Source organism: Narcine bancroftii, chromosome 6 (assembly GCF_036971445.1).
Source record: "Narcine bancroftii isolate sNarBan1 chromosome 6, sNarBan1.hap1, whole genome shotgun sequence".
Classification (NCBI taxonomy): domain Eukaryota; kingdom Metazoa; phylum Chordata; class Chondrichthyes; order Torpediniformes; family Narcinidae; genus Narcine; species Narcine bancroftii.
Genome location: NC_091474.1, coordinates 150,985,662 through 151,129,840, shown reverse-complemented (window position 1 = coordinate 151,129,840; position 144,179 = coordinate 150,985,662).

The following is a 144,179-nucleotide window of genomic DNA, read 5'->3' as shown; positions in this document are numbered from 1 at the left end:
AACTATCCTTCAGCGTCCTGTGACCACATTCTAGCTGTCCTGATCTCTGGAGCCTCTTTTTTTAGGCTCTGTCTGTATGAAGGCAGAAGGAACCCAGCCAGGTGATCCAACTTGCCAAACTGCGGTCTCAAGAAAGAATGGTGGGCCTTCCTTATCTTGGTGTAGCAGTGATTGAGTGTACTGGGACCTCTGGTACAGTAGGTTACATGCTGGTGGTAGTGAGCAGGGTTTTCTTGACGTAGGCCTGGTTAAAGTCACTGACTATGATTTGTAGTGCGTCGGGCTGGGAGGGATATAATCTCCAATGAGAATGACTGATGAGAACACTTGGTGTAGCTAGAAGGATCTGCATTTAATCGAGATTTGCTCTAAGGCAGTCGAGCAGGAGGTCAACGTAACTCCAATGTCCATGCACCACCCAGTATTAACGAAAAAGCACACACCGCTCCCTCTCCCTTTTCCAGAGTCCGAGTTCCGATCCAGTCTATGAATGTAGAAACTGTCTAGTTGGATAGCAGTGTCTGTCCAGTGTGTCCTCCATTAGCCATGTCTCGCGAGCAGACAAAGAATTACTGGAGGAGCTCAGCAGGTCAGAGAGCATCCATGGAGTCAGTCAATGTTTTGAGCACACAAAATGTTGGAGGAACCCAGCGTGTCAGGTTCTATCCATGCAAAGCAATAGACAGTTAATATTTTGTGATGAAAGCCCTTCATTGGGACTTGCAAGAAAGAAAGCAGGCACCCAATTCAATGGGTGGGAGCCAGGGGTAGTGCACAGGCTAGCAGCTGATGGGTAAATACAGGTGGGAGGTTGAAGAAAATAAAGGAGTCATTGTTTTGTGTCTGAGTCCTTTATTGTGACTAGAAAGAAAGGGTTGATATTTGCATATAAAGGGGTATAAAAAACTGGGGGAAGGTCCAAAGGTATGAGGTATGAAGGTGTGAGAGAAGAGAGATAGGTAGAGGGAGAGACAGCTAGGAAGGGGGGAGGAAAAAATAAATACTGGAATAGGTTAAGAAGAGATGGAAATAGTGGAATCAGATGGGGGTGGGGTTACCTAAAAATTTTTTTAATAGTTCATTGCATTAGGTTTAAAGCTGTTCAGAAGGAATATGATGTGCCGTGTCTCAAGTTTATGTTTCGGCTCGCCCTGACAATGGATGATGCCAAGGGCAAACATGTCATTGTAGCAATGGTTAGGGGGTGTTAAAATGGTTGGCTACAGGAAGCTCGAGTTTAGATCCACAGATTTAGTCACTTTAAAATCTTGGAAGTAATGTTCTGCTGTTGACAATGCCAGAGGTGAACTTGTACCTTTCCCTTACCCACCGACACAAAAGGAAATGATGGACAGTTTCCTGACATCTATGTCCAGCAGGCAAGTTTCACATCAGAGGCATAAACTTGAAACCTACTCTCTGTCTTCCAGTATTTGTGTTCTCCAAGGGAAAATGAATTCTCTCCTTTAACCTGTTTAATGGGAAAGAAAAAAAACTATGTTTTCAACACCTCACGTGAGTTTGTAAAGTGCCAGACCAATAGCAAAGCAAATATTAATGTATTTTTTTAGACATATATCACGATAACAGGCCGACAAGCCCATGCCACCAAATTACACTCAATTGACCTACAGCCCCCATGTGTTCTTTAAGAGTGGAATGAAACAGGAGCAGAACCTGGGAGAATGTACAAACTCCTTGCAGACAGTGTTGGACTCAAACCCGGGTTGCTATTGCTCTAATTCTTCTTTCTTCTTCCTTTGGCTTGGCTTCGCGGACGAAGATTTATGGAGCTGCAGGCTCGTTTGTGGCTGACAAGTCCGATGCGGGACAGGCAGACACGGTTGCAGCAGTTGCAAGGGAAAATTTGTTGGTTGGGATTGGGTGTTGGGTTTTTCCTCCTTTGTCTTTTGTCAGTGAGGTGGGCTCTGCGGTCTTCTTCAAAGGAGGTTGCTGCCCGCCGAACTGTGAGGCGCCAAGATGCACGGTTTGAGGCGATATCAGCCCACTGGCGGTGGTCAATGTGGCAGGCACCAAGAGCTTTCTTCAGGCAGTCCTTGTACCTCTTCTTTGGTGCACCTCTGTCTCGGTGGCAAGTGGAGAGCTCGCCATATAATACGATCTTGGGAAGGCAATGGTCCTCCATTCTGGAGATGTGACCTACCCAGCGCAGTTGGATCTTCAGCAGCGTGGATTCGATGCTGTTGGCCTCTGCCATCTCGAGTACTTCGATGTTGGAAATGAAGTCGCTCCAATGAATGTTGAGGATGGAGCCGAGACAACACTGGTAGAAGCGTTCTAGGAGCTGTAGGTGATGCCGGTAGAGGACCCATGATTCGGAGCCGAACAGGAGTGTGGGCATGACAATGGCTCTGTATACGCTAATCTTTGTGAGGTTTCTCAGTTGGTTGTTTTGTTATTCCAGACTCTTTTGTGTAGTCTTCCAAAGGCGCGATTTGCCTTGGCGAGTCTGTTGTCTATCTCGTTGTCGATACTTGCATCCGATGAAATGGTGCAGCCGAGATAGGTAAACTGGTTGACCGTTTTGAGTTTTGTGTGCCGGATGGAGATGTGGGGGGGCTGGTAGTCATGGTGGGGAACTGGCTGATGGAGGACCTCAGTTTTCTTCAGGCTGACTTCCAGGCCAAACATTTTGGCAGTTTCTGCAAAACAGGACGTCAAGCGCTGAAGAGCTGGCTCTGAACGGGCAACTAAAGCGACATCGTCTGCAAAGAGTAGTTCACGGACAAGTTGCTCTTGTGTCTTGATGTGAGCTTGCAGGCGCCTCAGATTGAAGAGACTGCCATCCGTGATAATAGTGTTGCACTAACCACTGTTACAGTGGCAGTGGCCCAGGATTGATTCTGGTGCTCTGTGTAAGGAGTTTGTACGTTCTCCCCATGTTTCACATTTCATCCTAGAAATTCTTGTTAGCAATTTGAGCACTTAACAAAATGTGGGGAAGACAGACTTTAGTTGTGATTCTGGAAGATATGCATTTGTAAAAATTATTCCATTCATTTAGATTAAGGCCATCAGTTCTTGATTAAATGTGAGATATATAATATTTTACAGAGCAGAGAAATAGAAAATAAATTTCATTTCTCTGGTACCTTCTCATTATTTTTGTGGGTTCTATTATGGAGTGTGATGAACTTTTGAAGTATACAAGTGATGTGTAATGAAAGATTTGCTCCCATTATTAAAACAAAATCAAGCTCTGTCACACAGCCTAGTGATATAATGACCAATTAATCTGAGTTTGGGATGTTAATTAAGAGAAAAACATTAATTAAGACTCCAGGGAGGGACTTTTTCCCTTCCTCTTTGGATTGGTTTGAGTAACAGGGAAGATTATGGATTTCTCAGAGAAATCTCTTGTCCAAAAGACAACTCCTCTACAACCTTACCATTCTCTAAGAAAGCTATTTTTGTGCATGAAGTGATATGCTGGCTGGCCTTCTACCTTGGCTCCTCCCTTAGTCCTACCCATGTGACCCCAGGCCATAAAGGTCGAGTCCCCTCTCTTTCCCACTCATTCCTAGCCTTGGACCCGGGCCAGCAGTCTCTAGTACAATAAAGCCTATCGTTCCCCTCAGTCTTTGTCCGAGTCATTATTGGGGCTACTGATAGCGCCCAACAATTTATTGTACTAGATTTTGGAGTTCTCCGGTAATGGACAATAGACAATAGACAATAGGAGCTGGAGTAGGCCCTTCGGCCTGTCGAGCCAGCACCGCCATTTTACAGATCATGGCTGATCACTACCATCAGTACCCCTTTCCAGCCTTATCCCCATAACCCTTAACTCCTTTGCCCTCTAGAGTCTTATCTAACTCTCTTTTGAACATAATCAGCGAATCTGCCTCTACCACCCTCTGTGGCAGAGCATTCCACAGATTCACACTTCTCTGGGTAAGAAAATGTTTTCTCATCTCCGTCCTAAAGGGCCGATCCTGTATTCTTAAACTATGCCCTCTAGTCCACGTCTCCCCCATCATTGGGAACAAGTAATCCGACTTCACCCTGTCTATCCCCCTGATAATTTTGTATCCCTCAATCATGTCCCCCCTCATCCTTCTAAACTCCATCGGATACAAGTCCAGTTTTTCTAGCCTTTCAGCATATGTCAACCCTGCCATCCCTGGAACTAACCTTGTAAATCTGCGCTGCACACCCTCTATAGCTAGTATGTCCTTCCTCAAAATTGGAGATCAGAACTGGACGCAATACTCCAGGTGGGGTCTCACCAGGGCCCTGTACAACTGCAGAAGGGCGTCTCTGTTCCTATACTCCAATCCCCTCTTTATGAAAGCCAACATGCTATTAGCCTTCTTCACAGCTTTCTGAACCTGCATGCTAGTCTTCAGTGACCGGTGAACAAGTACTCCCAGATCCATTTGCTCCTCCCCACTCCCTAGCTTGTCTCCATTTAAATAATACTCAGCTTTCCTATTATTGCCCCCAAAATAGATAACCTCACTGAGCCCAGAATGGCTAGAAGTTGACCCCCAAGTCCTAGGTGCTTCGGTGCTCTTCGAGCAGTGGATGAACTGCTTCAATAACTTCCTCAACGCTGCTGCTGAAGTGGTTGACTCTGACGAGAAGTTAAAAAACCTTCAGGCACGAGTTGGCCAGAGTGCCTTCCTGACCATCCAAGGCAGTGCGACCTACAACGAGGTGATGGGTGAGCTCTGGGCACTGTACAAGCCTAAAGTGAATGTGGTACACTCCCGTTCCCTGATGGTGTCCAGAAAACCACAGCCTGGTTAGTCCACTGAAGAGTTTGTCCGGTCTCTGGTCACACTAGGAAAAGACTGTTTGGGTGAACCCACGACCACTATATCCCAAACCCAGTGCATGGAAGAACTGATTTGAGATGCCTGCATGTCAGGTCTGTTGTCGGATTACATCCAGCAACGACTCCTCGAGGAGGACCCACTCCCACTCAAAAAGGCTATCGACTTAATCAGAACCTTAGACTCGGCCCATTGCCAAGCGGTGTCGATCACGGGCAGAAGCGAGCCTCTCCATATGTTCCACCATGAGGACCTCTCGCCTGGGACTCTGCATCGGGTGCTACCAACCTGACTATGGCTGCAATCCCGCTGACGGCATCGTCGAGATACAACTTCTGTGGGCAGTCCAAGCATTTACGACGCCTCTGCCCCACGAGGGAGGCTACGTGTTCGGTCTGTGGGAAGAGGGGCCATTACCAGAAAGTCTACTGATCCTGACCACAGTCCGGGAGCAGCGTGGCATGCGTTCCTGAGGAGCTTCCAGCGCTGACCGTGTGCATGGTAAGGGGAGCGCCATCTTGTCAGCCATCGCTCCCAACCTCAGCACCTTGGCCTACCACCCCGATGACGTCACTTCTGACCGCCACGACTCCACTTCCGCTTTCTTCTTCATCGAACACTGTATGGTCAACATGGAGATTGCCATCTTGGGAAGGCCTCCCTGCCGACGACGATGATGAAGGGATGCCTATCCTGGCATCGGTGACTCTGAATCAAGCCAGCCCTCACCCGATCTCGAACTCCATGATGCAGATTGAGGTGAATGGGCATAAAATGAACTGTATTTTCAATAGTGGCAGCGTGGAAAGCTTTGTGCATCCACACGTGGTCCAGAGACTCTCCCTCCCCGTCTGACCCATGACTGGGATGGTTTCAATGTCTGCAAGAGACCAACAGACCAGTATCCGGGGATATTGTGTAGCATCGCTGATGGTGGGAGGGGGAGTGTTATAATGATTTTGTATTGTTAATTATGCCTCGCCTCTGTGCACCGATCCTCCTGGGCCTCGACTTTCAGAGTCAGTTCAGGAGCATGACGATGGCGTTCGGGGGCCCCCAACCACTGCTGACCGTCCACAGCCATCAGTCTCCGGCACCGCCTTGTGGACCCAGCACACAGCCACCAGCACTGTCCTGCGGGCTCAGTACCCAGTCTCTGGCACCGTCCTACAACCTCACCACGCTACGGCATTGTGACCCCCGCGTCACTGTTCGTGAACCTCACCCCGGATTGTAAACCAATCACCACCAAGAGTAGGTGCTATAGTTTGGAGGACATGCATTTAATCCAGGTTGAGGTTCAATGACTCCTGGTGGAGGGGATCATAGCCCCTAGCACCAGTCCCTGGAGAGCGCAGGTCCTTGTGGTCAGAGGTGCGGGCAAGCCTCGGATGGTAATTGATTATAGTCAGACCATCAACCGCTTCACCCAGTTGGACGCTTACCCATTTCCCCGTATAGCCGACTTGGTCAATAAGGTTGCTAAGTGCAGAATTTTTTCAACCATTGACCTCAAGTCGGCCTACCATCAACTCCCCCTCCATCCAGCCAATCGAATATATACAGGCTTTGAGGCAGATGGGAAGCTCTTTTACTTCCTGCGGATGCCTTTCGGGGTTACTAATGGTGTTTCTGCCTTTCAGAGAGTGATGGACCAGATTGCAGAGGAACACGTGCTGATGGCAACATTCCCCTACCTCAACAATGTCATCATCTGTGGCCCTGAACAGCAGGACCACGACGCAAACCTCGCAAAGTTCTTGCATACGGCCAAATCCCTCAACTTGACGTACAACAAGGACAAATGCGTGTTCAACACGGAGCACCTGGCCCTTCTTGAATGCGTCGTGGAACATGCTGTCATTGGCCCCACCCAGATCGTATGCGACCCTTCATGGAGCTCCCTGTCCCAAACTCCCTGAAGGCGCTTAAGAGGTGCCTGGGACTGTTTTCATATTATGCTCAATGGGTGCCCAGCTACGCCGATAATGCCCACCCCCTAATTCATACGACCACCTTCCCATTATTGGTGGAGGCCCAGTCTGCTTTTGAACAAATTAGAGGAGACATCGCTAAGGCCATAATGCATGCCATGGATGAATCTGTCCTCTGTCAGGTAGAGAGTGATGTCTCCAATGTCACACTGACCACCAAGTTAAACCAGACAGGCAGGCTGATAGCATTTTTTCCCTGCACCCTGCACAGTCCCGAACTCTGGCACTCCTCTGTCGAGAAGAAGCTTCAAGCTATTGTTGAGGCAGTGCATCACTGGCGACACTATCAGGCCGATAAAAGATTTACCCCATCGAGTGACCAGAGGGCAGTGGCCTTCATGTTCAGTGCCAAACAATGGGGTAAAATCAAGAACGACATGATTCTGAGGTGGAGGATAGAATTGTCCACCTACAACTATGACACCTTGTACTGGCCGGGTAAGCTCAATGACCCCCCGCATGCCCTATCCTGAGGGACATGCGCCTACGTGCATCTCGACTGTCTCCAGATCCAACATGACCACCTATGTCACCCCAGAGTCACGAGGTTGTATCATTTCGTCAAAATGCGAAACCTCCCGTACTCCATAGAGAATGTCCGGTTCACGATCAGACGCTGCCAAATCTGCGCCGAGTGTAAGCCCCAGTTCTATTGGCCAGAAAAGGCACAACTCATCAAGGCCACCCACCCTTTCGAATGACTCAGTGTCAATTTCAAAGGCCCCCTCTCAATCACAAATAGGAACACCTCCTTCCTGACGGTGGTGGACGAATTCTCCAGGTTCCCCTTTGCAATCCCCTGCCCGGATATAACCTCGGCTACGGTGATCAAGGCCCTGAACAGTATCTTCCCTCTGTTCGGGCTCCCCACCTACATCCATAGTGACCGGGGGACCTCGTTCATGAGTGAGGAGCTGCGATAGTACTTTATGGCCAGAGGCATAGCCACCAGCAGGACCACTAGCTTTAACACCAGAGGTAATGGCCAGGTGGAAAGGGAGAACGGCACTATCTGGAAGGCGACGCTCCTGGCCCTCAGATCTAAAAATTTGCCATTATCCCACTGGCAGGATGTCTTGCCCGGCCTTCCATGCCATCTTTACTATGGACTGCTACTAACACCACCCTGCATGAACACCTCTTTTTTTTTCCTAGGTGATCGGTGAATGGTTCCTCCATCCCTCCCTGGCTGACCACCTCAAGGCCTGTTCTGCTTCGGAAGCATATCAGGGGCCATAAGACTGACCCACTGGTTGAAGCGGTGCACTTCATACATGCAAACCCTCAATACGCATTTGTCAGGTACCCAGATGGCCACGAGGACACTGCCAATACGAGACCTGGCAAGGGCTGGAGACTCTGAGACCGCCTTGCCGGCTACTGACCACGCCACGGACCCTATTATGCTGCATCTGAGCATGACCCTGGAGTCTGAGCTGCCTGCCTTGCAGCCGGATGTCCAGGCATCTACCCCTCATGCAGTAGTGGTGGACCTCCCAGCACTTTTCCGACAGTTCCTGCAGTGGACGCTCCTGTTGGTCCCCTCTCTGGAGGAACACCGTACGGACAGAAGACAGAAGAGGCTATCTGAGCAGCTTAACCTCTAGCTGATGGGGGTGGGGTGGGGTGTCTGCTTTTCCTGCCCCTGCTTTGTTGTGTTTGTACTGCTGCTGTTGTGTTACTGTATTGTGGCTGTTACTATGGTTGTTGTAGCACCTCCAGTTGTGGATTGTTTTCCGGTGGGTTCCATTTTTTTTAAAGGTGGGATGAGGATGTCGTTCTACCTTGGCTCCTCCCTTAGTCCTACCCATGTGACCCTGGACCATAAAGGTCAAGTCCCCTCTCCTTCCCACTCATTCCTAGCCTTGGACTCGGGCCAACAGTCTCTAGTACAATAAAGTTCCCCTCAGTCTTTGTCTGAGTCATTATTGGGGCTACTGATAGCGCCCAACAGTGCACAAAACTTTGAATGGAGACAGAGACAGAGATAGACTTTTGCTTTAAATAATTTACCAGTAAATAGTATATTTGTCCCAAAATAGTCCATACAGTAAGAAGGGGTTCCTATGTAAGTAGATCAAACAGCTTACCTCTAACATTCATACAACTGTGTAAAGATCACAATTTACAGAGGAAAGGATAACAGAGAGTCCCCTGGTTATCTGTTTTTAAGTCGAATTTGTAGATAAGTCGGAGCAGGTATGTACGGTTCTTATTTAGCATCAGTTAGTCAAATGTTTGTCTTAGAACTACAAAAAAAAATAAAGAAACAGTTCTCATAACAGTTTAGATAGAAAAAAGATCATGATTAAAAGTTAACATTTAATCTCATTCCTTCGCAGTCTTGCATACCGGAAGGGGCATTTGTGAGATAACATTATGTGCATATGCGAATTGGGAGCATAATTTGTTCATAAGTATGAGTTGTCTGTAAATTAGACGCTTGGAACCCGGAGACTGGAACCCGGAGACTCCCTATGCAAATAGAATGAAGATCAATTAGCACTAAGAAAGGGTTGTAAGATAACACTGTCATTGGTTTCATTCTGGTGCTTGATGGCTACAGGGAAGAAACTGCCTGCCACATTGACCACCGCCAGTGGGCTGATATCGCCTCAAACCGTGCATCTTGGCGCCTCACAGTTTGGCGGGCAGCAACCTCCTTTGAAGAAGACCGCAGAGCCCACCTCATTGACAAAAGACAAAGGAGGAAAAACCCAACACCCAACTCCAACCCACCAATTTTCCCTTGCAACCGCTGCAACCATGTCTGCCTGTCCAGCATCGGATTTGTCAGCCACAAACGAGCCTGCAGCTGACATGGACGTTTACCCCTCCATAAATCTTCGTCCGCGAAGCCAAGCCAAAGAAAGAAGAAGAATGTACTTTCACACTCTTAATTATTTTCTTAACCATACATGAAGGGAGAAGAGTGTTTCGAGGATGAAATGGGTCCTTCAACATGGTGGCTAGATGAAGTCCATGGAGGGGAGGGAAGTTAGCATTATGTTCTGAGCTCACCACCTTCGGTAGCTTCTTCTGATATTGAGTAGAGCAGATCCCATACCATAATGTAATGTATCCAGCAGGTATGTTTTTGGTAGTGCACCTGTAGAAGTTGCTGAGGGATATGGAAGACATGTCAAACTTCCTTGGTTTTCCAAGAAAGTAGCTGTTATGGTTGCACTTTCTTGACTGTCACATTGATATGCTTTTTCCAAGCCAAGTTCTTGAAGATATTTATTCCCAAGAACTTGAAGCTTCCTACACTTTCCACTTCATCCCCATTAATATAGAATTTTGCCCCCTCTCCTGAAGTCAGTCATCATCTCCTTTATCTTATTGACATTGAGAGGTTGATATCTTGGCACCATGTCACTAGACCAGTGGTTCTCAACCTTTTTTCTTTCCACTCACATCCCACTTTAAGTAATCCCTATGCCATCAGCGCTCTGTGATTAGTAAGGGATTGCTTAAGGTGGTATGCGAGTGGGAAGGGAAGGTTGAGAATCACTGCTCTAGACCCAATTGTTACTGAAATATTTTGCTTGAGAAAAATTGTCTTTGGCCCATTTCCTTTGGAGTTCTGAAACCATGCACATAGCAAGTCAATTAGGTATGAATGAAACAGTGCTTTTCAAACTTTTTCACATACCACCTTAAGCAATCCCTTACTAAACATAGAGCACCTATGGCATAGGGAATACTTAAAATGGTATGTGAGTGGAAAGAAAAAGGTTGAGAACAACTGCACTAGACTTTTAATCGACTTCCCTGTGTTCCTTTTCATCATTATTTGATACCAGACTCACTAATTGGCAAACATGAAGATGGGGCAGGATTGGTATTTTGCTGTACAGTTGTACGTATGGAGGGAGTACCACAGGGGATTGAAAACGCATGGAAATTTGATGTCTCTGAAGGGACTCACTTTTTGTTCTCTTCCTTTTCTTGCTAAAGGGTGTTGGACAATGGCACACATTTGTGTTCCTTTACTGGAAAGATGAAGCAAACAAATGTTATGTATTTTGTGTATAAAGGAATCTTGAACCTTGAAGCGGTGGTGAAGATGGTTTGGTGAGCACGCTTAAGATCAAGTTTCCATTAGGTGGCAGTTGTTGGCTTCACTGCATCAGTGCAGACCACTTTGACAGGATAGGTATCAAAACAGGGTCATGTGAAGATTAGCGCCACCAGCTACGTTCCCTGTTTGTGGATATGAAGTGTTATTCCCAGAGTCCACATTTTCACCTGATGATGTACTTTATCATTTGTAAGTGAAAGTGCATGAAAATATGCTTCTGTATCACAGGAAACCCTCTGGTTCATAACCCAGTTTCTGTCCATTAAGTAGAATTTTCTGACCTAGGGGTCGAAATGGAGATATTAAAGAAGTGATTGAGCTGTCTGATTGAGAGCATTGTACTAAGGTTCATAATTGTTCATGCCATAAAGATTTTAAAAGGTTTCTTTATTTCCTGCAGGAGACAATAACAGGCAAATACATAAAGGCTGAACATTTGGTGCTCTGAATAATATGCTCAATACCAGCATGTGTGCAAACTGTATGCAAATCTCAACTGAAATGGAAATTTTTGAGCCAGCCCTTGGATTTGCTGTGCTAATGTAATTTGACTGCAAAGTGTCATCTAATTAGATTAGGGAAGTTGTTGATGACTCAGAGTTATTTAGTTCTCACAGAATAGACAGTTGCTGTCAGAAGTGGTAAATTATTTTAAAGTATTTTAGCTGTCTAAGCAAACTGTCAACAAATGCCTTCCATGACTGTCCAGTGAAATGAAACCGCTGATCAGATCTGTAAAATAATTAATCTTTTAAAGGGCTCATCGAGACATCCACTGTACAGTGCATGATTTTTTTTTAATGGGAAAGTATTGTTTTATAAACTTTATGTCCTTATTTTCATCAATAATAAATAAATATTTATTAACCGGGCAGCACAGTTAGCGCAGCCCTGTGGCAGTGCCAGAAACCCAGGTTCGAATCCAGCCATTGCCTATCCAAGGAGCTTGTATGCTCTGCTCCTATCTGGATTTCCTCCAGATGCTCCAGTTTTCTCCCATTATTCAAAGTGTATCAGGGGTATAGGTTAATTAGGAAATTTGGATAGCATGGACTTGTGGGCTGGAAGGGCCCATTACCATGCTGTATGCCTAAATTTAAAACAAAATGAATTAAATTCGCGAGGAGGGCACAAGATTGGAATCTGGAATAAAATAAAACACAAACTGCTGAAGAAACTCTACGGGTCCAGCAGTACCTGTGAAGACAAAGGGATAAATGACATGGGGGGGGGGGGCGGGGGGGGGGAAGACTCTGTATTGGGATCGAGAGTATAAAGGGGTGAGGGTCAGGAGCTTGTAAATAATAGGTGGAACAAGGTGGGGAGGGATTCATGGACATATGGAAATAATGACACAGGCTGGGAGGTGATAAGTGGAGGGGGTCCAGCCTCTGGAATTTCCTCAGATTGTAAGGGGTATCAGACAAGGTGGGGCAAAGGATAGGGTCCATCATGTGTATGACAATCAGAATAAACCTAGTGTGGGAGGGGAAAGAAACTGGGTAACAAGGCTCTGGAAGATAGTGGAATGAAGGGTGTGTCTGAGCTGATCTTTATGGATCTACAGAAGAGAGAAAAGAACAGAGGGGGGGCAGATTACTCAAAGTTAGGGAATTTATTGATAATTGATTCATTGATGCCTTTGGGTTCAAGACTGCCCAGGTAGAATATGAGGTGTTGTTCCTTTAGATTTCACTTGGGCTCACTCTTGGCAGAGGAAGAGATAAAGGGCAGTCATGTCATTGTGGGGAATGTGGAGAAGAGTTAAGATGGCTTGAAATGGGAGCTGAGAATGGGCATTGCAGACAAAATGTAAGAACTCAGTGAAGAGATTGCCTCGCCTATGCTTGGTTTCACCAATACAGAGGTGACCACATCCAGTGCATTGAATGCAATAGATGAAATTGAAGGAGGTGTGTATAATGATTTCACCGTCTTCTTTCAGCGATTTGGTCAATTCCAGTGAGCTAAGTAAGACCACTAAAGGCTCAACAAATGTGTGCGATGTTTGGTGTGAAAGAAAGGATGATAAGTACACGTCTTGCAGATGAACAAAGTAAAACAGACAAAAATGCTATGCAGGAACACGCTGAAGAAACTCAGCAGGCTGCACAACATCCGTAGCAAGTAAAGGGTTATCAACGTTTCAGGTTTCACCCCTTTCTCCAGCACATTAGTGTGTTGCACTTGACCCCAACATATGCAGACTTTCTTGTCACAACAAAAATACCATGCAGCCGTCTTGGCTAACTACAATTGGATATGAGCTGCATGAACAGATATTTGAACATAGGATAGTTCAGCACAGGGAAAGGCCCTCTGGCCCACAGGATTGCATCAAACCTTATTCCAAATTTATACAAAAGCTCTATTTCCTGCATAATCATATGTCTATCTGAAAGCCTCTTATGTGCTGCTATTGTATCAGCATCCACTGCCACACCTGGCAGCATGTAGCAGCCACCTACCACATCCTGTGTAAAAACTTTCTCCATATATTTCCTTTAGATTTCCCTGCGCCCGACCCCAAAATCTTAAAAACATGTCCATGTCATTCTAGCATGTAATTTTTACCCTGGGGTAAAGATTCTGACCGTCCTCCCTATCATGCCTGTGAGCCTCTTATAAAGTCTCAGTACCTTTAGCTGGATCACATTTGGTAAATTGTTTACTCTGGTTCCTAGTTTCACATGCTAAGCTTGAGGCTCTTGAAAATCTCAAATGGCACAAACTCTTTCAAGTTTTTGTCTGCCCTCTGTGTGACCTCATCTGTGGTTTGGTGAACTAGCCGACTGACCAATGTCTCATTTCATGTGTAAAAATAGAAGCAGGACTTTTGAATAGCTGAACAGGACTTTGTACCTGTTCTGCCATTCAATAAGATCAGGGCTGATCATTCACTATTGTACACTGACCCCATATTCTTTGATTCCCTTTTGCCTGCAACCCTCTTCACCCCTTTGGTTGTTTCTCAGTTTCCTTCTGAGGAACTCTAAATTATTAGTTACACTCAGGAATAATTCCACATTCGGTGTGAGTCTATTTATTCCTCTCAAACCTGCCAACCTATCTCCTCCAGCCTGTCATTCTCACCACTCAATCCTCAGCACCCCAATATCTGTTCTTTATCACTGATTGCTTGAAAATAGAATGCACAGCCTCTGTTCTTTCACCAAGCTCCTGTGTGAGGAAGGCACCATTGATATATTCTGGCTCTATATTTTTTATATAAAGCGCAGCCTCAACAAAATAATAAGTTTGGTCAATATTAAACCATTTCTCATAGGACAAACTTTACTGCCTTTATAGCCTAGGGATTAAGCATCACTTAGAAGGACCACAGAAAGGAAATTTTGAGATGTGAAAAGCTGCTTAATGCTTGGACAAAGAATTAAAGTCTCCTCCGATATTCCTGACTGTTCTTATCAGTGTTGCAGGTGGTCTAACTTTTGGTTGGTACTAAAATGACAGATAAAAAAATTAATGCATTGATGCTGGTAATATAAAACATTGACATTGCTTATTTTGTGTAAAAAGTAAATAGGAAGAAGCTGTTGATTGTATCCATGCAGTATATTTGATCATTTGAACTAAAATGCACCAGTTCAGTGATTTCACTTTAGAAATGCCAGATAAAATATCTATCCTGAATGTGGAAGTGGCTGTGTGGCTGCACTCAGTAGAGGGTGATTCAAAAGCTTGCACCAATGCTGCCACATGGTCGGCCAGTAGAGAATGCTAGAGCACTATTACAAGGTGAAACCCCTTGTTCTATCACCCAAGCACATCGCCTCCTGCAACCCTGGCTGGCACTTGGCCAACTGGATAAAACCCAAGGGTGGATGGCAACCATGCTACTGGGAATCAAAACTGGATCTTCCAGGTCCATGGTGTCACACCGCAGGACCATTCAATCATGCCTTCTTTCAAAGAAATGGTTTCTGCCTCACTGAATTTATCGACATTTGTGGATAAAAATATGGAATAATCCTAGCACATACAAAGGAAGTGGAGTTAAATGACATGCAGGAGTATGAAATCTTGTGGGCATGGTTTCTGGCCTTGCCAAATACGTTTATAGCCTTTGTGTAATGTAAGTTGGGTTTGCTCTGATCTAGGAAGGGCCTTGTTCTGTCTACCTTTTGATCTTTTTGTTTACTTTCCAAAGTTATTCCATTCCTGCATTTAAAAAAACATGTTATAACTTTCTTTATTTCTTCTGTGATTCATCTTTATCCACTTCTTTTATCCTTGAACGATGCTGTCATTCATATCATGGCCCTATCTCCCAAATCTGATCCACCGTTGCAAAAATATCCAGCTATTGCAAGCACCTAGTGCCATGACATTAGAGAATGATGAAATAATGCAGCACAGAAATGGGGGATGAGAGGCATCGATAGTGCAAAGCTGGGATGTTTCTCCTTTCTTTCATTCCTGTGTATCCTGATCGTTGGACAGCAGGAGTGAGCTACAAACTAGCTCTTGGCTGAGATCTGGGACCCTCTGAGAGTTTATCAAACCAATTGCTGCTGAAGTGGCAGCTTTTGTGTGCATAGAGGTTTGGGAAAAGGTTTCTCACATCAGACTGTTTGAATCCGAACATCATAAAACTAATAAGCTCATCGCATATTTAATTGTGACCTTCTAATGTTCAGGGAACAATCTGCTGGAGAAACTCAGCAAGTTGAGTAGCATCGGTGAAAGAAAAAAAAACTGTTGGATTTTTGTGTTGGAACCTTTCAAAGAAACTTTCAACAGTGACAGGTCGCCCACTGATGCTGCTCAATTGAATTGCTGCAGCAGGTTGTTTATTATTCCAGATCTGTAGTCCCTTGGGTGACTTCTAATATTCAAATTGGCTACATATAAGCTACATTATTAAAATGACAATGATTCTACATAACATTGTTTGCAAAGTATTATGAGCAAAACTACATGCATGCTCTCTCTCTCTCTCTCTCTCTCTCTCTCTCTTCCCCCCCCTTTCTCTATTTTAAATATTCCTTTTCTTTCTTTTCCTTTTTATGATAACAACTCTTCCTATAATCATGAAAAGATTATTAGAAAATTCATGAAAGTTGCAACAAAGTATTTCTTGGAATCCAAACCTATCCCTGAATGTGCAAATAAAGATGTTTGCCTCATCCTTGATGGAACAGCTTGCCTTAGAAACTTTAGTTGAATTTTATTGATTGCAAAGTTGCCTGAAGGATGGAGTTTCAAGTTCTGCTGGATAGGAACAAGTCAAAGTGCAGCTTGCATTGGTTAAAAATTCATACGTTGTCAAGGGGCCAGTGCTTGTACTTTTCACTGCTACATGTTGCAGAATAATATCAAGTACACAATGTTCAAGTACACAAATAATAATCTGAAGTCACAGAACAGAAAGATTAAGTCTTTCACTAAATACAGTGTTTTTTCCATAAGGTCTATGATAAAATATTTGCTGTAAAATAAGTGCACATAATGTCATACCCATGTAGTTTCTTCATTGCAACCTTTAACCCTTCTGTTGAATAGAATCCTGCATTCCATCTGCTAATTATTTGGTAAATAGCTAATCCAAAAATAAATTCTGAAACTGTAATCCTATCTCTTTAACACATTGATCACCAGGTTTCTTGGGTATCACTGAATGAATTGTTTGTTCCAAAATATCATGGCTTTCAAAAAATTCAAAGAAATACAATCCTGGAAAGAATATTATATTACAAATAATTTTTATTGTGTGTGAATGTGAAGATTCAATGAAACATTTTTGGAAAGTGCTACTTGAAGTTTCCACAACAGTTTGAAATATTCTTAGCAGTCTGAACGCTTGTCAGAAAGAACTCTGGGCATTAAGCAATTCCACGCACACTCCTCTTGCCCGTTTGCCTCGAAGAAATAGTGGTTGAAAAAGGAGCACACTATACGAGGTTTGCCAGGCTGTCAGTCAAACTGTAGCTGTTCTTTTATTTTTAAGCCTTATTAACCTACATGCTGAATTTGACTGATGACAGGCCACTGCCAACAAAGGAAATCCACACTTGGGTTTCAAATCCTGTCATCGGTATTCTTGGGGTATTGGAAGCCCCCTTGAAGAGATGAAAAGATCAGTCGAATGCATGATCCAGTGGCACAAAAACCCAATGAGCACCAGCGGGGAAAGTCTCCACCATCCCCTGCTGATTGAGATGTCTTTCACACACCTCAGATTCAAAACAGGCACAAAGCTCGTGACACCTCCTCCTTTGGGTCTCATTGGGTGGTGTCTAAGGCACACTGGGCACACAGTGTGCAAGCACTATATATGACATGGTCTTGGCACTGGTGCTTGGATTCAAGCTATTATCTGCCAAGGTTACCCAGTTACCAGTTGAAAGGGAACATGTTGCTGTTACTGAAATTTCCAAAGGACCAGCACCAGTGGCAGCTGTACAGGTTCCACAGCAGCTTCTGAGCTTACAAGTTTGGCTCTGATCCATTACAAGAAATGTTGCTCGAAAATATTCAAATATAATAAATATAAAATCATTTTAAAACTGCCCGATGTTGATAGCCATTATTATCTCAGTACATCTGAATGTATAGTTTGTTAATTTTCCTTCTCTCTTTAATCAATATTAATTTCCTTCCCTCTGCCTATCATTCCCAGACAGGAACAAATGCACAACATCCATCTCCAAATTTTTATCAATACTGTTCTTGAGTCAGCTGCCATAGGGTTGAAAGAGAATGCTATGTATGCCATTCAGATTGTGACTTAGCTTCCTTTACAATCCAGATGTATTCATGACTAAATGCTCCAGTATTTCGTCGTGGACCCACTTAATTACTATGCCATATAACTTGAACGATTGAATGGTATGTGTTATGTTCCCTCTTCGAAGAACAACCATGCGGAGGTTTTAACGCATGAACAGTTTTATTTTTCGAGCTGCTTGAACGCATAATAACACATCTTTCCCCTTTTTTTTAAAAAAAAACACAAACACAATACTATGTCTACATAACAGAAGCATCTACATTCTGCGGCCAGTCGCTTTCCACTCAGCAGCATTCAATCAATTTCTGAGGTGGCTTACCAGTCCTTTTTGGCCTGGTATGGGTTCCCACTGGTGTATCCCTTGCATTTGCTGCGTTAGTATCTTTAGGTGTTTTTATTATAGAGGGGTGCCGCTTTGAGACCGGCTCCATCAGCGGAGAAAAATCTGCACTTACCTTTTCAAAGAGAAGGCCTGAAAACCTTTCACTTTCATGAAATCCGATGCCTCGTTGTGTCCCCCAGAGCAGATGGAGGCAGGGCGATTGGTACCGCAGCACTTTCCGACAACATGATGCCATTAATATGCGCGGAGTGGAAAAGAGCCCTATACCAGAAAAGGGCATCCATAGAGCAGGTAAAAATGATGTTTGTGATGTGTGCAGACAGTCTTAGTGCCCAAGCAGAAATCCTGCACACTGCAATTAGGGTCATTAACATTCTGATGTCCCGAAGATCCGAGGATCATATTCGTGCTCATGTGTCTCAGGCTGATGATGCCATCGCAACATCATCAGCCTGCCCCTAGCCAGTCACTTGCAGCTGAAATTTATGGAGCAAGGTGATGTGGGCTTGAACTTAAATGTTGAAACTCCCCCAAGTATTGGCAAAGGGCTCAAATTCACTGCTCGAAGATTGTGAACCATTGTCTGATACAACTTCACAAGGAACTCCATGACTCGCAAACACATTTTTCATGAAAGTAATAACTGCTTTGCTGGATGTTGACTGCAGTGTTACTACCTCTGGGTAATTGGAAAAAATAGTCTGTTACGACTATATGACTCTTCCCATCACAGTCAAACAAATCTACTCCAACTTTGAAGTATGCCCTGTTTGGTACAGTGTGTAGTGTAAGCAGTTCTGCTTGCTGCTTTGGTCTATAGGTAAGGCATATTTTGCATGATGCAGTGGTCTGGCTTATGTCTTGGTTGATTCTTGGCCAGTACATCACCCCTCAAGCTCTATGTTTGCATTTTCCTCAACAAGATATCTGTTGTGTATCTTCTGGAGCATTTCCTTGTGTAGCAACAATGGAATCACAAACTTGTTCCCTTTGAAGACCGTGTCATTCACAACTGACAGTTCATCTCTGCATACCCAATAATCCCGAATACCCATTGGACAGTCATTCTTAGCTGCTGGTCAACCTTTCTGTATTGCATCTTTGAGCTCTTTCATTGTTCATCTGTTTCTTTTGCTTTCCTGACCTGGTCTGTTCTATCCTGGGATACTGGAAATGAGGTGATAAACATGTCAACATAGGCCTGTATTTCCACATTAACCTTTTGGTTGTTCTTTCATTTCTTGTCAACTGCTCCAGACAATGCATCAGCTGCAAACATGTATTTTCCTAGTGTGTAGATCATTTTCACAATCATATTTCTGCAGCTTTATCAATATGTTCTGTACTCTCATGGGACAGTCATTCAGTGGAGTGGACGCAATTGGGACCAATGGTTTATGGTCTGTCTCCACTTCAAGAGCTTCTCCTTAATGTATTGATGGAACCTTTCACATGCACAAGAGCTGGCAAGAAGCTCTTTCTCTATCTGTGAATAGTTGGCCTTTGCACTTGTTAAAGCCCTTGATGCACAGGCCACAGGTTACCATGTGCCTTCATGCTGCTGCAGTAGTACTGCTCCAAGACATGTCAGGATGCATCAGCTGAGATCCGGTGCACTTATCTAGATCATGCAGTTTTAGTACTTGCTCTTCTGTTAGGACTTTTTTGAGTGCCTGGAAGTACTCCTCTTACTCGTGCAACTTGCTCAAGGAATGATCTAAGTGGGCTGACACAGTCGACAGACGAGGATGAACTTAGCCAGGTAAGTCACCAACTCCAAAAAATATCTCACCTGCTCTTTGTTTTGGAGCTTCACAAAATTCTCAATGGCTGATGTCTTTTTTAGAATCAGGCTTCACTCCCTTTTCAGGTATGACATCTCCTATGAAGGTCAATGCCTTTACGCCAACCTCACATTTCTCTTTATTTAATTTCTAATTGACGTTCCATGTCATGTCAAGCACTTGCCTTGGTCACATAATCATGTTCATTCTTGGTGGACCCCCAAACAATGATGTCATCTATCATTGTCTCAACTCTAGGTATATTTTCAAAGATCATGTGGATGGTTTTATGGTAGACTTCTGGTACGGACAAGATCCCATATGGTAGCTGAAGAAAGTGGTATCTTCCTTGTGGAGTATTGAAAGTGCATAGTCTTGAACTTGCCTCATCGAGCTTCTTAATTCAAGACCCCAATGACATGCCAAGTTTGCTAAACATTTGACACCTGCAAACCGGGACATGATTTCCTCCTGTGTCGGCAATTTAAAATGCTCTCTCTTGATGAGTTTATTGAGATCTTTGGGTCCAGTCATATACACTATGGTCTATTTTTCTTTTGCATGATGACTAGTGAGCCGAGCCAATCTGTAGATTCTTCAATTTCTTTGGATGACTTTCATCAGTTCCATACATGCTAGTTCTTTTCTACGTTTGTCTCTAAGCAGAAATGGAACTTTCCTGCATGCATGGGTAAACATCTAAGCCCCTCAAAGACATCTGCATACTCTTCCAAGAGTGCTGTGCATTCATCTTCAGTCTGTGAAACCACTATGAAAACTCTTTTCACCAGTCTGAGCTCTTCACGTGCACTCAGACTTAATATTGGCTGTACTCTCTTTTCTACAATCAATAGCTGTGACCTTAGATACTGTCCTTTGTGTTGGAAGACCACCATCCAGCTCCCTTTTACTGGAACATGCTCTCCAGTGTAGCCCATCACTTTTAATTTCACTCTTTATGGTGAGGGTCTTGTAATCGTCCATAGATAACAGATTCACCTGGGCTCCGGTATTGAGCTTAAATGGAATTACTGTTTCATTCACAGTCACTGGAATGATCCATTCTGTTTTACCAGCAGCAGTCTGTAGTGAACCCACAAAGAAGTTCTCCATTTCTTCTTCCACTGCGTGCACCTTTCTCTTGGTAGCCCCTGCTTTCCAGCACTTTGTAAAATGATTCTTCGTCCCACATTTGTTGCAGGACTTTCCATAGGCAGGACACATCTTTTGAATATGTCTACCTCTGTACCTGCTGCATTTGCTGTTTGAGCCTACCTCTGTGGTTTGTTGTTGCTTTGGGAAACTCCTGGTGCACTGCTTCTCTGTTTTCACTGCATGCACTGTTGTGTCTGTCTTGTGCAGTTCCTTTGCTTGAGCTTGTGCGATCTCTGCTGCCCCAAAGAAATTCACAGCCTTTTCCAGTGTCAAATCTTTTTCACGCAACAGTCTTTTCCTAAGTCCATTATCTGGGATTCTGAAAACTATTCTGTCTCTAATGAGTGAGTTTTTCAACTCTCCAAATTCACAGGACTTACTCAGTGAGTGAAGCTCAGCTAAATATTGAAGCTCATACCTTGTTTCTGGTCACAGGAGAAAAAACTTAAATCTCTCTAATGTGACATTTTTACTTGGAACAAAGTACTTCTCAGATTTTGTCATCAGAGTGTCCAACGTGAAATCTGTCTCATCAATTTGAAAACTGTTATAGATGTTCAAGGCATCCTCACCCATCACGTGTAGAAATATAGACGCTTTCTGTTTTTCATTGGTAAAACACAGGATTCTGTTGATGCCATGGATAAGTGAAAAAAACACACAAATGCTGGAGAAACTCAGCAGGTCAAACAGTGCCTTTATGTAGCAAAGGCTTTTCATTGGTCTCTACGGCTGGGTGGCAGGAGGGAGCCCTAACCCCAGCACCAATCATTGTGGGAGCCTCTAAATAAATGTTGAATCGCTGTATGAAGCATTTCCAATTATCGGTTAGATTGCCCGTAAACTGCATCAGTGTGGGAGGACTTAACTTATCCATGGCTGGAACTGTTGTCCTTTCATTACTTACACACTCTGACACCATGTTATGTTTATTCCTTGCAGGAGAACAACCTTGCATGGGTTTAATGCTTAAACAATTTTATTTTCCAAGCTGCTTGTACCAACAATGCACTCAACCTCTGTCATAGTCTACTTTTTTTCCCGCACCCACCATGCACATTGCCCACTGGAAATGTAGTTCTTTATTTTCCATGAATAATACCACAGTATCCATTTCTGCTGCCTTTGGATATCATCTTTCATTGATGAGACTGGTCTCTAAAACACAAACCAGGTGACTGCAGGGACACACCATTCCCGCCATTTGTCATTTTCAACGTATCCATTGTAAAAAGCAATGGATAGCTCTCAATAATCATTGCCCTCAAATCCTCAGTGTATGAAGGGCTTAGAGGCATTTGTCTCAGTGCACTTTATATGCACATATTATCTATAGCCATTTTTGCAGTGGAGAAATAAGTGAGTATAAAGGCAGATATTCTCCACCTTGACATCCCTTAATTTACCTTCACAAAACCTCAATGTGTGGATCCAGCACACGAACTCTGATCCATCCTGAGGTTAGAGGATAGATCAGAGTTCGCAACTTGCTCCACCTCGCTCCATAAAGGCAATGCTGCTGAATTGTGATGACGTCATCAGCCCGTGACCCAGGAGCCACCACCAGGAGTCCCACAATGATTGACACTACCCAGAAATATCCTCTTCCTGTTCACCGTCCGCCCCTCGTTCCTTCACTGAGCAAGGCTGGAAGGAGGCAGACAAGGCTGCGGTGGAGTCCAGCAGGATAAGCCTCTTTTTATCTTAATGTGGGGTCAATGGCTGTCTTCGTTACCCATAATCCCCTATGCAGCTGGAATTGTTCTGCGTTTCTCAGAGTGGTTCCAGCTGCATGGGTGATTATGGGTAATGAAGATGGCCATTGCTTGATGCGAATGTTTGGGCGTCTCTATTGCACCACTTGCCCCGCCTCCCTCAGCTCCAGAGGATGGCTCCCGATGCCGCTCTCCAATAAAGGAATGCTGGATCAGCCTTACAGGTCTTTGCCATAAAAGGTAAGTCTACCTTTTCTTTTCCTCATTGAGCCAGCTTCAATGCGGCACCACTCCATAAAAATAGTTTTAGTACATGTCGATAAGAAGGTGCAAGAGATATACCTTTACAATAGTTTAGAACTAGTCTAATCATCATGTTACCAAAAAGCCTTCCATAAATAGAAACCTAAAAATTTCCACCAATCTTCTTTGAAATATTTGCTTGTTTCCACCTTTTTTTCAGTAAGTAGATGAGAGAGGCTAGAACTCTGATGGTCCTTGGGGATGGTTCATGGGACAATATGCCATATGGTAACACTGTTGACAATAACACAGCAGCACACACACGAAACCTCCCTAATCTTTCCATATCAGTAGCAAACAGTCACTACTCCCTGGACTGCTTATTACTGCACATCTGTTGGGAAAACAAATGAGCATGATTTTGTGGGGAAGTTTAACATATTGCCTTCAGACAGCAGCCACACAGCTCAGAGTGAAGATTTGACAATGCAGGGGTCCAACATGGCTCCTTAGTGCATTTGAGTGTCTGATACAGGAAATGGACTGGATAAGTTATCTCTTGACATCCACACTAGGAAATGAAGTGAAAACCTCTTATGATCATAGCACCACATTTCACTTCACCAATTGTACTGAATACTCAGTGTTACTTGATTGGAGATGCTGGAATCTGGAGGGAAAAGCAGATCACTGGAGGAACTTAGCAGGTTAAATAGCAACTGTGGAGGCAAAGGGATAGATAGCCATCCTATTGGGTTGAGACCGTAAAATGTTTTTACAACACCTCACACGACTGATACAGATGCAAAGTTGGCAGAGGGTCTCCAGTTAAACAAGAAAGTCTGCAGATGCTGGGGCCAAGTGCAATACACAAATGTGCTGGAGAAACTCAGCAGGTCACGTAGCATTCTATCGGAAGTAAAGGGTAAACAATGTTTCGAGTCTGGAACCTTCATCAGGTACTTCCCATGGAAGATGCATGACCTGCTGAGTTTTTCCAGCACATTTGCAGATGCCCAGTGATTTGGCAGTTGTACAATCTATTTTTTGTCATAGGAATGTCAAGCAAAGCACGTAGAGAGTACTCTCTAATCCAAGGGAGAGTCTCCTTCTTTCCTATGGTGTCTCTCACCTTTGTAAGGATGTCTGATCCCCTGTGCCAGTCATTCTGCCTCGGTTGCTCCCATTTGGGCTGTACTCAGTAATGCCTCATTAAGGGCATATATGCAGCAATAAATGTACAGCAATAGAATGGTTGCTGTAGGTCATTCAAAGACATAAATTAATTCTCGTGCACAATGCTTAGATACTGACCAAGGTCCCAGGTCTCCAAAATATGGAGGTTCAGATCAAGGGGAACCTCAAGGCCCAGAGCTACGAAGTAACTCATCATGGTCATCTGAAGTATCCTCCAAGGAAGCAAATGAACCTTTCACTTCCCAATTCAGAGGTGCCTTTCAGAATATCTATGTTAGGGATAATAAAATGCAATTGGTGCCAAGGACCAGAATATAGATGCATCTTAGTTTATACAAACTGCATGACTAAAATGTAATTAAACTTCAGGTTTAATTAAGATTGGACCCTCTGTGGGTTGGGGTCAGATTTGAAGGGAAGTGAAGGCAAAATTCCCACCACTTGAGCCCATGTAAGATAATCAGATGGAGGTTGAATGAAATGTGTGTGAATGGGTGGGCTGATTTTGAAATGCTCCTCGGTAACCCAGTCATTGAGTGCTTGGGCTGCGACAGACAGTGTTGATTGCTGCCTCTCATCCTCCTCCACCCACTGTTATCCAAGATATTTAAGGCTTATAACAACTGATCCTTGGAAGAGCAATGTGCCGTTTCTGGACATGTGCTTGGGATATACTGGAGGCTCATTTCAGATCAAATCAAGCAGCAGAAATATTTTGGTGACAGGGCATCAACATTAAGACTGTTCAGGAACTGTGCCCCAATTTCCTTCAAGAGCAGTGGGAGGTGTTTGGCCTGCCAGTTAGTGCCATGTGGTTTTGGACATGCTGAGTGAAGAATGAGGGTAATAAAAAGTGAAGGGCAGAACTGCCAAGTCAAATTGATCTCTAAACTGATTAACATCCTCTGTAAAACATTCCCAATCAGTATTCTGGATGCCAGTACAGCAAGTTCCACTAATACTGGGATCTTTGGCTTGGTAGTGCTTGCAGAATATTGCTGGATGACCCAAAATTATGGCCAAGAATTTGCTGACTGATTTTGAATAGAGTTTAATTGCAGATATTTCATGCATGATCCTTTTGGTCTAGATGAAGGAACAGCAAAGACATCACTTCTAACAATGCAGGGCTTTTGGTAATATAACGGAGTGTTAACCAAATTTACATAAAGTACTCGAATCTTGGCAGTACTGTAAATGTGACTCATGCAACAAGATATACCAGACATACTATATGAATAAAGATGGAAAATACCTTACAAAAACATTGAAAATACAGTCTAAACATTATTCTTCCATGAGCTCATAACAAAAAGCTCACTGTACATTGGTCCTAGAAATATAAACACAGTTAAATTTGAGATCTACAATAGCTTATGCAAACTCGTGATGAATTTATTCACATTCCTTCTCTCCAAATCAACCACGGAAAGAAAAGCAACTTTCAGTTTACAGCCAATAGTATTCATTTAGTTGGTTGTCTCTAAGGGTCTTGCTTTTTGAATTGATAGCAATGATTTCTGGCCTTAGTAATCCATCTTGCCAATGACTTCCATCAATTGAACCAGAAATGGTTTAGATCACTGACTATTGTTGAAAGAACACTATATTTCATTAAAGTGGATTTGGACTATTATTTTTTTCTGTCCATAATGTAACTGATGAATCATACTTGCATTAAATTCATATCTATTGTCAAGGCTTGTTATTTTTACTTTGCATTTTTGTTTCAGTTTGACTATTTTGATTATTAGACAAGAACATTCTATTCAAATTAATATTACTTTAACTGAAAAATCTAACATTGCTTCCTCAACAATGCAATGGAAAGACTTGCAAGGTATCTGCAATTTTCTAAACTGCCATTTTGCCTTATTGTTGTAAGTGCAACTGCTTTTTTAAAAAAATATATTTTTCACATATTAACCAAAATACACACAAACATTTCCCTCTTGAATATACACAGTGTCATTTTCTCCCCTTTCCCTCTCCTTCCCTCCTTCCTTCCCACCCCCCTCCCCAACATATACAATACATTAAACTCATTAAACAATGTCATCACACAATGAAAATAAACAAGAAAATTCTGTCATCTACTTTCACACTCTGGGTCAGTTCACTTCACCCTCCTCTCATTCTGTCATTTTAGGGGGTGGAGGTCTGCGGTAGGCCCACTCTGTTGCGTTCCATGTACAGTTCCCAAATTTGTTCAAATACTGTGACGTTATTTCTTAAATTATACGTTATTTTTTTCCAATGGAATACATTTATTCATTTCTATGTACCATTGCTGTACTCTCAGGCTCTCTTCTGATTTCTAGGTTGACATTATACATTTTTTTGCTACAGCTAAGGCTATCATAATAAATCTTTTTTGTGCTTCATCCAAATTGAAGCCTAGTTACTTAGAAGAAAGATCTCTGGATATTTTGGTATGTTGCATTTTGTAATTTTATTTAATACCTGATTTAGATCTTCCCAAAACTTTTCCACTTTCTCACATGCCCAAATTGCATGTACTGTTGTTCCCGTTTCCTTCTTACAGCAAAATCATCTATCTGATACTGTTGGGTCCCATTTATTTAACTTTTAGGGCGTGGTGTATAGCCTGTGTAACCAATTATATTGTATCATGCGTAACCTCGTGTTTATTGTATTTCTCATAGTTCCGGAGCATAGCTTTTCCCATGTTTCATTTTTTATCTTTATGTTTAGATCTTGGTCCCACTTTTGTTTGGGTTTACAGCTTGTTTCCTCGTTCTCTTTCTGTAAGTGTAACTGCTTTGATTCAAAGATAGAATCAACAACAAACAAATGAAGATACAAGAAACTGCAGATGCTGGAATTGGGGACAAAAAAATAAACTGCAGGAAGAACTCAGCTGAGCAAGTGGCATCTGCGGTGGGAAGGGGGTGGTCGGCGTTTCAGGTCGAGACCCTGCATCAGGTCAATAAGTAGAGTAAATTTTAATTCTTGGCAATAGTATTAAATGGACAAAATTATTGCGGAAGCTGTTTACATACCTCACACAATTTTCTCCTTCATTCACTTCAAACAAAACTGTGGAGCAACATATCCTGAGCTGGGCAATTCGATATCACCCTTTCAAATTTGTAACCCAGTTGGAAATAAATGGCATTTTGGTTTTTAAAAAAAACATAGGATTTGATTCCATCTGCTTGTGAATTCTAAGTGTGGCAGGTGATCAGGAGAAACACAACCAGTCCTGTGTATTCTACATTCCTCAGTACAGAGCAAGATTCACTGGTCAGATAACAAAGCACTAAGAAAATTACAGAGGCCATGCAATTCTGAATGGGCTTGGGTGGTGACAAATCCCTTGCCCTAGTTATGATGGCAGGGATATAAATGAGATGAAAGCCCTATTTTGGTCTTTTGTGTGATGTGTGATGCTGAAGGAGGTCAGGGAAAGTATCTTTGCAGAGACAATGCACCAGCATATTATGTACTGCCGAGTTGCAGGCAAGTGGGAGAAGCACCATGTTGCTTTCCTTTGCTGGATGCATGGAAACATCTATGAAAAATGATAGTCCAAATTCATTTTAAAGAAATATGGTTTTCTTTCAACAAAAGTCAGTCAGCTAAACCACTTCTGGTTCAACTGCTATAAGTTGTTGGCACTATTCAAGGTGCCCTTTCACAACCCCAGGAACATGACACCATGATCCTTTACAAGGCTCCATAAATCATACTACAAGGGCAGTGGGAATGAAACTGCTGTTGAAAGAAGTCCCATGTAATCAACCAAAGAAAAGAAGCTAAAGTGAGAGTAGGAGCAACACACATAGGAAACTTGAAGTACTTGTTCTCAAGCACAATGCATTTCCCACATTCTTACACAATAAAAGGAGCAACCAGGGGAACTGATTAGCTTAAAACTTAATTACAGGGAGGAAAGCTGGGGAAAAATAAAGCACTTCCAGATCAATTTCACCTTTGGCCACAAGGCATTTGTGTAAACAGTTGATTCCCTGCATGCCTGCCCTGGGAGGACTAGTTTCTAGTTACTTTCAATTAAGGTGGTAATGAGCTTTTCATAAAGCAGTCAGAAGAAGTGTGATTTGTGATCAAAAATGGGAAGTTGAATATTGTCCATTTACATTAGTTTGATACGCTTGCTAGGTGAACATCAATGATTAGTAAAGACACTGGCTGTGAGCCAGGGTGCTTGTGCCAGCTGTTAGAATTATTGCAAAGATTGGTCCTCAATAGGCTCACCACATTTGCAGGATTGTGGTTCTTCCATCAATTTCCCCTTTGATAAGTCATTGCAGGCCTAATTTTTACACTGAAGGAAATCTGAAGAGAATAAGGGAGGGCTGAGAAGGTTCCAGTCACTACACAGATGGGGCAGAGTTGCCAACAGCTCTGGGATCAACACCACTTCACTGTAGGTGCACGATCGCTTCGCTTTAATATTTCTGCAGGAGTTAGATCATTGCATTTGTTAGACCATCCAAGAGAAAACAATATGCAGACGCAATGAAATTAATGGTTGCTCCAGCTGTACATGTGTTTAAAACACATCAACAAATAGATTTCGGATTTATTGTCAGGGGACATACATGGCATCACATCAAACCCTGAGATTCTTTTTCCTGTGAGCCAGACAGAATTACCAGTTATTAGTAGTGCAAAAAATCCTGTACTCAACATATATATATAAACAAATAGAGAATTGTAAATAAATTTAATACAGAAAAAAATGTTAAAAGTACAAAAGTAAAAAAGCAAAAAAAAAAGAGTCTCTGATTGAGTTTGTCGTTGAGGAATCTAATGGTGGTGGGGTAGGAGCTGTTCCTGAACCTGGTGGTGTGAGTCTTGTGGCACCTAGACCTCTTTCCTGATGGTAACTGTGAGATCAGAGCGTGTATTATGTGGTGTGGATCCTTGAAGATGACTGCTGCTGTCTGACAGAAGCGTTCCCTGTACTGGTTCTCGATGGTGGGAAGGGTTTTGCCTGTGATAGAGCTTTCCAATCAGAGTTGGTGCATCATCAATAATCACGAAAGACTAAACGGGAACAACAGTACATGCAATTTGGGCATGTGAGAAAGTGGAAAAGTTTTGGGAAGATCTAAACCAGGTATTAAATAAAATCACAAAGAGCAACATACCAAAAAATCCAGAGATCTTTCTTCTAAGTAATATAAGAAGAACTTGGACTCGATTTGGATGGAGCACAAAAAAGATTTATTATGATTGTCTTAGCTGTAGCAAAAAAATGTATAATGTCAATCTGGAAATTAGAAGATAGCCTGAGAATACAGCAATGGTACACAGAAATGAATAAATGTATTCCATTGGAAAAAAAATAACAGATAATTTAAGAAATAACATCACAGTATTCGAACAAATTTGGGAACCGTACATGGAACACAACAGAGAAGTCCTACCACGGACCTCCACCTCCTAAAATGACAGAAGGAGAAGAAGATGAAATGTAAAAGTAGATGACACAAATTTCTTATTTATTTTCATTGTGTGATGACATTGTTTAATGGGTTTAATGTATCATATAGGTTGAACATTGAGTGGGTGGGGAGGGGGGGTGAATGAGGGAAGGAAGGGAGGGGGGAAAATGACACTGTGTATATTCAAGAGGGAAATGTTTGGTGTATTTTGGTTAATATGGTTCATAGTGTGAAAAATTTAAAAAAATAAAAATAAAATAATCACAAAAGACTGAAGTTGTGAAACTGTCAGGCTTTCATTAATTATAGACTGGATCAGCTGTTAACCTCATTGACTGATCAAGGCAGTGTGAAATGGGGAGCATGCAAAGGGATATGGGTGGGATTAATCTCGGGAGGCATGTCCAGCCAGTAACAGCCAATTATAGCATAAGAGTGGTTTACAACAAGGGTTTTTGGAGTCCCATACCAGACCATGATGCAACCAGTCAGTACACTTTCCACCACACATCTGTTGAAATTTTCCATGGTTTCCTATGTAATACCAAACCTCTGCAAACTTCTGAGGAAGTAGAAGCATTGATGTACTGATCTGTGTTGGGTCCAGGAAAGATCATCCAAGATAGTGACTCCCAAAAAATTTCATTTATTCACCTGGTCCACCTCTGATCCCTACTGATTACTGGTTTCCCCTAATAATCAGCTCCTTGATTTTTGTGACATTGAGTATGAGGTTGTTGGTCGTTCTATGGTATCATCAACGAATTTGTAGAAGGTGTTGTTGTACTGAGCCACACAGTCATAGGTGTATAGTGTCTAGAGCAGAGGGCTAAGAATGCAGCCCTATGGCACTCCAATACTAATGGAGATTGTGAAGGAGATATTCTTCCCAATCCTCACTGATTGTGGTCTGGAGGAGAGGAAATCCATGATCCAATTACCAAGTAGCGTGTTGAATCCCAGGTCTAGGAGTTTGTTTTGAGGAGATGATGGTGTTGAATACTGAACTGTGGTTATAAAGAGCATCCAGAGGTTTGCATCTTTGCTGTCCAGGTGTTCTATGGCTTGTGTAGAGCCAGTGAGATGGCAGCTGTAGACCTGTTGCTACGGTAGGCAAATTGGAACGGATCCATGTTGTCGCTCAGACAGAAGCTGATATGCTTTAGCACCAGCCTTTCAAAATATTTCACATCTGTTTATGAGTGCCACTGGTTGATTATCATTTAGACAGGTTACCACACTTTTCTTGGGTGATTGATGCCTGTAAAGAGTAAATAGTAATTAACACAATGTACCATGAGGGAGGGAAAAAGAAATAATTAATGTCAACGGATGCAAGGATTCACAGTTATAGTAGTGTAAAAATGTGTTGTTTCAACAGGGGTCTGATTCAGGGAGGTTCTTATGTGGAAAGTTAATGCTCTTGAACCCAGAAATACCGAATGTTGGGCTGCTGTGCAGGGGAGAACAGAATGTGGCAGGGAGAAGAGAGAATGACCAAGTTGACGGGGATCCTTTATGATGTTGACTGCCTATTTAGCAGTTAAAATAATGCAGATGAAATGATTCGCTGAAAGGCAAGGCAATGAGGGATAATCATGCTGAAGGGGCAATAGAACAACATGGATCATGTTCTGAGGAATGGCCCCCTATGCATATCATGTATTTGCAGCAAAGAGTCCAACTCTGCTTGCTCTGAAAAGGTAAAAAGAAGTCATCTACTCTTCCTTAGAATGCATAATATCAAATCATTTGTCTACATTTCAGTGAACTCCACAAAAACAGTATTGCAAGAGCTGGTTGTGTTACTTATTAACAGTTCTCAGAAGGATAACTGATTCCCTTTGCAATTCGAATCGTCCTCTCCACCTCCACCCTGCTAACCTCACCATCAACTCTCCTGAAGGGCTTATTTCACTATCAGCCTTGCAGACTTTTATTAATGCCAAACAAACGCCATTTACTTTTTATTAGGGAAGAAGGGGAGAAAGTGGTAAGTCTTTCAGAGTTTTGTACTTCGACCATGATGCCAAATTAAACCAATTCCGTTTGCCTGCATGTGATCTCTAATAGTATTCCATCCCTGTTCATGCACTGTCCAGATGCTTCTTAAATTTACCATTTTGTCTTCTTTTAACACCTCCCGTGGCAATACATTCTAGACACCTACCACTTTGTGTAAAAACCATGCCGCATAAATCTTTATATTTTCTCTTCTTATCTTAAAGAAATGTCAAATTAAGACATTTCCACCCTAGGAGAAAAGAGTGACTATCTACCCCATCTATGCTCTGGTCTCCAAAAATAGGTGGCACTCCTGTAACAGCAGTGCTGCTTCTAGTGCAACCTGGGAGAATGGAGAGCTGAACACAGCACTTGCTCCATAGGGTTCAAGCGCCCAGTCGTAATGCCATTGGATCCTTACAAAGCAGCCTGCTAAAGGAGCCAATGGTACTTTTATTTAAATTCCTGAAACCACGGAGGCAGTGGCAGACTCCATTACAGGACTGGTGCAAGCAAGAGCACCACCAGCTGTGAAGGAGAAGAAGAGGAGACAAATCTACAGCGAAGGTGACCATGGCAGCAGAACAGCGAGGATCCACACAGGCTGTTGGTAACTTGTGGCCGGGATGCCTGCATGGGCTGCGAGCTGCTGGAGGCTTGCTCATAGGAACCACATATCGGAACTGGGATTTGAGAGGATGTTGAGGGCAAGATGGGCTCCTGAGAGGCCTCGGGCACTGAAGGCATCCTGATCACGTTGGATCTGGAGCTCGTATTCCCCATGAATCAGACAGGGTTCTGTGCAGCTACAGAGGCTGCAGAAGCAAATGGCTCTAGAAGAGACTTTCTTTTGCTTCTCCTTCTATCCTACTGTAAGGGGTGCAGCAGGCAGAAGGCAATTTCGTGTGATACGTACTATATTATTGCATGACAATAAAGGAATCTTGAATCATTACTTTTATGTACTTCTATCTACTCATCCCTCAGCTTCTGAAGCTCCAGAGATCTCTTTCTAGCTAATACTCTCCAATCCAGGCAACATCATTGTTAATCCCTCCAGCATGCTCTCCAAAGTGTCCACCTCCTTAATGTAATGCGATGATTAAAATTGCACACAATATTGCAAACATGGCCTAACTAAAGCTTTATACAGCTGCAATGTGACATGCCAACATTTATACTCAATGCCCTGACTGATTAGGGCAGCATGCCAGAGCTACCCTGTTAACTTATATTGCCATTTACAGGTATCTATGTCCTTTGCCACAATACCAGAGGACCAGAGTCCTGACATTGAGTGCTGTGGAGTCTGTAGCATGATTTCCACTGGGTATTCTGTTTCCTTCCATATCAAGGTTCATGTTTCCTTTTATTGACATGTAATAATCCAAACCATGTAATATACACAACATACTTTCAATTTTTGGCCTGCTGTAAAGGTAAACAGAGTCTCCATTAGCTGCCTACAGCACCCAATAATAATAAAAAAGAGAAGCAAAAGAGAATCTCTTCAGAGATACTGAATGCCAGTAAATTTACCTCCAGTGCACCCACACCTCTGCATTGGCAGCCTGAGTTCCAGATCCATATCCCAGTTGGTTGGATAATCATCTACCTTTACTGTAAATTATCCATTGATGTGAGTAAATAGAATACACATCAAAAGATAATGAGCATTGAAAGACAACAAGTTGCAGGACTACAGGAAAATAAGGAGAAGGTGAATGGTCTGTTGAGATTGGTCTGCTGGGAGCCAGGATGGATCAGATGGTCAAGAGGTAATATGAACATGACAACCAAACTTACCTTCCGACAGGCTTTTCCCTGAACCCATAACTATCTGCAGATTATCTCCAATAATTTCCCATGCACTTCATACCCTTATCTAGCCCAGTAGGATTTTAGGAACACAAAATGAACCAATGGGCAGGCAGGAGGAAAATTTGTTCTCATTTCCAATCCCCTGGGGACACAATACTCCAGTTGAAATGCAGTGGCCTCAAGAGTAAAATTGCCTCTCCATCCCTGCCACCAGGTAACAGACTTGTGCAGTGTTAAAATGCCCTTCCTATCCATTATTGTCCAAAATGAGTTTCTGCCTCATTGCTTGTCGAAACAATGGAGTATTTAACAGCAAGGGCATGAATTATAGGTGTCAAATCAAACTGTGCTAAGCATGAAACTCTCATATTGGATGCTCAAAAGTATTATCTAAAATTAAATATGTCTCAGTTCTTATTCATGTGGATACGAGAAAGGAGTTTTCTCATTTGAATGATTTATCTAGAGGTGTGGGAGAAAATTATCTGGGAAGTGTTCACTCTCCCCCCATTCTGCTCAAGATCATTGACTGACAACCTGAATAAGACTGATGCAATATATGGTAGGATGACTGCCAAGAGAGAGTCTCCTCATACTTTGATTCACATGATAGCAGGAATGCAAGAATTAGCCACTCAGGAAAAGGAAGCCTGAGTTTTCTTCGATGAGCCAGGAATCTGGTGCTTTCAGTGAACTCGAACGGTTGCAACTCACAACTTATTGACTGTTGTAATTGGTGGTATGCAGCGTAACAAATTAACTGCAATCTTTTTATTTCACAATAAATAAATAAATATTGTTTCATGAATATTAGAGTCTCGGATGTTCAATGTGAGCAGTTCCTTTGGTCATCCAGCAATTCTCATTGCCCCCTTGGGAAAAAGTTGTTCCTCAGCCTGGTGGGCTGGCTTTGATACTCCTGTATTTCTTTCCCGATGGAAGCAGATGAAAGATGCTGTGAGCAGGGTGGAAGGGGTCCTCAATGATTTTGTGCACCCTCTTCAGACAATGATCCCAGTAGATCATGGGTGGGGGGGGGGGGGTGGTGGGGACTGTTAAAACTGTAGCCCATTTAGGTGTTTCTTCTGAAAATTCCTAATGACGTTATTTCCATCTAATGAACTGCATTACCTTTGGGAAGTTTAAAATACCATTTATAGATTTAAGTCTTTTGCAATTCAAAAAATCCTGTCTGCCTAGTACAATGGTAGGAAAACAAATTATACCTAGTGGTTGGAAGAATTTGAGGGGGATCATCATTTCAGGAGTGGGCCTCAGAACTGTCAAAGTGGCAGCATTTGAAAGCAAGTCTTACCTTTTGATAAAATGGACACGTACACAAAAAATGGGGCAAATATCTAGGTTTCCTGCAGGGGAGGGGAGAGGGGAAATAGTGGGAAATGTTATGGTGAAGCATATTAATGAACTGCTGTTTTATTTGGTATTAGAGGTCTAAATAGACACATAGGGTTATTATATTGATTTTTTTTGCAACATATTGGTTTTTATTTTATCGATAAGTTTATGTTTTGGAACTTATGATTTTCATAATGTTAACACTGACTCAAGGGTTTGGGGTATTTTTTTTTAAAGAACTCAATAAAATTTAAATCGAAAAGAACATCCTGTTTGTGTTGAAAAACAAGTTGGCGAAGTGGAATGAATTCAGGAGAATATCATATCACCTCCAAGCCTGAGGAAATAAAACAAGATCATTGAGACCTTTAATGGATGAACCCATACAATAACAAACTGTGTTGGAGCCCTGAGTTCAAGGGTCAGATTTTAGTGTTGGTAGACAGCTGTGGGCAGACAGCTATGTGGATCATTTTGGAGTGGACGCTATTAACAAAAGGCCAGGTTCTGATTCTGGAATGTCTCTGAGCTGGCTGGCGTGGGTGTTCATTACTTTAACAAGACTGAAAGGCTTTAAAACCATGACTCTGTCAGCTATATCACAATACACACCGCAGGTGCATAGGTTCAATATTTGTTAAGGTATTGGATGCAGTGATGAGGGAAAGGTCATCTCAAATCTAAGGGACCTGGAGAACATGTGATTTTGTGCTCAAAGGTGAGCTTGACAAATTGGCGTCATGACACCGAGCACCATGACAAGACATGATGAGTAACTGAAACCCTGATCTTTACAATGCGAGGAAGGGATACAAGGAATAGGGCAATGCATTGAATACCTTCAGCCACTATTTCAACTCAACATCGCAGCCCAGGGTGCTGAGTGCAAATTCATCGTGTCTGCATCACTGCATAACAACACATACTTTCAATTCATTATGCCAACGAGCTATATTAATCTCAGTATAATCTTTCCAGGTACTAAGAAAATGGAACTTAAAAGAGAATTGCAAAGGTGGCAATTAGATGCAAGTGGAAACAAAGTGACTCTTCACGCAAGACTGAAGGAGGAAATATAAAAAGCAGAAGGCTTCAGCTGCTGGGGATACAGATCCCAGAGAATTACACAAAAAAAACAATAATGGAAACTAAGATCAAACACAAGGAAATGGTTGAAGTTGTGCCACAAGATGGTGCTGAGGAGGATGGGCAATCCAAAATGGAGACAAAGTCAGATATTAAGGCCACATCTGACTTGCAGGGTGAAATTAGACCTAAGGATAATGTGTCAAATGCTAGAAGCTGGAAAAATAAGGAGTTCCAGATAAGGATCTAGAGCTTCAGGTACTGAATCTATATGTTTAAAGATTCTGGAAGATACGGCAGCTCTTGATGCAGAAAACAACAATGCTACAAATTAAATTTGACTTAGAAGAACAGAAGAGGCAGTTAAAGAATGCCTTTGAAGAGCAGGAGGAGCAGTTAAGAAGGCAACAGGAACAACTGGAACTGGACCAAAGAATTGTTGTTAATCAGGCCAGGATGAAGGCACTAGACGGCTCAGTGGTATCTGGTGCTCCAAGTAAAATATCTGAAGCATCACATTTTGAGGAAGGACAACAGAAAAAGAAAATATTTAATACCAAGATTGAGCCAGTGCTACAGTCACAAGACATGCTTGGTCCTGAACTAGACAGGTGCTGAGCCAGTGCTACGGTTACAAGACATGATTGGTCCTGAACTAGACAGGTGCTGAGCCAGTGCTACGGTTACAAGACATGATTGGTCCTGAACTAGACAGGTGCTGAGCCAGTGCTACGGTTACAAGACGTGATTGGTCCTGAACTAGACAGGTGCTGAGCCAGTGCTACGGTTACAAGACGTGATTGGTCCTGAACTAGACAGGTGCTGAGCCAGTGCTACGGTTACAAGAAGTGATTGGTCCTGAACTAGACAGGTGCTGAGCCAGTGCTACGGTTACAAGACGTGATTGGTCCTGAACTAGACAGGTGCTGAGCCAGTGCTACGGTTACAAGACATGATTGGTCCTGAACTAGACAGGTTAAAGCATGATGATGCCAGACCATGAATCACAATGATGACCCCTTTGGACAGAGATGTGAGCTTAATGCCAAATACACCTACTCCCACAGATAATAGAAATCTGGGTAAACAAATGAATGTACACCCAGGCATACCAAGACAAGATGAAATGGCTGCATTGTTAATTCAGTTACAGACTCTCCCTTCACTGTCCAAGAGAAAAATTCTAGTTCTTGTTGGATTCCAAGCGTTTTTGAAAAGCTTTAAATGCAGTATTGAAATTAAGTGTGAAAACTGGGAGAATAGTTTATATTATTTGCAGCGGTTCATGAGCGGACAACCACGAGATCTTGTAAAGAGTTGCCAACATATGTCTCCGTAGTGCGTTGTTAGACAGAATCAGACACACACAAGGTAAAGACTGTACAACAGGCTTTAATCCACAAAGACTTCCACAGAGCCAGGGGGGCAGTAGCCGCAGTAACTCTGAGTGAGCTTCGGAAGGCCGGCGCAGGCTTATATCCCGGAGGGTGATTGACACCTGACCGGGTGGGGCTTGATCCCTTCAGGCCGACTGATGGACAGTCCTATCCCCTTACCTTCCTGCAGGTAGAGAGGTTGCCCCCTGCAGTAGGCCAGTGGTGTACCACCACAGTCTCTGAATAAAGGATTCAAACTGGCTAAGTCATTACTTAAGAAGCATTTTGGCAACAAATATAAAATTTCTCCAGTTTATGTACAGAAGGCTCTTTCAATGTGATCAATAAGACTGAATGATGCGGAAAGTTTGCAAACTTATGGCCTCATTCTAAGAAGGATGTTGCAAGGTCATGACAGATATTAGCCATCTTTGAGAGCTTGACATACCTAATAACATGGTAATCATTGTAAATAAATTACCCTTCTGGATGAGAGAACTATGGAGAAGTCAAGTTGTGAATACCAGAAATGAAACTATGTGATGGTTACTTTTAAGAATTTAAAGGGCAAGTGGGCATTGTCACAGATCCAGAGTATGGAATTATCTGAAGTATTCAAACAGTAAGTAACAAATCAGAATCAGAACTTATTGTCATGAACAAGTCATGAAATTTGGTGTTTTGCAGCAGCGTCGTAGTACAAACATTCATATTACGAACCATCTTTCAACAATAAATAGTGCTCGAAAAGTAAGGCAGTGTCTTTGGTTCATTGATTATTCAGGAATCTGATGGCAATGAGGAAGAAACTGTCCTTGTGCTGTTGAGTGCTTGTCTTTAGGCTCCAGTACCTTTTTTCCCAATGGTAGCAGAGTGAAGGTGGCATGGCTAGGTGGTAGGGGTCTTTGAGGACAGTGACCACTTTTTTAAGACACCGCCTCATATAGATATCCTCAATGGAGTGAAGTCTGGTACCTGTGATGTTGCAGGTTGAGTTAACAACTCTCTGGAGTTTATTATTGTCCTGAGAGGTGTCTCCATACTAGGCAGTGATGCAACCAGTCACTATACTCATCACGGTACATCTGTAGAAGCTTTTGAGAGTCTTCAGTGGCATACAAAATCTCCCCAAATACCTCACAAAGTATAGGCGCTACCATGCCTTCTTTGTGATTGCATCAAATGGAGGCTCCTTGGAGATGTTGACACCCAGGAATTTGAAGTTCTTGACCCTCTCCACTACTGAGCCCTTGATGAGGACTTGGTCATGTTCCCCTGACTTTCTCCTGAAGTCCACAATTATCTCCTTGCTTTTGCTAAAGTGGAGCACAAAGTTGTTGGCATGACACCACTCAAAAAGCTGATCTATCTCCCTCCTGTACCCTTCCTCATTACTGTTTGTTATTCTTCTGACAACTGTGGTGTCATCAGCAAATTTGTAGATAGCAATGGAAATGTGCCTGGCCACACAGTCGTGGGTATATAATGAGTAGAGCAGTGGGCTAAGCACACATCCTTGGGGTATACCTGTGTTAATAGTCAGTGAGGAGGAGGCGTTGTTTCCAATTCTTACTGACTGTGGTCTTCCGATGAGAAAGCCAAACATCCAGTTGTTGATGGGAGTACAGAGGCTTAGAGTTTGTAGCTTCTTGACAAGCACTGAGGGAAAAATGATATTGAAGTTGAGGAGTCAAAATTGTATACTCAACCAAAATTTTAAAAAAGTAGATTTGCCACCTCACTGAATTAAGGAAAATGAGTTTCCCTTTTGTGAAAAAATGTTTGTTCAGTAATGATAAGCAATGATTCGGAAAAGTGTGAGCAGACAGAAAAGATGTATTATGAGAAAATTGCTTTCTTGAAGGAAAATGTTTTGGCTGTCAGTGTAAAGGACACAAAGACAGGGGTGCAGTGCTAATTTTTTAGGTGCTGGAGCTGACAAAATGCCTTCTATTTCCTATATCTTCTCCATATATGTCAACCCAATTTGTGTACCTCCTCATTACATGAATGGGGCAAGGAAGTGGCCCAGTACATGAAATGATCAGGTACACAAATCAGGTATAAACCAAGATGAAAGCAATATATGAATTCCAGAGCTCCACAGAAATTATAGTGATAGTTAAGACATTAACAAGATTGTAGCCTTTCACTACATCTCAGTGTATAAATGGTACAATAAAACATATAATATCTAATTTAAAATATGAAAAAATATTGCATGGTTGCATTCACTAATTATCTGCAGAGGTCTGGTACATTAATTTCAGTGAGGAAAGAATTGACTAATCCCTAAAAATCTGTCATGTCCCTGGCCCTTGCTTTCTCAGGTCCCTCCCTTGTTTCTCCCTTTAAAATGCCATCTCTCTTTCTGTACATACCTTGAGGTTGTCCTATCTCTCCAAATGAGTTTCTTTCTCTCTCTATCTCTATCTCTATCTCTCTCTTTCTGTTTGTACTTGTGGTGATACACCACCGGCCTACTGCAAGGGGCAACCTCTGTACCTGCTGGAGTGTAAGGGGACAGGACAACACCTGGCCAGCTGTCAATCAGTCAGCCTGAATGGATCAAGCCCCACCCGGTTGTGTGTCACCCAGAGTTGCTGCAGCCACAGCCAGCCTGGCTCTGTGGAAGTCTTTGTCAATTAAAGCCTGTTGTACAGTCTTTATCTTTGTGTGTGTCTGATTCTGGCTAACAGTGCACCACAATGCTGGTCATTCTTTAACTCTGTAGGGATTGACTCTTGGAATTCTGCTTCGTTTTGTTCCTTCCTCTTGGTTTCCTGGTCATTCTTTCTTCCTCCACCCAAACCCTCAGGTCACAACTTTCATTGTTTCTACTCCATGTCTCTCACTTCTTTCCTGTGTCTTTTGTATCTATCTATGCTGTGTCTCCCTCCAGCCTGGATTTATCCCTCTCTCTCACTATGATATCCCTTTGTTCATTCTTCTCTCCTCAACCCCCCTCCCCCCCACCTGTTTGGATCTCTCTAGAAATCTCCCTCTCCAAATCTATCCTAGGTCCCCCCCCCTCTCTCTCTCTCTCTCTCTCTCTCTCTCTCTCTCTCTCTCTCTCTTCTCTCTCTCTCTCTCTCTCTCTCTCTCTCTCTCTCTTTCTCTCTCTCTCTCTTCCTTGTCCCAAAGCTCATTCTATCCATATCCTAGGTCCCACTCCATCCCATGTATCTCCCTCTCTGATCTTCTCCTCAAGTTTTACACTTTTCAAGGTCTGCTCATCTATCTCCCCAATTTTCCTCTATCCCAGGGTTCTCTCTTACTATCTCATATTTCTCTCTTCTGGGGTTCCTCACTCTGTCCTGCACCATTCTAACCCAAGTCTCCTCTCTCACTGCCTCTAATCTCCTTATTGATTTATCTTTATCACTGTCCCAGGTCTATCTTTCTATCCTGGGTCTCCTTATCACTCAGTATTTTCTCTCTCAGGTCTTTTTCTATTTCTTCCTCTCGATCCTTGGTCTTTCTCCCAGGTTTGGTTTCTGCCCCACTCCACACACACACACACACACACACACACACACACACACACACACACACACACACACACACACACACACACACACACACACACACTCACACACACACACAAATCTAAAGTCCCTCTCAATTACGACTCTGTATTCTGTCTCAATCTTTCTATCCCACGTTTCTGTCTAACGCATGGTTCCCTCTCTCCCCCTCTCTATCCAGTGCCTTTCTTTCTTCCCTCCCCCCATCCTGTGTCCCTCTCCTTTTCCCAGGTCTTTCTTTCTCTAACCTCACCAGTACAACTTTGACCCCAGCCCAAGGCCCCTCCTGCAACAACCTCCGAGAAATAAAAAATATATTTTCTATTTGAGGGCACATTTTGAATGGAATACTGTAATCGGTTTGATCCATTCTGTAAGTGGAGAGTACAGATGAATTATTAGATGCGGATGAAACACGGGCGAGATGGAATATCAGAGCCTCCTTTGCCAGGACCTTATCATGCGCCCCTCTCTGTGTAAGTATCGCAAGATTTAGTGGGACCATGGTATTCTCACTCATGCACGTTGGAGTACAGGGGCAGTAGAGCGTATTTCCCAATCATTCCCTAAGCTTGCAGTCACTCCTCGGCACCATTCCTGATTCACTAATGCCTGTATGCCGAACGGAAAGTTGGGGAGTAGACAATATTCTGACTTAAATTCTAAAACTTGCTTGGAGAGGAATGTTCTCTCAAATCTACAGTCACATGTTCCTCATTCATGGAGATGAAGATCCTTATTTTACAGAGGTGCTGGAGCGGCACTCTGATCAGCTCTGGCTGCAATGCATCACTGCACATTAGCAAAAACTGCAAAAAGCCCCTCAGTTGCGACGAAGTCAAAAACATCCCAAAATGCTACATATCTTCCAGGAAGAGAAGAATGCGGAAGAGGAACAAGCAACAAGAAAAGAAGCAGACGAAAACAATGCAGAAGCTTCAGTATTGACAAATGGTCTTTCTGGGGCCGGAGAGAATAACTACAAACTTGTATTAGTACCTACACAGGTCAAGGCCAAGAAAGGAAGTTTAATAATGCATACTTATGCATTTCTTGACCCAGGTAGCACTGCATTATTTTACACGTGGGGCTAATGAATAAGCTTAATCTTGAAGGAAGAAGGTCAAAAAGTATTTTGAGAACAATAGGTCAAGTCGAAACCAACATTGTTTTGTGTCTAGAGATCGCTGGACTGGATAGTAATCATTTTTGTGAACTCCCAGGCTTATACACTCTGAAGACTATGCCTGTGGATAAAGGAAACATCCCACATCAAAACGACATTTGAATTTGAAAAAAATGTTCATTTACATGAAATCAACTTTGAGATTGAGTTGCTGATTGATTCAGATGTTCCAAAGACTCTGGAACCACTAGATATGATAAAGAGGGTGGGAAATGGACTTTATGCCGTCAAAACTATGCTTGGTTGGATGATTAATGGACCATTAGGAAAATGAAAAGAGGTTCAAAACCATTCGGCTAAAGGTGCCAACATGATATCGATTATTCAGCATGATGAGCTGTGGGGGCTGCAATACAAGAGTGACTTTCCTAAGTGCATCAGGGATGACCAAGAACCTTCAAATGAAGATCAGAAGTTCCTGGAATTGGTGTCAAAATCTGCCAAGCTGGTTAATCATCATTATTGCATTGGATTTTTCTTTGGCTTGGCTTCGCGGACGAAGATTTATGGAGGGGGTAAAAAGTCCACGTCAGCTGCAGGCTCGTTTGTGGCTGACAAGTCCGATGCGGGACAAGCAGACATGATTGCAGCGGTTGCAGGGGAAAATTGGTTGGTTGGGGTTGGGTGTTGGGTTTTTCCTCCTTTGCCTTTTGTCAGTGAGGTGGGCTCTGCGGTCTTCTTCAAAGGAGGTTGCTGCCCGCCAAACTGTGAGGCGCCAAGATGCACGGTTTGAGGCGTTATCAGCCCACTGGCGGTGGTCAATGTGGCAGGCACCAAGTGATTTCTTTAGGCAGTCCTTGTACCTTTTCTTTGGTGCACCTCTGTCACGGTGGCCAGTGGAGAGCTCGCCATATAACACGATCTTGGGAAGGCGATGGTCCTCCATTCTGGAGACGTGACCCATCCAGCGCAGCTGGATCTTCAGCAGCGTGTACTCGATGCTGTCGACCTCTGCCATCTCGAGTACTTCGACGTTAGGGATGTAAGCGCTCCAATGGATGTTGAGGATGGAGCGGAGACAACGCTGGTGGAAGCGTTCTAGGAGCCGTAGGTGGTGCCGGTAGAGGACCCATGATTCGGAGCCAAACAGGAGTGTGGGTATGACAACGGCTCTGTATACGCTTATCTTTGTGAGGTTTTTCAGTTGGTTGTTTTTCCAGACTCTTTTGTGTAGTCTTCCAAAGGCGCTATTTGCCTTGGCGAGTCTGTTGTCTATCTCATTGTCGATCCTTGCATCTGATGAAATGGTGCAGCCGAGATAGGTAAACTGGTTGACCGTTTTGAGTTTTGTGTGCCCGATGGAGATGTGGGGGGGCTGGTAGTCATGGTGGGGAGCTGGCTGATGGAGGACCTCAGTTTTCTTCAGGCTGACTTCCAGGCCAAACATTTTGGCAGTTTCCGCAAAGCAGGACGTCAAGCGCTGAAGAGCTGGCTCTGAATGGGCAACTAAAGCGGCATCGTCTGCAAAGAGTAGTTCATGGACAAGTTTCTCTTGTGTCTTGGTGTGAGCTTGCAGGCGCCTCAGATTGAAGAGACTGCCATCCGTGCGGTACCGGATGTAAACAGCGTCTTCATTGTTGGGGTCTTTCATGGCTTGGTTCAGCATCATGCTGAAGAAGATTGAAAAGAGGGTTGGTGCGAGAACACAGCCTTGCTTCACGCCATTGTTAATGGAGATGGGTTCAGAGAGCTCATTGCTGTATCTGACCCGACCTTGTTGGTTTTCGTGCAGTTGGATAATCATGTTGAGGAACTTTGGGGGACATCCGATGCGCTCTAGTATTTGCCAAAGCCCTTTCCTGCTCATGGTGTCGAAGGCTTTGGTGAGGTCAACAAAGGTGATGTAGAGTCCTTTGTTTTGTTCTCTGCACTTTTCTTGGAGCTGTCTGAGGGCAAAGACCATGTCAGTAGTTCCTCTGTTTGCGCGAAAGCCGCACTGTGATTCTGGGAGAATATTCTCGGCGACACTAGGTATTATTCTATTTAGTAGAATCCTAGCGAAGATTTTGCCTGCAATGGAGAGCAACGTGATTCCCCTGTAGTTTGAGCAGTCTGATTTCTCGCCTTTGTTTTTGTACAAGGTGATGATGGTGGCATCACGAAGATCCTGAGGCAGTTTACCTTGGTCCCAACAAAGCTTGAAAAACTCATGCAGTTTGGCATGCAGAGTTTGCAGTTTGGCATGCAGAATTGCATTGGATTACCTTTAAAGAAAAGGGAATTTTGCATGCCTGATAATAGAAGCTTTGTCAAAGAACGTAGACTGATATTGAGGAGAAGATTTAAGAAAGATTCTTCCTTTCTTTCAGACTACACCAAATGTGTAACTGATATGATCGCCAAAGGATATACAGAGAAAATACCAGATAATATTTTTTAATGTGCTGGTGGCAAAGATAGTACTGGAGTTTTACATCCACAGAAGAAAAAAACTGTTTTGTGGTGTTTGATTGTGGAGCGACCTTTTGGGGAGTTTTACTAAATTGTCATCTCTTACAGGGTCCTGATTTGAACAATATATTGATAGGAGTCTTAGCTAGATTCCATAAAGAACCTATTGTCATCACTGCAGACATTGAAGCAATGTTCCACCAGCTGAAAGTACCGAATGAAGACCATGACTTGTTATGATTCCTTTGGTGGCATGAAGGAGACTACAGTCAGAACATGGTGCAATACAGAATGACAGGGCATCTATTTGGAGCAAATTCATCGCCAAATTGTGTGAATTCTGCCCTTAGCAAGTGTACTGAAGGCAATATGGAACAATTTAGCTCTAAAGCCATGAGCACCATCAGGAATAAGTTCTATGTGGATGACTGTCTCATTCCTGCAGCTATAGCTCAAGAAGCAATGCTCTTTATCATGAGTAAAGGGCAATCTGCAACAAAGGAGGTTGTTTTTTCCTTATCAAATACACAAGTAACCTGAAAGAGAGATGAGAAAGAAATGAAGAATTTGGACTGAGACCATGACAACCTTCCTGTGGAGAGGGAGTTAGGGGTACAATGGTGTGTTCAGTGTGACATTTTCAAGTTCAAAATCATTTTGAAGGACTGACCTCTCACAAGAAGGGGAATTCTATTAACAGTCAGTTTGATATATGATCCTCTAGGAATATTGGCACCAGTTGTCCTGACTGCCAATAAGATCATGCAAGGTTTGTGTAGGAAAAAGATTGGCTGAGATGATGAGATACCAGAATCCATTCTACAAAAATGAACGTGTCAGATACACGATTTGCGTAAATTGGAGGACTTCAAGATTGACAGATGTTTCAAACTCACAAATTTTGAAACTGTAACACCTGCTCAATTGCATCATTTTGTAAATGCAAAGGCAGTTAATGTAACATCTGCTCAATTGCATAATTTTGCAAATGCAAAGACAGTTACAGAACTGTTAGTTACTTATTACTACATGATAACAAGGATCAGGTACATTGTGGATTGGCAATGGGAAAGTCAGAGTGGCTCCACCATTGAAACCAGTCACTATCCCACGATTGGAGTTGACGGCTGCTTCCATGGTGAGCAGAAGCGACACAATGTTCAAATAAGAGTTGCAGATGAAACTAACAGACTCCATATTTTGGACTGATATTACCCTTGTGCTCAAATGCATCAATAAAAAAACACAAAGTTTTGTACTTTCGTAGCTAACAGAATTACACAAATTGACAATGTCTCACGCCCATTACAGTGGAAATATGTTAATGCTGTTAACAATCCTGCCAATCTGGCTTCCTGAGGGCTTATCTGAAGAATGAAATGTGGGTGTCAGGCCTTGATTTTTACTACTGTCTCAAAAGGAGTGGCCTCAAAATCCTGATAAATTAAAAGAATTTTACCAAAAGACCCTGAAATCCAAAATAAACTGCAAATGGTGTTCTGATACTATCTGAACAAATGGAATCCATTACTTCTCATTCTGCAAAAAGGTAAGTTTCAGAAGGAAAACATGCATGCTTGCCGCAGGTACAATTTATATCGGATTTGTTCTGGAAAAGATGGTTGAAAGAGTATCTTCCACTGGTGCAGGTGTGACAACAATGCTTTAAGATCAGGTGCAATTTCATGGCTGGGGATCATTATAGACCATTTAATGCCTCAAAATCCATGGTTGATGGGGAAGATTGTTGATACCATCCAAAACAAAAAAGGACTTGCACATCAAGTTAAGATTAAGTCTAAAATTTCCTTTCTAAATAGACCAATTACCAAAATCTGTTTTTTACAAGAAGCGGAAAGATTTGATAATTGACTTTTATTTACTTTTGAATATTTAGCCCATATAAACTATTATGTTTGATTTATTTTTTCTTTGTAAAATTATCATTTTTTTAGATATAATAATTAAGTGTTGGTTAAAATTCAGATTCTGCAAGATGTCTGTGTAGACATTGTTGACATTTTTTGAATGTCTCCTAGAAACAGATTTGTTTTTAAGATTAATGGTCACTTCACATTTTTCTTTGTTCTGCAAGGATGGAGGGATTTGAAATGATCCAAAAATGTTTAATGAATATTTTAAGTATCATTTTAAGTATTGTTTAAAGCATTATTTAGTCATATAACAAAGTTGTAATAATGTAATAACCCATATAAGGTTGTTTAATAAACCTTGGAAAACTCAACTCAACTTTGGTGTGGATCTTTTTTGAATGAGTCATAAACAACAACATTCTGGTCTTTCCAGGAAAGTATAGAAGAAGGTAGTCATGACAGTAATCTTAAGAATGCCTTCATGCAACTATAACTGTAGATTTTCCAGAAGCATCTCCTTAGAATCACTTTCAGGGGTATAATACCTCCAAGTGGTAAGAAGCACAGAAAAAAATACATTGACACAAGAAATGCAAAAAAAAAATCATGTAGCTACCAATGGGCCATTGCACTCATCTGCCAGAAACTGATTAACTCCTGCAACAGTTCCATCATCTTGTGTTTTAGGAATTTTCTCAAATCAAACCAGAGGTTTTCCCTTCACAATCTATCAAATACATTAAATAAATACATTAACAATTCAATAGGTCTTTTGTCATCTCATCTCCATATTGCATTTATGTATTTGTATTATTGTTTCAAACAAAAGATTGTAATGGACATAATCCTGTAACATCAATGATAAAAGAAGCTTATTAACTATACAATGATATACCCTAATTAACCTTGTGTTTCTCTTTATGATAGGCTTACAACAGCATTTGCTGGGTCAACTCTTTGACACAGTGTCTCCCATTGTGACTGTCAGCATGTCATTCCTTTTCAATGGTGAGCTGTCGATATCGAGGGTGAATGATCACAAGCAGCTTGGGATCTGGAAGACCCAACTAATGACTGAAGTGTTTCCAAAGCTGCAATCAGGGGAAGCTGGCTGTGAGACACATGCATGAGAACCTTAGTGAGGTGGACTGGGGAGAGATACTGACATAATGTGGAAGGATGTGATCGTTATAATGTCAGTCTGCCAGGACTTTACAATGGGTTTATTGTATAACATGGTCAGATGGAGTGATCAGAGGGTTTGCAGATGCTGTGATTTTAGCAAAAGCACGCAGAAATGCTGAAGAAACTTAGCCAGTTTCGCAATGTCCATTGGATGTAAAAATATTTTAACGACATTTCAGGCCTGAGCCTTTCTTCAAAGTATGAGCAAAAAAACAGCGAGCAGCACATATGGAGCAACATAGAAGAAACAGAACATTAATTGTTCCAAGGGGAAGAGACATGATAAAAGTCCTGTCTATATTTTCATACCTTCAGCACCCTCATATCCTCTCTTCCAGCGGGTGTCACAGTCCCCGCGACTCCAGTGGACAAAGAACTCAGCAGGTAAGGCAACATCCATGGGTAAAAATGGTCAGTCAATATTTCAAGTTGAAATCCTTTATCAAGATTTTATCCAGTCTGATCTGCTGAGTTTCTCCAGTACAGTTAGTGTAGTGGTTATGCAACACTGATACAGCACCAGTAATTGGGACCGGGGTTTGAATCCTGCACTGTCTATAAAGAGTTTGTACATTTTCCCCACATCTGTGTGGGTTTCCTCTGGGTGCTCTGGTTTCTTCCCACCCTTCAAATCGTATGGGGGCTGTAGGTCAATTGGGTGTAATTGGATAGCACAGCCTCTTGGGCCAAAATGGCCTGTTACTGTGCTGTATGTCTTTGTTTATTTATGTTTATGTCAATTATTTGCTCAAAGTTCCAGTATTTGCAGCTTTTGTGATTCCCTGAGACCCCAGTGTCCATCAGGCCTAGGATCCTCACCTCCACTCTGAAAAAACCTGGGACTGAAGGGGTCTTCCTCCAGTTTGTGTGCTCAGGCACTAGCTACAGGTTCCGCTATCCATGAAAAAGAGGTGAAAATTAATTTCAAAGTGTGATAATGACATAGTCCTCGTGGTTCAATTACTATGATTGTCTCTGGGTAATCTGCGCTTTAAATGGAGTGAGCCGTGATAAAGACTCTGGCAGCAAGGAACATAAAAGAGCACCTGGAGGACTGGCTGTCATGAGGAATGGGTGAACTCAAGAACAGTTGATGCAGTTTCATGTGGTTGAAGACAGAGGTTTTAAAAAAAAAGAGGTACCGTTTTAAGTCTGAAAGCATTAATCTTGACATATCATCTTGGAGAATTTCTTGCCAAACTCCTCCCAGGTGAGGGGAAACATCCAGAAGATTTCTTACTGGCCACCTCGTGGCACTTACAGTTATTGGCACTCTGGATCTCTCCTGGAATTTCATCTGCAGAGAACTTATCTCCTAAACCACACCTGAGATCCTAGTCTGCAAAGCACTCTCTCACCTGCAGAGTCACCCTTGCATTCATTCTTCTTTTCTTTTTTGGCTTGGCTTCGCGGACGAAGATTTATGGAGCAGGTAAAAGTCCACGTCAGCTGCAGGCTCGTTTGTGGCTGACAAGTCCGATGCGGGACAGGCAGACACGGTTGCAGCGGTTGCAGGGGAAAATTGGTTGGTTGGGGTTGGGTGTTGGGTTTTTCCTCCTTTGTCTTTTGTCAGTGAGGTGGGCTCTTCGGTCTTCTTCAAAGGAGGTTGCTTCCCGCCGAACTGTGAGGTGCCAAGATGCACGGTTTGAGGCGATATCAGCCCATTGGCAGTGGTCAATGTGGCAGGCACCAAGAGATTTCTTTAGGCAGTCCTTGTACCTCTTCTTTGGTGCACCTCTGTCATGGTGGCCAGTGGAGAGCTCGCCATATAACACGATCTTGGGAAGGCGATGGTCCTCCATTCTGGAGACGTGACCTACCCAGCGCAGTTGGATCTTCAGCAGCGTGGATTCGATGCTGTCGGCCTCTGCCATCTCGAGTACTTCGATGTTAGGGATGAAGTCGCTCCAATGAATGTTGAGGATGGAGCGGAGACAACGCTGGTGGAAGCGTTCTAGGAGCCGTAGGTGATGCCGGTAGAGGACCCATGATTCGGAGCCGAACAGGAGTGTGGGTATGACAACGGCTCCGTATACGCTTATCTTTGTGAGGTTTTTCAGTTGATTGTTTTTCCAGACTCTTTTGTGTAGCATTCATTAGCACATAGGCAAAAGCACACATTCAGTGCATTTCCTTCCAGCAGTGCCTTGGCTTAGTGGAGAGTATATTTAAGGGCAGGAACCCTGACATAATTTAGTGAAGAAATATGTTGCCATTTCAAGCGAAGACTTGTAGTGTGTACTGCACTTTGTTTCCATGTGTTGCATGCAGCTTTTGGAGCTCTTTTAGGAACGATTCCATTTCTAGCCAAACGAGTATTCTGAGATCAAAAAGTGTAGTTGGTATCATTTTAATACAATGCTAAATCCTTCACTCTTGGAATCCAAGAGTGAAGCCCACTGCATGGCCTAAATGTGATGCAGAAATGTTGCGATCTCCTAAAGACTGTCTTGAAAAAAATATCTAATATACCTGAAAATTATATACCAGACTTGAAAATATATTATTCCTTCAATGTCACTGGGTCAAACCTTGAAATGTCTGAACTAACAGCACCATGGGAGCACTTTCACCAGAAAAGCTGCAGTGGTTCATGCAGGTAGCTCATCCTGAGGCCAATTTGGGATAAGCAATAATTGCTCGCCATATCAGCAATATGATCAATTCACGAACAAAACAGATACATGAGAAATTAAAGCAAGAATTGTGGACCAATTTGATCATTTTATAATTAAAAATTACAATCTATATTTCAATTAAATGTTTTTGAATATCATCAGGGTTAGATTCACTATAAGGGAGGGACACGCCAAGCAAATTCTGGTTGTTGTATATTTTGATTCAGTAGTGAAATTTGATCATTTAAGACAAGCAAACATTCCAACATGATTTTAATGCAATTTAAGGTTTAGGCCACAAAATGGGGATTAAAAAATAAATGATAATTTAAAAGGAATGTAACCTGAAACTGAAGGAACAATGGTCCTTATAAATTAAATACTGATGAAAGCATCTCTCTACCAACAACATCGATGCGTCAGACTCTGATATTTAAAGTGTTTTTATGGAGGACCTCCACTTTGAGGCTGGCTTTATCCACGGAGAAAAATCTTCACTTACCTTTTAATAGAGCAGCTCTGAAAGGCTGCTCCAGCATCGCTTTTATGTGGAGTGGTGCCTCGGTGTGTCCTCCGGAGCCGATGTTGGTGGACTGATTGTTGCCAAGGCACCACCCATCAACATGATGGCATACTGAGCAATAGCCATCTTCGTTACCCATAATCCCCCATGCAAGTGCAACTGCTCTGGGAAACACAGAGCAGTTCTAGCTGCATGGGGGATTATGGGTAACAAAGATGGCCATTGATCCTTTTTCTGCCTGATGCTGCCCCTCCGGCTTGGAGAAGTGGAGAAATGGCTGGAGGTGTCTGCGTGGCTCCACCCCATTTAGCCGCCTTCACCCTGAGTGGGTGAGGGGGTCATGGAGTGAGAGAGGGATGAGTGAGGGGGAAGAGATGGGGAGAGAGAAGTGAGATCTTTCTCTCTGTGCAGGCTGTTCGGCTGTCACACAGCTCGGAGACGCCGCCTCTCACAGCACAATGAAAGCACCAAGGTCAATTTAACATTACAACTATACTCTACAACGTATCACCCGTGTCTTGTCATGCTCAAATTATTTTAAAAGCAGAATCCCAAGTAAGCGTGGTAAAGCACGGCCAGTTATTGTAATTCCTCACATCTTCACAAATCTAGCTTTAAACTGAATGGCAAAGGAGAATGTCAAAGGCAGTGGAGAAGGAATGCAGCAGAATCAAAGCGGAGAGGGATTGGTTCAGGCAACAGTTCATATGTGTCCAAACATGATGGGAACGGGCAAAGGGTGATGACATCCCAGTTCCAAGATCCGCTTTAATTACTAAGTATGATTGATTGTCCATGGATATTCATTCTCACGCATCTGATATACCGCCGTGCTTGCGTGTGAATGTGAAATCTTGGGTCGTGGGCTGATGGTGAAGACGCTACCAGCCCGCCTCGAGTCGGCCGCTTATTTATGAAGCGAGGTGGAGCGCTCCACAAGCCTGAAGAAAGATTAGAATCAGCATCTTGGAGCTGCTCATGGAGCACATGAGGGTAGGGTCAGCGACATGAGGGCAGAGTATCTCCACCTTTACTGTCACATTTTTTTACTCTATAAAAGGGCCTATTGAAATGCATTGCACCAGATACATTGTTAAAAAAATAAACAGCTTCTTAAATCGAGCTTCTTTGAACTCTTATACTTGAAAATAAAACATTTAAGATAAATGCCTACCGTCAATATTGTGTTGACTTAAATAGTTTGAGGAAGTACAAAATAAAGCCCTAAAAGATTAATCTGTTGAGATCCCATTGTCTATTGGTGTATTTAAAATATCCCTTCTAGTGTAAACAGCTAGAGTAATTAAAGACCCCCAAAAGCACTATTTACTCGACTATTCTGCTCTTCCCCAAAATAATATTTGCTGTATGGACAGATGGTGGTTGTAGATCCTTAGAACAATCTTTGCAGTGTTTCCATCCTATGGTCTTACAGTCAAGGGTTTTTCAAGAGGCTATGCTTCTCCCAAACTCTAATCTGCCGTAGATAACCATGCATGTCCAAACAAAAAGAGACTTAACCTTAATAGTAAACCTAAAATTATCAATGTAAGAGCTTGCCACTTATATTTTTCTAAGGGCACTTTGTCTACAGAAATTACCTTTGATGTGTGTATACAAAAGAAGGAAGTACAGAACAACTTTGAACATTGTAATGGAGACATCATCATTTCAAACAATTTAGCCACCAACATTTTTTGAGTGGTAATACAATGCCTCTTTGAGCTCTGCGAGTGACATTAATGAGCAGAGGAAAGGAAGGAAATTTTTCTTTACAACAAAAGATTTCATTATCCGTGATGATGCCTAATGCAGCACATGATTTCTTGGTGCCCATTAAGTATACTTCTGTCATTCCTCCATAAAAAAAGAACATTAAATAGGACCAAAACTGTTCAAATTATACATTCAAAGTCCATCTTCTACTTTATTGATTGTTTTGAATGTGAGCAGGCAATCTGTTTCATGAGAGTGTCGCTATTGCAGAGTCCTAATAAGATGACTGACGTTCTCTTGGTCTGTTGAGTGGAATATCATTATCAACTTGCTCTTAAAAGATCATTCCCTCCATGCACTGCATATTCATGTGTAAGGAGTGATTCCTCTATTCCCTACACATGAATATGCAGAGAATGGAGGGATATATATCATCAGCAATCAGCAGAGATTTAGTTTAATTTGGCATCATGTTTGGTGCAGACATCATGGGTCAAAGGGCCTGATCCTGTGCTGTACTGTTCTATGTTGATGTTTTGATGATGAATATTCTGGCTTATCCTCAGCACCAGTTAATATCGTGGGATACATCTATATCATGAACAGTTTCATGAATTCTTCTGAGATTTAGATTAAATAGGCAATTCTCCATCGTTAAAATGTTTCTATTACTGGCAAAAAAAATGTTTAGGGATTAAAAAGCCAACCAGGGTGCTACATGGATGGTTCCGTGATTGATCTTTGTTAGTTCACTGCATTTTGCCTTGTAATACTAATGCTGCTGGAGGAGGTTAGGCTTTGCCAAGCTGCTAAAAAATTAGCAATTTAGTGATTAAGGTATAGGTTGTATACTGTAAACATGAGGACATATAATTTGGAGATAAGAGTTCACAACCCACTGCTAAAGTAATTGGTTACTTAAATAATACTCAATTTAAATATTGCTTTGTGGTGATGACAATGAAAAAATAAACTTCTACAAAATTGTCCGTTCCATTCGACAATATAATTCAACGCTTCACAAGATATACATCAATTATTGATGCATTTTTAACAATGTATCTGAGAAGACTGATGAGGGCAAATTACCGGCCACCATTATGTAAAATTTCTACAGGACCATCCTCGCTGGCTACATCGCAGTGTGGCATGGTTGCTGTAGAGAAATGGATCAGACATCAATCCACAGGACCATAGGAGTGGCAGAGAGGATCAATGGAGACTCATTTCTACCCCCCCCCCCCCCAATCAACGAGATCTAGCAGGATCGTTGCCTGAAGAAGGCGCACAAAATCATTGAGGACCCCTTGCACCCTGCACACAGCACCTTTCAGCTGCTCCCGTCAGGGAAGAGATACAGGAGCCAGCACCACCAGTCTGAGGAACAGCTTCCTCCCATGGGCGTGTGATGCGGAATGACCAAAGGAACTGTTCACATTAACCAGATTCTCATATTAATGAAACAATATTTATTTATTTATTTGTATAGCTGTAATACTTGTCCTGCATATGTATTGTTTGTCTGTATATGAGTTATGTCTGGTTGTGTGTGTGCAGGTTTTGCGTTGAGGACCCTAGAACATGGTTTCCTCAGGTTGTACATATTCAGTCAGATGGCAATAAATTGACTTGACTTGATATAAGAGCAGAAGTAATCAGACCATTGAGTCTGCTCTGCTATTCAATCACAAGCTAATCTATCCTTCCTCTCAGCCCCACTACCTGGCCTTACACTTGGGAAGAAATTCTGCAGTTTTACTTAGTTTTAAGTCTGCAAGACCTCAGAAACAGCAGTGTAGTTGTTTTAGAAATGATCTAGAAAAATACTCACCTGAACCATGATAATAAAACATTATATGGTCTACAAAGCCATTCTCAATAGGGACAGTACAGCCCCTGGGGGCCACAGCACATTTAAGAGGGGTGGGGGATGAACTGAAATCATAAAAATGTTTTTACAATTTTTAAGTAGTTGGGAGGAGAGAAGTGCAGAAGGAACATCACTTCTTCACAGAGAGGGGGCCCATAAATTTTGGGCAGAGCCCTCAGGGGGTCATAGCCAAATAAAAAGATTGAGAATGGCTGGTCTGCCGCATCATGGCAGTACTTTATGCCACAGTAGTTAATGAATTACCTTTCACAAGGGTAATTTTGGAAGGGAAAATGCTGGCCTTTTAGTGATGTGCAGGTCACATGATAAAAACTTATCATCTGGAGTTAAAGCTGGCTCAACTGCTACTCTTCTGCATTTGTTCAACCTCTATGTTTCTACAACTCCTACAGGTGCTGCTGGGTGAATACTCTCATTGGGCCAAAGCACAGACAGTAACAAATAGATTTTGGAAAAAGAAAACAGTGATCCATTAGAAAAATGAATAGATACAATTTTGGAAAAATAAACATTTTTTGTCTTCAACTCAGACAACAGAAGTGCAAAAATAACAAATAATAAATATAATGTGACTATAATACAATATGCCTGTCCCGCATCGGACTTGTCAGCCACAAACGAGCCTGCAGCTGACGAGGACATTACCCCTCCATAAATCTTCATCCGCGAAGCCAAGCCAAAGAAAAGAAGAATACAATAAATACAATGAGTTTAACAACTTGAATCCTAGCTTGAGACTAGCAGTCTATTTGATTCAAACTACGCAGATGAGTTGAGTTTCTGCTGGCATAATGACTGGAGGATTTATTGAAAAAGTTCTTCACTGGCCCCAGATATTGTTGGAGTGGTGAATTTCAGAATGGAAGCCATTCAGTATCCTTTATCAGAAAACCTTCAGCTCAAAGGTTTTCTGCACTCTGGCTTACAGGATTTTTGAGCATTTCTGGGTGCTAAGTGAATAATATGACCAAAGAAAAGGGATGGGAGAAGAACATAGGCTAATAGATAAGAAGTAATAGATGGATTCCTTAGGAAGTAAAAAGCAATCAATGTTTCAGGCCTCAGATCTTCGTCTGGAATCTGTAACAATGGGTAGATGTCTGTATATCCAGCTATTACCTCTTGCCATATTGCCTGTGTGCCTCCCCTTCTCCTTCCTCTTCCCCTTTCTCCTTCTTCTCCTCCCTCCTCATCCCTTTTTATTCAGTTGTCTACCTGTTTTCCTGGATTCCTACTGAAGGGCTCAGGCCCAAAATGTTAATTCCCTTTTACTTCCTATTGGTACTGAATGAGCTGCTGAGTTTCTCCAGCACTTTTGTGTATTGGACAGGGAGAAGAACATGTTGGCACATTGGTCAGTGCATTAAGTACAGGTGCAGTATTATCATGTAATAACTGTAGAAGATGTTAGTAAGATCACACTTGGAATATTGAGTGCAGTTTCAGTCACCCAATGAAAGGAAATATATATTTAAGATGGAAAGGGTGCAGAAAAAATTTGCTAGAATGTTATCTGAATCAGAATTTATTGTCATGAACAAGTTACGAAATTCCATGTTTTGTGGCAGCGTCACAGTGCAAACATCCATTTAAATCACCTTACACCAACAGATAAAAGACATAGTGCAACAATAAATTTAAAACTAGTGCACAAAAAGTAAGGCAGTGTCTATGGTTCATTGATTATTCAGAAATCTGATGGCAGTGGGAAAGAAGCTGTCCTTGTGCCACTGAGTGCTCATCTTTAGGCTCCTGTACCTTTTTCCCGTTGGTAGCAGAGTGAAGAGGGTGTGGCCTGGGTGGTGGGGGTCTTTGAGGAGAAAGGCTGCTTTCTTAAGACACAATCTCTTATAGATGTTCTCGATGGTGTGAAGTCTGGCGCCTATGATGTCGCAGACCAAGTTAACAACCCTCTGGATTTTATTCTTGTCCTGAAAGTTGGCTCCTCCACACCAGAGAGTGATGCAACCAGCCAGAATGCCTTCCACCTTACACCTGTTTTCGAGATTCTTTGGTGATATACCAAATCTCCTCAAATACCCCACAAAGTCTAGTCATTTGTGAGCCTTCTTTGTGATTGCAACAACATGGAGGCTCCAGCACAGATCTTCGGAGATGTTGACACCCAGAAAGTTCTTGAACCTCTCCACTACTGAGCCCTCGATGAGGACTGGGCCATATTCCCCATACTTCCTCCTGAAGTCCACAATCATCTCCTTGGTTTTGCTAATGTTGAGAGCAAGATTATTGGCGTGACACCTCTGAACGAGCTAATCTATCTCCCTCTTGTTGAGTTCCTCATTGCCGTTTGTGATTCTCCCAACAACTGTGGTGTCGTCGGCAAATTTGTTGATAGCATTGGAATTGTGCCTTGCCACACAGTCATGGGTGTATAATGAGTAGAGCAGTGGGTTAACTAAGCATCCTTGAATGATAATCAGCGAGGAGGTGATATTGTTTCCAATTCGTACTTTGTTCCAATTTGTAATTTGTGGCTGTGGCTTGAATTATAAGGAGAGGCTGGATAGGTTGGGACCTTTTTCCCTGTAGTATAGGAGGTTGCGGAGTGACCTTACAGAGGTATATAAAATCATGAAGGGCATAGATAAGGAGAATGCTGACAAGTTTGTCCCAAGTGAAAGAAAATACAATGCTGGAGAAACACAGCAGGTTAAACAGTATATTTGAAATAGCAAGTATTTCAGGTTGAACCCTTCATGAAGGTATCAAGGCTTTGTCCCATGGTAAGGGAGCCTAAAAATAGAGGGCATAGATTTAAGGAGCTAGGGAAAAGATTTTAAAGGCAGTTTCTTCACATAGAGGGTGGTGAGTAAATGGAATAAGCTGCCAGAAGAAATAGTAGAAGCAGGACAATTGTAGTGTTTAAAAGAGAGTTAGACAGGTACCTGGTTGGAAATGTTTTCAAGGGATATTAGTAAGGTAATTAGACTAGCTTGGTTAGCATGGACTGAATGTCCTATTTTTATACTGTAAGTCTATAATTCTATGATTCTATCTTCCGCCTGACAGAAGAGGGTAAAAGTGAGTGTGAATGGTGTGGGATGGGTCCCTTATTACATTGCCAACTTTCCTGAGACAGCGTGAGGTATGCAGGGGTGCAGTGCTAATATTTTAAGTGCCGAAGTTCATCAAAAACGGCAACAAGGAGGTGCCTGGAGTGACTCCCTGAGGAGCCGGACCAGCGCGCCAGTGAGCTCCGGCAGCACTGCATCCCTGGAGGTATGGATCTCCTGATCATCCACATGTCCCAGGCAAAGATCAGGGCCTAGGAGATGGCATCTGCCGTGGCCTGATGATAGTGGTGTTGTAGTGGATCGAGTGAATTGGGCCATGATCAACCTTTCAAAGCATTTCATAATGATGGGTGTCAGAGCCAGTGGAAGTTCGTCTTGGTGGTACTCTTTCTGTGTCTTTTATAACAAAAATGTTCCTGTCAATTTTGGCATCATCGATAAGTCTGAACACACTCCACATAGTTCCTTCACTTAAGTCATTAATGTAGATTGTAAGACCTCCGTATTGCCTCCTGACGCATCCCACAAGTTTGCAATGCTGAAAATAGCTCATCTTCCTTTGTTTACAGTCTGATAATCCTCAACCAGCATTTGCTTATTTTGTGTAGTATTCTTTTATGCAACACATTGTCAAATTTATTTTGGAAATATAAATAGGGTATATCTTGTTATCTTCATTATCGAGCTATTGATAAAAGAAATTAACAATGTAAGCTTGGAATTGCTTAATGTGAAAATAATCACATACTTACTGTGCCAAAGCAATAAATACATTGTTTTACTCTCTGGTAGAAGCTTTGGACTGTATTGTGCTGTTTTCTACTACTGTGGTTGGAACGAAGAATGTGCCTCAGTTGAAATCTATTTGTCGCTTTGTGAGGTATTTATAAAGAGTGAGGACAATATGAGGAGGGAAAGCATAAAATGAGTGACTCGGGGGATTTTTTTGGTTTATGCATTCTGATGGCTAAAATGGGATGGGCACCCCCCCCAAAAAAAAAAATCACATTTTGGTTATGAAGCTACCATTAACAAAAGAAGGAAAATTCAGGTTGACTCATCTACTTCCATTTGGATTTGATTTCATTCCGCCCTTTCTAAGACTGCTTCTTTTTGGCACGTCACCTGCAACAAGTTGGTGGCAAATCGACACAACCAAATTATTCCACTCTGATGTATTCCGAGTGCCATAGGGAAATGCCAGCCTCTGTGTCTCTCTGCTTGTTTGGCTCCTTTCAGTTTCAAGGAGGCAGATATCTCTTCTTCAAAATGAGATATCATGGAAACGCTGTACAAAGGTTGGGGCCAAACCTATGACTGATTCAAATAAAAATTGGGCAGAGAATAAAGACATTCAGTTCCTCAACTGTGCTCACTCTTCAAGTATATTTCTTCCAATTGTACCTTTAACTCCAATTTCTTGCCTTTCTTCCCTATCACTTAATGGCATTACCAAACTTATACCTCGATGAAGGGCTCAAGCCTGAGACATTGATTATATATCTTTGCCTCCAATGGACGTTATTGGACCAGCTGCATTTCTCGAGCACTTCATGTGTATTAACTAAAATTACAGCGTCTGTAGATTTTCTTGTTTCACACCTATCTGGAATGCACCCAAATAATGAAATACCTACTGGTAGAGAAAGTCTCAATTACTATCCAATCATGTTTTATTTTTGATTTTACTCTCAGATGTTTTCAGTTTAAAATATTTCCTGACTCATTCTTGATTTCCCTGCATTACTGGGTCTTAGAATTAGACAAACTCAGCAGGTCAAACAGAATCCTTTATATAGCAAAGATAAAAATACATAACCTATGTTTTGAGCTTGAGCCTGAAAGAAAGGTATGGAAAAATATTGGCGGGCATCTGGTAAGGGTGGGTGGGGGGCCAGGGGTGTGTGTGTGTGAGGAAGAGGAAGAACATGGTAGCAAAAGTAGGAGGTAATAGGTGAGAGGGGAGGGAGGGCATAGCAGTAACTAAGGGGAGGAGGGATGGCTAGGTGAAGAGAGAGGGAAGGAGGTGGAGAACTGAGGGAAAGAAGATGGGAGGAAAGGAAAGGGGGGAAGGGACAGCAGGTTAGCAGAAAACAGAAAAATTAATGTTAATGCCATCTGGCTGGATAGTGCCCAGATAGAAAATCAGGTGTTGTTCTTCCAAGTTACAGGTGGTCTTGGTGGGTTTCACTTAATTGCCGACTCCCACTCAGATCTCAAACTCACCTGGTCAATCACCAACAAGACTCTCCCCTTTCTGGATCTTTCTGTCTCCATCTTGGGAGACAAGCTTTCCACCAACATATATTACAAGCCCACCAACTCCCACAACTTCCTTGACTACACTTCCTCACATCCTGTCCCCTGTAAGGATTCTTTTCCTTTCTCACAATTTCTCCATCTTCGCCACATCTGTTCCCAAGATGAGGTCTTCGAGCTCAGATCTTCTGAAAGATCTCCCTTCTTCCACATATGTTTCTTCCCCTCCACCACCATCAACTCAGCCCTCACCCACATTTCCTCCATTTCCTGCTCATCTGCCCTGGCCCCCTCTGCCCCCAGACACAACAAACACAGGAATCGCCTTGCCCCTACCTACCACTACACCAGCCTCCGTATCCAACACGTTATCCTCCAGAACTTCATGTATTTATAACGGGATCCCACTACTAGACACATTGTAATGGCACTGATTTACCACAGCTTACAAACAAATAAAGAATACACTCACTCATTTCTTTCTACACACCATGAAGTCAATTTCATTTTATTCTTCACTAGACACATTATTATGTTCTTCAACTCCCCAAACACCATCCAGCTAAACTCCTCTGACCTTCTCATTGGCTCACCGCCACATTTGTGATCCTAACACTCTCTCTCTCTCTCTTTCTCCTGCATCTGAGTTTCATCACCTGTATACTAATGCTTAACACACCAGTGCACATGCATTATTACCCCTTGCGTCGCATCATTTACGTCATCAGTGATGCCAGCACTGATCCTGACAAAGGTAAGAATACAATCACAACAACATCTTCCCCTCTACTCCCCTCTCTGCTTTTCTTAGGGACCGCTCCATCTTTGATTCCTTCATGCATTCATCCCTCCCTTTCAGTTGCCCCCTGGCACTTTACCCCATGGGCTCAGGAGGTGCCAGACGCACCAACACCCCTATCCTCACCACAGTCTAGGACCCCAAACAGACCTTTCAAGTGAAGCAACAAATCGCTTGTGTATCCGCAGGAGTGATCTATTGCATCCGGTGCTCACTTTGTGGCCTTCTCTATATCGGAGAGACTGGGCACAGACTGGGAGATCACTTTGCTGAGCATCTTCACTCTGTCCGCACCAGTGACAGGGACCACCCAGTAGCCAATCATTTCAGTTGTGCATCCCACGCCCATACTCATATGTCTATCCATGGCCTCATGTACTATTCCACCAAAACCAGCCATAAATTGGAGAAACAACACCTGATTTTCTGTCTGGGTATTCTCCAGCCAGGTGGCATTATCATTGACTTTTCTGGTTTCTCCTAACCTGCTCACTGTTCTCCCTTCCCTTCCCCTTTCTTCTTTCACTCAGGTCTCCACACCCCTTCCCTCTCTTTTCTTTTTAAAATATTTTTATTAATTTGGTAGAGAGAAATATTAAATATTGTCTACATATTTGTTACATAACTTTTATACAATACAATACAGAATATGAATCATAAGTGATTTATACATTGTCTTGTACACAAGGCTCAAATAAAATGGAAATTCCCTTATGAAAAATTCACCTCATATTCTAATATTATGACATATTCATTGTTGGTTATGTAATTGGACTAATCTCTTCTACTTACAATGGAAAATTTAAAAAAAGAGAAAAAAAACGTTCTAATCCTACCCCTCCCACTAATCACTGTCACCAGCAAAAAATGTACAATGAATCAAGTCTTGGCTCCCGGACATTGGACAGGAAACCCTCAGACCCCCCTTCCCCACCATTTTCAAATTGTGCGAGTCATCCATTAATGGGCCTCATATCTTGTCAAAGTCAATCTTGACCTCTTTAATGCTATATCTAATTTTCTCCAAACTCAAGCAAGAAATAACGTCCTGTACCCATTGCATATGAATTGGTGCTGAGCTATCTTTCCACTTTATCAAAATTGCTCGTCTGGCTATCAATGAAGTAAAAGCTATTATTTTTTTAAAATTAAGTTCGAGGAAATATTTTTGTCCTGAGAATAATCAAACAAATCAATGAAAGGGCACAGTTCCAATTTAATTCTAAGAATCTCTGATAAAGTTTGGAAGAATTGTTCGCAAAATCCTTTCAGTTTCAGACATTCCCAAAACATATGAATCAGAGAGGCCTCAAAGATTTTGCATTTATCACATAGTGGATTCCTCCCTCTTCACCTAGCCATCCCCCTTCTCCTTGCTTGCTGCTGTGCCTCTCCTCCTTACCTTTTTATTTGGATACCTGCCTAAATTTTTTGATATCTTGACGAAGGGCTTAAGCCTGAAACATCAGTTGTGTACTTTTACCTTTGCTATATAAAGAACACTGTTTGACCTGCTAAGTTTCTCCACCACTGTGTTTTTACTTCAACCACGACGTCTCCAGACTTTCGTGTTTTATTTCATTTCACAGGCCCTTTGCTGACCAAGTTCTCTGCCTGAGCTCATCCCATATCTGAGTGCATCCATATCTAAGCTAGTCCCAATGGCTATCTAGCTATATACTTCTAAATATTTATTATTTATGCATCCGTCTAAATGTCTTTTAAATTGTATCTGATTGCAGGGAACTGGGATTCACTGGTAGTGTGTTGTGCTGATGGCTGCCTCTGCCTCCCGGCTCCACCCCAATCTGCTCACATATAACCCTGGTTTCCCGCCTAAACCCAGAACCCTTCTGAAGACTACTGTGAAACCGTACCCATAGTTATAAGCTAATAAAAGCATTCTCCCTCCAGTTGTGAGAGCTTTTATTCATGCTATACTGATCATGCCAACTGAAAAACCTCACAAAGATAAGCGTATACAGAGCCGTTGTCATACCCACACTCCTGTTCGGCTCCGAATCATGGGTCCTCTACCAGCACCACCTACGGCTCCTAGAACGCTTCCACCAGCGTTGTCTCCGCTCCATCCTCAACATCCATTGGAGCGCTCACACCCCTAACGTCGAGGTACTCAAGATGGCAGAGGTCGACAGCATCGAGTCCACGCTGCTGAAGATCCAGCTGCGCTGGATGGGTCACGTCTCCAGAATGGAGGACCATCGCCTTCCCAAGATCGTATTATATGGCGAGCTCTCCACTGGCCACCGTGACAGAGGTGCACCAAAGAAAAGGTACAAGGACTGCCTAAAGAAATCTCTTGGTGCCTGCCACATTGACCACCGCCAGTGGGCTGATAACGCCTCAAACCGTGCATCTTGGCGCCTCACAGTTTGGCGGGCAGCAGCCTCCTTTGAAGAAGACCGCAGAGCCCACCTCACTGACAAAAGGCAAAGGAGGAAAAACCCAACACCCAACCCCAACCAACCAATTTTCCCTTGCAACCGCTGCAATCGTGTCTGCCTGTCCCGCATCGGACTGGTCAGCCACAAACGAGCCTGCAGCTGACGTGGACTTTTTACCCCCTCCATAAATCTTCGTCCGCGAAGCCAAGCCAAAGAAAGAAAAAAAGACTGATCTATAGCTTCCTCTGGCCACTTGTTCCATATAGCACCACTCTTGCAGAGCAGAAGTCCATTTTGAATCTTTCCTCTCTCATGTTTTAGGCTTACCTACCTTGGTGAAAAAGACTGTCAGCATTCACCTTATCTATGCCCCTCATGTTTTTGTATATCTCTGCACGGTCACTCCTCAGCCTCCTATGCCACAGAAAAAACGTCTCACCCTATCTAACCTCTTTTTTAAATTCAAACATCCTGTCCTAGTTATATCCTCATCAATTTTTTTCTTCTCTCCTTCCAGATGTGGAAATAATTTCTGCATTTCTATCCCATTATCTTTTACAAGGTATAAATAATTTCATCAAATCACCTGAGTTTCAAAAACTCAAGCTCTTTTTTTCTTCCCTCTTAATAATATAGAAGGGGTGCTCCCGATTCAAGATGGATGATTGAGATTATAATCTCCTGAATGACACCTGGTCTGAGCTGTTGAAACATAGAAACATAGAAACATAGAAGATAGGAGCAGGAGTAGGTCATCGACCCTTCGAGCCTGCTCCACCATTCAACGAGATCATGGCTGATCTTAAAGTTCAGTACCCCGTCCCCGCCTTCTCTCCGTAACCTTTAATACCCTTATACTGAAGAAATATATCTAATTCCCTCTTAAATATATTTAATGAACCTGCCTCTACTGCCCTCTGTGGCAATACATTCCACAGATTCACCACCCTCTGGGTAAAGAAATTCCTTCTCATCTCGGTTTGCCTATTATCCTCAAACCATGGCCCCGGGTTCTGGATTTTCCCATCATTGGAAGCATCCCATCTGCATCCATTCTGTCCAGTCCTGCCAGAATTTTATATGTCTCTATGAGATCCCCTCTCAATCTTCTAAACTCCAGCGAGTACAATCCCAATTAGCGCAATCTTTCCTCATAAGTCATTCCTGCCATTCCAGGTATCAGCCTGGTGAATCGCCTCTGCACTCCTTCCATTGCAAGAACATCCTTCCTTAGATAAGGTGACCAAAACTGCACACAATACTCCAGGTGTGGTCTCACCAAGCCCTGTACAGCTGCAGTAAGGTATCCTTATTCCTATACTCAAGCCCTCTTGATATGAAGGCCAACATACCATTTGCCTTTTTAACCGCCTGCTGTACCTGCATGCTCGCCTTCAGAGACTGGTGCACAAGAACCTCTAGGTCTCTCTGCACTTCCCCATCTCCCAATCTATTGCCATTCAAATAGTAATCTGCCCTCCGGTTTGTATTACCAAAGTGGATAACCTCACATTTATCCACATTGTAGTGCATTTGCCATGTATCTGCCCAGTCCCTCAATTTATGGGTACTGATCCTGAGTCTATCGAGTTCTGGAAAATAATTCTTAAAGCATCTGCTATCTGAATGGCCACTTCCTTAAGTACCCTAGGATGTAGATTATCAGGCCCTTCAATCCCATCAATTTCCCCAAGACCATGTCTTTAGAGATACTGATTTCTTTCAGTTGCTCCCTTGCATTAGTCTCTATGTTTCCCAACATCCTTGGGAGGTTATTTGTATCCTCTCTTGTAAAAACAGAACTAAAGTAAGAATTTAATTGCTCTGCCATTTCCTTATTCCCCATTATATATTCCCCTGATTCCGACTGCAAAGGACCTACTCTGGATTTCACCAATCTTTTCCTCTTGACAGTCTTTGGTTGCGGTACTTTTTTTGGCCAATTGATATGCTCTCTCTTTGGACCTAATGCTGTCTATAATTTCCCTTGTTATCCACGGTTGAGTCACCATTTTTGGTTTATTTTTATGCCAAATCGGCATAAACAATTTTTGCAATTTCTCCATTAGATCTGTGAATGCTTTCCATTGTCTATCCACAGTCAACTCCCCCATAAACATCACCCAATCAATCTTACTCAACTCCCGTCTCATACCATCATAATTCCCTTTATTTAAATTCAGGACCTTAGTCTCGGTTTTAATTTCATCACTCTCCATGTCGAGTGAGAATTCGATCATATTGTGATCGCTCCTACCCAAAGGGCCTCGTACAACAAGATTGTTGATTAGCCCCTTATCATTGCATAATACCCAATCTAAAATGGCCTGCTCCTGAGTTGGTTCCTCAACATATTGGTCTAGATCACCGTCCCGTAAACATTCAAGGAATTCCTCCTCCTCAGTATTTTTACTAATTTGGCTAATCCAATCTATATGCAAATTAAAGTCTCCCATGATGACAGCTGTTCTCTTATTGCATGCTTTTCTAATTTCTCTTTTAATGCCTTCCCTCACATTGGAGGCCTATATACCACCCCCACTAACGTTTATAGCCAAAGTCCAAAGGCAGTTACCTCACCACATTTTGTTGAAGAAATTGGTCCATTAGTGTCTGTTGTTCATGGGTAAATGGTGAAACCTACTTACATTAATTAATATGCACAATTTGGGAAAGGTGCTGCTGATGGTTTCGTACCTTCAGTCATGCACAAAATGATAGCCCAAGTCACAGACTCCATGATACCTCTATGCTAATATAATTGGATTTTTTTAGATGGCACTTTACTTTTCCTCTTGAACGGTGATATAACCCACTGGAAATGCATTGCTTTAAGATTGTCAATGAGACACTGATATTTTTCACACAGTTACAGTTATTCTTCTTCTTTGGCTTGGCTTCGTGGATGAAGATTTATGGAGGGGGTAAATGTCCACGTCAGCTGCAGGCTCGTTTGTGGCTGACAAGTCCAATGCGGGACAGGCAGACACGGTTGCAGCGGTTGCAGGGGAAAATTTGTTGGTTGGGGTTTGGTGTTGGGTTTTTCCTCCTTTGTCTTTTGTCAGTGAGGTGGGCTCTGCGGTCTTCTTCAAAGGAGGTTGCTGCCCGCCGAACTGTGAGGCACCAAGATGTACAGTTTGAGGCGAGATCAGCCCACTGGCGGTGGTCAATGTGGCAGGCACCAAGAGATTTCTTTAGGCAGTCCTTGTACCTCTTCTTTGGTGCACCTCTGTCACGGTGGCCAGTGGAGAGCTCGCCATATAACACGATCTTGGGAAGGCGATGGTCCTCCATTCTGGAGACGTGACCCACCCAGCGCAGCTGGATCTTCAGCAGCGTGGACTCGATGCTGTCGGCCTCTGCCATCTCGAGTACTTCGATGTTAGGGATGAAGGCGCTCCAATTAATGTTCTAAGGATGATAGAAACTGCTTTGCCGGTCACACCTGTTTACACTTTCTTTATATGAAATACATCAGAGCTGCACATTGACATCTCTTCTCCCGAGATCAGCCTGTACCCTAACCCTAAGTTAAATAAAATAACCCTAACCCTAACCCTAACCCTAACCCTAACCCTAACCCTAACCCTAACCCATTCACATGTTTTCCCTCATTTCCAGCACCACCTTTTGCATACAACTGCCTTGCGGCTGCATACGATTCGAATGATCCGAGTGACAATGACATGGCCGCTCAGACAACTTCTGCCGGATCTATGCAGGTCTGCTTCAACACATAATTCTGGATGCAGAGAGAACGATTTCTTATTAAGTTTTGCCCATGTTCACTTTTATTTTTGAGGGTTAATTTTAATGTACAAATCTAATTTCTAGACTCTTAGGGTTTTAAACAGGGATGAAGATCTTAGCTTTGCTAAAGTAATTCCTGATTGATATCATTTTAAATGATAAAATCATAAATTTAAATGCAGGCTTGAGCAAGCCCGTGGGTAATTCAATCTTAACTGGCACAGGAAGCTATTAAAGTTCTACCAAGACAGCAGGATCTAAGTAGAGAGAACAGAAGTCTCCAAGCAATTTTATTTAACTGCTTAATCCCCCCACGCACTGACACAAAGTCGACAAAAGGAACTAAATTACCCAGCTCTACTTTGATAGATTTACCCATTGTCAATAGGCCAGCAAATAATTCCCTAATATTCTTGTTTATCGCTGGCTGGAACACAGGTCTGTGCTAAGCCAGGTTTTTGGAGTAAATCTGCCAAACTTAAATGAAGCATGTCATGATAAAAGGAATAAAATTAAGATGATGGGGGTGGGGTGATGGTGGTGGATGCATGGGGTGTGAAGAACAAGGAACCAAATGCATTGCATTCATTCCCAGACGAAACTGAATGGTGGGATGAGATGCCCTCACAGGAGAAGATATTCTACCAAGACAAAAAGCAGAGGGGAAAATACTAAGAAACTTCAAATAGATTAACAAACTAACATTTTACACGCATTAAAATCTCTTTCAAATTACCAAGACTTTCAGCAACAATTCTGAACTGAACTTTAAGTGGAATCTTTTACTTTATTGAGTGCACTGCATCATAGTGAAAAGATATCAATTTAAATTTAAATTTAGACATACAGCACGGTAACAGGCCATTTCGGCCCATGAACCTATGCCGCTAATTTACATCCAATTGACCTCAAACCCCTAGTACATTTTGAACTGTTGGAGGAAACCAGAGCCCCCGGAAGAAACCCACACAGACACAACGAGTATGTACAAACTCTTTACAGACAGAGCGGGATTCAAACCCTGATCTCGATTGCTGGTAATGTAACAGTGTTGCACTAACCGCTACACTAAATGTGCTGTCCCAATTTAATTCAGGAAGCTAAAGCACACATGTGAAATAGTTTTCAGTCTTTGAAGAAAAGGTTACATCAAAATCTTCGTTTTAGGCTTTGGCTTTGAAATTTTATTTTTAGTTCAGACTCCTTAGACAGAGATAAACGTACCAAAATGCTGGAGGGGAACTCAGCTGGTCTTTTCAGCATCTATAGGAGATTTGATGTTTAGCCCTGGCTGAGTAATGGGTCAGTAGCCTTCCTGACCTTCTGCTATCATTGCTACCATGCGAATGCCAATGTTTATGGAAACCTCCTCTGGTGACTAGGGAGCTGTGCCAGTAGCAATTTACCCATGCAGTTTACCAAATAAAAAATAATGATAATGAGATTATTGTTATACCCATTGTGCAATGCACATATGCACTGGAATTTTTACTTGCTGTAGCCAAATAGGTACTTGTAAAGAAAAAAAGGTTATATTAAATAACAATTGAATTAAATTAAAAGAGACAATAAATACATAAGATAGGCAACAAATACTCACAGTAATCCCCATGCGAAAAAGATGACTTGCAATAGGGCAGATAGTCTTTTTATGCTTTCAGAGCAGTCCATGATTAATATCCCAAGCAGAGACTGATAGCTTTTGGAAATAATCTATTTTTGAATCTATTAGTGATTATTTTCAAGCTTCTGTACCTTCTGCCCAAATTTAGCTGTGAGAAGAGTTTATGACCAGGGTGATGGGAGTCCTTTGTGATGTTGGCTGCCTTCTTGAGACAGAGTCTCACATAGATGTCTGCAATGGATATGAGGTCAGAGCCTGCGATGGACTGGTTACCTTCTGCTGCCTTCTGCATTCCTGGGCACTTGAATTGCCAAACTAGGCTGTATTGCAACCAGACAGCATACTTTCTGCAGTGTGCTGATAGAAGTTTGATAGAGTATCAAATATCAAATATCAAAGAAATAAAATAAAATGGGAGCGTGGAATGAGCTGCCATTTGATGTGGTGAATGCGGGCTTGATCTTGTGTTTTAAGAATAAATTGGATATATACATTGGATAGAAGTCTGGAGGGTTATGGAATGGGATCAGCGAGATGATGATCAGCACAGACAAGAGGGGCTGAATGGCCTGTTCTCTGTGCTGTAGCATTCTATGGTTCTATCCAATGACGTGACCAATCTCCTCAGAGTCTTTGGAAAGTAAGGAATCGGTGCGCCTTCTACACTATTGCCTCAATGTAATGGTTCCAAGAAAGAGCTACTGAGATATGGACACGCAAGAATTTTGAAGGTTCTGACTCTCTACACCTCCATCCCATCAATGCAGACAGATTTGTAGTCCCTCAGCCTATCCTTCCTTCCTAAAATCAACAATAAACTCCTTAGTCTTGGTGATGTTGAGAGCAAGATTGTTGTTCTTGAACCACCCAATTAGATTCACAATCTCCATTCTGTGTTCTGTCTCAGAATTTCCAGCTATTCGGCAATCAATGGTGGTGTCATCAGCCAATTTGTAGATTGAGTTGGGGCTGATGTTGGCTACGCAGTCATGGGTGTACAAGGAAAAGAATAGGGGACTATGCACATAGCCTTGGTGTGTCACTGTGTTGATAGTCAGTGAGGAGGAGGTGTTGTGCCTAATCTGCCAATGAGGAAGTCAAGGATCCAGGTGCAGAGGGATAAAAAGAGTACCAGGTTTTTTAGCTTGGTCATTTCTTTTGCTGGCATTATAGTGTTGAAAGCCGAGTTATAGTCAATGAACAACATACTGACATAGACATCTTTGTAGTCTATAGGTTTGAATGTAGAATGGAGGGCACCTGTTCTGATAATAGGCAAACTGTAGTAGATCCAGGTCATTCCTGAGATGGGATTTTATTTGCTCCATAACCCACCTTTCAAAGTACTTCATCGTATTAGATGTCAATGCTGATAATCATGTCACCTTGCTCATATTGGGATGATGGATGCCTTCTTGAAGCAGATGGGTACCTCTGACTGCTGTAACAAGAGGTTGAAAATGTCTGCAGAGCTTTAAAAGCACGGCCAGATACATGATTTGGGCCAGACGCTTTACGAGAATTATAATCCAAGAAATGACCATCATAATTTGCATAAAAACACCTTATAAATTTTTTAAAAATCTTACTCTTGACCAAAATGTACATTTTATATGGAGACATAACACCCGTATCTACTTTGCTTGATTGGTCAGTAGGTTGACCTATTTCAATCTGTCCGAACACATCAACATTTGGTTTAGCATTCGACAGACAACTGGCAACTCTGATTGTGTACCATATCCTCTGTTTTGTACTGAAGAGGCTAAGTTGAATTTTTGCACTCAAATCTGTGGAGAAGAACATAACACATATGTAAGAGTTCTCCCAACTCAGCCACAATTGACACTGAGGACTTCTCTGAAAAAAAAAGCATGCATAAATATGTTTCTTGTTCACGTGGTTTAGAGGTTCAAGAAGCCCCTCTGTTTTATTTTTAGATCTTTGTAAAAATATCCTGTTTCAACAAAATAAAACAACAGCAGAAATATTTCAACAGGTTTGAATTAGGAAACAGAAGCAATTGAGTTTATCTTTAATTAACCCACTGGCCACAAGAACATTCTGTATAAAGCTCGCTATAGTATTTCATCTCTTGAATTTATTTCATTAACAAGTGTGAAAAATCATGAAGGAAAACAGAAGATAAAATATTCTCTCTCAACAGGATGTTGTAAGGATGAAAGTAAGAAAATGGAGTAAATAGTAGTTCATTCGATCCTGTATCTGATGAATTCATCTGAATCTGGCAATATAATGGCCAGAGATTGGTGCAGGTACTAGTACCAATTAGTACAGTACCAATATGGGTGAGCGAGCAAATAGTAGTTCATTACATCCTTTATCTGACGAGTTAATTCAAATCTGGCAATATAATGGCCAGAGATTGGTGCAGGTACTAGTACCAATTGGTATAGTACCAATATAGGTTAGTGAGCAAATAGTATGGAGCAAATAGTAGTTCATTAGTTCTTTTATCTGACAAGTTAATTCAAATCTGGCAATATAATGGCCAGAGATTGGTGCAGATACTTGTACCAATTGGTATAGTACCAATATAGGTTAGTGAGCAAATAGTATGGAGCAAATAGTAGTTCATTAGATCCTTTATCTGATAAGTTAATTCAAATCTGGCAATATAATGGCCAGAGATTGGTGCAGGTACTAGTACCAATTAGTACAGGACCAATATGGGTGAGTGAGCAAATAGTATGGAGCAAATAGTAGTTAATTAGATCCTTTATCTGACGAGTTAATTCAAATCTGGCAATATAATGGCCAGAGATTGGTGCAGGTACTAGTACCAATTGGTATAGTACCAATATAGGTTAGTGAGCAAATAGTATGGAGCAAATAGTAGTTCATTAGTTCTTTTATCTGACAAGTTAATTCAAATCTGGCAATATAATGGCCAGAGATTGGTGCAGGTACTAGTACCAATTAGTACAGGACCAATATGGGTGAGTGAGCAAATAGTATGGAGCAAATAGTAGTTAATTAGATCCCTTATCTGACTAGTTAATTCAAATCTGGCAATATAATGGCCAGAGATTGGTGCAGGTACTAGTACCAATTGGTATAGTACCAATATAGGTTAGTGAGCAAATAGTATGGAGCAAATAGTAGTTCATTAGTTCTTTTATCTGACAAGTTAATTCAAATCTGGCAATATAATGGCCAGAGATTGGTGCAGATACTTGTACCAATTCGTATAGTACCAATATAGGTTAGTGAGCAAATAGTATGGAGCAAATAGTAGTTCATTAGATCCTTTATCTGATAAGTTAATTCAAATCTGGCAATATAATGGCCACAGATTGGTGCAGGTACTAGTACCAATTAGTACAGGACCAATATAGCAAATAGTAGTTCATTAGATCCTTTATCTGACAAGTTAATTCAAATCTGGCAATATAATGGCCAGAGTTTGGTGAAGGTACTAGTACCAATTAGTACAGTACCAATATGGGTGAGCGAGCAAATAGTAGTTCATTAAATCCTTTATCTGACAAGTTAATTCAAATCTGGCAATATAATGGCCAGAGATTGGTGCAGATACTTGTACCAATTGGTATAGTACCAATATAGGTTAGTGAGCAAATAGTATGGAGCAAATAGTAGTTCATTAGATCCTTTATCTGACGTTAATTCAAATCTGGCAATATAATGGCCAGAGATTGCTGCAGGTACTAGTACCAATTGGTATAGTACCAATATAGGTTAGTGAGCAAATAAAATGGAGCAAATAGTAGTTCATTAGATCCTTTATCTGACAAGTTAATTCAAATCTGGCAATATAATGGCCAGAGATTGGTGCAGGTACTAGTACCAATTGGTATAGTACCAATATAGGTTAGTGAGCAAATAAAATGGAGCAAATAGTAGTTCATTAGATCCTTTATCTGACAAGTTAATTCAAATCTGGCAATATAATGGCCAGAGATTGGTGCAGGTACTAGTACCAATTTAGGTTAGTGAGCAAATAGTATGGAGCAAATATTAGTTCATTAGATCCTGTATCTGACAAGTTAATTCAAATCTGGCAATATAATGGGCAGAGATTGGTGCAGGTACTAGTACCAATTAGTACAGTACCAATATGGGTGAGCGAGCAAATAGTAGTTCATTAGATTCTTTATCTGACGAGTTAATTCAAATCTGGCAATATAATGGCCAGAGATTGGTGCAGGTACTAGTACCAATTGGTATAGTACCAATATAGGTTAGTGAGCAAATAGTAGTTCATTAGATCCTTTATCTGACAAGTTAATTCAAATCTGGCAATATAATGGCCAGAGATTGGTGCAGGTACTTGTGCCATCGCCACCTCATGTTTTGTTACTGAGAGTCTCTTGCCTCATGATAATACTATTTATGTCACTGGAATATCCCCATTCTGAGCTTTGCCACTCGTTTATTGAAACACTTATTTGAGAAACTGCTCCCTCCAGGTGAGCATGGTGTGACCGAGAGAGTCGTCCACCCTGATATTGAGACACAGGTTTGCAAAGGGATTGCAATGGGATGTTATGTCCACTCCAGACAACCTCAGGACACATCTGTGGGCTCTTCCCAAGCGCAAATAATGAGACCAATGTTTACTGTTGCTGGAAGATTACAAACTCAGCGAAAGACAGCCTCTGGCCTTCCCATAACTCATAGACCTTCGTAGCAAGGATGCTGACTATACTTGAATGCTGGAAGCAGGCATCCTCTAACATCCAGGACTAAACACTGAGAGATAAGTCATAGAAAAGCCAGGTTGAGGGACTGGAATCTACACAAAAAAACCCCTCAAGACCCTGTTTTCCTCCAGAGATGTATTTAATTAAGTATTCATGTTAAGGTAATGTTAATTATATGGCGAGCTCTCCACTGGCCACCGTGACAGAGGTGCACCAAAGAAAAGGTACAAGGACTGCCTAAAGAAATCTCTTGGTGCCTGCCACATTGACCACCGCCAGTGGGCTGATAACGCCTCAAACCGTGCATCTTGGCGCCTCACAGTTTGGCGGGCAGCAACCTCCTTTGAAGAAGACCGCAGAGCCCACCTCACTGACAAAAGGCAAAGGAGGAAAAACCCAACACCCAACCCCAACCAACCAATTTTCCCCTGCAACCGCTGCAATCGTGTCTGCCTGTCCCGCATCGGACTTGTCAGCCACAAACGAGCCTGCAGCTGATGTGGACTTTTTACCCCCTCCATAAATCTTCGTCCGCGAAGCCAAGCCAAAGAAAAGAAGAATTATTTGGAATAAGATGACTTTTGATGAAAATGTCAACATGCATTTTTATTAATGTGGTGTCAAATGAAGTAAAACTCTTTCTTCATAGCCTGGTTATGGAACCTTTGTGGGCTGCTTCTCTTGCTCTATGTTTCTAGTAATGACAGATGGCAATGAGGAAGTTTACAGGAATGAAATGGATCAGCGAGTGAGAAGTGTCACAGCAACAATCTTGAACTCAAAGTTAGAAAAACTAAGGAACTGACTGCACTTCAGAAAGAGGAAAGCAGGAGAAAACAAACCAGTCCTCATCAGGGGGTTAGAAGTGAAAAGGGCTAAGAACTTCAAATTCCTGGGTGTCAACATCTCTGAAGATCTATCCTGGGGCCTCCCTGTCGATGCAATTATGAAGAAGGCTCACTAGCAGCTATACTTCTTGAGGAGTTTGAGGATATTTGGTATGTCAGCACAGACTATTGCTGACAAATCTCCACAGGTGTACCGTAGACAGCATTCTGACTGGTTGCATCCCTCTCTGGTATGGAGCTGACAATGCACAGGAGAGGAAAAGACTATAGACAATTGTGAACTTGACCACTGCCATCATGGGCATCAATCTTCACTACATTAAAGACATTTACAAGAGCTGTGTTTCAAGAAAGCAGCCTCATCCCCTCAAAACTGATCAGCAAACTCCAAGACCTGGGAGTTAACACCCCACTGTATAATTGAATCATGGATTTCCTCACCTTCACATCACAATCAGTGAAGATTGGTAAGAGCTTCTCCTCCACAATCTCCATCAGTACAGGAACACCACAGGGCTGTGCTCTTAGGCCCCTGCTCTACTCACTTTACACCTACGAGTGTGTAGCTTGGTATGACAATAACATAATCTACAAATTTGCTGCCGATATCACGGTAGTGGGTTGTATAAAGGAAGGTGATGAGTCAGTATACAGGAAGGAGATTGAAAACATGGCTGAATGGGGCACCAACAATAACCTTGCCCTCAATGTCATCAAAATTAAGGAGCTGGTTGTTGACCGAGAAAGAAAAGCCAGATGTATACAATCCAGTGATCATTGAGGATCAGAGGTGGAGAGGGTGAGCAAATTTAGGTTCTTGGGAGTCACTATCTTGGAAGATCTTTCCTGGTCCCAGCACACCAATGGCATCATGAAGAAATCACGTCAGGGAGGAGTCACGTGATGGAGTAGTGGCCGGACGGTGAACTCCAGCCCTCTCCAGAAAAGTCGGGAAAAACAAGAGAAAATACAAAGGCACAGAAATACAAGTTAAAGAAAAGTGAGTATAAAGGTGGAAAGAAGATGGAGACAAAAGGAGAAAAATCAAAATCAACGGAAAGAAGAGAGGAAGAGAAGACAACGGAGGAAAAAGGTGAAGGCCTTACCTGTCCGAAGAGGCCCGCTGTGGAGAGAAGACCCCACTACCTCAGGTCGGTAGAAAGAGAACTACAACAATGGCTCACAGAGCCGAGTAAAAGTGCGCAACCGCGCATGAAAAAAAACACACCGACGGGAGGGGGGACCAGCTGGGGAGTCGATCTCCACAGCCGGCAACGACAGCTGCAGAACACCTGCAGCAAGAAGAGACCACAGAAGACAATGGAAACAAGAAAGAAGAGGAGGAAAGGGCAGCAAAGAAACAACAGATGGTCAACCTAGAGGAAGAAGAAGAGGAAGAATACAGTGAAATAGATAAAGGGAAAGGCAAGGTAAAGGATATACTTGCTCTTGTTAGAGGATACATGGAGTCATTTAAAGAATGGCAAACACAGGAATTCAATGATTTAAGAAGAAGAATAAACAACACAGAAAAGAAAATAAATAAAATGGATATGACGTTAACAGAAATGGGGAAAAAAATGGACAAGATGGAAGAACGGGCAATAGCAGCAGAAATGGAGGTAGAAGACTTAAAAAAGAAATTGGAGGAATCTAATAAAAAAACTAAAGAGACACAAGAATTACTAGCCCAAAAAATAGATATAATGGAAAATTATAACAGAAGAAATAACATAAAGATAGTGGGCCTTAAGGAAGATGTAGAAGGCAAGAATATGAGGGAGTTTATAAAAGAATGGATCCCTAAGGCCCTAGGATGTCCAGAACTACAGCAAGAAATGGAAATAGAAAGGGCACATAGAGCATTGGCCCCTAAACCACAACCACAACAAAAACCAAGATCTATTGTAGTAAAATTCCTAAGATATACTACAAGAGAAAAGGTACTGGAGAAGACAATGGAAAAAGTAAGAGAGGGCAACAAACCACTGGAGTATAAAGGGCAAAAAATCTTCATTTATCCAGATATAAGCTTTGAACTCCTAAAGAAGAGAAAAGAGTTCAATGCAGCAAAAGCGATTTTATGGAAGAAAGGATATAAATTTACACTGAAGCATCCTGCGGTATTGAAAATATTTATTCCAGGACAACAAAACAGACTATTCTCGGATCCAGAAGAAGCACGAAAATTTGCAGAACAATTACAAAAATAGACTGAGGGATGAAGACGGGTAATGAGAGCAAAAATTATCACGATTGATATGTATGTGGGTAAAGACAAAAATAGACTGAGGGATGAAGACGGGTAAGGAGGGTAAAAATGACCACGATTGATATGTATGCGGGTAAAGAGGTATAAAAGTGAATAGAGACAATGGGCATATGTGAAAGTATCTGTAATTAGAGGAAAACATAGAGAGTATAGACAAGAATTAATAAGGGAAGGTAATGGAATAGAGAGAATAAGGAGGGAATTAAAAGAGTGACCTTTGTGACATATAAAAAGCGAAATCTTTTCTGGGGGGGGCTGGGTGGGGGAAAAGAGCGGTCACTGCAAAATCAGTTGACGCTTGCGAGTGGATTCGCAAATCCAAATGGAGAGGGGAGATGTGGTTGTCCGACAAGGGATAAAGGGCAACTCAGGAGGGGAAGGGGAGATTGGGGATAAAGAAGATAGAAATAGGAGAATAAGGAAAATGTTGGATGTTGTAGGAATGTTGTCTGGTAAAGAGTTGAAAATAAGAAAACAGAAATGGAAAAGGAGGAAAGGTAATGATGGAAAAACGGAAAGAGAAGATAAACAAAATATAAAATGGCTACGCTGAACTATATGACTCTAAATATTAATGGAATACATAACCAAATTAAAAGGAAGAAACTACTAAATTTACTGAAAAAGGAAAAAATAGATATAGCATTTGTCCAAGAAACACACTTAACTGAATTGGAGCACAAGAAATTAAAGAGAGATTGGGTAGGACATGTAACAGCAGCATCGTATAATTCAAAAGCAAGAGGAGTGGCTATATTAATTAGCAAAAATGTGCCATTTGAAATAGAAGAGGAAATAATAGATCCAGCAGGGAGATATGTTATGATAAAATGTCAGATATATTCAGAGCTTTGGAATCTACTTAATATATATTCACCTAACGAAGAAGATCAAAAGTTTATGCAAGATATCTTTTTGAAGGTAGCTAATACGCAAGGGAACATACTAATAGGAGGGGATTTCAATCTGAATTTGGATCCAAATATGGATAAAACGGGGAAAAAAATTAACAGGAAGAACAAAGTAACCAAATTTATAATTAAATCAATGCAAGAAATGAAACTTGTGGACATATGGAGGAAACAAAACCCAAAAGAAAAGGAATACTCATACTACTCGACTAGACATAAAACATACTCAAGGATAGACCTATTCCTGTTATCAGCCCACGTTCAAGGGAGAGTTAGGAAAACGGAATATAAAGCTAGACTATTATCGGACCACTCACCCCTGTTATTGGCAATAGAGCTAGAGGACATCCCTCCAAGAATGTATAGATGGAGATTAAACCCCATGCTACTTAAAAGACAGGATTTTAGAGAATTTATTGAAAAACAATTAAAAATGTACTTTGAAGTAAATACGGAATCAGTGGAAGATAAGTTTATACTATGGGACGCAATGAAAGCATTCATTAGAGGGCAAATAATAAGTTATGCAACCAAGATGAAGAAGGACTATAATCAGGAAACAGAGCAGTTGGAAAGGGAAATAATAAACATAGAAAAAAAATTAGCAATAAAGGAAGATACAACCAAAAGAAGAGAATTGGCGGATAAAAAAATAAAATATGAAACATTACAAACATATAAGGTGGAGAAGAATATAATGAAGACAAAACAGAAATATTATGAACTAGGGGAAAAAACACACAAAATCCTAGCATGGCAGCTTAAGACAGGGCAAACTAAGAAAATGGTATTGGCAACAAGGAAAAAAGACAAACAAATTACATATAATCCAAAAGAAATTAAGGAAAACTTCAGAGAATTCTATGAACAATTATACCGAACCGAAAACGAAGGGAAAGAAGGGAAAATAGATGAATTTTTGACTAAAATTGAACTACCAAAACTACAAATAGAGGAACAAAATAAATTAACAGAACCATTTGGAACAGTAGAAATACAAGAGATAATAAAATATTTACCAAATAATAAGACACCAGGAGAGGATGGACTCCCAATAGAATTCTACAAAACATTTAAAGACCTAATAATACCGCCCCTCCTGGATGTAATCAACCAGATTGATGAGACACAAAACTTACCAGATTCATGTAAAACAGCAATAATTACAGTGATACTAAAACAAGGGAAAGATCCACTCTCACCAGCGTCATATAGACCAATATCTCTGCTAAACACAGATTATAAGATAATAGCTAAACTATTAGCGAACAGATTAGCAGAACAGGTACCGAAAATGGTAAATTTAGACCAAACTGGATTTATCAAAAAAAGACGCACAACAGACAATATTTGTAAATTTATTAACTTAATTCATGCAGTAGAAGGAAATAAAGCACCGGCAGTAGCAGTTGCTTTAGACGCAGAGAAGGCCTTCGACAGAGTAGAATGGAATTACTTGTTCAAAGTATTGCAAAAATTCAGTTTACCGGAGAAGTATATTAATTGGATTAAAGCATTATATAAGGGACCGTTAGCGAAAGTGACAGTAAATGGACATGTATCAAAGCAATTTAACTTAAGCAGGTCAACGCGGCAGGGATGCCCACTATCACCATTATTGTTTGCGCTAGCTATAGAACCACTAGCAGAATCGATAAGAAGAGATAATAATATAAAAGGAATAAAAATAAAAGACAGGGAATATAAAATCAGTCTGTTTGCGGATGATGTGATAGTGTACTTAACAGAACCAGAACTATCAATAAAAGAACTATATAAGAAATTGAAGGAATATGGAGAAGTGTCGGGATACAAGATAAACGTAAATAAAAGTGAAGCAATGCCTATGAATAACGCGGATTTCTCAAAATTTAAGGAGGAATCCCCATTCAGATGGCAAACGCAGGCAATAAGATACCTAGGTGTGCAAATAAACAAAAATCTAGGCCAATTATATAAACTCAATTACAATCCACTAATGAAAAAATTACAGGACGATTTAGAGCATTGGAAAGAGCTACCACTAACACTGATAGGAAGGATAAACTGTATTAAAATGAACATTTTTCCAAGGATACTATACTTATTTCAGGCATTGCCAATACAACTGACAGAAAAATTCTTCAAAGAGTTAAAGAAAATAATAAGGAGATTTTTATGGAGAGGGGGGAAACCGAGGATAGCACTAGATAAATTAACAGAATGGTATAAACAAGGAGGCTTACAATTGCCAAACTTCAAAAATTATTATAGAGCCGCACAATTAAGGTACCTATCAGATTTTTACCAAACAAGGGAAAAACCAGACTGGACGAGACTAGAATTAGATAAAATAGGGGAAAAGATACCTGAACACATATTATATAAATGGGACGAAAAATTGGTACAACATAGAACTTCTCCAGTATTACACCATCTCCTCAATATATGGAAGAAGATTCATGTAGAAAGAAATAAAATAAATTACCAAATACCAAAACTAATATTGACGCAAAATAAGCTACTCCCTTTTACAATAGACAACCTTGCCTTTAGAAAGTGGGAAAAAAAAGGATTAAAAGAATAGAAAATTGTTTTTCAGGAAGTAGATTCTTATCCTTTGAACAAATGAGAGATAAGTACAATATAACTGGAGATACAGCGCTGGCATATTACCAACTGAGATCCTACTTGAAAGATAAATTAGGAAGCAACTTGAGTTTACCAGAGGGAAGTAACCTTGAATATGTGATTACAGATACAATGTTAATCAAAAGATTTATAAAAAATATGTATATTAAACTGCAAGAAAAGGAAAATGAGGAAAAAAATGGTAAAACTAAACAAAAATGGGAACAAGATTTAAATATAAAGATAAAAAAGGAAACATGGGAGAAGTTATGCTCTGGAACGATGAGAAATACAATAAATACGAGGCTACGTATGATACAATATAATTGGTTACACAGACTATACATTACACCGCAAAAGTTAAATAAATGGGACCCAACAGTATCTGATAGATGTTTTCGATGTAAAAAAGAAAGGGGAACAACAATTCATGCAATCTGGACATGTGAGAGAGTAGAAAAATTTTGGGATGATCTAAATCAGATATTAAATAAAATAACAGAAAACAATATACCAAAGAATCCAGAGATCTTTCTCCTAAGTAACATAAAAAATAAAGAATTTGGAATTGACTTGGAAGATGCACAAAAAAGATTTGTCAAGATAGCCCTAGCCGTAGCAAAAAAATGTATTATGTCAACCTGGAAATTGGAAGATAATTTGAAAATACAACAATGGTATATAGAAATGAATAAATGTATTCCATTAGAAAAAATAACATATAGTTTAAGAAATAATATTGAAATATTCGAACAAGTATGGGAGCCTTACATTAAATACAATAGCGAAAACCTACCGGGAACAAACATTACCTAAGTTGATGGAAGGAGAAGAAAAGAAAAGAATGGACTCAGTAGAATTTCTGGTGTATTTTTGTTGAATGACAACATTGTCTAACTGAATTAATGCAACCTAGATTGTATACCTAAAATGGATGAGAGGGGGGGGTGGCTTGGGAGGAGGGAGGGGGGAGGGAGAAAAAGTCACTGTAAATGTGTGGAAAAGAAAAAGTGTATATCATGGCTATTGTGATTTATGGTGTGAAAAATAAAAAATTAAAAAAAAAAAAAAAATCACGTCAGCACTCTACTTCTTCAGGAGTTTATGTAGGTTTGGTATGACACCAGAAACCATGGCAAATTTCTACAGTGGTGGAAAGTGTGGTGACCGGCTGCGTAGTGGTCTGGTTGGGAACACCAATTCCCCTGATTGTAAAGCCCTCTAAAAGGTAGTGGACATCACAGGCAATAACCTTCCCTATTATTGAATACATCTCCATGGAATGCTGCTGTCAGAGGGCAGTGGCAATCATCAAAGACCCACACCACTCAGAACACACACTATTCTCGCTGCTGCCAACAGGAAAGAGGTATAGGTGCCATAAGACTCACACCATCAGGTTCTGCCCCTCCACCATCAGAATCCTTAATGACAAAGTCAGTCAGAGACTTACTTAAGGACTCTTACTTGTGCACTTTATTGATTTTCTTTGTTCTCTCTGTATTGCACAGTCAGTTTATTTACATTAGTTATCTGTTTAAGGTTCTTTTATTTGTTTACATGTTTACACTGTGCAATTTATTTTTTACACTACCAATTCGTGGTAATTCTGCTGCACCCGCTGGAAATTGAATCTCAGTATTTTATGTAATGTCATGTATATACCCTGACAATACATCTGAAATGTAAAATATGAAATCTATCCTCAAGGACCCTCACCACCCAGGCCATGCCCTCTTTTTATTGCTACCATCAAGAAGGAGGTACAGGTGCCTGATGACAAACACCCAACAAAAACAGCCTTTCCCCCTCTTCCATCAAATTTTTGAATGGACAACGAACCACAGTCACAACCTTACTTTCCTCTTCTCTTCCACTGATTTATTTTTAAAATGTAATTTATAGCAATTTTGCACATGTAATGCAGCCGCAAAACAATGAATTTTGTGATATATGTTCATGACAATAAATTCTGATTCTGATATCACATTAGTAAAAAATACATTAAAATTATATTACATTCAGACATAGAATTAACACAATGTGAATGGATCATCTGGCCCAACTGATCTCTGCCTATGTTTACAAGCTTCTTTCCACGCTAATTACCTCACCCACCCTTCCCCCATTTCCCTCTATTCTCTTTTCACTCATGTATTCATCAAACCTCCTCTTCAATGCTATCTGCTTCAACCACTCCATGTGGCTGCGATGTGGGATGTTTTGCAGCTTGACCTTTCAGACTCAGTATTTACAGCTTTTGAATAGACAGAGGGTCATGGAATTCCACGGAGGAATTTCTGTTGAAACAGACGCAGTAAACAAGATTGACCCAAAACATTTGTTAAAGGGGTTCTGACCACAGAATGGCATGAGTGCGAAGTTAAAATAAGCATCTGAAGTTTGAGTCAGCATCTGGGATAATATATTTATACTAAGGTTTTCACTTGTCTCTAAATTATTCTAGGATTGAGATATAAAGAGTAAGAAACTCTGAACATGAATAGATAGATTATACTGCATTTATGGAATGCATGGGCTAACTATTAAAGCTGGGTGTATATAAGTGTTAACAATAAGGTATGGTTTTTAAAGCAGAAGTGCTTTTTTAAAATCTGGGTAGAATAAAACATGATTGAAAGAGATGCTGCAAATAATGAACTAATTGATATATTAGTAATATAATGAAATTTCTTGCACAAAACTGCATCATTTAATTTGAAGGAAACATTGTTTTTTAACTTTTTACCATGCAGAAGAAGTGTATATTGATTCTTTTTTCTTCTGGCATTGCAAGACATTCAGTTACTGAAGCAGTTGCATCAAAAAGGATGTTGAAGAAGGTGGGTTAAAGGAATGGTGCTTAAAGAGAGGAGAGGCCTTAAACTGCATAACTGAAAAAGACCTATTAGTGAGTTTCATTGGTAACTCAGCCTCGTAAATGGAGAGCTCTGCTTAATAAAAGTACGGATTGGATTGCTGAGTCCAATAATGGGTATCAGCATAAACATAGCATTAAAAATCACATGACTCTGAGACAATCTGGCAATGGTTCAGGAATTGATTCATCTCTTATTCTCTCAGCAACAAATCAGTGAATCTTATTTAAACTTATGCAAGATCCCATCTAACATACTCTGAAAAGGTGGCTGTTAAAAAAGGCCTCCACTGCCAACAGCAGAATGATCACAGGCAACATTTATGACTTGAATATTATTAGCTTACCCAAAGGCAGAATGAGGATAATGAGTGAAAATTCTGTCTTCAGAAAGGAATTTTTTAGAAAACTCAACAGGAATGTTGGTCATCAGGCTATTCTATTAATAAACTAAATCAAATAACTAACAAAATTAAGGTGGGATGAGGCAAAAATTCAGCCATCCAACATTCAATGAGTGCTTTCTCAAATTCAATGGGATCCTTTTGATTTTTTTTTCTGCAGTACTAGTCTTGGACAATTTAATCCCACCCTCTTCTGATGGAATCAATGAGTGCCTGGGCACAAGTCCCTGGGTGCCACATGATCCGAACTATGAGCATCACTAGGGCTACTGAGCCATTGAGGACAGCAAAACTCAGTCAATAACTTTCTAACTTGACAGTCATACATGCATTTTCCAATGGAATCCCCAAACAATGAGTCAGAATATGGGAGAACATATCCTTCCCAAGCCGAAGCATCAAGGCTGATTGTGGTGGAAAAATGATCAATTGCGATATCAAAACATATCTGGATTCTGGCAACCAATGATTTCAATCTGCTGTCCCTTCTATCTCAGATGTGCATAATTCCTTACTTGGGATGAGTTTCCACAAAGACAATTGAATCCCAATTATCTACCATATTGTTGACTTCCAAGTGTGTTTCTTCAAAAGCTTCTTCAATGACCCTGGTGTGCATTTTTGACCTCACTTTCACGTTGTATGTTATGAATGACGGCGCAACAGACCAGATCATGAAACACTTACTACTCGTTTTGTACACAGAGTGCATTTTCAGTTTCTAGACTATCTTTCTTCACGACAGTTCATCTTGTTTTGGGGACTCAGTGGTTGTTGAAAACTGACAGACTACCCTTTCTTTTGCATGAACGATAGTTCCAGGCTGGCAAACCCAAGCAATGGAGAATCAACAATGAAGCATCAACAAGAGGCCATTTAACGTTGTTGACTGAAGATTGACTCAAATCCTATCTTTATATATAGAGCCTGACACTTCCTGAAATATCTGGTTCTATGAGGGTTTGGGAATGTGGAATGTTATATCTCAGAAGTAATTACAAAAAGATACTATGTCAATAATTAAGGAGCACCTAAGATAAATAAGTGATGAAAATAAGCTTTAAGAAAATATGCAAACAGGGGAAGAAGATGAACAGGGGACAACTTCTTATGAGGAGAATAATAATCTGGCAGGTGGTAAAGTTGAATAGCCTAGCTGGTCTCCAGTACATATTTATCAAAAAAGCACATACTAATTCAACATTAGATTCATATTTATATTTCAGATTTATTGTCAGAGTACATGCATAACATCACATACAAACCTGAGATTCTTTTATTTCAGCGGGCAAGACAAAACTACCACTTATTGGTAGTGCAAAAAAAAACTACACCACGTATACATGTAAACCAATAAAGAACTGTAAACAGATAACAAATATAAACAAACTGACTGTGAATACAGAGAGAAATTTAAAAATCAATAAAGTGCACAAGTAAGAGTCCTTAAATGAGTCCCTGATTCAGTTTGTTGTTGAGGAGTCTGATGGTGGAGGGGGAGCAGCTGTTTCTGAACCTGGTGGAGTGAATCTTGTGGCACCTATACCTCTTTCCTGATGACAGCAGTGAAGACAGAGTATGTGCTGGGTGGTGTGGATCCTTGATATTGCTGCTGCTCTCTGATGGCAGTGTTCCTATAGAAGTTCTTGTGAGTGAGAAGGGTTTTGCCTGTGTTGTCCTGGGCTGTGTCCACTACCTTTTGTGGGGCTTTACACTCAGGGTATTGGTGACCCCATACAAGACCATGATGCAACCAATCAGCAGACATTTCACCACACATCTGTAGAAAATTGCCAGGGTTCACGGTGTCATACCAAGCTTCTGCAAACTCCTGAGAAAGTAGAGGTGCTGATGTGCTTTCTTCACAATGCCATTGGTGTGCTGGATCCAGGAAAGATCCTCTGAGATAGTGACTCCCAAGAACGTAAATTTATCTACTCTTTTCTCCTCTGATTCCCAATGATCACTAGATTTTATACTTCTGGTTTTCCTTTCCTGAAGTCAACAGTCAGCTTTTTAGCTTAGATAGATTGAATGCAAGGTTATTGTTGGTGCACCATTCAGCCAAGTTCTCAATCTTCCATCCTGTATGTTGATTCATCACCTTTCTTTATGTAACCTACTAATGTGGTATTGTCGGCAAACTTGTTGATGGTGTTATTATCATACCGAGCCACACAGTCTTAGATGTTAGCCTTTAACGTCACTGAATCTGAAAATTATTATAAGGTTTTATTAAGAGTGGACAAATTCTATTCTATTCTTTGGTACTGGGAATGTCACAGATTATTTTAATTAGAATAAGTTTCCTCAACAAAACTTGTGAAAAAATATGAAGGGTTTACTTGAAGACTTTAGTAAAATGGGTTAAATTATAATTATCTGGTGCATTGAATTACTTTTGCAATCTTGACAGTTTTATTTTGAAGGAATCATAGCATCAGTTTGTCACACTGGGTCTAACTACTGTGCTGTGATTTGACAGTGGATGTTATACTGGCAAAATGTACCCTTGCTGCAAAAGCCAATCAAAATCACTTTACCATGATAGGGGGCTCAAAAATTGAATACACAAGGGACAGCTTTCTTTTTTTCTGCAGATGAAACCTGACTACATGTCAAAAGAGGGGGACAAATTATTCATTTTTCCACCGACATAAAAGAAATGCAAGTGAGATTTGAAAGGACGCTATCTTCAAGACCAAACTGTCAAAGAACGTGGGAAAAAAAGCCCTCCTGCATTCTTGTTTCAGGTCCGTTGATCAGAAGATTGAAAGGCCCACTCTACCTACAGGGGTTCTCTGTTCAAGGCTCGTGGTGCAATTATAATCTATCTTCACCTCCTCCAGAATGAGAGCCCCAAAAACAAAGCTCACAACCTCTGTGCAGCTTAACATTCCTAATGCACCAATCTTCTTTATACTTTTTGTTCTGTTGGGATCCAGGACTGCATTATCCAATGTTGACAGACAAAAAGAAAGCCCTTTAAATTATCTGATGCTTTAGGGCAAATTTCCTACAGGAATTGCATTGGTAATGGCCACTAATTGCACTGAAAGGAACACAGTGGAATTTGTCAGGTCAATAAATTGTGACAAAAATTAACTCTAGATTTCTCAGAGTTTGCCCAGAGGATGGTGAGAATAGAGAGAATGCTGTAAAATGTTTAGTTTTAATGACCAATATAACAATCTGTCCTTGTTGTCAATATCGACTGCTCTCGCATTAGACTGACATATTGCCACAGAAGGCATCCAGGTTTCTCCTATCTCCTCCTCCTCCTCCACCAACACCACCTCCACCTTCACCAACTCCTCGTTTTCCTCCCCTGTCTACACCTCTGCCTCCTCCTTCTCCCTCCTCCTCATCCTTCCATTACCCCCTCCTCTTTTTTCCTTCTCTCTCCTCTCTCTTTGTCCCTGCTCTTCTCCTCCCCATTTCTTCCCTTCTCTTTCTCCACTCCCCCACACCTCCTCTTTCCTTCCCCCTTCTACTCCTCCTCCTCCTCTGCCCCACTCCATCTCCTCCCCTCTTCCTCCACCTCATCTTCTTTATACTCTTTCCCCCCCCACCTCCTCCATCTCTCTCTCTCTCTCTCTCCCTTTCTCTCCTCTCCCTCCCCCCCCACTCTCCCTCCCAGTAATTCAATAAACGGTGCATGCAAAATTAACAGTGAATTCATTGCAGGGCATTCAAATGTAGCCCACATTGATATATGCTGCAATGATGGATTTTTAGATGTCTGCATACCAGGCCTCAGATGCAATAACTCATGGTTGAACTTAGTTTAATGTAATGTTTTTGACAGAAAGGAAGAAGTCAACCCTGGCCAGCCACTGCACATTTTTGTTGGGCACAGCACTAGCAGTACCAAAGCGTTGAGATCCCGCACATGGAGAAAACAGCCCTGAAGCTAATCAGCATGGAAATAGGCCCAACTTGTCTGAGCTGGTTGCATTTCCCTGTGTTCAGTCCATATCCCTCTCACCCTTTCTTATCCATGCACAGTCCAAATGACTTTTAAATGTCATAAATGTACCTGCCTCTAGCACTTCATCTGGCCGCTTGTTCCATAATGCACCTCACTGTGCGTGAAGTAAGTTGCCCCACAGATCCCAATTGAATCTTTGTCCTTTGGTTTAAATTAATGCCCTTGAGTTTTAGGCTCTTGCCCTATTCAGTCATATCTCTGCAGAAGTCCTAATGCAACCCACAAGAACCTTCGCATTGGGGTCTTCCCCTAGTCTTTGTGCCAAAGTAAAGGAGAAGTTATTCCTGGATATCTTGCAGGAGAAGCTATTCTCATTGAATTGTGGTTAGACCTTCTACAAGCCAAATGTATGCCAACTGCAAGAGGACTATTATTAATTAACCAGAGCATTTTGTATACTAGTGTGGTTGTATAGAGATCTAAACTGATTAAACTTCATCTCTTGCTATTGGGTGCTATGGAGCAGCTCAGCCAAACATATACCTGTACCAAGTTGTACTCAAGGCTGCAAAAGATCTCCCTTTGTCTGTCATGATCTTGTGTCAATAACTGCTTTTGTTAACGATGTAAGTTTTGTCAAAAGTAAGCAATCTTTGAAAATTTGACAGAAGACAGTATACAAGTATTGGTCATTTCCATCCTGCCCATTGGATAGTTATACTTGAACTATGCCTGATTTTACTGCATGGCATCAATTAACATCAAAACGAAATATGAACTTTTTAAATATGGTTTCAAAGTTAAAAATAAAAATTAAATTAAATCCATTGACACACATCATTGCTGCTATTGCTCACCTGGTGAAACTTTGGAAAAGGGTAACATTTTAACATGTTAATTAATAAAAGCAAAATGCTAAAGAAGAGTTGGGGGGTGGGGGGGGGGGGGTGATGGAATACACAAAAGACCAAAAAGTATCAGTGGACAGAGAAACAGAATTAATGTTTAAGCTTGACGACCCTTTATTGGAACTATTTTTCATTGCAGATGATTAGATTTGCAACTTTTTTGGTCAAAGAGGTCAAATTTGGAAAGGGTGGCATGGTTGATGTAGCAATTAGCATAACGCTGTTACAGCCCCAGTGACCAGGGTTCAAATCTGGTGCTGACTGTAAGGAATTTATACGTTCTACAGTTGTCTGCGTGGGTTTCCTCTGGGTGCTCCAGTTTCCTCCCACCTTTCAAAACGTACCGAGATTATAAGTCAATCAGGTGCAATTGAGTGGCACGGGCTCCTTTTACCATGCTGTATGTCTAAATTTAAAATGAAAAAAATGTAAGGGTAACACTAAAATCACTAAAAACAAGACTGAGTTTTTTTTTTAAATTCTATTTCACTTTCTTTATTTCTTAATTCAAAAGAGCAGCTGATGAGCAATATGAAAATTCTGAATGAAACACTGAATAAGCCCAAGATCCATTTTTCCACCCATCTCTTGCACTGGTATTTGGTCAATATGACTGAGATGTGGACATTCTGGCAATTCTGCAGTTTATCTTTATCCCTACTTGTCCCTGAGCGATTAAGGATGAAATATGTTGAATTGAATTAAATTGTTTTATTGTCATGTATACCAAAATAAAATAAAAAGCTTTGTTTTATGTGCTATCCAAGTAATTAAAATCAAACTGTAGTTAGTAAAAAAAAATCACAAATAATCTAAGAATCAGACAACCGTTTCAGGAGTATTGTTATACAGGTCAAATATAGCAGAGAAAATGACAAAAACAGTGCAGCAAATGGAGAAAAGTGTAGTTATAAAAGACAGTGCAAAGGTATCAACCTTTGTCACTGTGAGATCCATTCAAGAGTCTGAAAACTGTAAGAAAATAAATGTTGGCTCACATTCTCAACCCCAGGGAAGAGGTGGAAGAAAAGTGTATGACTGGGTTCATAAGTCCCTTAATATTTTAGCGGTTCTCTCAACGCAGCAGGAGGTTCATGTTCAAGTCCATTATCACCTGATTGTATTAGTTCAACTGGACGAAACAGTGTTCTTCAGTCTTCAGTGCAAAAACATGTAAACGTACAGATAGATAAATGATTCATTTGCAGTACATGTATGCATGTGTAAAAATAAATAAATATAGTTAAATAAGTAGCAGAGTCTTAGAGGGATTGTACGAGCAGTTCATCAGTCATTTAGCAGGCTCATTGCCCATGGGAAGAAGTTGTTTCTCAGCCTTGATGGTTCTGGCTCTGATACTTCTGTATCTCTTTCCCAACACAATTAGCCGGAAAATGCTGCCTGCGGGATGGTAGGGGTCCTCAATGATTTTGCAAGTGCTCTTCAGAAAATGATCCCAGTAGATCACATCGATGGGGGGGCAGTGAAACCCCAGTGAACCTCTCTGCCGCTCTCATGGTCCTGTGGATTGACCTCTCATTTAGCAGTGGTTTTCAAACTTTGTCTTTCCACTCACATACCACCTTAAGTATTCCCTATGCCATAGGTGCTCTGTGATTAGTAAGGGATTGCTTAAGTTGGTAAGTGAGTGGAAAGACAAAGTTTGAAAACTACAGTTTTTTAATTGTACCCAATTGACTCATTATGTGCACAATTTCATAACTCCAAAAGAAATGGGCCAATGACAATTGTTCTCAAGCAAAATATTTCAGCAACAATTGGGTCTAGAGCCAAGATTCTCAACCTTTTTTTCCCTATTCACATACCACCTTAGGATCTCCCTCACAAATCACAGAGCACCTATGGCATAGGGATTACTTAAGGTGGTATGTGAGTGGAAAGACAAAGTTTGAGAACCACTGATCTTCAGCAAGCACACCACACTATGATGCAGCTAGCCAGGATGCTCTTGATCGAAAGTTGGCATGAAAGTTGGCATGATAGTTGCTGGCAGTCTTGTCACTTCAGTCTTTCTGGGAAGTGCAGTCACTGTTGTGGCTTCATGACAAGTGAGGAGATGTTGTGTGTCCAGAATAAGTCATGCCTTATGTTGACTCTAAGGATCTTGGTGCTCTCTACTCTCTGCTACTGATCTATTAAAGTGTAGTGCAAAGTAGTTGTTCATTGTCTTCCTGAAGTCGACAATTATCTCTTTTTGTCTTCCCCACATTGAGACTCAGATTGTTATAGATGAGGGGAGATTGGTTTTGGGTTGAGTTATGTTCACAACTCTCTGAAGTTTCTTGCATTCTTGGGTAGGTCAGCTGCTGTACCAGCCTGTGATGCATTGAGCCATCATACTTTCCAAGATGCATCTGTCAAAGTTGATAAGAGACCTTGGGGTCCTGCTGAAATTTCTCAGGCTTCTGAGAAAATAATCTCATATGTTCTTTTACACAGCCGCTGGGTTCTTGGAATTATTCCCATTTTCCTGGAATTCATGCTGTGTAAAAAGCTCGGAACCAGAATGTGGGTGCAGTTCCATTTCTGACATTTTTTCCTCCTAGGCCCCTTGTCATTTTCCCAGAATGCCTGCAGGCTTTCTAGGACCATATTCTGTTGAATATGGCATTGCAATGGCATGTGATAACGTGTAAAGCGTGTGACATTGCAGTGTGCGATTTTCAAATTTGAAATTAGCAGACATTAAGTTATCATTAAGCAGACATTAAGTTATTAGCAGCTCCAGATTGACAGCCATATTGCACCTCCGGATCTACAACCATTTTGCTCTCTTTTGTAAGATATGTTGGAAACGTATGACACGCATCACAGTCGACATTGACACAGTTGTGCTATACGTCCCATGTATATTATATGTCACAGTCGATGTTAACCAAGTGGCATTGCACATCCAACTCTTTACATACTGCAATATGTCTAAAATCAGGCCAGAAACAGAGATTTGTAGTTTTGGTCATTTCTGTATGAATGACCAATGCCAGGACATTGGAGACTCTTCATAAGGGTAAAATCCTGAAAAGTGTGTGTAAAAATCATAAAGGATGCACTTTCTTGGTTGCATTGTCAATGTGGTTGGACCAGGAGAGGTTATTGGTGATATGTTCATCTAAGAAATTGAAGCTCTCCTCCTTCTCCACCTCAGCATCATTGAAATGTGCATGGACATGTGCTCTTCTCCATTTCTTGAAGCCAGTAACCAGCTCCTTCATTTTATTGACATTGAGGGGGAGGTGCTAATCCTGAAACCATGACACATTAGAGAGTACAAAATTGCCAGATAGATCACCTACCCTGATGAAAAAGAGTGAACACCATTTTTACAATTGTCTGGTAGTTTATTAGGACAATTTTTTTTATTAAGTTTCAGATTTATTTACATTTTCCACCTACCACTGTGTGTTTTAAGCTCATGTCTTTGGAACAGTGATCTAGAATTTTGGCTGCTTGTCAAGTAACTTAAGTACTATGCTGCTGTGGGAACCAAAACATTATGGTACACCTATAATCACCAGCTCATTTGGTTCAGAGATCTTGGACATGAGTCAGCATTGGAGATTGGAGTACCACATATCTCTTGATACTTCAATTTCCTCTTGTTAGGATTTGGATTCCCAATGAATTTATCTGAACACTTGTCAATCCTTGCTATCTCCAAAAGTGATAATCAACAGGTCTTTTAAAATGTTCCCTTTGCTAATCCATTAAACTGTTAACTGGCTTCATACAGTATATATTTCAATTTTAAAACATGATATCCTTGCTCTGAGTTAAGCAAGAAAGTCTGCAGATATTGGGGTCGAGTGCACTACACAAATGTGCTAGAGAAACTCAACAGGTCACGCAGCAGCCGTAGGAAGCAAAGGGCCTTCTTTTTGCTCATACCTTGACAAACTGCTCAGGTCCATAACATTAGATACCCTTTGCTTCCTATGGATGCAGCGTGACCTGTTGAGTTTGTCCAGGATGTTTGTGTATCGTATATCCTTGCTCTGATTTGATTTTACTTTAATTCTATTCTATTAATGAATGCAAATTATTGCCTCAAACTGAATTTTTTTTTGCCAAGATATAAAATCTACAGAGTATTCCAGAATATTTGCCATTACCCAGACGATTCATGAGAAATGTTGGAAGGGAAAAAGTCATGCTGTGCTTAAGATCTATTTCTTCCAAAGGCCATTTATACTCTCCCAACACAGTTCTCAAAGTTTGATATAAGTTTGCCCTTTGGCTTATAACCAATTGTATATACTGTTTCATCACACAGCACCATACCCAGGATACAATTTTTTATTGGATGATGTGCTGCACTTATGTATGGGTTGACTTGCCTGGATAGTACTCAAAATAAGGTTTTTCTCTGATTATCTCATTACATGTGACAATAAGCAATTCAATTAAACTTAAAACTCTGTCATTCACTCTTGTTCTGCATTCACTAATGTTTTCCATAATACATTGCTTGTTTTCAAAAGTGCAATAGAAGAAGTGAGAGTTATTTATTCATCGTTGTATTTGGCTCCACCACTTCCCAGATTCAGCACAGTTGCTATTGGGTGCACAAACCTTTACTCTGCTGAGTAGCTGCTTTCGATTTATATCAATGCCACAAGGCTACCCTGCTTTGAAATATACCCTGATTAACAAGATTGTATTTTAAATGGGACCCTTGACATCATGCTTCGAAGTAAATAGGAGATTGCTTTTCCTTCTGTGTGTTCTAATTTATGCAAGTGCATCAGATATGATCGGAGTTTAATTTGATCTGGTTTATTTGTGGATGATATTGTAAACCAAACATGATGGAGCTCTGAAAGGAATACATTTTTGATGTAAATGCATGCCATTGAATGAAGTTTCACATTTCAAAACAAAATTCAAACAGTTCAATTAGAATTTTTAATGTAAATATCTGAAAGACCTAAATAAAATTGTTTTAAAAGGGCCTAAGCTGAGAGTCAACATAACTTAGTGGTGTGCAATGTCAAGTCTCCCCCCTCAACCCCAACATATATTGTTACTGCTCAGTGAACCAAATTCTCCCAAACAGTAATACCTCATTTTCATCTGAACTCGGATTCCCCATTCTTTGCTGTGGAGCTGCACTAATCCCCCATTCACAGTTCCTCCTCCCTCTGGTTCCACTCTAGGTTCTCCTTTTTACCCCTCATTGTATTCTTTATCAGGCCTTCTGCTTCCAATAGTGCTCCTTGAAAGCTCTTTCACAGACAAGAAAGGACCTGCTCCTTAATGGCCGACCTGGCCCTTTCTTTCTTGCTTCCGACTGAGCTTTGCTATTTAATCTTCAGAGGCTTTCAAGATGTCACTCTCGTCTGATGACTGCGGACAAAAGCAAAATCAAGCGATCCTCAATGCTGCAAACTTTCAAATACATCAGAACACTTTGAAGAAAGGTCCTTGAAGTCACCAGGCACAGCAGATCATACACAGTGATGGTGGCCTTATTCAGAACATTTCCAGACTGGTTTCTGCTTCACACACTTTGCAATCCACAGTTAGCTTCCTTACCCATTAAAACATATAGGGCTACATTAGACTTTTATTGGCCTGCTGAATATTTTGCTTTGCAGTGTGGAATATTAAAACTTGGATAATAAGTTTCCACAACATTACTCCACATATTTCGGGAGACTTTTAACCCTATAAACCATGATATAGAGTTTAATCTACAAACAAAAACAATTTTCGCAGTTTGATTTGGGAGAATAGATCCTGTGTAGAAAATTATATTGTTAATTTTAATTTGGCTATGTGTCTTTTTTGCACAAGATATTGGACTTATGAAGATCCTGAACCAAGTACAAAAAGAGATAGGAGTGCAGTGCAAAGTGACCTGATTCTGCCAATATTTTAAGCACACAGAATTTGACTTTTCTAAATATTGAAATAATTGAACTGGAGGTAGTGAGGAATACCACGAACAGGACAGGGCCTGAGAGGCAGAGAACTCTAAACGTTTGGCAATTATCAGGAGCACTCTTAAAGAGTTAAACAAGTAAACAAAATTTGCCACACTAATTCAACGATGAATTCAATTTCAGAACAACTAGGACTTTTAGGGGAGAATCATTTTGTTAACAAGCCCAGCCTTCAATTGCAAGAAATGGGTTCATTAAAGTCCATCATTGCATTGTCTCTCATGCATTGTTATTCTTCTTCTACTTCCACTACAGTGAAGAGTGGAAGATGCTTGTGGATGATTTGCTTTAATGTAGGGTGACCGTTTACACTCCAGCAACCACTTCAGCTTCAGAGAACCAAGTTCTGGTCCAATGGCAAGGCAGGCCCAAGATGATTGGAGACCAGGCCTTACTGCATGTGCTTATCATATACACGGAGGTGGACACACACCCTGTCACCTGCTCACATTCTCACATAATGAAATGCGCACACACACACACACACACACACACACACACACACACACACACACACACACACACACACACACACACACACACACACACACACACACACACACACACACACACACACTCTCCATCTTCATTTCCACAATCCCTCTTTTCCTTAACCCTTAATGCCTCCTTCTCCAAATTTTCTTTCTCCCTCAGGCCCCTTCCTCTGTTCCTAAAGTTGGGATAAACGAAAAGCAGGAAAAATGATGTGCAACTTGGTCCTCAGTCACTCAAAAACATTGATAAACAACATACTAATATCTTCTTTCGGAGAAAGGCTACTGCTTTAAACATCATTGTCCAGCAACTTCTTATAACCATATAACCATATAACCATTTACGGAGCGGAAACAGGCCATGTTGGCCTTTCGAGTCCGCACCGGTTTATACATGAGTATCTAAATCAAAAAAGTTGAAATATCCAATGAGTACATTTAATCACTGAATTGTTAACTGCTGAATGATAAGCGCAGCTATGCTCTGCTCAGTTGTGGGTTAATTATTCCATCAACTTTGTGCTGCCCGCTAATCTGTTAGCCATCTCGAGGAGGTCAGAGGTGATGACCAGGAAATGTATGTGCAGTTTCTGTCTGTAAATATATAACTCAGAGATTCGAGAGGTTGGTTTAAAACCCTTTACCTTTGCTGTTATTCATTGAAAAGCCTATCAGTTCATTCAAATGTTTTTTCAGGTAACTCATTTGAAAAGTGGCTATAAGTTCTGATGAATTTGCCTTTTAACCTATTGCTAAGGTTTTACTCAATTACACATTTAAGACAAAGAGCCTTTGGAATATAACATAATTACCACAGCGGAACCAATGAATGAAAAAAAGCATTCAATGCCAAAACTGTGCTTCATTGTTTCTGTCCAACTGTCATGTACCTGCACTGAAAAGGCAGGAAGTTGGCGAACTGCCATCGTCATTGGCTTCAAGTTTGTTGCAGAGTGATCAAGTCTTAAGCAGCACTGATCCATCTCAGTCACATGTCAACTTTACATAGAAAGATAAATTCCTCTCAGATTAATGTGATCTTAATGAGCAGGAACTATCCTCAACTATTTTCCTGTTTACATTGTAGCTCAGCCACTATTCATTATGCTGCAGAAAAATATGAATTATGGCACTCATGGGAAACTGCCATACTCAAAATGTTCAAATTATTCCGATTGCAGAGAACACCCATATTTTATGAACTCATGTTTCATTTAGTGTATCACTTTAAGGGCTAGTACCAGCTGTAACCATTCACAGATGTGGAGAGACTGGGTGGCAACATCTAGTACAGACAATACCCAAAGTTGATACTCTGGAGGAAGATAAAGAACATTTGTTGCTTTATCCAGGGGCACAGGTGGTGAGAGAGTCATGTGAGTGGAACACTGAAGAAAACAACATTCATTATTGACCACCAACCATCTCATGGAACATTGAGGTGGAGTGACACGTGTGAAATAGACAATTCGGCTGATTCTTCCTGTCAGGGGAATTATTGAACCACACCGTGACCAAAGGAAAGGTCACTTCCACTTCCTGGGTTGTGGAAGCATCGTGAAAGTCACACATTTCATTTCCCATATGCAAGGAAAAGGGGAGTTGTGACAACAGTTTGCCTGAAAGGATATTTCTTTGGAAGAAACTTGACAAGGATTCGTGAGTTTTCAACAGTCTGGCGACACAATCTCTCCTACCTCCTTCTCCTTTGTGATTACTTCTGGGCATCAGTTTAAGAGTCTGCATTTCCACATAGGATTTCTAAGACTGAACTCTGGAATGACTTTCCTAAAAACACACACACACACACACACACACACACACACACACACACACACACACACACACACACACACACACACACACACACACACACACACACGTATATTCGCACATAGTTGGTGTTAATTTGATTAATGTGCTATATTACTGGTATTTCCTGTGCAAACTTTGCAAACCTGTAACAAGCAACAAAAATGCAACCTCTAATGGCCTCAAACTTCTACTGAGTAGTCTGAATTTCCATGGTGTTAGGTTGCCACTTGACAACTAACATGTTAGGCAGGAAACATAGATCTATTGTAATCTGACTGAACACTGCTTGCTTTGACTGCTAAATAATAGAAAACCTCTTGGGATGCATGAGGCACTTCAAGCGTATTCTTGATTTGTTCTCCCAGTTGGTGAAGTGTCAGGCCAACTTTCCATATCTATGAAACTACTCACATGTTCAGAAAGTGATCAGTTTTAATAATTTTGTTGATGATTGGAAAGCTTGGTGAAGGGCCAGTGCCTTTAGGGCAAGAGGCAACAGGTGCCATGGAAAGGTTATGTGGGCAAGGAGTTCCAGAGTTTGAGATCCAAAAGAGAAATGGGTGTTATATGAATCATTTGCAAGATTCCTCTACCAATCTGGCTCTGATGAATAAAACCACAACACAACAATAAAGGTCCATGACAAAACCTTGAGAAAACATTTCCATATCTTCAGAGGCACCTCCCATTGAAGGCAGACATCAATGAAGAAATTCACTATGGCCCTCAGTGCACCAGAATTTTCTTTGGCGATCTGAGAGAAAGAGTGTTAAAAGATCATGTTTCAAATGCAATGAAATTCACAATTTATGCTAACAGTGATCGCCACCATAAAATAGACCAGACCCATATAAACTACTTACAAAAGGCATATCAAAGAACTAGAGGTACAATAATACATATATCGTCACAAAACTTTTCAAATTTACTTGCAGGCTGAGTGAAATTACATCAGGGTCCTCTCCCAAGCACCTTATATATAACCATATAACAATTACAGCACGGAAACAGGTCAATTTGGCCCTTCTCATCTGCACTGATCCAAGTACCCTCCTCTAATCCCACTTACCAGCACTCTGCCCATGTCCCTTCATCCCCCTCCCATCTATATACTTATCCAACTCTTTCTTAAATGACAAAATTGACCCTGTCTCCACCACCTTTCCCAGAAGCCCATTCCACACAATAACCACTCTCTGAGTAAAGAAGTTCCCCATCATGTTACTCCTAAACCTTTGCCCGTCAACTCTCAACCCATGACCTCTTGTATCCATCTCTCCTACTCTCAATGGGAAAAGCCTTTCCACATCAACTCTATCTATCCCTCTCATTATCTTAAACACCTCTATCAAATCCCCTCTCAGCCTTCTACATTCCAAGGAATAAAGACCTAATTTGCTCAATCTTTCCTTGTATTCCAGATGCTGAAACCCAGGCAACATTTTTGTAAATCTTCTCTGCACTCTTTCTATCTTGTTAATATCCTTCCTATAAATTGGTGACCAGAACTGCACACAGTTCTCTAAATTTGGTCTCACCAATGCCTTGTACAGTTTCATCATTACTTCCCAACTCCTATATTCTATGCACTGATTTAATAGGCAAGCATACTAAAGGCCTTCTTCACCACCCTATCCACATGCGCTCCTACCTTCAGGAAACAATGCACTACTATTCCTATATCTTTCTGCTCCACTGTATTCTTTAATGCCCTCCCATTTACCACATATGCTTTGATTATTCTTTCCAAAATGAAGTACCTCACACTTATCAGCATTAAACTCCATCTGCTATCTTTCTGTCCACTCCTCTAAGCAGTTTAAATCCCTTTGCAATCTTTGAAAACCTTCTTCATCATCCACAATTTCCCCTATTTTAGTATCATCTGCATATTTACTAATCCAATTTACCGCCCCATCCTCTAGATCATTGTGATCTAGATATGACAAACAGCAATGGTCCCAATACCGAACCCTGAGGTACACCACTTGTCACCAGCCTTCATCTTGACAAACAATTATCTACTACTACTCTCTGGCACCTTCCTTCCTGTCACTGTTGAATCCTGGCATTGAAGCTCCACTGACAGTCATCTCGCTCTCATGGACAGACTGCATCCTTATCATCCTTAACATGCTCAAAGCCTGACCATGGAAATAAGCAAGCTTCTGTAAGATCTGCAAGAGACTACCAGGGCAACAGAGGAAATGTTTCAGAAATGCTCTCAAACTTTCCTGAAGTATTCTTCACTGAGACTTAGTAGTCCTTAATTTATGAACACAAAATGAAGAAGAAACATTTGGGATGCCACCAAAAACAGAGAATCTATTCTTGAAGTGCATGAGTCCAGTTGGAAGGTGCCCAGTCAGATGATGAGGTGTTGTTCTTCTCAGTCTGGCAGTGCATGAGATCATGGACAGACATGTCAGCAAGGGAATGGGATGAAGAATTGACATGGGAGGCCACTGGGAGATCAACGTCATTGTGGGTGACAGAGCTGAAGTGCTCCACAAAGCGATCTCCCAGTTTGCGTCCAGTTTCTCCAATGTCGAGGGGACCACATCAGGAGCACCAGATGCAGTTACTGACCCCTACAGATTCACAAGTGAAATATTGCTTCGCTTGGAAGGACTGTTTGGGGCCTCGAATAGTGGTGAAGTTGGAGGTGTGAGCGCAAATGGACCATCTCCTGCAGTCACAGGGATAGGGTCAAGGGGAGAATTAGTGGGGAGGGAGGAGTGGAGAAGGGAGTCATGGAGGGAGCAACCTCTGCAGAAGGTGGAAAGGGGAGGAGAGGTGAATATGTATCTTGTGGTGGGATCACGTAATAGGTGGTGGAAATGGCAGAGGAGAGGTGTTGGATGCGGAGGCTGATGAGGTGGTACGTAAGGACAAGAGGAATCCTGTCCTTGTCGAGCATGGGGGCAGAAGGGGTCAGGGCAGATATGCTGGTAATGGACGATATGCAGGCGAGCGCTGAGTTGATGATGGGAGAGCCACGTTGTTTGAAGAAGGAGGACATCTCTGATGATCTGGCATGGAAGTCCTCCTCCTGGGTGCAGATGCGATGGAGATGGATGAATTGAGAGAACAGAATGGAATCCTAACAGGGGACAGGGTGGGAAGAGGTGTAGTCAGGGTAGCTGTGGGAGTTGGTGGGTTTATGCAACACATCTGCCGAGAGTTTGTCTCCTGAGATGGACAAAGAGAGGTCGAGGAAAGGGCAAGTGTTGGTAGAGATGGATCAAGTGAATTTGAGGTCAGGTTGGAAGTTGGCAGCAAGCCACGTGAACTTGATTAACCATTGCTACCTATGGATGCTGTCTGATCTACTGAGTTTGTGCAAAATTTCAGCATCTACAGCTAATGTGATTCTCCTTAAAATCTAGCTTTTAATCCTCCGCTCTTATATGTCATTTCACAACTTGACATTTTTTTTAGTTCATATTTCTTGAAATGTGTCCTAGAATGTTCATTGTATGAAACAATAAGATCAGTTGAGTGCTTCTGCTCAACTCAGGATCAAAAAGAGCAACCATCCGTAAATAGTTATAAGGTTACATGGTTATATTAATATTCGAACACCCATTCTCTTCTCTGCTCCTGTCAAGAAAAAACTTGGAAATATTTTCTTTCCCTCAATCTCAAAACTGGAGAACTCTTCTCTGATTTGATGTTCAAATGATGGATTTGAATCAGAGGGAATAATGCATCATCTGGAGAAATATTTAACCATGGAAATGTTAAAAGCACTTCCTGGGCTTTCGGTTATAGTCACGCTTGTTTAGATAGTAAGTATATCATTGGTTCCAGCCCCACTGCAGGTCTTTTGAACATAATCTAGGTTGACCATCTGCAACAGATTGAGCTCCTGCTGCAACTACATGTCAAAATACCATGTGAATCGTCTCTCATTTTGAGTTGAGAGGAAATAACCATACAGAAGTAGTAGTGTCTATGAGAATGTTCTTCACATTAACTGTTTGGAATCAAGGAATAGAATTGCCTCAAAATCTAAAATGAATTGGAATATTGTCCAGTTTAAATGAAGGGTTATGCCCCAAAATAATCGAATTTTATAATTGCATTCTGATGGAGAATCTCACCCAGGAGGAGAGCATAACAGGAGATCATCACTACTCAAATAACCTCCAATTCCATGGACTGAAAACTGCCTGTGACTTTCTTGCAGTATGCTCCTGGCAATTGTATGCATCCTAAACTAGGTCCTAAAATATTAACCTATCCTTCGTTGACAAAGACCCTGCATAATTCTGATGGTTTCTATTTTATTTTGGATTTCCACCACTTTATCTGAATGGCATTTAAACAAAAATATTGCAAATGTTTTCATCTCTCCAACTTTTCCAGCGATACTAATGTATTTACCACTTTCTTTTGCAGTAAAAAATCCCAGAATACCTCAGGGTTAAAATTCAAGATCCAGTTTATTGTGGATTCCTCTCAATCTGCCTCTCCCCAATATATATGGATGGGAAAGTAAAAGCTTTGTGCAGCAGGTCCAAAGCTCAGGATAAATTAAGTTGTTGTGAACTTCATGAATTTGTGAACGAGTTCAAATCTGTTGTCCATTAATCAGTTTACTATTCCTGAAAAGAACAATTATTTTAAGCAGCTTTTGCAGAAGCATCGTCCACTTGGAAGTGAAGCAGCTTCTGTTAATTAAAAGGAGCTTGATTTCCTCCCAGAGTACAACGGCAGTGTTCTCGCACCAACCCTCTTTTCAATCTTCTTCAGCATGATGCTGAACCAAGCCATGAAAGACCCCAACAATGAAGACGCTGTTTACATCCGGTACCGCACGGATGGCAGTCTCTTCAATCTGAGGCGCCTGCAAGCTCACACCAAGACACAAGAGAAACTTGTCCGTGAACTACTCTTTGCAGATGATGCCGCTTTAGTTGCCCATTCAGAGCCAGCTCTTCAGCGCTTGACGTCCTGCTTTGCGGAAACTGCCAAAATGTTTGGCCTGGAAGTCAGCCTGAAGAAAACTGAGGTCCTCCATCAGCCAGCTCCCCACCATGACTACCAGCCCCCCCACATCTCCATCGGGCACACAAAACTCAAAACGGTCAACCAGTTTACCTATCTCGGCTGCACCATTTCATCAGATGCAAGGATCGACAATGAGATAGACAACAGACTCGCCAAGGCAAATAGCGCCTTTGGAAGACTACACAAAAGAGTCTGGAAAAACAACCAACTGAAAAACCTCACAAAGATAAGCGTATACAGAGCCGTTGTCATACCCACACTCCTGTTCGGCTCCGAATCATGGGTCCTCTACCGGCACCACCTACGGCTCCTAGAACGCTTCCACCAGCGTTGTCTCCGCTCCATCCTCAACATCCATTGGAGCGCTTCCACCCCTAACGTCGAAGTACTCGAGATGGCAGAGGTCGACAGCATCGAGTCCACGCTGCTGAAGATCCAGCTGCGCTGGATGGGTCACGTCTCCAGAATGGAGGACCATCGCCTTCCCAAGATTGTGTTATATGGCGAGCTCTCCACTGGCCACCGTGACAGAGGTGCACCAAAGGAAAGGTACGAGGACTGCCTAAAGAAATCTCTTGGTGCCTGCCACATTGACCTCCGCCAGTGGGCTGATAACGCCTCAAACCGTGCATCTTGGCGCCTCACAGTTTGGCGGGCAGCAACCTCCTTTGAAGAAGACCGCAGAGCCCACCTCACTGACAAAAGGCAAAGGAGGAAAAACCCAACACCCAACCCCAACCAACCAATTTTCCCTTGCAACCGCTGCAATCGTGTCTGCCTGTCCCGCATCGGACTTGTCAGCCACAAACGAGCCTGCAGCTGACGTGGACTTTTTACCCCCTCCATAAATCTTCGTCCGCGAAGCCAAGCCAAAGAAGACAACGAGCAATCTATGGGGTAGAAACTGGACCTTGAGGATTAAATTTCACACTCAGTATTCTCAATGATGTCTGACCTGACATTGAGCAAAGGCCTTTTTCAAATAGGCATTTGGTCCTTAATTTACATAATTGGAGGGCTGTTTACTCTTTCTGACTAGCATATCCCCAATCTCTCCTACCCTCACCATTAAGTTATGTTAGTTAGGATGAGCAGAGCAGATTTCAGATTCCTCAGGGTTGCTGTGGTTGGGCACTTGGCTAGAGTTACCCTTTTTTTTGAACAATGTGAAGCAGGAGTTACAATTTTGATCCCATGGTGCTTATAGTTATTCTTTCATTGACCTTCACTCAAATCCTGGATTGACCTCAAATCCTGGATTGACCTGGATTGACCTTCACTCAAATCCTGGATTGACCTTAAGCCCAGAGGCAGCAAGGTATTTGACAGTCAATTTCATCTCGTTAATATGGTAGAAATGTTTATGGAAACATGACATCTCATCTAACTACTGTGCATAAAGGCCAAGGCTGAATTTTGGGCTGGCCTTGAATCTTTCAGCCCTGACAAGCAGTGATGGCACATCACTGCTTAGGATCTAGCGATAAGCCATCATCAATTTATAGTGCTGCGTATATTCCAATGTATTATGTGAAGATCTGGGAAATATCAGTATCAATCAAAACCAAGCAGTTCAAAATTTTAATTTTATGAAGACTCACTGCAACAGGTAAAAGATTCTGTTTCATAGGAGAATCAAGAGCTATGGATTAGTGCAGGACAATACATGAATTGCTATTATCTTGCTGAACTTGGAGAGCAGTCACGAGAGGCCATATAGCCTAGTCCCACTTTTTTTCCCTTATATGGCAACATTTTAATGGAGAGCTAAACTTTAAGAGGTAATAATTCCAGATCTCATTTCACCGCACAAAAAATACAGTCATGACGTGCAAGAGTGTCAACTAACATTACAGAGACTGAACCCTTTCTCTGTAGCTCTGCATTCTGTACTGTGCTTTGCCTGCTCTACTATGCTGAGCTAGACTGGCTGCCAAACAAAATTTCCATCTGCTCCTTGGTACACGTGACAGTAAACCCGAACATGAACTTGAAGATGACCTTGGCACTTGTTTTCTTTTGGTATTGTTCATAAATGGAAAAGGGATGTGAAGAGTGATACTTTTTACAATCAGTCAGGCAACATTTGCATGTTAAACAAATATACGTTGCTCAAGGCACAAATAATTTCCTTTGCACATTACACTACTTTAAAAGTTGTGTATCATTTTAATGAAGGTGGAGCATTTTATTTCTACCATTTATTTCAGGTCACCAAGACGTTAGAAACAATGTATATTTATGTAAAGAATAGTTATGTTTACAATAATGTAAGAAAAGATTATATATTTTCAGCAATTTTGATTAGTCCATTTAAAATGCATTTGGTGGCAGCTCTCCTCCTGGCATGGAGACATAAGAAACTGTTGATAAAGAGAAGAGAGGGGTGGAGGGAAGTAAGGCAAGAGCTGGTAAACGAGAGGTGGATCCAAGTGAGGAAGGGTTGATGCGCATATGGAGCTAGGTGGGGAGGGGATTGTGGAGATGGCACCAGAGGCTCCATGTTGTTAAACCAATAAAGGTCTGCAGATTATGGAATCCAGTAAGAAAGGAAGATTATCAGTGGAACCATTTTGAACTTACAGTTGCGAGCCTTTTGAACTTTCCTCTTAATCTCCCTACCCATTCCCACACCTACCTATTTGCCCTTGGGCTCCTCCACTACCAGGATGAGACCAAGCACAAACAAGAGAAACAGCATCTCATATTCTTCCTGGAAGATTATAACCCAACAGATATGAACATTGAATTCTCCAATTTCATGTCACCCATACTCCCTCTATTCTTTTCTCTCTCCATCTGATCCACCCAGGTCCTCCCTCCATCCCTATCACCCTGATTCTATCCCCTCCCCAACTTTGTCCCTTCTGTCCATCACCCACACACCCAACTCTCAGGGTCTTCCCTACTCCTCTGGTTCCCATCTGCCTTCCATTGTCCCTCATCTGACTCCATTTTTTTTCTTATCAGATTCTCTGCCATCATTTTGTCTCCAGCCCTGTGACTACTTCAGGGGCTGAGTCCTCCTTTATTTTGTCCTTGTCCTGGCAGAATTGGAGAATGTACCTGAAAACCGAACACAGTGGAAGTGATGGTGTATTTTATTAATGATGAAGGAAGAGTAGTAAAGGGCGCACTGGGTTTGTATTGATGAAATCTGTCTTCTGTCTTCAAAATGAGCCCACTATTTTCCCTAAGTATCTCCAGCTTGTTGACATTATGGGGTTCAGAGTTGAGGCACAGATTTGATTAAATGGCAGAGTAAGTATAAAAGAGCTTATGCTTAGTCTGCTCCTGCTCCTATTTTTAGTGCATGCCCTTGTGTTGAGGAAAGATGCCAAACGCGTTCATTACCAATGTAATGCATATTGCAGTGCTCAACTATTTCCTGAAGGAAGAAACTGCCAAGTCTTTTCCTGTCTGACCTTAATCAATCATTAAAATTCTACCCACTCCTTATGTCCCTCTGAGATTTTTGATGGGAAAACATGAGTCTGCACCTACCAAAGTGAGTCAGTCCATCATCTTGTCTCCAACAGCCCACAGAAAACATTATGCAAAATGGTCTTTGAAAATAATCCGTCCAACTACTTTGTTTAGATTGTTAGCATTTATGTCTCTAATCTTATCTGATCTTCGATTCCTCAAAATTGATCGAGGGTACTGATATGTAGCTTATAAGGCTCCTAGAACGTTTCCATCAGCGCTGTCTCCGCTCCATCCTCAACATTCATTGGAATGACTTCATCACGAACATCGAAGTACTCGAGCTGGCAGAGTCTGCAAGCATCGAATCCATGTTGCTGAAGACCCAACTGCGCTGGGTGGGTCACGTCTCGAGAATGGAGGACCATAGCCTTCCCAAGATCATGTTCTATGGCGAGCTCTCCACTGGCCACCGAGATAGAGGCGCACCAAAGAAGAGATACAAGGACTGCTTAAAGAAATCTCTTGGTGCCTGCCACATTGACCACCGCCAATGGGCTGATCTCACCTCCAACCCTGCATCTTGGCGCCTCACAGTTCGGCGGGCAGCAACCTCCTTCGAAGAAGACCGCAGAGCCCACCTCACCGACAAAAGACAAAGGAGGAAAAACCCAACACCCAACCCCAACCAACCAATTCTCCCTTGCAACCACTGCAACCGTGCCTGCCTGTCCCGCATCGGACTTGTCAGTCACCAACGAGCCTGCAGTAGACGTGGACATACCCCTCCATAAATCTTCGACCGCGAAGCCAAGCCAAAGAAAAGAAGAATTTTATACTAGTCCTGCTTTGCTTCCCTCTTAGGAAAAGAGAAGTTTATGGTGGCGGTGAAAATTATGCCATGGTTATAGACAACAGAGCAAGCCATTCAAAGTACTAAAACACACCGAATTTCAAACTCAACACTAAAAAATAGCTGAACTTTAAATGTGGAATCCAAATGCAGAAGGAAACTTAGTTTGTGGCAGTCACAAGAAGATCGTCTCCATTTTGGAAAGGTTTGTTTTGATAAATTGATGGTAAAGAATATTTCAACCCTCTTTTGCAATCAGCTGCTTTTCACTTTCTCATTGAGGAAAAGAATGAAAAAAATTCCACCAACCCAACCAATTGAAGAGTGAAGTGGAATTTATCTCTTGGAATAACTAAAGGTCCCACCCACAACCATGAGTGATTTCAGTGTTAGCGTCAAACCTTCACAGATCTGGACATTGATGCACCTACTGCAAATAATATAATGGGTGTTGTTATTGTCATTGATATAAATTGTTTCTATCAGTGATCTTTTTTTGGAAAATCTAAGAACGTAGAGCCCCTCATTTTTAAAACTAAAAGCGTATCTCATCCTCTGAGTTGGGGCAACAGAGAGAATAAATGTTAAAAAGTTGACTGAGGGTTGGAAATGCACGTCGTTTGATCACTGGTCCATTTTATTATATAAAAGTGTCAATGGGCCGCCGACATTGATGTTAAACTTACTTGACCCGCTTTGTAATAAATCCTATGAAGCTGTTCAAAGCTTATGGGCCAATTATCCTGAGCATCAAGGCAATATTTGATAATGAGGCTATTATGTACAAACTGAATGAAGAATCAGAACTGTAAATTCCACTACAATAAGCATTATAAGCAAGTATTACATGGTTATCATGGTAACAGATATAAAAACAAAGTGAAAGATAACATTAAGATTTAAACACATGTTTCAGATATTTGAGCTTTGCTTTCTGCTGAGAATAACATTTGTTAAAACATTGTTTTGAATCCATCACTCAAATCAAGAAAGAATGGAAGCATTAGCGATTCTATGTGGTGGAGTTCAACTGTTCTGAAGTCCACTGGCAACATCAAATATAACTCCCTGGCTAAAACAATGTGGTGATGTGATCATCACTAGGTGATTCTATCATCACATTTTTACCTCTTTAAACAACATATCCTCTAAGTTTAGAAGTGTTTTTGTTTTAATATGTAAACCTTGCTCCTCCAAAGATTACTCTGGTTTTTATCCCTTTCTGTTTTATTTTATAAGCAAGGGCCCAAACCATACACACATAATTTATCCAAAACTCTTTACAAAGCATTAGTTTGGCATCAGTTAATGAATGAAGACAATTTTGGACACTAAGTCATAGGAAAAGGGTAAAGACCTTGGAGAGGCTGAAGATAAGACTAACTGGATGATAGCAGGAATCTCAAGCATTTGTTGTGCGAAAGGCCTGGAGAAGCAAGAATTATTCTTATCTGCCAGGAATCAGAATCAGAATTTATTGTCCTGAACATGTGTCGCGAAATTCATGGTTTGGCGTCAGCATCATCTTACAGGTACATTACCGGTGGAAATTTGCTATAAATTACATTTCTGTAAATATTTTAAAAAATAAATAAATTAGTGCAAAAGAAGAGATAAAGTGAGGTAATGTCTGGTTCATTGTCCATTCATAAATCTGATGGTGGAGTACTGGGTGGAGACTTTATAGGGCCATTCTAATTATCTAAAGGTTCTGAGAGAGAAAATAAGGAGAAACTGCAGTGACAGAAGAATCAATAATCAAAGGTCATGGATATTTCAGTGCATTATAACTGCGCTGGATGGGTCACGTCTCCAGAATGGAGGACCATCGCCTCCCCAAGATCGTGTTATATGGCGAGCTCTCCACTGCCCATCGTGTCAGAGGTGCACCAAAGAAGAGGTACAAGGACTGCCTAAAGAAATCTCTTGGTGCCTGCCACATTGACCACCGCCAGTGGGCTGATCTCGCCTCAAACCGTGCATCTTGGCGCCTCACAGTTTGGCAGGCAGCAACCTCCTTTGAAGAAGACTGCAGAGCCCACCTCACTGCCAAAAGGCAAAGGAGGAAAAACCCAACACCCAACCCCAACCAACCAATTTTCCCCTGCAACCGCTGCAACCGTGTCTGCCTGTCCCGCATCGGACTTGTCAGCCACAAACGAGCCTGCAACTGATGTGGACATTTACCCCCCTCCATAAATCTTCGTCCACGAAGCCAAGCAAAAGAAGAAGAAGAAAAGAAAGAAGAAGATAACTGTATTCACTTGGGACGCAGATGATTTGATATTAGGGCCTATTGAGGGCCCAAGGTGCACTGGTCACACACATGCACACCACAGAAATACTCGTAAATGTTCTAGATTTGCTTAAAGCTTATTAGAGTCCATGCTGATAATCAAGCACCCATGTTACACTAATCCTACATTAATCCCATTTTACTCTCCCCACATACCTGTTAATAATTTCCCCACCCCCCACACCCCCACCAATCCCTCTACTCCCAGCCAAGATTCTGCCACTCCTTTATCTACACACAATAGGAAGATTAGAGGAGTAGCTAATTAACCTACTAAATTGCATGTGGCTGAGCCATGGAATGAAACTCCAGTAAGCAGAACCAAAGTTCACATAGAAGTCAAGATTGAACCTGGGTCGCTGGAGTTGGGAAAGAGTGCTGCTATGAGCAACACGACAATGCCACACTAAACTCTGCTACTATGCTCCCCTTTAGCTGATCAGCTGCATAGACACTTCAAATGTACCCATTCAGTCCAAACCATGGTCAGAAGTTCTGGCCTTCTCCAGGTGTCAGGTATAAGAATTTTCTACTTTTTTTTAAAATCATGAATCACTTGAATTGTTGGGATTAGTGAATCTGGTAAGCTAATATTGGGACTGCTGCAGAGTGCACAAGACCCTAATATTAAAGGGCAGAAACACAAGGGCCAACTAATACCAATGATAAACAACTGTGTTTTCATTACCTGGCTAATAGTAAATTGCAACACCATTATATCCAACTAATCACAGCAATTTTTTTCAAATTACTTTTGTTACTGCCCTGCATTAATCATACTCTGGGATTCTTTCTATTATTGGTAGTCATTCAGTTTGAAGAAGAAGCGTTGTTATGCAGTTCATCTGTGGATTCGAAGGTGACTTTGCAGAAGCACAGAGTCTAGCACAATGGGGCACTGCAAGTCTGTTTTGGTAATAACTGTGGCTGCTGCTTTGTGATGCCATTCACGATTTTCCATCAGTTTTTGGCAGCGCCTGACTTCAAAACTGATGAGGGCTTCATCGCACAGGGCTCGCCAATAGGATCTGTCAGCAGCCATAGCTTTTAGTTCTTTTGGCTGGATGTCACAGCTGTGTAGGGTTTCCTTCACTGTATCTTTATAGCGCCTGTGTGGATGACCTTGAGGTCTCTTTCCAGTCTTCACTGCACCATAGAGCAGCTGGCGAGGCATATGGTGGTAGTCCATTCTGATGATGTGCCCCACCCACCACATCTGGGCTCTAATGATCAGGAACTAAATACTGGTGGACCTTGCGTGACCCAAGGCCTCCAGGTTGGAGACACGGTCTTGCCAACAGGTGGAACGGCGGGCGCACATGTGGAATTTCTCCAGTTGTTTGATGTGACCTCGGTACAGAGTCCAGGTCTCCCATCCATATAGAAGAGAAGGGATGTTGAGTTTCAGCTTTGTGAAGATTGATTATGCTGGTAATCAGCCTCCCCAGAGCCTGGGTGGTCTTGCTGATCCTGGAGTTAATTTCTTATCCAAAGAGCCATCACTCGAGATGATGCTCCCCAAGTATTTGAAACTGTTTACATTTGTCAGCAGGGTGTCATCAACAGTGATTTTTGGTACTATGGTGTTGGTGTTTGGCACAGACTGATGGAGGACTTCTGTCTTGTTCAGGTTGATGGTCACGTAAAAAAGAGTGTAGCATCATCCGAGAATTTGTTCAGCATTAACTGTACATTACTATCTTTGTGTTCCAAAATCGCACAGTCATCAGTAAAAAGTGTTTCCAAGTGGGATTCACAAAGGCCTTAAATCATCTTGATCAATTTAGATTGCAACTTGCTTCTACGGCAAGCTTTTGATTATTTTATTGGGACACAAGGGACTGTAGATGATGGAATTTAGAGCAAAATATAAACTGTTGGGGGAACTCAACAGGTCGAACAGTATCTGAGTGGGGAAAATGATCATAATTTCAGGTGGAGATTGATAATGTCAACTATTCCTTCTCCCCTTCCAGCACCCCACAGATGCTGGTTGACCTGCTAAGATGTTCCAGCCGTCGTTTTATTGCTTATGGTATTCTATTAGTAGCAACCTCAGGAATATTAATAGATGAAATTCATATATAAGAAGTTTACATAACTAATGCTACTAAATTGTGCTTATTCAGTGCTGTGAATATTTGAAGTGTTTAAAGTACAGTAAAACTCCTGGTATCTGGCACTTTTGGGGATTGCCAAAGATGCTGGATAAGTATATTTGTCGGTTGCTTGAGATAGTGAGTTGCGTGATTTGCGAACTGACCGCTAGTGGGCACCAATTTTAAGGTTTCATTTTTTTTGCCTATTTACTTTCCCCTGATTTTTTTTTGCCAGTTGCATGAATTGCTAATAACAGGGATTTACTGTATTGAGTACAGTATTGGTCTCCTTGTATATGGAAAGGTACTAATACATTAGAAACCGTTCAGAGAAAGTTTACTACACTACTGCCTGGATTGGGAAGGTTATTTTATGAGGAAAACTTGGACAGACAAGGTTTTGAAATTCAGAAATGTGATCGACACTCGATTGAAACTTGTAAGATTCTGAGAGGGCTAGACAACATGGATGTGATGAGGATGTTACCTAAGCTGGAAGCATAGGGAGTCAAAAAGAAGAGGTTACCCTGAGGCATTTTGTTTTCTCTAAGAGGATCACAAGTCTTCAGAAATCTCTTCTGTAAAGGTTGGTGAGTGCACAGCCTTTGAATATTTTTAAGACAGAGGTAAACAAGGGAATGAAAAGATATCAAGGGTAGGCAGAAATTGGGAATCAGAGCATCCGTCATTTTACAGAATGGTAAAGCAGGCTTATGGGGTCTAGTTGTCTATTCTTGTCCATGTTTGTATGCTCATCTGCTTTTTAATATGAGTGGATTAGGTCAGACTGAAACAGTTTCACAACTGGGAGCCTTTATTTGAATGTTACAAATATCAAGCAAGATAAATTTAAATTGAAAAGCAATATAATGCAGATGCAAACATCCTATGAAAAAAATTAAATGTTCAAAATATTCAGAAAGTCAGGCAGCATGTGTAGATTTAATTGTCACATCAATTACATTCATTCAGAACTGTTTCCAGGAAAGATTATTGGCTCAAAACGCCAAGTCTTCCTAAGCTGCTGGATCAGCTGAATATTTCCAGCAGTTTTTTTTATATTTATAAATTGAAATTAGCAGTGGCTCAGCTTGAACCTGCTCCATTATGAGTTGGAATGCCAAGAGTTCAAATCTCAATGCAGAAGCTTAAGCACAAAACCAGACTCCAGTTCCAGTGCAGCACTAAGTAAATGTGGCACTGTCAAAGGACAGCTCTTTGGAATGAAATATTTAACTGAGACCATAGACTGCAGAATTGTGTGGATGAAGGTGCATGAAGTACAGTGAGTTTTGAAATTGTTACTTGGAAGGGTCCTGCAGCCTGCCCAGTATCACAACTATGGAGGTTGCTCTCACAGGACTACGACTGATGCCATGCAGCGATTATTTGTGCTGAGGAGCAAATGGTAGGAAACCACCGTGAATGGTTCTGATTTGTTTGTTATGTTAAAATGATAGAAACCCGATTTGAACGTTGTCATAATTAAACTTGGCAGTAAACAACAAAATCCTGCAGATGATGGGTGTAGTGCAGTATACAAAAGTGCAGGAGATGCTCAGCAGGTCATGTCCATATAGCAGGCAAAACTATGCTTTTCACTGAGGATACACAGGAGATTGCAGATGCTGGATCCGAAGCTAAGCACAATCTGCTGGAGGAGCCCAGTGGGTTCAAGACGTATCAGTCAGAGCAAAAGAAGGGTCAATGCTTGGGCCAAAACTCTTTGTCAAGACTCGGGATATGGTGAAGAGAAGAGAGTGTGGAAAGGACAAGGTGAGATGAGTGGGACAGGGGCCGCATGTAAATCAGATAGAGGTGAAACAGGGTGCATGACTCATCTTCCTCCAATACATCCCATTGTTTCACTTGCCTCTCCCACTCTTTGTCTGGTATCTGCCACTCTATTTCCTCTGTCCATCATGTTTCATCTTCACTTGTTTGGCCAATCATTTGTGCCTCCCTTCCCATCTAGTCCTGTTTACACGAGTTTCTCTTCTCCATAGCCACATTCTCAATTTAAGGTATCAGCCCGAAACATCGACCATTCTTTTTCATCTCACTGATGCTGCTCGAACCATTGAGTTCTCCCAGCAGAGTGTGTTTAGCTTTTCAATGTATTAAGCAACAAAAAGTTAAAGTCTAAATAAACTGAACTTTAAATTTTCTCAGACATAAAACAAAAATCGCTAGGCATACTCAACAAGTCAGGTTGCGGCAACATTTCTTTCATCAGAAATTGGGAAAAGTCGAGAATAAAACAAATTGCACAAAAGGTAGAAGAAATGAAGAGAGCAAAAGCAATGGATTGAAGAGATAATGAAAAACATGAATGGCGTTATACTAGGTGGTAAAAAAAAATCTCTCAACAGAAGTTGTGCCTTGGGTTAAAAATAATCTGCTAGAGGAAGTCAGCGGCTCAAGCAACAAATGTGGAGTCAATGGGATAGTCGACATTTCAGGTCGAGACCCTGCTTGACCTTCTGAGTTCCTCCAGCAGTTTGACTTTAGGCTTTTTCAGGTGCATTCTACACTAAGAATGCGCCTGAAGAAGCAGAAGCGGCGCTTTAAATTGCCGTTCAGGTGGCAGCGTTTAAGCGCAACCCTGGCCACCTGAAGGACACAGCTGCACACGATGCGGCTCTGAGCACCCTCCGGCTCCTGCTCAGGGTTAGCTGTGATCATCAGTCTGACCCTTTAACATCTGCTTTCAGCCAGCTGCATTCAGGTGGCTGGGGGAGCCACTGAGCTGAGCTGATTATCCCTCTTGGAGGAGGATTACCTAGCTCGCCTCAAGAGCGCCTCCTGCACATATTGCCTAAACATGCGGCTTTACATGCAGGGCAATTGGCCACCTGAAAGTTCCTTTTTTTTGCTCCAGAATCCAGCTCATCCAAACTCTTGAGGTTCCATTGTGTCTTGGGGTGGGTGTGAATAGGTTAAATAAATGGAATTTGATGTTACCAGATTGAAGGGGAAAGAAAACAAAATGATACTGGAAAAGTAGAAGACAAAAAGGGTTGATTATATGAAATACTGTAGTTCAATTTGTTGTTGAAGACTGCAGTGATGAGTTGTTCCTCATGCTTATGTTGGACTTCAATGGAACTACACAGGAGGCCAAAGAGAGAGACATCAGTGTGGGAGAGGGATGTCACTTTAATTCTACACCCACTCCCACGCTGATTAAGTAAACTTGAGAAATATGCAATTTTACTTATTTATTTCTGTCTTCCAACCCAAGAGAAATCCTGCTTGTTTCAGGCCATCCTCAGAAGTATGTGATGGTGGATCAAATGTTACGCTATTTGCATCCAAAGGCTTGATGGTAATCAGCTGTAAATTCACAACAAATGCAAATATACAGCTATAATGTAAACGAGGCTGCAGAGAGAGGGCTTAGAGGTCCCAGCAGGAGACCGCTGCCCACTCCTCCAACAACAACAAACCCAGGTTCATGTGTCAATTCCTATCCATCACTCTGTGATATGCTGTGAATATTGCCTTTTGTACTTACCCACATTCTTTCACGCATTATGCATTGACTGCTAAGGGATTTAAAGGCTCATTTGCAAAAATCTTTTGTCAGTGTCCTTGGCATAGAATGGGAGTCTGACAGCTCCGATGTCAAGTTAATTCCTGGGAACTCCTGTGGGCAAAACTACATATCTAATCTTCTCTATGTTATCATTTCCACATATTATAGAGTGTCAGCAGCAGAGCCTCCAGCTTTTATCAACCCCACCTGCCTTGTTGGCTTAGAAAATTAAAGGATAAAAATGTGACCTGGAACTACAGTGTATTATTCAGCCTATCTCAAACCATGTCATATTAAAGTCATTTTCATAAATTTCAACCCCCCCCCCCACCAGGCATATGTGTGTGTGTGTGTGTGTGTGTGTGTGTGTGTGTGTGTGTGTGTGGGAGGTGAGTGTGTGTGTGTGTGTGTGTGTGTTGGAGGTGGGTGTGTGTGGGAGGTGAGTGTGTGTCTGTGTGTGTGTGTGTGTGTGTGTGTGTGTGTGTGGGAGGTGTGTGTGTGTGGGAGGTGAGTGTGTGTGTGTGTGTGTGTGTGTGTGTGTTGGAGGTGGGTGTGTGTGGGAGGTGAGTGTGTGTGTGTGTGTGTGTGTGTGTGTTGGAGGTGGGTGTGTGTGGGAGGTGAGTGTGTGTGTGTGTGTGTGTGTGTGTGTGTGTGGGAGGTGTGTGTGTGTGGGAGGGTTAGTGTGTGTGTGTGTGTGTGGGAGAGTGTGTGTGTGTGGGAAGTGGGTGTGTGTGTGTGTGTGTGTGTGTGTGTGTGTGTGTGTGTGTGTGTGTGTGTGGTGGGGGAGGGGTAGCAAATGAATGACAAATAAGGTTATCAACAAGTCTGCAGTACAATTATATTCAATAAACCAAATTGGAAAATCTTGTGTAGCAGAAGATTACTTAACAAAATTTCTCCTGGTCACTTCTTGAGAATGAAGCATTTGTGAAGTGAACGATTATTTTAACAATTCCAATGTGTCATGCACGTCAGTTGCTCTAGGTGGCAGACTCTTGTTTGCTATTCTAACCTCAGTTTTGTTCTGGGAAATGAACAAAAGCAGTGCACAGAGGGAAATGCTATTCAATAACATTAACAAAAATACTTCCCTTGATTTTGTCAATATTTTACAATTTAAAAAAATTAATTTATCTTGAGGAGTTACAAACATTTCAAATCGTAAACCATTGATCGATGTTCAAAGGGGAGCAATGTACATCTTATACAGTTGTACATCTTGCTCTGCATTCCAATGGAAAGTATAAAGGTGGTGTGACATAAAAGTTCAATGCCCAGAGTTACTTGGTGATGCAGGGGGCTGCTGTTCTGGCATTGATTCATGACCATCGTGATTCCCAGTCTTGACCAAGTTGTTTGGAAGGAAACCAATGGAGATTTGTCATTTCCCCTGGGTGGGAGATAAATTGGTGGATGAATTTCTCTGACTGTTGAGCAGCTTTTAGGAAAAACAATGCTATTTCAATGTTCCAGACAAGACCACCTGAGGTGGCCTTTATGTGGCCTCCACCCCAACCATTTAGGTCTTTCAAGCTTTTTAATATTTCAGTCAGACTTCAACAAATTAAATAAGACTGTAATTTGAATTGTTGCTGTTAATAACCCAGAGAATGAGTTACTACTCATTGCCGAGTGGCATAGCAGCATCATCAGAGCTTGAGCTGGGCAGTTTGTCTCATTATTTACACTAAAACATTGCCTTTGGTGCAGTAAATCAGGAGAGATCATGCACATAAAACCAGATTATGTTTAATGACTGAAGTATTTTCCTCTCTCAATCACATTCTCCACCGCTCTCCCCATAACCTTTGATATCTTTGCTAAGCAAGAACCTATTGGCCTCCACTTGAAATATACCTAATGACTTGGCCTCCACAGCCATCTGTGGCCACACATTCCACAGATTCTCTCCTCAAGAAATTCCATCTGATCTCTGTCCTAAAGCAACACCCTTTTATTCTGAGGCTATACGCTCTGGTTCTTCACTCTCCCACAACTGGAAACATCTTCTCCATGTTTACTCTATTTCAAGCCAAAACAGCATTTGGTCAATTTCAATGAGATTCCCCCTTATCCTTCTTATCTCCAGTGAATACAGAGCCATCAAATTCTCCTCTACGTTAACCTGCCTGTCCCTGGGATCATTCTCATAAATCTCTTCGGGGCCATCACTAACACCAGCCCATCCTTCCTTAGATATGATGCCCAAAACTGTTCACAATATTCTAATTAGCACCTTACAAAACCTCAGCATTACATTTTTACTTTAATATTCCAACACAAGAGATCAGATACACAAAGGTTTGGAAGGGGTAGAAGAAGTAGGGCAATTCAGCAGGGAGCAATGAAAAAAAAAATCAGAATCCATGTTCAAGCTTCAAATGATCAGGAATATCAGAGCCAGCCCCACCAGGCTGAGGAAGAGCTTCTTCCCATAAGCAGTCAGAATGCTGAACGACCTAAGGAACTGCTTACACCAACCATCCGAGACTTTCATTCGTACAAAGCAATATTTATATATTTATTTTTAATAGATTAGAATACTTGTCCTGCATATGTAGTGCTTGTCTGTATGCCTGGATATTTTTGCCCTGAGGACCGGAGAATGCCGTTTCATTGGGCTGTACTTGTTCAATCAGATGACAATAAACTTGATTGAAATTATAAACCATCCTTTCTATGTAAATAATCAGGCTTATATAAGAACATAGCCGGCCCCTCCAGCCCGGGTAAGAAACCTGCATAGGAGAAGGCCACTCCGATATAAAACCTATGACCCAAGGACCTCGCTGCCACGTCCCAGCTTGCTTGGCCACGGCACACGAACCATGGGTGTAAAGGGTGGGGCCAGTACTGCGCGCACTGCACTCAACCTAAAAGCTCCTTTGCGCAGGCCCGAGGACAGGTCCACGTCCTCCCCCTCCACGTCCTCCCCCTCCACGTCCTCCCCCTCCACGTCCTCCCCCTCCACGTCCTCCCCCTCCACGTCCTCCCCCTCAAAAGATGCTCACAAACTCAAGCTAGCATGCTGGAACATCAGAACCATGCTAGACAAGGCTGACAGCCACCGACCTGAACGTCGGTCTGCCCTCATTGCACATGAACTCCTCAGACTTGACATCGACATAGCCGCTCTCAGTGAAGTCCGCCTGGCAGATGTAGGCAGCCTCCAAGAACGCGGCGCGGGCTACACACTCTACTGGTCTGGCAAGCCTTCGGATGAACGACGCCTATCTAGTGTAGGCTTCATGGTCAAGAGCTTCATTGCCTCCAAACTCGAAAACCTTCCGACAGGCCTCTCGGACCGAATCATGTCCATGCGACTCCCCCTTCAAAACAAGCGTCACATCACCCTCATCAGTGTCTATGCTCCAACCCTCCAGGCGGAACCAGCAGAAAAGGACAAGTTCTACACCGACCTGCGCAACCTCATCCAACGCACCCCTACAGCCGACAAGGTTGTCATCCTGGGCGACTTCAACGCTCGTGTCGGCAAAGACTCAGAAACCTGGCCAGGAATCCTGGGCAAGCATGGCGTCGGCAAGTGCAACGACAATGGGCGCCTCCTGTTGGAGCTCTGCGCAGAACAGCGGCTTGTCATTACAAACACCCTTTTTCAGCAGAGGGACAGCCTTAAGACCACCTGGATGCATCCCCGATCCAAACACTGGCACCTCCTGGACTACATCCTGGTGCGAGAAAGTGACAAACGAGATGTGCTCCACACCAGGGTCATGCCTAGCGCGGAATGCCACACTGACCACCGGCTGGTTCGCTGCAAGCTCAACCTTCACTTCAAGCCAAAGCCCAGGAACAATAAAGCCCCCAGAAAGAGGTTCAATGTTGGAAACCTGCAGTCAGACGAAGCGAGAGGAAACTTCCAGGCAAACCTCAAAGCAAAGCTCGACGATGCAACCCGCCTCATGGACCCGTCCCCTGAAACCCTCTGGGATCAGTTGAAGACTACCATACTGCAATCCACTGAAGAGGTACTGGGCTTCTCCTCCAGGAAAAACAAGGACTGGTTTGACGAAAACAGCCAGGAAATCCAGGAGCTGCTGGCAAAGAAGCGAGCTGCCCACCAGGCTCACCTTACAAAGCCGTCCTGTCCAGAGAAGAAACAAGCCTTCCGTCGCGCATGCAGCCATCTTCAGCGCAAACTCCGGGAGATCCAAAATGAGTGGTGGACTAGCCTCGCCAAACGAACCCAGCTCAGCGCGGACATTGGCGACTTCAGGGGTTTCTACGAGGCTCTAAAGGCTGTGTACGGCCCCTCACCCCAAGTCCAAAGCCCGCTGCGCAGCTCAGACGGCAAAGTCCTCCTCAGCGACAAGATCTCCATCCTCAACCGATGGTCAGAATACTTCCAATCTCTTTTCAGTGCCAACCGCTCAGTCCAAGATTCCGCCCTGCTCCAGCTCCCTCAACAGCCCCTAAGGCTAGAGCTGGATGAGGTTCCCACCCTGGATGAGACATATAAGGCAATCGAACAACTGAAAAGTGGCAAAGCAGCAGGTATGGATGGAATCCCCCCAGAAGTCTGGAAGGCTGGCGGCAAAACTCTGCATGCCAAACTGCATGAGTTTTTCAAGCTTTGTTGGGACCAAGGTAAACTGCCTCAGGATCTTCGTGATGCCACCATCATCACCCTGTACAAAAACAAAGGCGAGAAATCAGACTGCTCAAACTACAGGGGAATCACGTTGCTCTCCATTGCAGGCAAAATCTTCGCTAGGATTCTACTAAATAGAATAATACCTAGTGTCGCCGAGAATATTCTCCCAGAATCACAGTGCAGCTTTCGCGCAAACAGAGGAACTACTGACATGGTCTTTGCCCTCAGACAGCTCCAAGAAAAGTGCAGAGAACAAAACAAAGGACTCTACATCACCTTTGTTGACCTCACCAAAGCCTTCGACACCGTGAGCAGGAAAGGGCTTTGGCAAATACTAGAGCGCATCGGATGTCCCCCAAAGTTCCTCAACATGATTATCCAACTGCACGAAAACCAACAAGGTCGGGTCAGATACAGCAATGAGCTCTCTGAACCCTTCTCCATTAACAATGGCGTAAAGCAAGGCTGTGTTCTCGCACCAACCCTCTTTTCAATCTTCTTCAGCATGATGCTGAACCAAGCCATGAAAGACCCCAACAATGAAGACGCTGTTTACATCCGGTACCGCACAGATGGCAGTCTCTTCAATCTGAGGCGCCTGCAAGCTCACACCAAGACACAAGAGAAACTTGTCCGTGAACTACTCTTTGCAGACGATGCCGCTTTAGTTGCCCATTCAGAGCCAGCTCTTCAGCGCTTGACGTCCTGCTTTGCGGAAACTGCCAAAATGTTTGGCCTGGAAGTCAGCCTGAAGAAAACTGAGGTCCTCCATCAGCCAGCTCCCCACCATGATTACCAGCCCCCCCACATCTCCATCGGGCACACAAAACTCAAAACGGTCAACCAGTTTACCTATCTCGGCTGCACCATTTCATCAGATGCAAGGATCGACAATGAGATAGACAACAGACTCGCCAAGGCAAATAGCGCCTTTGGAAGACTACACAAAAGAGTCTGGAAAAACAACCAACTGAAAAACCTCACAAAGATAAGCGTATACAGAGCCGTTGTCATACCCACACTCCTGTTCGGCTCCGAATCATGGGTCCTCTACCGGCACCACCTACGGCTCCTAGAACGCTTCCACCAGCGTTGTCTCCGCTCCATCCTCAACATCCATTGGAGCGCTTACATCCCTAACGTCGAAGTACTCGAGATGGCAGAGGTCGACAGCATCGAGTCCACGCTGCTGAAGATCCAGCTGCGATGGATGGATCACGTCTCCAGAATGGAGGACCATCGCCTTCCCAAGATCGTGTTATATGGCGAGCTCTCCACTGGCCACCGTGACAGAGGTGCACCAAAGAAAAGGTACAAGGACTGCCTAAAGAAATCTCTTGGTGCCTGCCACATTGACCACCGCCAGTGGGCTGATAACGCCTCAAACCGTGCATCTTGGCGCCTCACAGTTTGGCGGGCAGCAACCTCCTTTGAAGAAGACCGCAGAGCCCACCTCACTGACAAAAGGCTAAGGAGGAAAAACCCAACACCCAACCCCAACCAACCAATTTTCCCCTGCAACCGCTGCAATCGTGTCTGCCTGTCCCGCATCGGACTTGTCAGCCACAAACGAGCCTGCAGCTGACGTGGACTTTTTACCCCCTCCATAAATCTTCGTCCGCGAAGCCAAGCCAAAGAAGAGAAAGAAATAAGAACATAAGATATTGGAGCGTCTGGTTCGACAAGCCTGCTCTCCCATTTAATAAGATAATAGTTCATGTGGTCATGGACTCAGTTCCATCTATCTGCTTTTTCCCCCATAATCCTTAATTCCATGATTAAGCTAAAATCTATCCAACATCTGAAGCAGATTTAATGAGGCAGTCTCTACTGCATCAATGGGCAGAGAATCCCACAGGTTTTCCATCTCTGGGAAAAAAAGAATTCCTCCTTATCTCCATCCTCAATCCACACCCCTGAAACTTAAGGTGCTCTCGCTTGGTTCTACACTCACCCACCAGTGCAACCACCAATCCCGTCCATTCATAGTTTTATACATTTCTTTATGATCCAGGGAGTATACACCCTGACCTCATCAGCTAACCTCCTCATTGCAGAATCAGATTCAAAATCTATTGTCATGAAATTCATTGTTTTATGGCGGCATTTCAGTGCAAATATTGCAATAAATTACTTTTTAAAAATAAATAAAATCATTCAAATATAAGAGAAAGCGAGGTAGTGTCTGTGATTCAATGTCCATCAGAAATTTGATGGCAGAGGAGAAGAAGCTGTCCTTTTGCCGCTGGGCGCTCGTCCTCAGGCTGCTGTACCCCCTTCCTGGTGGTAACAGTGGGAAGAGTGCATGGCCTGGGTGGTGAAGGTCCTCGAGGATAGAGGCTGCCTCATCGATGTCCTTGATGAAGTGGAGGTTAATGCCCGTGATGGTATTGCTTGAGTTCGCAACTTGGTAGTTTTTTTAATTGTTTTGTGGATTGGCACCTCCTCACCAGACTGATGCAACCAGTCAATATGTTGTGGGAAGGAAGGGAAGAGATAGCTGGGACATTAGTGATGATCTTTGAGTTCTCCTTGGCCACGGGGTGGGGGGGGGGGGGTGGTGCTGGAGGATAAGAGAATGCAAATATAGCACCCTTACATAAAAAAAGGTAATAGGGAAAATCTTAGGAATTAGAGACTGGTGAGTCTTATGTCAGTGATGTAGAAACTAATAGGATTCCTTAAGGATAGGATCTATGATTGTTTAGATAAATATAGTCTACTCAAGGATAGTCAGAATAGATTTTAGTAAGGTACTTGACAAGGTCCCCAATAATGAGAGGCTTATTCAGAAAGTAATGAGGCATGGAGCCTTGGCTTTGTGGATTAAAAAGTGGCTTGCATTTAGAAAACAGAGAGTCATAGGGGACAGCAAGTATTCTCCCTGGAGGTCAGTGAATAGTGGAGTTCCGCAGGGGTCTGTTCTGGGATCCCTGCTCTTTGTGATTTTTATAAATGACCTCAATGAAGAAGCAGGAGGATGGGTCAGTAAGTTTGCAGATGATACTAAGGTTGGAGGAGTTCTGTATAGTGCTGAAGTTTGTTATAGGTTACAGAAGATTATAGACAGGATGCAGAGTTGGGCAGAAAAATGGCAGATGAAGTTCAATCAGGATAAGTGTGAGTTGATACATTTTGAAAGGTCAAACCAGAAGGCTGAATACAAGGTAAATGGTTGGATTCTTAAGTGTGGAGGAACAAGGGAACCTTGAAGTCCAAATCACACTGCACAGATTGATAGGATAGTTAAGAAATCCTAAGGAATGTTGGGCTTGTGGCGGCACACATCTCTGCAAGCGAATCGGACCCGCTTCTACCGCCGCACTGGCGTGGCAGCTGCAGAAAGATAGTGCCGTCAGGGCTTGCTCATTGCCTCGTGGCTTAGGCCACAGCTCGCGCCCCAGGCATTGAGGTGATATCACCGCTCTGCAGGGCAGAACTCCCGTTGGCCTTAAAGGGGCGCGCGCAAAATTCAAATAAACAGTTCAACCGAAGCCTCCACCATGTCCTGTGATGTGTTTCTGTGTGTATGTAGCAGTTGCTACAGGCTTCATTAATAGGGGAATTGAGTTCAAGAGTTGAGTTACAACTCCACAAATCTTTGGTGAGACTACACTTGAATATTGTGTCCAGTTCTGGTCACCTCATTATAGGAAGGATGTGGAAGTTATGGAGTGGGTGCAGAAGAGATTTACCAGGATGTTGCTTGAATTTGAATATGAAGCAAGGTTAGCAGAGCTGGGACTTTTCTCTTTGGAGTGCAGAAGGATGAGAGGAGACATAACTGAGGTCTACAAGATTCTGAAAACATAGATAAGGTGAACAGCCAGCACCTATTTCTCAGGGCAGGAATAGCAAACACCAGGGGACATCTATTTAAAGTGAGGGGAGATATCAGGGGTAAGTTTTTTTTATACAGAGAGTGTGGGTGCCTGGAAGGCCTTGCCAACGATGGTGGTGGAGGATGAAACATTTGGAGCATTTAAGAGAATCTTAGACAGGCACATGGATGGAAGAAAAATAAAGGGTTACAAGGTAGAAAGGGTTTGGTATTTTTTCTTTTGGCAGCAATATATAAGTCAGCACAGTCAAGGGCAGAAGGGCCTGTAGTGTGCTGTAATGTTCTGTGCTCTATGCTCTATATACTCCCAAGTCATCTGCAGTCCCTCTACACCTGCCAAGAACTCAAGGGAAACCTACGCAATCACAGGGAGGAGATGCAAGCTCCATGCTGACAGCACCAGAATCAAGATCAATCCCTGATTGCTGGAGCTGTGAGGCAGTAGCTCTATCGGTTAGGCCACTATGCCACTCCAGTTGTCAGGAGACACTCCATAATGGGTGAACTGACCACTGACAGTGTTGATTGTGTTTAGAGCAGTGGTTCTCAGCTTTTATTTTTCCACTCACATTTCTTTCTTTCTTTCTTTCTTTTTCTTCTTCTTTGGCTTGGCTTCGCGGATGAAGATTTACGGAGGGGTATGTCCACTTCTGCTGCAGGCTCGTTGGTGACTGACAAGTCTGATGCGGGACAGGCAGGCACGGTTGCAGCGGTTGCAAGGGAAAATTGGTTGGTTGGGGTTGGGTGTACCACCTTAAGTAATCCATTACTAATCACAGAGCACCGATGGCACTTAAGGTGGTATGTAAGTTGGAAAAAAAAATGTTAAAAGCCATTGGTTTAGAGGAATGGTTTCTAACTCTGTGCAAAGTTAAATTATATATGCCCTCAATATGCACAAAGGTAGCTTCTTTCCTTCCTCTGTAATGTTATGTGTGTCCTCAGTGGCAGACTGGAGAGCACATGAAGTATTTCCTCAGTGCCAATCTTCATCAGTGGAAGGAGCCCTTCAAGACACTATCTGAGACTTCTGTTACAGAACTAGAGTAATCTTGCATGGTTTATTCTGCTTCGCTCGCTCTGCCACACTTCCGTTTTGCGTCAGTACCTGAGCCCATATTTACAAAGGAGTAGACCAAGCAATGCTGCATCATGGGAATGCAGCCACCTCTCACCTCTCACCCTCTGCCTCTGATCTCCTATCAATGTGAGTGGAGCAGAGAGGGAGGAAGCTCTGGAAGGCAGTTGCAACTTTCCATGCAGAGTACAGCTTGAAATGGAAGAGGAGTAAATGAGGGATAGTGAAGCGTAACATTAGAAGGTTGAATATTTCATCTTGTCTTGCCTCGATATGTTTGCTCTATGTGACATGTAGTATGTTCAGAGTGAAAAGTGGATATCCAGGCAAGCATGGCTTCTTCAACCAGCAGTCATAGAACATAGAACAGTGTAGGTCCTTCGGTCTTTGTTCGGCTGACCCACTGTATGTCAATCTACTTCACTTCAATCTAATCCATTCCTCGCACACAACCTTTTACCCTTATAACTTGGATTTGAGATTGTGGAAATCCATCTCCATTCACATCCCTTTATTCTTGCACATATTATTTTGTACTATTAGTATCAGGACAATCTGAAAATAATGCCGATAGTTAAGGTAATAGCACTGGGAAGCACATGATCTCTCATTTGTTTGAAAAGAAAAGTATTCATGGAGCTTTAATACAGGTGGATATTTATGGATCATGCTGGGAGAACTATGCAATTTTAGACAAATACCATTTTATTCACTCAATGACAATTGACAATGCATTCAGTCTACATGGCTCAGAAAATTATCTGGAATGCAGGTCTGAATGGAAATTCTCAGGAAGTGAATGGGAAACAGTAGTTCATTGAATTAAAAACTGACACAAATGGTAGAGATGAAGTGATGTCTCACCACTTTCAACATGCCTGTTTGAGGGAGTTAAGGATTTTGTATAGATTTATTAGTCACATAATCTATCACATTTAATAATAAGAAAGAAACAATGAAGAAGGAACATTTATCGCATTATGGCTAAATAAAAAAAAGTATTTATTTTGTAGGAAGGAAGTAAAATGAAAATCTGCAGATACCATGTTTGAAGTAAAAACATAATGCTGGAGAAACTCAGCAGTGTCCCTTATTATAGCAAAGACAAAAATACATAACTGACGCTTTGGGCTTGAGCCCTTATTTTGTGTTCTTTTAGGAAATCCTGATGTTCACACTTGATCTTAGTGTTTTATAAAATGACTTTGCTTTGTTTTGCAACGTAATGTTGGCTTTGAAAACTGAGAGAAATAGGTTGCTGCTTAATACTGGGTCATTTTGAATGGAGAGCCCTCTTTATTTTCTGGCTGTGAATTATGAGATCTCAAAGCAATGCAATGACTATGCATATCTCCCCACTCTCACAAATGTCTCCAGCCTATTGAATGAATGAGGAGATGTGTGGCCAGGACAGAAAGAACCCCTCTTTCTCTGCTTTCTTCCTGTGATGCTCCTACTGCTCTTCAGCGGTTGAGCTGGGTTCTCATCAATTTATATTAAACATGGCAGCACCCCTGCTTGACGGCAGGCCACATGACCACAAGCATCTGGGGGAATCAACAGGTGGGTGCAGGGAACCAGAGTGGGAGGACATCTCGCTGTCATGTATTTACCTGCATCGGGAGCGGTGCCGGTCGCCGCTGATGACGTAAGCGAAGTGATGCGCGGGAGTAATAACATGTGTGCGCATGTGTGTTAAGCTTCAGTATCTGGGTGATGGATTTTGGACACAGGAGGAAGAGAATGAGAGCATCAGGATCATCCATGCGGTGGCGAACAAATGAGAAAGTCAGAGCGGTTTGGGTGAGTGGTGTTTGGAGAGTTGCAAGGTTGTGTCTACAGAAAATAAAGAAAGTGGGATTCATGGCGTGCTGAAAGAAACAAGTGAGTGTATGCTTTATTTGTTTGTAAGCTGGGGTCAATCAATGCCATCACAAGTGGTGACCATGTAAGTTCACACTACTTTCTAATTTAAAATGGATAGTGATGAGAATAAACCCCTAACAGGAGCAGTTGGGGAAGTCAAATTGGGGATCCCCCCCACCCCAGATTTTTATTTGTAATGTGCCAGCATAGTTCATGATCCTCAAAATGTGTTTCTCCTCCCTTAGTGTGATGAGTTAGAAGACAAAGTACAGTTTACTTCAGTCTTCCAGAGCAGATTGCCTGTGGAGGATGTCTTAGTGGATCCAAATGATAATCTCCCATACAACACGCTTATGGTGGCTATTCTGTGGCGTACTCAGACATCTAGGAAGACTCGAATTGCCCAATTATTAGCAGATGACTGCCTGGGTGATAGGCAACCATCACAGATGTTGAGATGGCGCTGTGGAAGGTGAATTTTGAAAACAGAGGTTCCTTCAATGTTTACCTCATCACGTTCAAAAGCATTTGGTGAGTGTCTTTCAAATATTCACCCTCAATCAGTTGGCAGATCATGCTGACCTCAGTATGTCCACAGCTTTCACATTGAAGGTAGAAGGATTGGCTACTTCCCCTGGTCAGCAGGAGCAAATGGAGCTGGAACAACTGCTCACTGCACCTTGTGAAATGCCAGCACCTTCTCAATGGAAGGTAGCGGCAGTACCTTCTCAATCAAAGATAGTGCCAGCACCTTCTCAATCAAAGATAATTGAGTTGGAGTAGCAAATTCCAGCACTGATTATGCAGGTCCAGGCTTTGGGCATGCAATGGTATTCCTTCCGTCAACCTGATTGGAATTGTGGTTGCTTGAGGACGTGGTAGAGGTGACGGATAGGATATTTATTGGAAATACAGGAGATTTGGTGCTTCTGCCTGGTCCTGTCAGCCACATTGTGACTTGTACAAATAGCATCTGGGAAATAACCAGCCCTGGGAGTAGAGACAACTGTTGTCCGTGGGCTCATCAGTCACTGTCTTTTCCACAAAGACCATCTCTCATGTGTTCAGTTTCCTGTCGATTCCGGTGCAGAGATTTCTGTGGTTTCTCCAACCACGGAGGAACACAGACACCTCAATACGTCATATGTTCTTTCAGCTGCAAATGACTCTCAAATTGAAACATTTGATCAGAAGTCACTCACGTTGGATTCCGATCTCAAGAAATTGTGGGTTTTCAAGGTTGCAAACATGGCAAATTCCATTTTAGGGGCAGATTTCTTGCCATATTTTTCATTGTTGGTGGATTTGAAAAATTCCTGTGTCGTGGACCACAGGTATGCAAGTGACCTGCATTAGTCGTCCCTTCAATGTTGTCAAGCGCTTGACGAGCCTTCAACCTGCTCCTGATATTTCCAAGCCTTGCTCAAGTTTCCTCACCTAGTGACCACTTTGTATTGTCATACAGATGTTAAACATAGAGTAACCCATCATATGGACTGGTTGTAGCGCAAGCACAGAGATTACCTCCGGACCATTACATAGTGGGACAGTTCCAATCAGTTGCCTCCTTGCATGGCATGGAGGCTGGTTGGGAGGAGGGGGTTAGTTAGTCTGCCACATTCATGTCCTTATCTGTGTTGAGAGCAATGCCGATTAATGATGTCATATGACAAGTGATTAATAACGCGCATTAAGCATTAATGCACAGGTGCATTAAGCATCAGTGCACGGATGATGAATCTTGGATGCAGGAAGAGGAGAGTGAGAATGTCATGATCACTTATATGGTGGTGAGGTGAGACAGTGAGAAAGTCTGAGTGGTTTGGTTGGTTGGTATTTGGGAAGTTGAAGAATGCAATGTTGTTTCTGCAGCAAATAAAGAAAATGGACTTCATGGTGTGCTGTAAGAAATGAGTGAGTGTGTTCCTAATTTGTTTTTAAGATGGGTAATCTGTACTGAGAAGGAGTATGACAACCCTACAGAGAAAGTGACCAAAAACAGCCGAACACTCAGCGGCTCACCTGCTGAAGGCCTCACACAAGGCTGTAGGCTGCTGTAGGCTGTTGACACTGAAGGACTCACACCATTGTGCATGCTGCTGGAGACTGGAGACTCGGAACCAGGTACCAGGACCAGGATTAGTGAGGATGCCAAGGGCAAGAAGGTCTCCTGCAGGGCCTCAGGCACTGAAGGCTTTTAATTGCACTGGGAGCTCGGGGTCGTCAGTGGACTGGGAGCATTGAATGCAATAGAGGAAGCTGGAGGAGATACATGTGAATCTTTGCCTCACCTGGAAGGGCTGATTAGGTCTCTGGATAGTAGTGAGAGAGGAAGTGCAAGAGCAAATGTTGCACCTCCTGCGGCTTCAGAGGAAAGTACCTGAGGTCACAGAGGGATGAGTAGGGATGGATGAGCAGACAAGTGAGGTACAGTGGGACCAATCCCTGTGGAAAGCAGAAGTGGGTGAGAAGTGTTGGATGGGTCTGTTTTTATTCTCCCCACAGTACTCTCAGCTTCTTCCAATTTTACCACACTCCTATGCACTAAGAGCAACTTAGAGTAGCAAATTAATCTGTAACTCACACACCTTTAGGATGTGGGAGGAAATAGGAGCATCTGGAGGAAATCCACTCAATCACAGGGAGAATGTGCAATCACTATGAAGGCTGCACTGCAAGTCAAGATTGAATCCAGCTTGCAGAAGCTGTGAGGCAGCAGCTCCACCAGCTCAGCTATTGCATACCAGCCCTTTGCTCTAGCCTTGTGGGCGCAGATCAGAGAAAAGCTGAGCACCATCATTGATGCACATTTCTGTACCATTATCAGTTGCAGCCTTTCTTTTAACATTAGCTGACATGGGTGGTCTTCAAGAAAATATTTATCATTGCACGGAAGTGAGAGAGGTCAGAGCCTATGTGGAAAAAAAAGCAAAAGGAACATTTCTATTTCTGCTGACATCTCCTTGAATATTTTAAAATTCAAGTAACTGAGTTGTTTTGCCAAAATTGTTGCCCTTGAAGAGTTTGTGTGGGAATGGTTCAAAACTGTCCTTGAAATATTCTACATGACTGTTTTCTCGAACATTGGATATCTACTTCACTCAGTGCCAATTTTGTTTCTGGAAGAAGAAAATACAATGCCACTATTGGAGAATGAGGAGATAGAAAGAAAGCAAAAGGGGGCACATGGCTTATTGAGGATAATAAGTCTCAACAGGAGAAAAAGCAAGGAAACAAATCTCCCACTATCAAAACAAATCTTCTACAATCTCCATCAGTACCGGAGCACCAGATGGCTGTGTTCTTAGTCCCCTGCTCTACTCGCTTTGTGCCTACGACTGTGTGGCTCTGTACGACAATAATGCCATCTACAAATTTGCTGACGACACTACAGTTGTGGCTGTATAAAGAAAGGGGATAAGTCAGCAGAGGGAGGGAGGTTGAAAACTTGGGGCACTAATAATAACCTTGCACTCAATGTCACCAAAACTAGGGAGCTGACTGTTGACGTCAGGAAGCGAAAGCTAGAGGTATACAATCCAGCGATCATTGGGTGATCAGAAGTGGAGAGGTTGAGCACATTCAAGTTCTTGGGAGTCACCATCATGCAGGACCTTTCTCAGACCAAACACATCATGAAGGAAAGTATCATGAAGAAAGGACGACAGTGCCTCTACTTCCTCAGTGGTTTGCGGAGCTTTGGTATGATACCAGAAACCCTGGCAAATTTCGACAGATGTGTGGTGAAAAGTCTGCTGACCAGCTGGGGTCACCAATACCCATCTGAGCATTCAACCCAGCAAAACGTAATGGACACAGTCCAGGACATCACAGGCAAAACCCTTCCCATTATTGAGAACATCTCAAAATTAGAATTAGAATTTATTGTTATGCACAAGCCACAAAATTTGGTGTTTTCCAACAGCATCATAGTGTAAACATTCATATAAACCACTTTTACAACAATAAATATAAAACAATATAGTTCACGAAAAGTAAGGCTGGGCCTATGGTTCATTGATTATTCAGGAATCTGATGGCAGCGGGGAAAAAGCTGTCCTTATGCCGCTGAGTACTCGTCTTTAGGCTCCTGTACCTTTTCCCTGCTGGTAGCAGAGTGAAGAGGGCATGGCCTGGGTGGTGGGGGTCTTCGAGGATAGAGGCTGCTTTCTTAAGACAACTCCGCATGTAGATGTCCTCGATGGAGTGAAGTCTGGTGCCTGTTGTGTCACAGGCCAAGTTAACAACCCTCTGGAATTTTTTTCCTGTCCTGAGAGTTGGCGCCTCCATACCGGACAGTGATCCAGCCAGCCAGAATGCTCTTCACGGTACACCATTAGAAGTTTTTCAAGAGACTTCGATATCTTCTCAGACATCTCACAAAGTATAATTGCTGGCGAGCCTTCTTTTTAATTTTCTTTTAAACTGAAGCTTAAAGAAACATTTCCATAAGATGTATCTCAGATACACATATATCCTATATTCATATTTGCCACAATTTTCCACATAATATTTACCTGAGGTTATAAACTTAGAGAGAGAAGAAGAAAGACAGAACAAGAAAAAGGAAAAAAAATACAAATAGGGAGTGATTTTTTTTACAACATAATCATTGTTTTGTAAGAATAAAGTCAGGCCTATGAGGTATTGTGTAGTTAAACCATTTTTCCCAATATGAATCAAATTGTTCCAACTTATGAGTAACTGATGCTGTTATCTTCTCCATTTTATAAATGTCCATTATAATTTCCTTCCCTGCATTTAAAGTTAGGCTCTCCTGTGATAACCATTTCCTGTTAAGAGTCTTTTTTTACCAGCCACCAGCAGTATATTCATTAAATATTTATCTCTTTTCAACCACTCTTAAGGCATATACATGGCTTTAATTTCTAAGGGTATTTCACATTTTAAAATGTCTTGAACGGCATTGCATGTCCTACTCCAATAATCTTTGATAACAGGGCAGCCCCAACAAATATGGTAATGGTTTGCATTTCAATGTCTACAATTTCTCCAGCAAACAGGAAGGTTACTATATCATAATGGGATTTCTTATCAGTTTTTTTCACTCAAACTCCTTCCATTTCTGTGAACTGATCAATTCCACTGATTCTTCCTCGGATATAGTTATCCCTCCTTCCTTTTCCCATTTTGTTTTAATGTATGAAGTTGAGTTTGTTTTAAGATTTGACAGACCTTTATATATATTTGAAATGATATCACTACCATTACCTGAATTTTATGTTTTTCTAAACAGTTCTATCCTTAGTTACATTTTTAACTCTCCTATTAACATTATGTTGCATCTGCAAATATTGATGAAAGTCTTGTTTTTCCAATAAATATTTCTCTTTAAGCATTTCAGTACTGAATAGTCTTCCTTCTTTCACTATATTACAAAGAATTGTTATACCTTTAGCTATGCATTCCTTTTATTTGGCGTGAAATCCAAGTCATATGCATGCCATTTATGAATTGCATATCTCCCTCTAGTTTATATTATTTTATAGTATTTTTCCATATTTGAGTTCATTTCACCCATCAGCGCTGTCTCCTCTCCATCCTCAACATCCATTGGAATGACTTCATCACCAACATCGAAGTACTCGAGCTGGCAGAGTCCGCAAGCATCGAATCCATGCAGCTGAAGACCCAACTGCGCTGGGTGGGTCACGTCTCCAGAATGGAGGATCATCGCCTTCCCAAAATCGTGTTCTATGGCGAGCTCTCCACTGGCCACCGAGACAGAGGTGCAGCAAAGAAGAGGTAAAAGGACTGCTTAAAGAAATCTCTTGGTGCCTGCCACATTGACCACCGCCAGTGGGCTGATATTGCCTCCAACCATGCATCTTAGCCCCTCACAGTTCGATGGGCTGCAACCTCCTTTGAAGAAGACCGCAGAGCCCACCTCACTGACAAAAGACAAAGGAGGAAAAACCCAACACCCAACCCCAACCCACCAATTTTCCCTTGCAACCGCTGCAACTGTGCCTGCCTGTCCCGCATCGGACTTGTCAATCACCAACGAGCCTGCAGCAGACGTGGACATACCCCTCCATAAATCTTCATCCGCGAAGCCAAGCCAAAGAAGACATTTTTAACTCTCCTATTAACATTATGTTGCATCTGCAAATATTGATGGTCTTGTTTTTCCAATAAATATTTCTCTTTAAGCATTTCAGTACTGAATAGTCTTCCTTCTTTCACTATTTTACAAAGAATTGTTATACCTTTAGCTATGCATTCCTTTTATTTGGTGTGAAATCCAAGTCATATGCATGCCATTTATGAATTGCATATCTCCCTCTAGTTTATATTATTTTATAGTATTTTTCCATATTTGAGTTCATTTCACCCATGGGTTATCAATACTATTTATGTATCTTTGTAGATTGTTATCAGCCAAAATTGCCTGCATGGGCTTGGAAAGTATCTTCTCAATATTTTTCCATTGAGCATCATATAATGGGTTACACGAGCATATCACAGCTCTAAAGTGTGCTGCAAAATAATAATCTTTAAGAGAAGACAGGCCCTATCCTTCCTTTTCCTTGACTAATTGCAAAGCTTTGAGATGAACTCTAGGCCTTTTACCATGCCATATATATCTTGATAACATTTTATCCTTTTCTTTGAATCGAAGTTGGTTTATCTCTATTGTTAAGGTCTGAAAAAGATATAATAGTCTGGGCAATATGTTCATTTTAATGTATTCAATCCTTGAACTGAGATTTTTTTATATATAGGTAAATAATTGCATTCTAATAATTTGGCATAATTATGCTCAACTACTTAACACACTCTGCCATGCCCAGAGATATCTACTTTCAATTGATCTTGGTGAGCTATAGTTATATGAGAGTAATTGCGTTTATCTATGCTAATCTTGTATCCTGATAATTGACCATAGCATTCAAAGGATTGCATCAATTTAGGTAAAGAGTACCTTGTTTGCCCTAAATATATCAAAATGTCATCTGCACAACATGCCAATTTATGTTCTGTTCCTTAAATAGTAATTCCCCTGATAACCTCACTCTGCCTGATGTATTGAGCGAATGGTTCCAAATATAATGTAGAGTCGAGGTGACCATGCACAATCTTGTCTCATACCCCTTTCTAGTATAAAACTATTTGTTAAATGGCGAGTGATTTTAATCCTAGCAGTAGGATTGCCAAATATTGCCTATATAGTTTTAGTAAACCAAAGCTATGTAAAACTCTATAAAGAAAATTCCAATTAACTGAATCAAATGTCTTTTCAGTGTCCACGTTAATAACTATTGCTTTAATATTTCCATAATGTGAAGTGTGGAAAAAACATGAAAAAAATAGTGGGCAGAAAAATCAAAAGAAAAGGTTACAGAAGTCACTAGATATTAAAAGGACAAAGAGCATAAGGGCACTTTATCTGAATGCCCGCAGTATTAGAAATAAGGTTAGTGAACTTGAGGCGCAAATCGGTACCCATGCCTATGATTTGGTAGCCATCACGGAAATATGGCTACAAGGTGACCCTAAATGGGAATTAAACTTTCAAGGGTATCAGGTAGTGCAAAGAGATAGACAGGCTGGTAAGGGAGGTGGAGTTGCACTCTTAATCAAAGATGAGCTCCAGGAAGTAGTGAGGAATGATATAAGATCTAAAGAGCATAATGTTGAGTCCATTTGGGTAGCGATAAAGAATAACAAAGTCAAAAAATTATTGGTGAGTGTTATCTATCGCCCACCAAATAACAATAGTTTAGTGGCACAGGAAATAAATAGAGAGATAAGTGAGCCATGTAATAATGATACGGCAGTAGTCATGGGGGACTTTAACTTCCACATAGATTGGGAAAATCAAGTTGGTCGTGGGAGTCTAGAAGAGGACTTCATAGAATGCATCCGCGATAGCTTTCTTGAGCAGCATGTTAAGGAACCAACAAGAGAAAATGCTCTCCTGGATCTAGTGTTGTACAATGAGATAGGTAGAGTAAATGATGTAATAGTCAGAGACCATCTGGGAAATAGCGATCATAGTATGATTGAATTTCTCATTCAGATGGAAGGGGAAATAGTTAGATCTAAAACTAATATATTATGCTTAAACAGGGGTGACTACCATAGGATGAGGGAGGAATTGGGCAGAGTGGACTGGGAGCACATGCTAATTGATGAAACAGTTGAGGAACAGTGGAAGATTTTCAAAGAAATATTTTGTAATACTCAACAAAAATATATTCTGGTCAGGAAAAAGGGCAGCAAGGGAGGGAAAAATCAACCGTGGTTAACAAAGGAAATAAAGGAGAGTATAAAATTGAAGGCACAGGTGTACAAAGCTGCAAAGAGCAGTGGGAAACTGGAAGATTGGGAAAACTTTAAGAGACAACAAGGGGTTACAAAGCGAGTAATAAGAAATGGGAAAAAGGATTATGAAAGTAAATTGGCACAAAATATAAAAACAGAAAGCAAAAAATTTTATAAATATATTAAACGTAAGAGGGTGGCCAGAGTTAACATAGGACCCTTGGAGGATGAGAAAGGAAAACTGGTAGCAAAACATGAGGAAATGGCCGAGGCATTAAACAAATATTTTGTGTCAGTCTTCACGGTGGAAGACACGTCCAGCTTGCCCAAGTGCAGAGTTAAGGATGCAAATGTTGGGGAGGGCCTTGATAAAATAGTTGTTACAAAGGAAGTAGTGATGGAGAAACTAATGGGACTAAAGCCAGACAAATCACCTAGTCCTGATGATATGCATCCAAGGGTTCTGAAGGAAATGGCAGAAGTTATAGTTGATGCATTGGTGGTCATGTACCATAATTCCTTGGATTCTGGGCAGGTCCCGGCAGACTGGAAGACAGGAAATGTCACGCCACTTTTTAAGAAGGGATGTAGGCAGAAGACTGGAAATTATCGGCCAATTAGCTTGACGTCTATAGTTGGAAAAATGCTTGAAGCCATCATTAAAGATGAAATGGTGAAACTTTTGGAATGTAAGGGTTCAATCAGGCAGATGCAGCATGGTTTTAAAAAGGGAAGATCTTGTTTGACAAACTTGTTAGGATTCTTTGAGGATATAATGGGTGCGGTGGATAGAGGGGAACAGGTTGATGTTGTATATTTGGATTTCCAGAAAGCTTTTGATAAGGTGCCGCACAAGAGATTTATCAGTAAGTTACAGGAAAGTGGAGTCCGAGAAGTATATTGGCCTGGATTGAAAATTGGTTGTCTGACGGGAGGCAGAGAGTTGGGATAAGTGGGAATTTTTCAGGTTGGCAGAGAGTGGTAAGTGGGGTGCCACAGGAATCAGTGTTAGGCCCACAACTGTTCATCATTTACATTGATGACTTGGAGGAGGGGACAAAATGTGGTGTAGCCAAGTTTGTGGATGACACCAAATTGAGTGGAAGAGCAAATTGTAATGAGAATGTGAAGAGTCTGCAGAGGGATATAGTTAAGCTGGATGAGTGGGCAAAGGTCTAGCAGATGGAGTACAATGTTAGTAAGTGTGAGGTTATCCACTTTGGCAAGAAAAATAAAAGAGTTGAATATTATTTAAAGGGTGAAAAACTACAGCATGCTGTTGTGCAGAGGGACTTGGGAGTGCTTGTGCATGAATCGCAAAAAGTTAGGTGACAGGTGCAGCAAGTTATTAAGAAGGCAAATGGAATGTTTGTCTTCATCACTAGAGGAATTGAATTCAGGAGTACGGAGGTAATGTTACAACTGTATAAGGTACTGGTGAGACCGCACCTGGAGTACTGTGTCCAGTTCTGGTCTCCATATTTGAGGAAGGATATACTGGCTTTGGAAACGGTCCAGAGGAGGTTTACTAGGTTGATCTCTGGGATGAAAGGGTTGACTTATGATGAAAGATTAAATCGTTTAGGATTGTATTTGCTTGCATTCAGAAGAATGAGAGGAGATCTTATAGAAACATATAGGATTATGAAGGGTATGGATAGGATAGATGTAGGAAGGTTTTTTGAGCTGGCTGGGGAAACTAAAACGAGAGGACACAGTCTCAAGATTCTGGGGAGTAGATTTAGGACAGAGATGAGGAAAAATAGTTTTTCCCAGAGAGTAGTGAATGTTTGGAATTCTCTAACCAGGGAAGTGGTTGAGGCTGCCTCATTAAACATATTTAAAATTTGGTTAGATAAATTTTTACATGATAGAGGAATTAGGGGATATGGGGAGAAGGCAGGTAGGTGGAGTTAGGTCATAAATTAGATCAGCCATGATCGTATTGAATGGCAGAGCAGGCTTGATGGGCCATTTTTGGCCTACTCCTGTTCCTACTTCCTTTGTTCCTATGTTCCTATGTTCTTCATATATTGTCTTGTGTTTGGCGTCGTTGTATAAAACCTGTCTGATCATTATGTATCAATGTAGATAAAAATTCTTCTAATTGTTTGGCCATAATGGAGGTAAATAATTTATAATCTACGTTAAGAACAGATATTAGTCTAAATGACCCACATTCCATTTTATCGTTGCCGTCTTTCAATATAGCTGTGATTATCGCCTCCTTCCAGCTGAATGGCATTTGCACCTTTTTTAAAGCCCAGTTCAATGTGGGGAGGGAAACAGGAATAAACTCATTTTTAAATTATTTATACCACTCTGCCATATATCCATCTGATCCTGGTGACTTGCCTAATTTAAGCCTAGCATTCAACATTCTATTTTGTTCTTTGCTTAAAATGGGTAACTCTAAAGGATTCAAGAAGGCATCAATCTGGGTTATGCTTCCCCCGAAACTTTAGAGTACCTGTATAGAGTTTTATAAAACACATCAAAAGCTTCTTGAATTTCACTTTATATGGCAGCATACATCTCTTGTGGCGAACCGACCCCCGCTTGAATCGCCACGCCGGTGGGGCAGCCGCAGGAAGATGATGCCATCGGGGGAATCTCAGTACCTCATGGCTTAGGCCACAGCACGCACCTTGGCCGAACACGATGATGTCACCGCCAGCGCTGGGCGGAGCTCACGCTGCTCTAAAAGGGCGGGCTCAAAGTTTGAATAAATCAGTTGAACTGAAACCCTTCAGCGTCCTGTGGTGTGTTTCAGAGTTAGTAGCTGCCGCTACATTAGCTTAATTTTTACCACTTTTGTTCTTGGATCCCTAACTATGAATTGTATTTCCTGCTTTTTTTTCTCAATTTCCATGCCAATATTTTTAGAGATTTAGATCCACTTTCATAGTGTCTCCATTTCAGAAACGTTATATTTTTCCTTATTTCTTGTGTAGCCAAACTATTAATTTTTAAAATTTCTCCTAATGTATCTTGTGCCAAACTCGCTTTATGGTTTTTGTTCCAGTTCCTCCTTCAGCTTATTTTGTAATTCGTCTAATATTTTATCCCTTTTTTTATAATATCACTGTAATTTTCCCTCTTAAGACGAGCCTTTAGAGTATCCCATAAAATAGGAGGTGAAACCTCTCCATTATCGTTAAATTTTCAGTAAAGATTTTTTTTTAAATTTGTTCCTTAAAATAGGAATCATTGAGTAGATTTGAATTTAGTTTCCAAATAGTATCCTTTGGTTGTAGGTCAAAATCAACAGATAAATAAATAGGTTCATGGTCACATATCTATTATTCCAATTCCACGGGTGTTTATTTTGTTTTTATCTTTTCCAAATGTTATGAAAGAATCTATTCTTGTATATAAAGAATGGGGGGAAGGGTGCAGAGTAATGAGTGTAATCCTTTCTGTCAGGGAAAAGGTCCCTCCATATATCAATCAATCCAATATCCTCAAAAAGTGTGTTAACTTTCATATTTAAAGACTTAATTTCATACTTTTTTTATTGGAAGAATCTAACTTTGGTTGTAATTGTAAATGTAAATCTCCCCCACATATCAAGAGACCTTCTGCTTCCACTACCATAATATTAGTAATTTTCTGAAGAAACTAATTTCACTTCTTGGAGAAGCGTATATTTTCAATAGGGTAACTGGATTCCTGTCTATATTCCCCATTACTAGAGTACATCTTGCCTCCTTATCTCACATTTCAAATACTTTTTCAAAACTTAGCTTGCTTGAGACAAGATCAGCAACTCCTCTCCTATGTCCTGATTTATATGAGAAAAACAAATTAGTGAAGCCTTTTTTCTTTCATTTTTCCATGTTCATTATTATTTAAATGAGCTTCCTGTAAATATTCTACATGGGCTTGTTCTTTCTTCATTTTAGATAGAATTTTACTACATTTGATTGGATTTAACAACCAATTAACATTAAAAGGAATGAATTGTACCTTATCTTTATCCATGTGTATGTATCTGTCAATATATCTAAGGTAAACCACTGTATGCATATATTTATCTGTTTTAGCACACCTACTGGCTCCACCCACAGATTCCTGAATAAAGGTGAATGTTTCACAGCACCCCCAACCCCCCCCCAACACCTCCCCAATTCAGGACATTAAAGCAGCATGGATTTCTTTCCAATGTGAATAAAAGCGTATCAATTTGCTCAATCAATTGGAGTCATTGATGGTGAAACATTGAAATTAGCAGAATACAGCTTAATTGATCTACTATCTGAACAGATATGAAACGAGAAATCTGAGTGAAAAAAAAAGGCAATGTAAGTATGATTCCAAGGCTGGGGCCCCTAGTAAATGACCCTGAATTGGACTAGAGAAAGCATCTAGCTGTGGAGGATTGGCTCTCTTACCTGTGAGTTGAGGGCCCCCATTGCAATACCCGCAAAAGTAAATTAAAAAATCTATGTCCATTATACAGAAAAGTCTTCCCTGTGTATTCCTTCCATGTACATATTCTTAGTTATATGGGGAAAGAGGGGTGAATGAATGAATAAACAATAAAGTAATTAAGTGATATATAGATTTTCCATCATTTTAATTTGTGTCTCTGCCACCTCTTTTTTGATTAGCATTAGTGAGCTCTGACTTGATATCATTTAGTTGCTGTTTTATGCCTTTTTGAAATCCCCTTATCTCTTGCAGAATTTTTATTAGATTTCCTGCTTCACCGTATGTAAGAGTTGCTGCTTTTGAGGTGATCCAGAGCTGAGTGAAGAGCCAGTGATATTACGTCTGCCGTCGAGCGATTGTGATGATGGGTGAATTGCAGTCGTAATTCTGGCCAGGGAACGCTGCTGTCAGAGAGCAGCAGCAATCATCAAGGATCCCCACCTTCCAGCACACGCTCTTTTCTCCCTGCAGCCATCAGAAAAGAGGTATCGGTGCCACAAGACTCACCCCACCAGGTTCAGGAACAGCTGCTATCCCTTCACCATCAGACTCCTGAACAACAAAGTCAATCAGGGACTTATTTAAGGACTCTTACTTGTGAACTTTATTGATTTTTCTTATTCTCTCTTTATTGCACAATCAGTTTGTTTACATTTGTTATCTGTTTACAGTTGTTTACATATATTTGCTATGTATTTTTTTGCACTACCAACAAGTGGTAATTCTGCCAAACCTGCAGAAAAAAGAATCTCAGGATTGTATGTGATGTCATGTATGTAATCTGACAATAAATTTGAAATCCAAGGTCATGTGGAGTGGGGAATGAAAAAGGATCACAAAGCAATCGTAGATGGAGAGATGATGATGACAGAAAAAATGAGTAAGAGGAAATCGGAGAGAAGAACACAGAAATAATTAGAGTTCAAATGAGAGCTGCAAAAGAAAACTAATATAAAATAAACATGCCTGCAAATGTCATGACATAATTTAACATTTATTTCATCCCATTTCAACAAAGTTGACAGACTGGGGCTCTTCTCTTTGGAGGAAACAAGGATGAGAGGTAGCTGTAGATAAGATTATGAAGGCCCTAGATAGGTTGGATGGCAAGCACCTTTTTCCTGGAGCAACAATAGCAAATATCAGAGGACATATTTTTAAGCAGGGAGGAGGAACCAAGTGGTTCTTCTTCCTCAAAGATGTTCAGAAAGTAAGACAGAGTGAGAGGGAATTGTGAAATCTCCAGACAGACCTGCAGCAAGTCTTCCTTTTGCAGTCAAGTGAGGAACTATGAGAGGTGAATAGCTGAGATGTCAGATGCACATTTTTGACCCAGAGAGTGGTGGGTGCCTTGAATGCATTGCAGTGGGTAGTGGTGGAGCTTGGTGCAATAGATACATTTAAAAGACTCTTAGATAGGAACATGGACATATGAGGGTTCTTAGAGGTAGGGGGTAGGGAAGGATTAGGTTGTTTAGGAGTAGGTTTACATAGTTTGGCTCAACATTGTGGGCCAATGGGTTGTACTGTGCTGTAACATTCTATGCTCTATGTTCAATAAAACAAACAACAGGAGGAACTCATCAGATTATGTAGAATCTGTGGAGGCTAAGAGATAGTTGATGCTTTGGTGAAAACTTGATTGCTTCAGGAATTTTATATGACGGATAGAGTCTGTCAGCTCCCTATGATCAATGCTGGTCAGACTCTTCTGCTTGCTGTCATCTACGACCCCTATGATAGAAGACAGGAAGTTTTGGGATTTTGAGCTATGTGTTGCATCATACAGATCAGCATAGAAGATTCTACTGATTTTACTTAGCTGCCTTCTTCCTTAAAATGTGGGTCACAGAGATTGCCCATGAACATTCTGGAAAAAGAAACACTGAGTGGACTGTGGATCAGACGATGATTTTGGCAGACTCTGAGATGAAGAGTGAAGTGTGCCAGCTATTCACCTCTCATAGTTCCTCACTTGACTGCAAAAGGAAGACTTGCTGCAGGTCTGTCTGGAGATTTCACAATTCCCTCTCACTCTGTCTTACTTTCTGAACATCTTTGAGGAAGAAGAACCACTTGGTGTTCTCCTTGGTCACTTCCCACCAGTTCATTAAGGAGTCAAAGAGGGGTCTTACATTCTCCAACTTGAATAATCTCTCCTTAGTTCCTTGACATTCTGTGGGATGAGCAATGTCCATATTTCTCTGCCTGCCTTCTGATCCCCCTGAAGGTGGCAGGAAGTGCAAAGGATGCAGTGGTCAGCAAAGAAAGTGACATCAGTGGTTCTGACCATGAAGGCCTTTCAACATGAAGAGGAAGTCTAGCTGAGACTGGATTGAGCCATCCATTCTCAACCAGGTGGGCTGCAGCTGTGCACTACCAATGCTGAAGGCATTACACAGCTTTGTATCTTAAGCTACCTCCATCAAGACTCTTTAGGACCTGTCCTGTCTGTCAGCACCCTGGTCCATCTAGTCTGTCAGCACCACCAGATCGGTGAGCCTGTCGGCGCCACTGATTCATACAGCCTTTTGGGATCTCCAAATTGTCCAGCCGCATCAATGATACAGTTGAAGTCACCATCCAGAACAACCAGCCTGGACATTACCAGCAGTGGTGGGATCTGCTGGAAGACTGCAGACTCTGGCTCCACATGGGTGAAGCATACACTTTGAACAGCTGGAGTAAGGTGTCTTCTGTACATTACATCGACCACAAGGAGATGCCCCAACTATCTCCTTAACATCGGTAATGTCAAAGTTACCTCTCCACCACATGATACCCAGAATGGAGGTGCAACAATTGCTCCCCAACTTCCCATAGGGCCACCATTGTGATACCTCTGATAGTTCCTGAGGTATGGCAGCCCGCAGTCCACCATATCTGCCTTGACCTTGGCCACAACATATTGGAAGGTGACAATGCCATGCAATGTATTTCACTCTGCACATGTTCAATATTGTGATTTTCATCTCCATTGTAATTTTAAAATCAAAGTTTGCAAAACTTGCAGTCTTCTGTTAAACAGCCTGAACCCTCATGCCCATACCCACAGCCTTCATGAAATGCAGTTCTGTTTCTGGGCTCGGGTACAGAGGATGATCTTTCCCAGGGAGTTTAGGGTCACATGTATTGTCAGAGTACGTACATGACATCACATGCAACTCATGGGGAACTTGAGGCGAGATTCATCTATGCTCCTGCACATCTGTCTCCTGGCTGACTTCCACTCTTCATTTCACTCTCCCGTAGTTTTTTTAATATATTTTTTTAATTTTTCACACTGTGAACGATATCAACCAAAATATGTACAAACGTTTCTCATTAAATATACACAGTGGCGTTTTCTCCCTTTTTTCTGCCTTTCCCTCCCTCCCCTCTTCCAACCCCCCTCCAAAACCCATAAATATTCAACATACACAATACAATAAAACCATAAAACAATATCTTCACGCAAAGGAAAATAAACAAGAAAAATGCGTCATCTATTTATTACACACTGAATCTAGTCGTTTTGTCTTCTTATCATTTTCATTCTCATTTTAGGGGATGGAGGTCGTAGGCAAACTCTCTCTGATATGTTCCATGTATGGTTCCCAAAGTTGTTCAAACATTGTGACTCTATTTTTTAAATTATATGTTATTTTTTCCAATGGAATACATTTATTCATTTCCATGTACCATTGCTGTATACTCATGCTCTCTTCCATTTTCCAAGTTGACATTATAGATTTTTTTTGCTATTGCTAAGGCTATCATAATGAATTCTTTTTGCACTTTATCCAATTTGAGGCCTAATTCTCTACTTCTTATGTTACTTAAAAGAAATATCTCTGCATTTTTGGTATGTTATTTTTTGTAATTTTATTTAGTATCTGATTTAATTCCTCCCAAAACGTATTTACTTTCGTACATGCCCAAGTTGCATGTAATGTTGTTCCCATTTCCTTCTTACAGCAAAAACATCTATTTGATAATGCTGAATCCCATTTTTAAAAATTTTTGAGGAGAAATATATACCCTGTGTAACCAATTATACTGTATCATGCATAACCTTGTGTTTATTGTATTCTTCATAGTTCCAGAACATAACTTTTCCCATACTTAATTTTTTATCTTTATGTGTAGATCCTTTTCCCACTTCTGCTTAGGTTTATAATTTATTTCATTTTCCTTATCTTGCAGCTTAATGTACATGTTGGTTATAAATCTTTTAATTATCATTGTGTCTGTAATCACGCATTCAAAGCTGCATCCTTCAGGTAATCTCAAGCTATTTCCCAATTTATCCTTTAAATAAGCTTTCAATTGATGATATGCAAACATTGTACCATGAGTTATTCCATATTTGTACTTCAAGTGTTCAAATGTTAATAAATTATTTCCCAAAAAACTATTTTCTACTCTTTTGATTCCTTTTCTCTCCCATTCTCTAAAGGAAAGGGATTAGCGGATTTTGCGTCAATAGTAATTTTGGTATTTGATCATTTGTTTTTTTTCCCTTCTAAGTGGATCTTCTTCCATGCATTAAGTAAATGATGCAGTACTGGTGAGTTTGTATATTGCACCAGCTTTTCATCCCATTATCTAGTTCTATTTTAGTCCAGTCTCGTTTTTTAATTGTCTGATAAAAATTTGATAAATACCTTAATTGTGTGGCTCTATAATAATTTCTAAAATTTGGTAACTGCAAACCACCTTGATTATACCTCTCTGCTAATTTATCTAACGCTACCCTTGGATGCCTCCCTTTCCACAAGAATTTCCTTATTATTCCCTGTAGTTCATTAAAGAATTTTTCTGTTAAGAGAATTGGTAACGTTTGAAATAAATATTGTATCCTTGGGAACACATTCCTTTTAATGCAGTTTACCCTCCCTATCAACATTAGCGGTAATTCTTTCCAATGTTCTACGTCTTCCTGCAATTTCTTTATTAGTAGCTGATAATTCACTTTGTACAGTGGCTTAAGTTATTATCTAACCTGATCCCTAGGTATCAGATTGCTTGTGTTTGACATTTAAATAGTGATTCTTTTAAAAATTCTGTATAATCTGCATTACTCATTGGCATCACTTCACTTTTATTTGTGTTGATCTTGTACCCCGATATTTCTCCATATTCCTTCAATTTCTTATCTAATTCTGTTACTGATACCTTTGGTTCTGTTAGGAATACTATGATGTCATCTGCAAATAAGCTGATTTTATACTCCTTTTCCTTTATTTTTATCCCTTTTATTTTATTTTCTATTCTTATCAGTTCTGCCAAAGGTTCTATTGCTAAGGCGAACAATGAGGGGGATAGTGGACATCCCTGTCTAGTTGACCTACTTAAGTTAAAATGACTCGATATATATCCATTTACTGTTACTTTTGCCAATGGTCCATTATACAATGCTTTAATCCAATTTATATATTTTTCTGGTAGATTGAATTTCTGTAATATTTTAAATAATTAATTCCACTCTACTCTGTCAAAGGTTTTTTCTGCATCTAGAGCAACAGCCACTGTTGGTTTATTATTTCCTTGAAATGCATGGATTAGATTAATAAGTTTGCAGACATTGTCTGCTGTTCTTCTTTTCTTAATAAATCCAGTTTGATCTTATTTTACTATTTTAGGTACACAATCGGCCAATCTGTTTGCTAATAATTTCGCTATTATCTTATAGTCTGAGTTAAGTAGAGATATTAATCTATATGATGCTGGTGTTAATGGATCCTTCCCCATCTTTGGTATTACTGTAATTATTGCTGTCTTATATGAATCTGGCAAGTTTTATTTTTCTTCTACCTGGTTCATTACTTCCAGGAGAGGGGGAAATTAATAACTCTTTAAATGTTTTATAAAATTCTATTGGAAATCCATCCTCTCCTGGTGTGTTATTGTTCGGCAGCTTTATTAACATATCCTGTACTTCCTCTATTTCAAATGGTTTTATTAGTTTGTTTTGTTCCTCTTCTTGCAATTTCGGCAGTTCAATTTTAGCTAAAAATTCCTCTATTTTATCATTTTCCCCCTCGCTCTCAGTTTGATACAATTGTTCATAAAATTCCTTAAAATTTTCATTAATCTCTGTTGGATTAAATGTAATTTGTTTGTCCTTTTTCCTTGATGCCATTATAGTTCTTTTAGCTTGTTCTGTTTTAAGTTGCCAGGCTAATATTTTATGTGTTTTTTCTCCCAGTTCATAATACTTCTGCTTTGTTTTCATTATGTTCTTCTCCACCTTAGTCACACAACTTATTATCTGCCCTCTAATAAAGGCTTTCATTGTGTCCCATAATATAAATTTGTCTTTCACTGATCCTGTGTCTATTTCAAAATGTGTTTTAATTTGGCGTTCGATAAACTCCCTAAATTCCTGCCTTTTAAGTAGCATGGAGTTCAACCTCCATTTACATGTTCTTGGTGGGATGTCCTCCTGTTCTATTGCTAATAATAAGGGTGAATGATCTGATAGTAGTCTAAGTTTTCCTAATTCTCCCTTGAATATGGGCTGACAACAAAAATATATCAAACCTTGAGTAAGTTTTGTGCCTACTCGAATAATTTGAAAATTCCTTCTTTCTTGCGTGTTGCCTCCGCCATATATCCATAAGTATCATTTCCTGCATTGATTTAACCATAAATTTGGCTACTTTATTCTTTTTACTTGTCTTTTGTCCAGTTTTATCCAACACTGGGTCCAAATTAACGTAAAAATCCCCTCCTATCAATATATTTACTTGTGTGTCGGCAATCTTCAAAAAAATATCCTGCATAAACTTTTGATCCTCCTCATTAAGCACATATATATTGAGCAAATTCCAAAATTCTGAGTATATCTGACACTTTATCATTGCATTGCTCCCTGCCGGATCTATTATTTCCTCCTTTATTTTGATTGGTACATTTTTGTTAACTAGTATGGCTACACCTCTAGCTTTTGAATTATATGATGCTGCCGTTACGTGTCCTACCCAGTCTCTCTTTAGTTTGTTATGTTCCGCTTCTGTTAGATGTGTTTCCTGCATGAATGCTATATCTATTTTTTCCTTATTCAATAAATTTAGTAGCTTCTTCCTTTTAATTTGGTTATGTATTCCATTAATGTTTATAGTCATATAGTTCAACATGGCCATCTTGTATCTTGCACAAACCTCTTTTCCACCTCTTCGCCACCACCATCCCCCTTTTC